Source organism: Chroicocephalus ridibundus, chromosome 1, assembly GCF_963924245.1.
Source record: "Chroicocephalus ridibundus chromosome 1, bChrRid1.1, whole genome shotgun sequence".
NCBI lineage: Eukaryota > Metazoa > Chordata > Aves > Charadriiformes > Laridae > Chroicocephalus > Chroicocephalus ridibundus.
Window position 1 is genome coordinate 206,947,400 of NC_086284.1, and position 121,579 is coordinate 207,068,978.

The following is a 121,579-nucleotide window of genomic DNA, read 5'->3' on the forward strand; positions in this document are numbered from 1 at the left end:
AGGCATGTAAATGAATGGTTTACTTTTCACAGGCAAAAAGCCATCTAATGCTAATTATCAATTGTAGTTCACACGTTGCTTTTTTGTTGCAGTTCCTGTGTACCTGTCAGGGCTGGCGTTAGCCCTAGGGAAGGTAGCAGCTGTCTAGGATGGCAGACTGGTGGGGACGGCAAAATCACTGTAGAAACACTCTGTACTTGGCACCATCCACACTGAAGGCTTCAGAATATCAAGATGAACTGACTTCCTCAGCCCCAGTAGTAAGACACCATAGCATCATGTGAATGCCATGAGGTTCAACAAGGACAAGTCCCGCATCTGGGTTGGGGCAATGCCCCAGTATCAATACAGGCTGGGGGATGAAGGGACTGAGAGCAGGCCTGCTGAGAAGGACTTGGGGGTACTGGTGGATGAATAGCTGGACATGAGCTGGCAATGTGCACTCACAGTCCAGAAAGCCAACCACATCCTGGGCTGCATCAAAAGAAGCATGGCCAAGAGGGCAAGGGAGGTGATTCTGTCCCTCTACTCCGCTCTTGTGACACCCCGCCTGGAGTACTGCATGCAGCTCTGGAGTCCTCAGCACAAGAAGCACATGGACCTGTTGGAATGGGCCTGGAGGAGGGCCACAAATATGATCAGAGGGTTGGAGTAGCTCTCCTATGAAGACAGGCTGAGAGAGTTGGGGTTGTTCAGCCTGGAGAAGGGAAGGCTCCCAGGGAGACCTTATAGAGGCCTTTCATTACTTAAAGGGGGCTTATATCAAAAATGGAGAAAGATTTTTTACTGAGGCCTGTGGTGACAGGTAAGGGCCAATGGTTTTAAATGGAAAAGGGGTAGATTTAGATTGGACATATGGAAGAAAGGTTTTACAATGAGGGTGGTGAGGCACTGGAATAAGTTTCCCAGAGAAGCTGTGGATGCCCCATCACTGGAAGTGTTCAAGGCTGGATGGGGCATTGAGCAACCTGATCTCATGAAAGATGTGCCTGCCTATGGCAGGGGGGTTAGACTAGATGATCTTTAAAGGTCCCTTCCAACCCAGACCATGCTATGATTCTATGATCACTACTTGCCAAACCCATGTTCTTACCTGCTTCTTGTCCTGCAGGAAGAGAGTGGCCACAAAAACCAGCAGTGCCACAGAGTTGCAGTAGGGTTTACATATTCACACATTCCTGGTGGGGTCTGTGGGTAGAAAAACGTGCAGGATGGTGCTGGGCACACAAGCAGTGGGACCGTGGTTCCTGGTTATGGGAACGAGAAGCTTGCTTAGTTTTCATGCTCTGAAGTGTTTAAGAAGCTCAGATTGGATGCTCTGAACTGCTTTCTGGACTGAAAGCCTAAGGAGGTTAGCTAATGAGTTGTATGCCCCACATTGTGCAGAATGAATGTTTCTACACAATTTTATTTGAAGAACTCCATGAATAATAGCCTTGAGTGGTATTCTCAGGCTGGAAAACATCATCTACATCAAAAATGTAAATATGTCTTTAAAAAAAACAGTTTTAATTATTTAGGAGCTAAATGCACCAAAGAATGCCCTAATTCAAGTTGTATGAATGTTGTGTGACTTCCCTCTGAAGTGAGGTTACAGTTGTTTAGGTACCTTAAGGACACATTACTATTTTAACTTATTTTATTTCTCCTATATCTAACCTGAACTCTGAATATTCTGGGCTTCAAAAAACATTTCTTTTTGTTAATTACCACAATCTTATTTTTTATTCTACGCTTTAATTACTGGTGCATACTCTATATCAATATTAGTCCCCTTTTTCCCAAAATCCTGTGATAATATTTTTGGCTCTCAATGTAAAGTTCAGCTTCATAGGTCATTTTAAAGATCAGTACATCTCAGATTGCCTGAACTAAAGCCAGTGAAGTCAGTGGAGAGTAATACAGCCTACCGCTGATCTGCTTTTTGTCATTTCTGGAAAGGTTTGAAGTTGCTTAATGTATGGAAAGTTTGCAAAAGAGTAACCTTTATTAAAATCTAGGTGGACTTATAACATTTGCTATTGTCTCCACCAAACGACCCGATGAAGTAATCATCAGGGTCACCGAGGAGGGGAGGCAGCATCCTGCAGAGCCGCAATTCCAGCTCACTGGCTGGGCTCTGTTCATGCAACTACGAAGTGCATCAAGGAGCAGTGTACGTATGTACAACACGCAAATCTAACCACTTGTTTGTACTTTTTGTAGTTCTCACATGACTAAAAAGCAGTACTCAATCGTGACTAATGTTTTTCAGCCTTTTACCCTGTGTCTTTTAAACTAAAGATGGGATCCCCACGACATCATCTTCCCCAAACTGTGGAGAGCACAGGCCACTCATTTGTAGAGATCCTCTCGGTGCTTCACGTTCAGATGCGTCAGTCTGTGGAGCCGCCCCTTCTCCAGCAGACGTAACGGGCTCTCCGGCTGCGCGCGCTTTACTTCTCGCTTTCAAACAATCGGCGTTGGTGGGCTGCAAACACTGTAAGAGTAGCTCTGTGTCCACTAGCCTTCCTTTTGTTCAGGGCTGCAGCCCTGCTGTAACGACTGCCTTCTGATCATCCTTCCATTAAGAGTTGTGATGAGCTGGGGAAGCCGAGTGGTTTGAAACACGCTGTTGTTCCTGGAAGAGCAGTTTAATCGGAGCAGACTGGTCCTTTCAGGTGAAATGCCGTTAATTCACTTATACGTCCTGGATGCACAAAACGTGGAGTAACTACGTGACTACTTCAGAGAGTGAAGTGAGAGTCCTCCCCGTGATTGACGGGGACGAGTGTGAGGTGGAAGGCTTCCCTTCTCCAGTGGGGGCTACAAAGTTTCAACACTTAGCCAGAGGCTAATCAAAACATCCAAGTCCTTGAGAATTACCTAACAAACTAAACTTGTGAAACTGTTTAGCCAGAGGAGGAAAAAGGGGAAAAGTTATTCCTCCCCAGGTGCTTTGTAGCTGTCAATCCTGTAATACAAAGCCACGCCAGCAAAATGTAAGAATAACGAACTCAACTAGCAAAACGATTGCAACCGCGAGCCGGGCTTGCTGCTGGACTAAATGGGGCTTAGTAGCCTGCGAGGGTGAATTGTGTTCATAAAGGTGGAGGGAATGTGTCTTTTTTTCTTACGGGCTTGTTGGGATTGGACTAGACCAGGGTATAAATGCTGCGGAAGGAGAAAAGCACAGGAATTAGTGCTGGACCTGAAAGATAAAGCTGCAAACTTTAGCACAACTGTGCATCTATCATTTTTGCTTAAAATGGGGTATCTCTGAACACTAAACAGTAGATATGTTAGGGTCTGTAAGTACCACAGTAAGTATCTTCTATTTTTATTTGCCCAACAGAGAAGAGAAAGTCATTGTAAATTAGCTGCTTATTGGTCTCAGGCTGTCCCAGATGCTGGATTCATATTTCAGCTGCTGATACCCCACGAGTACATAGTTGAAGCTATCAGGAGTTACGTATTACAGCATACTTTCTAAACACTGTAATCCAATCTTCGGCTAGGTTTCCACCTCTCCCAGCCCATCTAGAATACAGAATAAATGCAAAGAGAATTAGAGAAAGATATTAAAGTCTTGGAAATATAACTAATAAATATAAAAGCTGGGAAAAAATTCTGTGCAGCAAAAATAAATTAACATGATTAGCGTAGCATCTTTAAACTTTCTTTTTTTAATTGAAACAATTCCAGAATTAAAGTCACTTAAGGCTTGTCTTCAGGCCAGACTGACTGGAAAATGTTTCAATTTCAATAAACCACTGTTTGGTTTAGTCTGAAACTGGTAGGACGTGAAAAACTTCAACAAAACCTCATTTAAATATAGTAATGCCCAATTTCGGTAATGTAACATGTATAAACAAGATGTCCATCAGTTTAGTTGGCAATTTTGAAAGATTTCCACTAAATACTCTGCAATCCTCTGAAGCATTTGAGAACCACAAATACTATGCTCTTATTTTGTCTGCTATTTGGAGAATAAATGTAGCTTGCTTTCTACTGTTATTTTATGCTGGTATTTTTCTTATTCCTGTTTCAGTGTGGTTAGCGCAGTTAAGCTTTTGCTCAGAGTCGTTTATTCTGTTGGCTACTGGTTGTGCCCTTGACCTGAGCTGGGGATTTACTGGTGCAAAACGGGAACATAATTTGGTTTTGGTTTGGACCAGAATTTGATGTAATGTTTGTAACATTTGCATGCCATTTGCATCTTTACGGATTACACTTAGGGGCAAAGCATGGGTGCACATTTGAAAATCAACTATTAGCTTTCTAGACACTAGCTAGACAAGTAATTTTGCTGGTGGGAATAAAAATCAGGATTTAAGGGAACATTAGTGAAATTTTTCTGCTGCTTTTTTTTTTTTTTAGTTTTGTTTCCTCTAATACTAATTAGAATGACTGTACATTTTCAAATGTGTCATTTCAGCTTTCAGTTTCTAATTTTGCAGTATTAGATGGCCAAGACTGTATTCAGGTCAGAGTTTGGATTTTTTACAGACAAATGTCATTTGTACCATGAAAAATACATATGAAAACTCAACTCACAAATTTGCAAAAACTGAAGAAAGTGAAAGTCAGGTTTACACACATTAAAGAGTTAAACCAGTAAAGAATCCGGTTCAGAGGCCGAGCTCTGGCTACTCGAAATGATTTGCGCTCTCTAAAGGGGTGATTCAGACAACACGACTGCAATAAGGCATCAGTTTTCACTTTGGTTCATTTGAACTATTTCTTTACCAGAAGTGCAGGCAGTTAGCCATAAAAGTGGCCAAACCAGGAATGTATTGTTCTCATGTTTATGCAGTCAAAAAAACCCCAAGCAGGAACCTTTCAGCCATTCTATCCCACTTTGTCAACTCTTCGAAAGTCTTCCAAAGACAGGGTGATATGAAATATGTTTCCTTTACAATAAAACATTCCCAGAGAAAATTCTGAGGGCACAAGCCACATTTCTGAAAATTGCAATGACTCAAGTGACCTCTTGTTCTGACAACTGCAATTTTAAGCCTCTGCTACTCTGATCTGTAATCAAGATAGGGAAAAAGAAACAGAGATGTGGGCAACACAGGCAGGACTGGATTGCGTCAGAATATGGTATTTGTTTTCTTGGCTGACCAAATATAAAACATAACTTTGAGATAAAGGGTAGTAAAAAAACTGTAAGGACATTTCCTTTCTCTTAAATCTCTTCAGTTGTACAATTGTTTCAAGTTGGTCATTTACGTTGAAGATTGTTTGCACTGCACCAGTCTGAGGGCAGTCCTGCCCTCTGGAATCGTAGTATGAAAAGCTGGATGGCATTTCAAGGCATCAGTGGTCCATTCCCCTCAGCTGAGCTGGTCGGCTGTATCCTAGACCATCCTCAATGGAAGTATGCTTAACTGTTCTTAAAAATTCCAGTTTCCTAAAGCCTTCCTAGTCTTCCAAGTGGCCTTCCGGGAGAACTTATTTTGGTGTTTAACAGTCCTTTAGGTTGGAAAGCGTTTTCCTAATGTCTATGCTAGATCTCCCATGCTATAAATTAAGCCAGTTATTTCTTGGTTTTCCTCTTGTGGCCATGAACAAGAATTAACTGTCTGCTCTTCATTTAAGGAGAGATTGTTTCATTTTTAAAAATCTACAATTATTTAAATATATTATTAATATGATAAAATGAAATAATACTGGCAGGATGAGGATTTGCTGTAGTGCACCTAGTTGGCGATCTGTAGGCTCCCTCTCCTTTCCCTGTGCCAGCCTGCAAGGGTTCCTTTGCAGTAAGAGAAACCCTCCCTTCTGCTGGATAAAGGTCTGCCTGGGTCTGCACGCACCTGTGTGGCCATGAGTAAATTCAGCAACATCTTGCTCTGCTCTGAATTTTTACACTTTTAGGGCAGGTGGAGCAAGGACCTAGGGCGTTGGCAAATACCTGCGCTCAGTGAATTTGTCTCGGCCATAAATTTTATCCCACAAACATAGTAGCCCCTTAGACAAGCTTAACCTCAAAATGAGTGGATCTTGCCATTGCTTAAAACTATGGAATCCTGTAAGACCACAGCAATGGCTTTGCAGGTCAGGACACAATTTGATTCAATGTTTTAACCTTTTAAAATATTTGTAAACACTAAAAGCCAAACTATATTATCGTGTAAAGCTGGAGAAACTGAGTTCCGCTGAGTTAATCCTGAGTAACACTGCTGCCCATAAACACAAGTTTGACCTCAATGCGTATGATGGACAGGATTAATCCATTTAAAATGTTTGCAGTGTTTCAGAAACATGAAATGTTTCTGTGTAAATGGTAAATATTAATTTCTCTACATAATGTGGAATTTATTTGCCAATGGAAAAAAAATATTTACCCCAGTGACCAACATTTGGTCTCCGTGTAAGTTACAAACTGTAGCTCTGCAGAGTGGCTGTGGTCATCCCGCTCTTACTCCGGGCTGTGTAGAGGGAACTGAGTGCGAGCATAGTAAATGGGGACAATAAAAACCTCGGGATAGTGAAAGCTCAAGAGCAACTCAGCAGAACAAAACTAACTCCAAGAAATAACAAGTACGTTTCAGCAGGTCCCTTCACTTCTGTCCCCCTGCATGCTTTGAAACAGGATTATCACGTATACAGACTGCACAGTGAATCTATGTCATTTAAAGGGAAATTTATGGGGCCTACCAACAAATTCAGAATGTGCAGAATTTCAGGAATCATTAAAAATATGGATTTTTTTTACCTCATTTTATGAAAAAAACTCCAACGTGTGCCATTTTTGTCCAGGCTGCAGAACTGATGCCGCACTATCTTATTCGATAGGCAGAGATGCCAGAGATCTCCAAAGTGTGAATATTTCTGCCTTTCTGTAGGTCTTGCGACAGTAACACTTTTATAATACTTCTGTACCAGTACCGTCTAACCGGTTAAATGCTGTCCAGACTCCACCCTTGATCATTGTACAAATCATCCTCTGGAATAAACTGAGAAGTGACTTAAGGCAGGTGTGAAGTGCAGACTTGGAAATTCTGCATTCCCTTAGCCTTTCTGCAGCTCCCAACATCCCTGCTGCGATCCATCCAACATCATCTTCCCGGCTGTGAACTCATGCTGATAGCTTCCCTAAAGGCAGCCAGGCAACATAGTCTTCTTCATTGGTTTCATACAGCTTTATACAAACCTAAGTATTCTGTTTAAAATTCAGTGCGATTTTTCCAGAAAATTCAAAGTAAGTTGATATTTCCACGTGGGTTAGAAGAACAGAAGCAACACAAACCCAGAAATAACTTCACATCTTGCACTCAGCACTCTAATGAGAAACCCAAGCACTCGGTTTCCCAGTAAAACTTCCCAGTGCTAATTTTCATGCAAACAAACTACTGGTTAGAGTGCTAATGTGTCTTTTGCTATGGCTTGTGAGACATGTTTCACTGTTTTATGGTATTCTTTTGTAGGTGCAATAGCAATCTATTGCCTATGTAAGATTACATTTTCAAAATGCAGTCTTTTTTAATGTATGCGCCATTGTTCTGGCAATTTGAATTGCATATAAATATTAGTATAAAATTTTGCATTGTAAATCGGCTTTTAATGTGCAAATTATAGTGCATGCATGAACGTTTTGAGCCAAACATTGGGAAAATAGATATAAAATGCATTTTTTTTTAAATGAACTGATAAGGAGTTATGTTGAATATGCAAAAGTATGTAAGAAGGGGAGAAAGGGTAGATAAAATGTCAACCTTGATATTTCTGTCACTGATCATGTACATTTTTCACAAATGAAATGAAAAGTTCAATAAAATGCCAGATCAGCTTTTATTTTCCTTACTTAGAAGGAGTGTTTGTAATAGTTAAGGTTAGACATTTTCTGTCTGGGGCAGAATTGGTCTTCTGTAGTCCTAGCTTTAAGCTGTAACTTTCAATGAAAGTTTTCCAGCGTAAAGACTTTGAGATTTGCTTCTCCCAAAACATGGCAGAGAGTTCATGGAAGAATTCCTTCTGCTTGAAATGGGCTTTGCTTCTCAAAACAAAGAAGGAATGGGATGGGAGAGGTTTATTCTGTGCTCACTGCCGTCAGCAGGAAGCCTTCTACAGAAGAGCATCAACCTCAGAGGGAACATTATAACCAGTAACAAGCGTTTTCTGGAGCAGAGCCTTGATCACAAATTTCTCTTTGCGTCGAACACACAGTCACCAAGCCATCTAAATGCATCTTTGGAGTTGCAAAAAGACTCAAGTGGGCTTTGAATTCATTCCAAAGGCATTCAAGCCTATCTCTACTGTAGGTAAACTTGTCTTTGGAGCTCTGCAAATGCGTTGTATTAATTTTTTATTAAAGTTCTCTTGACTTGTCGTGCACACAGTGCAAAAAATGAAAAGATGTTTTCATAATATAACTATAGAGACATCTGAATGATAATAAAATATTAATGATCTCCTTGTTTAGTTTTGCAATTGATAGAGGCTAGGGAAACGAAGACTTCCCAGTGCTGTTCTGAAACAGAAAGGCCATATGAGGAGAAAGGCCACATGAGTATATTGGTAGAAACTATACAAAATAATACAAAAAAGTAAACACCTTGTTCAGATTGATATGATGGAGAAAAATCAACAAAACCTCTGTACGTGATGTGTTATTTCACAAAGTTATTAGAGATGTTAGAGGTCAACGGGCAAGGGTCACCCAGTGTTTATAGTATACTGAAGTTTTCAAGTTTTTTAAAAGCTTAGATTCCTCACCAAAGTCTTTGAAAGAAATGGAGGTATCGTGTAATAAGAGAAAGTTCTCTTCAGGGTTCTTGGCTTCACAATGAAGGACATTATGAGCAGAGGAAAGTATCTGTACTGAGACAGATAATAAACCAGCCATAAACAACCTTGGGTAGACAGACGTCACAGTGCTAAGTTTGCAAAAGGTGGAGAATTGTTGAAGATAGTCAAGTCAAAGATGACAGCTAAAAATTGCAAACATTGAGCAGCTGGAATAGATTCTGTATGAAGAAAGCCAAAACAGATTCGGACTGACCAGCTTACAAAAGAAAATTTAAGGAAAGATAGGAAAGAGAACTCTAAACTTGTGAATGCAATGGAGGCTCGTATCCTGCGATAACGAGGAATTAGGAGGAATCGAATGAAATCCTATCAGGCAATAGATTTAAAATGAACAAGGGATGTACTTTTTCACATAACATATAATTGCATTGTGGAAGTCGATACCACAGAATGTTTTGGACATGAAATACATAGTGTCAAGAAGAGGAGCTGATACATTTGCAGACACCCTTTGGTAACTATAGCACAGGCCAGTCAATATATAAACTCTAGTTAAGGTTTTCCTTCAGCTGGTAAGTGCCAGTGCCTCCAGAGGACCACGCTGTGGACGGGTCACCTCTTGCATTCGTTCCCTTAGCATCCACTGTTGGCCACTTTAGAGACAGGTTACAGGGCGATGAGATGGACTGTGATCTGACCTACCATGACAAAAAAATGTTGTAATACTTTCTTCGTTGACACTTTGGAAAGAAACACAATTAAATAAGTTTGCTGAAATTCACTCTCTGGCCTCTGTGTACACCAAATACCAGTACAAAAAAATAAGAGGCATAAAAATAGAAAAATTGTTAACGTTAGGGCTTTCAGTGAATATCACTGAGTGACCATTAAGTGACCATTATGGTGAGAAAACATTACCCATAGACTGCCCACCTGTTGAATTTGAGGGGAGAGGGAAATGGGGAAGGATTTTAATGTGTGTTGCTAGTAGTTACTGGCACATTAGTACGGTACATTCAACAGGCCTATACTTCTTACACTCAATTCCTAATCCTTAGAATTTATCCCATTTGGATATCCCATTGTTGGAAAAACTCCTTTTCTGTTGAACTATGTCTCTCGATGGCAAAATTGACCTGAAAATATTCTCTCCACCTATCTTACAAATGTTTTTTTTAAAAATGTAGGAAGCAAGATGTGCTGGCTTTTTAAAGCTTGGGTCATGAATCTTTCTTATTCAACTTTAGTAGAAATTAAAGCCTCAGCGAGTAGAAATCTACATTTAGTAATCACCTACCATAATCCATTGTGAATTATGAACTCAAAAGGTGACAAGAAAATAATAACTGCAAATGTATTATCATAAACATTTCTGAAAGGTAGGTTCTTCTGTGAAAAACAACTGAGATTGCTGGGAGGTCAAAATGAAGAAGTTTGCCTTAGACACGCACGTGATGAGCAACCAGCACAAAAACGGCAACAAAAGGAGTGAGAGGATTAAGTATTTGGCAGTCATAGTCCATAGTCTACAGCCAACTAAATTATGAAGTAATAATATTAAAAAATAATTACCTGACCTTCAGAAAGCTATTTTTAAAACCCAGATTTTTGAGGCAGATGCTTCACGGTTTTTCATGCAGAAGCTGAAAGTATTTTAAAATGTTAAAGCTTCTATGTGCGGTTTCTGCCAAGATGGAATACGATATTTATGAGATTGATTTTGTTTCTGCCTTTGCAAATTATAGCTAATGACAGAATAAAAGTGCACATCAGAATCCCCTAATACTAATGTGCTTAAGCTTATTCAGTCTTCATTTTCTTGTGGGCGCACCAGAAAGAAGAGACTGAGAATTCGGCAGCTATTGATATACTCTCAATAAACAACGGCCAAAGCCGGTGCCGGCTTGACTCCAGCAGCGCTATCAGTAATTCCCTGTACCCTTTTCCTGTGGTTGACCCAAATGGGTGTTCATGCTGGCTACCTCCATTCCTCCTCACAGAGCGTGTGGAACAAGAAGTCTAAGCAGGGCTTATCTCCTCCGGCAGAAATACTGTATAGGAGAAGAGGCCACAAACATTGGCTCCCGCGTTGTCCCCTGTCCCCTGGTAGGCTGTTGGCTGCAAGAACCTTGCGCAGAAATTGCATTGTAGTTGCTGCTGGGGGTGTCTGCAATCAACACGTACTGTCATTTGTGATGTTTTTCAGCTTGGCTTTTTGTTAAATATCAACTAGGCTGATCATTATTGATGAATTACATTTGCTTAAGCCTTTAGGAGATGAAGTGAGAAGGGTCTGTAACAAATCTCTCTACCCATGTAGAATGCTTCCTTTTAGAAAAGCCAAACAGTTGAATCAATGGAGGCTCCAGCTTTTTGGTGATTGACTGCTTCTGCTGAGCTGACTGCTGAAAGCAAAGTGTGATCTGGAAAGCCTGATAATCCTGAACATGTGGAAAACAAGGCAAAATGCTACAGGTTTACAAGCTGCTTCATAAACAGACCTTGGAGCAGCCTTGTGGCAGGAATGGAGCAGATGGAGAGCACTGGTGCTGAGGTAGCAGAATTATGCTCAAGCAGAAAAAGAATTATTTCACATTGTCACTAGATGTCAGAAAGTTTATCTGCAGTCACTCAGCAACAACCAAAAGCACCAAGCTCCCCCCAGTAGAAAGTCACAGTAGTAATAGTACGAAAACTTTCCATATTTTGTTGTGAGACACATGAAAATCATAATCTGTCTACAAGAACTTTAAAGTGAAACATAACGATGGGGACAGCACGAATAACAGTCTGGACAAGCTCTGCATAGGTGAATTGTATGAACAATTCCTAGAAAATATTCTTGAGCAAGGTTTGGTGTCTCCGCTGCCAACTTTTCAGTGAGAAATCTTAAAAGATGGAAAAATATAGCTTGTAATTTAATGCAAGCCTGGCTCTCACTTACTCTGTTTCAGGGTATGAGAAGATGTAAAAGATGTAAAACCAAGGAGAAAGCAGAGCACAGTACACTTACCATAGTCTACAAATGATCTGTCAGACATAGGCAGAACCAATGCTTTTAAAGAAACTAAAAAACTTCGGGATGGCTGCTAGGAAATTTCATTGATTCTCACAGACATCTAAAATAAAAAAGAGAATTGACTGTAGGAACTGGACTAGTCCTACTAGAAAAGGAAATAGTTCTTCTGAGGAAAATGCATAGATTTGGGGAAAACCCCACAGAACTCATGCTAGTATTGTGTTGATTAAAAAAACGCAAAAAAAAAAAAAATCCAATACAAGGCAGAAACAGAAGGCATTATTTTTTCACCACATAGAGAATACTAAGAATAAACTCACAATAAGCCTGTGCTAATTTGTGAGGCAGCTAGCAGAGCATGGAAGCATTTGGTAATGGAATTATTTGAAAAAAGAGGTGACCAGGACCTTCTGAGAGCTGACTATTGCATTAGTTTTATTAAAGAAATTCAGCTAAGTAATTCGTTAGTCAGCAAGGAAATGAATCACAACAGGACAGCATTAGCCAACAACATCTATGATAAAGTTGTTTCAGATAACAGAACACATTAAATATCTCAGGAATTTCAAATATTTGAGAGGTATGGAGGTTTCATAGACACGCTTGCAGCCTGTATTATTCAGAGGTCAATGGACTTTGAAAACTATGTTGAAACAACACGGCAAACACTAAGGCAAATGAAGATGATTAAGACCCTATCTTGGTTTACTTCACCACAAAGCCACACCTCTGCATTCGAGAGCCTCAGTCACATGTGTAATACGGACCGGGAAGATCAGGTTGGCAAAAACGCAGACATTTGAGGGTGTTCTCATGAACTCAACCACCTCCCATTATGAGAGTGCAACTTGTGACGACAAAAATGACGAGGGTAAAGAAAAGTAACTGTCTAACAAACCTTTAGATCCTACCACCAAGCAGAGACAAAGAGGCAGCTCATTTGCAGACAATGAAAACAAGAACCACCAAATGATATAAAACCTGTCTTTCAAGTCAGAGAAGCCACATTCACTCCAGATAAAAGAGGATATTCCAAGTAGGACTACTATCCTTCTGTTTTCTCATGAATACGCCCTTCTTTCTCACTTAGAAAGCTTGTCTGGCACGATATAGAGGAATTCTGTATTCATCTAAGATTTTGAGGTATGCAGCAGCCCGTTTCCTGGTAAATCTGACTGTTTTGCAGTAACAACGCGCATGCACAGTTGTGAGTGGAGGCTTGGCAGAGTTTTGGAGACCCTGGTCATTTACAACACATAGGAGATTGTGGCTCCATGTGTACAGTAGGTTTGACGTTTCCCCAAAAAGTGTGGCTGTGTGCGCATAGTGCCATGGCGTTGCCCAGAAATTCCAGGCTCATTCTGCAGGTCCAACCCAGAAGACTTTCATTGTGCACACTGACTCTGCGCTGACAGTGCATAACCCCAATTCAAACCTGAATAATAGCAATAGAGGTAAGATCAGAGTTTCATCTAGCTCTGCAACTTGTCTCTAATAGTGTCTACCAAGTGAGTGTCCCAAGAAGATTACAAGGACCCCCTAGAGACCCTTCCCAAAATAATTTTTGAGTATCTAGTGATCAGTTATTCTAGGGCTTCCTAAACTAGATGCTGTGGGTTTGTATTGAACAGCCCTTGGTGTCCTTTTCTTCTATGAATTTATCAAATTCTTTTTTGAATTCAGGTATATTTTTAGCATCCCCAATGTCCTGTCACAAGTTCTACTGGTTAATGATGTGATGGGTGAAGACATAGGTCCTTTTGTTCGCCTGGAGGCTGGCATCTTCTGGTTTCATTTGATGTCTTCCAGATTTTGTGTTGAAAGAAGCAGTTATTTCCTACTCACCTTGTCCAGGCCACTCTTGATTTTATTGATCTCTAGCATATGACTTCTTAGTGCCCTTCACAACAAAAACCTTCATCTGTTTTATGGTTCTTCATCCTGTAGCTGCTCCCTGTCTTTAACCATACTTGCTGCACTTATCTGTATCTTTTACAGTACTTCTGTATCTGTCTTCAGATGGATACTAACTATAAACACTATTGAAGACGTGGACATATCATGTATTTATACAACAGCAAAAGGGTATTTTATATTCTTGATTCTTTTTGTAGTGATTTCTAGCATTGTTTGCCTTCATTTTACGTTTCTCTACAGTGAATTTTTGTTGCCCAGTCATTACGTGGTAGGAGGTTCTTCTGTGAGTCTGCAATCAGCCGTAGTCTAAATCACTCTGGCTAATTCAATATCACTGGCAAACGTTTTCATCTCTTTTCGACGCTGTTTTCTGATCACTTGTGATCTACATCGAGCAACGCAGACTTCAGCACAGAGCCATGTGGGACTCCACGTGTGATCTCTTTCTACTGTGAAAGGCAACTATTAGTTCCTCTCCCTTCTTCCTATCTTCTGAACTTTTCTTCATGTCTGATTATCTTCCTGAAGTGCCTCGAGGGAGGCAACACTTTGAGTGCCTTCTGGAAATCCAGGCAGATGGTATCAAACAGATCTGAGTTGCCAACAGGTTTTATTGACTCTGTCAGAGGACTTTGGTAGATTAGTGAAGCACGACTTCCCTTCACAAAAGCTGTGTTGACTCTTCTTCACTGTACCATATTTACCCTGATGTCTACTAATTCTACCGTTTATTATCATTTTTTTCTGGTTTAACCAGTACAGGTTGTTAGTTCACAGTATTGAAGATTTGCCCCGGAGCCCTGTTTAAAAACTGGTATCAGGATAATAAGCGCTAAGTTTAGCGATGGCTCCTACGAGTTGTATTTTATGGGAAGTGTATTAAATGAATGCAGTTAGGCAGCTGGAGCTCTGCCCCTTTAAAGTGCGTGCAGGAGACAGCCCCAAGACACTGTGCCCATGCCATGGCATGGACAGGAGCAGTGCTGCTGTGATCACCGGGTTTGAGAAGCCTCTGAATAAAAATCCTGCTGAGTGTTTGCTCTCCTGTGTGGATCTCCAATCCTGCGAGCAATACAGAAGATAACCCCTCAGGTTTCATTTAGAATGAAACAAGCCTAAAGAAAAAAAAGCTCAGGCACCATCTAGATTTGAGCTTAACCACGGATCAGGCTTTTCAGGATTGGCGAATTTTGCCGAGCATATTAAAAGACTGTTTATTTGGTTCTACTAGTTTCCCAATACTGTGACTGTTGACTTCACTGGATTTGTATAATGGAAGGAAAGGCTAAAATGCAAAGCAGATTTAAACCATGAGTACAGCTAACTTCATGAGCATTCTGCCTTAGGAGTTGTGTGTGGACCTGAGAGTGGTTTGGTTTTCTCTATTTTTTTATTTAGTATTCAAAGCAGTCAGCCGTGATATTACCTACTCATTGACTTTGCCAGATAGATTATGGAAAAAAGTAAGTGGTTTGTTATGTTACAGGCTCTTGGGCTCTTGCCTGTTTGGGAGAAAAATAATGTAATCCCAAGAGTTTGTACTGGATTCTGCAGGTATTTCCATTAAGGCAGCCTGTACGTATATATAGCAGATTTAGTCTATTAAACGTTTGTCAATTATGTATCTTATTCTGAAGACTTCCTGGCCATTTCTTCAGCAGCTATATCCCTCCAACACACTGGCACCGTACTCCTTTGTAAAAAAAATCAACAGTCCAGGCAGTGTGCCTATCACAGGGCATGTGCTTTAACTTAAAAAAAAAAAAACATTGATAGAACATATTTGCCTCTTATTTTTTTGTACATTGCTTGTGACTATTGCTATTATAAATTAGAAGTTCTCAAGTGTGTCCTCCATCACGCGCACTTTCAATTTGGCTTGATGCTGTCTGTAATTAAAGACACAACTTTAGCTTTGCTGCTCTGCCCACATGCTTACACCGTCTTTCTCTTTCTTGACATTAATAATTTCCATCCAGTTACATTCTTTGCTACATAGTGCTTTTAAAATGCTGAGTATATGCTATAATACCTAATGATGATTTATATATTGCTTATTTAGTGTGTAAAATTACATCTATACAGCACGGAAAGCCATTCTCAATTTGTAAACACAAAGTCCCCAGACAGTATAACCATCCAGATGGCAGTGAGTGTGAATTTTGCATTTTGATTGAGATGGTTAATATTGATGTGAAAACAACAACAACAAAAAAACGTGTTGGTAGAATATTGCCTCCTGACTGTGCATCTGGCTATGTAGCAGGTACATTATTTATTCCAAGTGAGAGAACACGTTGCACCTAGAAAACATAACTAAGTATAATGGCTTCTGACTCTAATCAAGTGGAGTTTCTTTGGTGATGAATGGAAATCGAGGTGTTCCCTACTGCGGAAGGTATAAATTGGTACAACAACCAGTACGGAAAAAGCAGTGAGCTGTTTTAAAGTTAACAATAAACCAGAAAACATATATACAACCAATACTGCAACCAAGTTACGTTAATGATGAAGTCTTAGTACTTTCAAGAGTGCATGCTCAAAAATGATAGCCAAATGCATGTGCAAAATAGTTTTATGACTGATTTATTTGAGCAATAGCTACATTTTGTAAGTAGGAGCTAAATGAAAGGAGGAAAAGGACTGATTTCAAAAGAGCCTCATGTTACTTTTCTTCAATGAGTGATGCTGAAATGTAACAGCTGCGTTGTATTCTACCCTCATTCTTTGTGCAAATTTCCTTTTATCACGACTGAATCATTTTTTTCTTCCTCTTTCTATTTTAGTTCATAAATTTATAGATTTTACCATCCACTTTAGTTCACTATGAAACTAAGAAGCCCGAAGTCTGTACTGTGAAAATGGAACAGTTTTAACTACTGAACATTGCATGCAAATATTTTTGATCTTCTGGATCTTTTTGTTCCATCAAATTTAATTCAACCAGTGTCAATATAGGTGCCATCAGACAGAAATCAGCTTTTTAAAAAGAATATTCCATCATAATAGACCGGCTAGAGAAGCCAAAACTGTATGCCAACACTTTTTAAATGATCACGTATGTTAGTATCTAGCTTCAATGCTGATATTTCTTTACAAAACAAAAACAAAAAAAGGAAGTAAATCTAACCTTAATAAATCGTCAGGCAATGCTTATCAATGACCAGTTACGGTAAGGAGATGGGGATTAGTTCAGGAATTGTGAGGTAAGTATGAAACTGTCTAAAGCAAAGAGTGGGCTGTCCTTGCAAGATGATCTTCTGGGTCACTGCTTGCAAGTGGAATTTCTTAGAATTCAGTCTTGGGCACAGTATCATTCAATGGTTCTATTCATCATCTTCATTAATGATCAAAAATATGAATATACTAATGAAATTTTTGATGGCAGAAAGCTAAAGTACGTCAAAAAGGAACAAAGGCAATCCTTGAAGACATGAGGACTAGGAACAGGGTAGAAGTTAGAGTGAACTCCATTGCACTGGGGGGCAGTTCCTCTACACGCTTTTGTCACAGAGACTGTATTTACATCTTGTAATCATCTTGTCATCTTCTAGATGGTGTAAAAGTCCTTCTCCTTCAGAGCTTGCACATGAATGACAACATGCACCACCTCTGCTGTATCGTGATTCCTCTTTCTCATGGTAGCCACCTAAATTCTGTCCCTGCCATCTAGGATGTCCTTCATGAGTCTCTAGGTCAGAACTGTGGCTCCTCAACTGAGACTTTCGGCTCGTGGCCAAGTCTGTCTGCACATTTCTCCTTCCACAGCCTCCAGGTTTCTAAGGAAGTTCAATACTCAGTGGGAGAAAATACTGGGCACCTTATTTATTTACTTATCCAGCATTTCCAGTGGGCCTGAGGTGCCAAGACTGAATCATATGGACTATTTTCTGAAGAAAGAGCCATCCTTGAATGCTGGACCAGCTGACTTACTTGGTTGCTAGGTCCTATGTCAATGTCACAAAGTCCATGGCAATGCCACTGCCTTGATTAGCCATTAATAGAGTGTGCCATGAATGTCTATGGTTTATTGATATCTCCGTTGCATTTCTAGTGCAATGTATGGTTTATGGTGGGAATGATGATGGCTGCCCAGTAGGGTACCTTTGGCCACTCCTTGCTGCTGACATGCTGGTCTGCTCTTGCTTACCACTAGGTAGTGAGACTCTTAACCAAAAGCTTCCTCCTGTGTTTACTTTTTTTCCATCAGAATTGCATCTACTCATCGTGTCTTTTACCCTTCATCCCTCGCAAGCAGACCCAGATGTTAGGAAAGTTTTTCAATAATCTGGAACTTGGCGCATATCTAATCTTCCTTATCTCAGAAAGATTGATTCAGCTTAAAGAATTACTTTGATTCTCCAGCTATGGAGAAGGCCTGTTAGAAATTATTAGAGGTTTATGGCATAAGAGGAGAACAAAAGTGTAGCTTCTCTAATATAGTAAGACAAAGATGATTGCAATGAAGAGATATTTTGCACAGCAAAAAATGTCCTGGAAAAATTTAGGTTGGAAATAAGAAAATGCTCCTGACATTACAGTAGCGAGGTTCTGGAACGGTCATCTCACGCGGCCAGCAGAGGCAAACAATGTGATTTATTTTGAGGTGAAGCTTGACAGTGTTTTAATCAGATTATATCCAGGTTTATATGTGATGGCAGGAGCTTGGACTTTGTGATTTTTGCTGCTCCTTTCTGCACAGACTTCTTACTCTTGTGTTCATGTGTTCCTAAAGTTAGGGGACAGTTGTGCCCACGGATTTCAGCAATTTCAGCTACACATGAGGCTATTATGCCTTTTTTGCTCTCTCACTAATTTTTCATCGTGCTCCAAGCCCATAGTATGGCATCTGGTGTATCTGGTGGAGATGGTGAAGTAACAAAAGCTAAATGCCTAGACACATTTTTTTCGATGTTTTCATTAAGAACATGATATGCATCAAACCACAATACTTAGAACAGTACTGCAAATAGATTTCTGCAAAAGGGAAACTTCGTAAAATGTGTATTTCTCATGTCACCTAAATAATTCTGAAGAATTCCTCCTTTTCTGAAAGACTTTCCTTCTGAGATAGACATGGTCAGCAGTCAGAGAATTCTTAAGGAACTGAGGACTGCAGGCGATCTCCCAGGTGAACTCCACACGATGGTCTTGAAGGCAATAGCATTAGATAATTATCTTACAGAAAAAAACAGCTTCTCCTCACTGTTCAAAGGCTGCTCGAGAACTCCTTATTCTTCTCAGAATAAGATGCCTAATAATTTCTAGATTTCACAAGATGTAGTTATTTACTTTTATGACAATGTTGTCTTTTAGCTTAAGTAGAACTTCTTTCCCCTGGATTTTTTTAATCACTTGGTATATTTATAAAGCACTCATGACCCTTTTCAGCCTTCATCTCCAAGTCCTTATCATTGTCCAGAAAGACTTTCCATTCTTCTCTTCACACTAGTAGCCCCTCCGGATGTGACTGCAATCTCATTACAGGCATATCGATAACGCAACACTAAACCTCATTTTATTTGAGTTTTTCTATCAGGTCTTGAAAAAATCAAGTTGAAAAATGAGTTTACAGAGAGAATTGGCTTTCCTACCTCTATTCAACCTGTTTATTTTTAGCTGAGTATTACTGAATATGGAAGCAGTCCAGTTTACATCCTGGTTTGATTTCCTGTTTACATGAGCCAGTCCGGTGTCACCACCGTATTTCTGGACCCCCTCTGGAAGCCTGTGTGCAGCCTTCCTTCCACCTCTGAGGAGAGCTGCCCTACACAATAGAACTATTGTTGTGCTCTCCGATAACAAAATATGAATATTATTGAACACCATATATGTTGGGCTGCTGTCGCTTCGTCAAACGTGCACAGATGTGACAGCAAACCTCTCACTGAAATGTGGGAGAAAACTCACATTAGAGAGTAAAGTCAAACCTTTGTTTGAAGTTAATATACAAACAGACCTGGTCCCATATAGGCTGGCTCCCTATAGTACAGCTTTCATGGGCCTGAGGGGGAGGAGTGTCTTTAGTTTTCTTTTTCTTTTTTTTTCCCCGTCTGGTTTTGTTTCCCAAACTGTAAAGCTCACTATTTCCCTTAAGAGACTATTAAAAATATTTTTTAATCTACAAAATAGTCGAGAATCTGAACTGGCCATTATGACCAGTAATGGTCGTAACAGCAGGCGTTTCGCAGGGGGAACTCTTTGAGAGCTCAGTTTCACCAGCATATCTAATGCATTAGGAGCATTAACAGCAGTCTCAGTCCTTGTTATTATTATTTTAATAGAATTTTCAGAATAAAATGGAATAGTACATGCATTCAGAGAACACTAATGCCAGGTGAAGGAGCAGTGTTTTATCATTTTGGCTTAGACTTTTTCTAATAATTTTTAGTTTTATTTTCAGGAAAGACAGATTTTAGAGAGGTTGAAATATTTTCATTTGTATCAATTAGGATAAACCAGAGACAAACATTAGCCTGAAGTTTGTTTAAGGATAATACAAATATTGCCACACTAATGGATATGAACCTTGAAATAGAGCAGATAACAAACAGATTAATTCTTTTGTTCTCGAGGCTGATACACAAAACCTAAACACGATAAATGATGCAAAGCTCATTCAGTTTTTACACATCTTTCGGATTCATTGATGCAAGATTTTAGTACTAGGATTTCTGGATATTTTCAAAGCGGCATCGCAAACATAATTTGTGTTCGACCAGCTGTTTTCAAGATCAAACTCTGAATGGCACCTAGCACGCCCTGTGCACAGGCTTACCTTCTGCTGCTGGTATTTCCATTTCAGATGTGCTGCGGCGGCCGTGCCTGGGGAATACCCTCGCCGAAAGCTTTGTCACAAAGAGGCAAATGAGGTTCCCCCAGCGCAGCCCAGCGTAGTGCTGCAGCTGGCTGCTGGCCGGCAGCAAACCAGACCCGTGTCACCTTGTGCCACACGTACAGCCCAGTCACGAGGTAGAAAAAATTCCCGCTTTAGAAATGCTATGTCCAATTTTAACACGGTCAAAAGATACAGATGGAAAACAGCTCCTGATTTTCCTGATCTTATGTCCAACGGTGCAAAGCAGGTATCCTACTGAAATCAGCGTTCCTGCATTAAAAGCGACGTGTACAAGTAACAGTCATCAGGCCTCTCAGTGATTGACGGTGAAACTATTGAAAAGTAGCTATGGAAAGGACACACAGCAATTTATTTGGGGCCCATATGCTATTTATTTTAATAATTGCAGGAAATATTCATTGTATTCTGAAGCCCACTTTTTTTTTACATTCACAAGAATCAAACAAAATACCTCAACCAACAGAGTATATCTTTAATTATATGAAAATTTTAAAAAGTCCAACAGAAAAATTTTAAGTCTGGACAGTATTCCACTGCTGTTTTCTTCTTAGAACTGCTCTTGGTAGAGGATGATGTTGCTGTTTATAATGCACACACTTATTTTCGTTTCCGTTGCATGTCAGCAATACCCAAAAACCACTTTAAGCCTGAATGCTGCTACAGTAAGTGCAGCAGCAAGAACAAAGTTTCTTCTATGTATGGAAACTGTGTGCGCACGGTGTGTGCGTGTGTGTGTATGTTACAGTTAGAGAGGAATCCAAATTATGCACTGATTATGAAACTCAGTAATTATGATCCAAAATATTTATTAGCTGTGTAAGAAATGCCACATTTAGAGCGTTTTAGCAATATTGTGCAATGAGTCCCAGAAGATGGCAAGTAAATAAATAAAAACTAAGCAAGCCAGGTAAAATTAAATTGTAGTAGTAGTAATTTCAGTGATAAGTATAGAAGAGAAGTCTGTCATTGCCTAACTGAGAGTAATAGAAGCAAATGTCAAGAAATCCAGCAGTCACACGCCACTTAACTAGTATGAATGGAACATCTTATACAGACACTGATCAGGTCTTTATGACTCATTTAAAATGACATTATTTTTTCAGGTTTAAATCAGAAAGTTGATTTATTTGTTGTATACAAAGGATACAATGCATCTTCCTCAGATTACTGTCCACAATGTCCTTTATGTTCAAATGGACTATTTTGAGAATCCATGAGGATTGCTGTTTGTTAGTTTGTTACTTATAATCGAAGTGGTCAAATTGTAACTGGGGATCTGCCAGAAAACCCAGTATGATTAATTTTATTCCCTTTGGAAACAAAAGTGACTAAATACCAAAATGTTTTGAGGGTCAAAGTATACAAAAAGTACCTGACGCTGATATTCCGGTATGTAACTACTTTCAACCAGCATGGAAGATTTTGACATTTGCGGAAAGGCGCATTGCATTTCAGTTTGTCACATCAAAGACAAATGTTTCATTTGGATTTAGTTTTTATGTGTACCCTTAAGCTGTTCAGTAGCTTCCTGGCATTTATACTCCATGCTCCAGTTCTTTCATGGGCTGGGTCCCTACCCCGGGTTGTACTGTCTTCAATGGTAAGGACATTTCTACATCTGTAAGTTTACCAGTACATTGGTTTTTTAAGAAAGCAGAAAAACTTTGGCAAAACCGTTTCGTGCAGAAAATTTAACTTTTACAGGAACAGCATTTTCCATTGAAACACCATTTTTAGAAAAATTCCAACCAACTGCACTTAAAATATATTTCAGGAGTCTTATTTTAAAATCTATGAATGGTAACATCTATTTTTCATCCTAAATGATCTTGATTACAAAAACTTTACAGGCTCTCAGTACAGATAAAATTCATTGAGGTTTCACATACAGGATATATTGATCATAATTTAATTATAATTACAGTAATACATTAGTAATTACACACCACTGTGACGAATATGTTACTCCAAACAGGTAGTTTAAAATCTAAGAGTTTGCAGATTATTGAAAAAGGGAGGAGAAAACTGGTGCCAAAGTGAGCTATAATCGTAACATAGTCACACCAAGCTACAAGGAATGCACAGTCTTGTTTTGCTGGATGAAGGAGGAATCAAACCATAGGAGACAATGCCCTTAGTCGGAGCTCTAGGGTTCTTTCAGCCTTCACTCCCACCCCAGTTCTTTGATTTCTTTCTGGAACACGGTTTTGGGTAGATACACACTGGGTTTTGAACATAGCTGCAAGCCACGCAGACACTGCAGCCAAACAGCTTTGGGGTGAGCCTGTGCTCCACGCCAGCCTTCAGGGAAACCTCCAAAGCCTGGTAAACTAGGATATTTGGTACCCGCCCATTGACTGGGCATAACCATGGTATACACGCTGGGAAACACATTTACCAGTTAACACATGCTTACCTTGTGGGAACATGAGAAGACACCTTTGAACATAAAAAACCGGCTGTCTTCCTTCCCTGCAGCAGCTGGAGTAGTGCACGGCAAGGCAAAATGAGATTAATAGCAGAGAAGCTGCATGTAACCTACTTATTTTTATCCAAGGATGGATAAAATCCACTTGTATGGATTGTTAAAATACAACCACAATTTTCTTCTGCGGATTTTGGTTGCAACTTCCTGTTCTATCTATAGGGTGAGTAATTCGCCCTGCGTCTCTCTCTCTTTTTCCGCCTCTCCTACAGCTACACAAATACACACTCACGCACACACGCTAGATTGGTCAGATGTCTGCATTTAACCCAGACAGCTTGAGTTTCAGATCAAAAGTCTCGGTTAAAGCACTGCTTTTGCTGCTGAAAGTTTAGGTTTCTGGGTTCATAGCACAGAGATGAAACATTTGCTGGGCTGACAGAGATAACGCCAGTGCTATTGGGTTTGTGCTCAGGACTGTCTGGCAGCTCTCACAGGTACATATGCATATGCAAACGATGCTAGGCAAAGTTCTCCACCCAGTTATTTCTAATTTCTTCGTTTCGTATATGCCATTGTTTTGGCTAGAGACACGTGCCTTGTTTGGGGGGCTTTTTTTTCCTTCTGTAGTTGTATATCCTTCTTATCAGTTAACCCGAATGAAAGGTCACCGTTACACTTGCTAGTCCACAACAGTTTATGACAGTGCAGTGACAGACTATGGACCAGGCCAGGTTGATAACAGGGTCCTTTCAATGTGAGGCAATAATGCATGAGATTCAAATGTAATAAATCATCATCTTGCCTTCTCTCCTAATCAAGTCCTCTGTAACTGTTTTGTGAATAAACGAGCAGAGCGAAGATGACCATTCCACATTTAAGACTTCATCCATTGGTTGCTTAGTTGCAGGTTATCACTTTTCTAAAGTTACATGCCACCTGGCACTGGCAGCGGGTTTGCCAGGGCAACTGCTGAGCAAACTAAGCAACCTTCCTGAAGCAGACGGAAATGAAACAAGGTGGCATGAAAAGACTGCATGATGATCCAAGTCACAGTTATCCTTGGTGATGTCTGTGCCCCATCTATGTATGTATGTATGTATCTATCTATCTTGTTTCTGTATTTCCCTTTTACGCTGCTTTTTGGTAGGCTTGGAGAAGGAAAAGGAGAAGGAAGAAAGGGATTAAAGCAAGAAAAGCAGGCATCTTTGTGGTTCTTCAGGGCTGATTGATTAGCTTGCTTACGGAAGCTGGTGCACAGACCTGGAGAGGAGACTGATCTCTGACAGCTGATGCACTTGTGTGGGGTGCCCAGTCTTCAATATTCATGTGCAGTGGGAGGTTTTCAAGCCTCACTACCTCAGCACAGAATTGATGCCGTTTCCCAGTTCCTTGATGTGTCCTTACGTCAGTTCCATGTTAGGCTCCATGAACATCAACTGCTAAAAAACCAACCCTTTTATAAGAGGCTGAAGGCTGCAGCAAATCATGCAAGAATAGTACCTCAATTTTCCAACCTGCTCCTCTGCCAGAGGCGACTGCTTCTATAGCAGAGGCAGGAGAAGGAAACATGTCCACTCACCAGCAGCTACAGTTCAGGGTCCTACGTCGTAGCTCAAAACTTGCTTTCATTAGGAAGATGATGAGTTGATGGGCTGAGGGTGGTAGCATGCCATTTGCTAATTCTGGTACAGAGGTAGTAACCTTTGGCCATCAGATATCTAAAACAGTAATATCTTACACCACCACAGGAAGACCAAGCTTTTATGTAGGTTTGTTTCGGTCACAAAGCCAGCTTAATTGAATCAACTGAGAGGAAAAAACACAGTTTTTCTAAGGGCTCAATCAGCTCCCTGAGCTGGTTCGATGTGTCGTCCAGCAAGCGGTTGTGCTCATGCGACTGCAGGCACAATGTACTACAGCGGGTGGGAATGAGGAGTAGAAAACAGGCAATTTGGAAGTAGTGCCGGGTTATGCTTCTCAGCATGGACCTTTATCATTCGTCTGTGTGACCAAGTTTTATCGGATCAACTCCATCAGTAAAGGCTGTGTAGTTCTGCACCAGTAAAATTACACTTTAAAAGACTTTACTTTGTATAGTTATTATGCTATAAGGCTATACATACACACACCTCAAATTATTCTACTTTGCTGAAGCAAAAGTTATAAATGTAATCTGGAGAGCAAACATAGAATCATAGAATGGTTCGGGCTGGAAGGGAACTTAATGATCATCTAGTCCCAACCCCCCTGCCATGGGCTGGGAACATAAAAATGTTCCAACCTTTCCACATAAAAGAAAGGCAGAAATAGAACTGTCTTTATCTTGCTGGCTCGTTGCATTTCGACACTGTCAAAACACCAGGTAAGAAGGGAATTTTAAAATATTTCCTGTCAGGAAGGCCCGAGATGCCTGCGGGCCGGGGGGGGACCCTGCTCCCCTCAGGACCGGCCCTGCGCCGGACTCCCCGCGGCCACCCAGAACCAGCCCACAGACCCTCACCAACACCCACGGGCAGACTGCCGCGTGGGGACATTTTTATTAAGTATATATATATAGACGCGGGGAGCAGTCCCCGGTCAGCAGCCGGCGCCCGGCCTGTCACCTGCCGTGGCCCGACCGCCGGCCCGGCCCGCCATCTTCCCGCCGCCCGGTGTTTACCACAGCGGCGCCGCCCGCGGGGAGCCCTTCGCCTCGCCTCCGTCACCCCCTTTCCCCGGGCACTTTCCCCGACTTCGAGCTTCCCACCCCAGGAGGGAACCCTTTTCCTCCGGGCGTTTCAGTAGGGCGTTTCGTGAGGAGGCGACAAACCCCAGCCCCGCGGCCGCCGAGCGCGGAGGACGCAGCGCTGTCGCGACTACAGATCCCGACATCCCGCAGCGCCAGCCACCGCCCCCCGGCCCCGCCACCGCCCCATTGTACTCCGGCCACAGGAAACTGCACTCTGCTCCGCTCTGCCCCCCCCCCCGCCTTCCTTCCGAGTGGTCCCGTCCAGAGCTCCATTCGGCGCCCTGCGGAAGGTCCCATCCCTGGGAAACGGGAGGGGCCGGCAGAGCGGGGCGAGGCGACCAGCGCAACGAAGGGCTCCCTCGAGGCTGGGCTAGCCAGTGATTAGCGTGCCCGGCCACCAATAGAACGAGGCGGCTGTCAGAGGGGACCAATAGGCGCGAGGCGGAGGCGGGCCGGTTGCCGGGGAGGGGCAGGCGTAAGAAAGGCCGGCGGAGCGGGAGCCGCGCCTGCGTTGGGGGAGGAGGTGGGGACTTCGTCGTGTCCCTGTGTCGGCGGCGGCGTCCAGGGAGGGTCGGGCGGAGGGAGGGAGGATGGAGCGGGCGGCCGAGCGGCCGTGAGCGGGGTGGGGAACCGAGGCGAGCCGCGGCAGCAGGCCGCGGGGCAGGCCCCGGGGGCGGGAGAGGCGAGGCGAGGCAGGGAAGGCAGCTGGGTGACGGGCTGGTGCGGCGGAGGGAGCTCCAGGCGGAGAGCGGGCGGGCGGCCGGCCGGGGCTGGGGCTCCCGCTCCGCAGGGCGGCCGGCGGGGCAGGATGAGCCAGGAGGAGATCCTGAGGAAATTCATTAAGCGAGTCCAGGCCATGAAGGACACGGACCACAATGGGGAGGACAACTTCGCCAGCGACTTCATGGTGAGGGGTGGCGGCGCGGCGGGGGTGGGGGGGCGGGCAGGGCTCAGGGCACCCCTCAGGGCCGGGGGAGGGGGGTGGCCTGAGGTGCCGGGCTCCCCCCGCAGCCCCTTCCCCATCCCCCTGCCAGCGAGGGGGCGTCGAGGGAAGCATCGCTTCTCTGGGAGTGACCTGCCATTGTGTATTCCCGGAGCTCGGCCGGCTCCCCCGTACCCCCCACCACTTTTTGGGTCGGCGGGGCGGGGGGGTGGGCGTGAAGGGTGGCCGCCTGAATTTACCCTTTTTCCTGCCCCCACCCCTGGGGAAGGTTTGTCAGCGCAGCCCCCTACCCCGGCCCTGCTGTCCGCCCGAGGAGGTGGTAGGTGATCGGCTGTTGCAAAATTAAACGGGAGCCTTCTCTTCCCCCCCGCGCTTCCCCGAGCAGATAAAGGGGACACAGGCGGCTCGGGATGGGGGGCGGTGTGTGTGTTTAGCGCTTCCTCTGCCTTACAGCCCCTTTTCTCGCGGGGCTGCCATGTATAATGTCATCTGGGGATAATAGGGCACTCCTTACCTTCTTCCCCCCTTTATCTGCCCCTGTACCCGCCTGCCTGAGATTTCTCTTCTTTCCGAGGCGATGTGTTAAATGCATTGAACAGTCCTTGGAGGAATATTCATCTTTCCTTCCCTAACATCTCCCTGCACTCCCCATCCCCCATCGCAGCCCTGCCTGTATCCCTCGTCCTTTCTTCCAGATCGGTTCACCCTCAGCCTTTGGTTAACGTGTGTGCTCGGGGGAAGAATTTATTGGAGAATTAGCTCTTTTCCTGGTTTATTTTAACTGTTTAATCGGGCTGTTAAAATGTTTGAGGAGATTTATCTTTTGAATAGATGGTCTGAGCTGAACAATAATTTCGATTGGGCAGATGTCGCTGGAGCCTTTCAATATTGTTTAAATACTTAATATCAAAATACAGTTTGACCCGCAGAAGAGCTGAAGATGAGTGGGTTAGTGACCTCCATATACGTGTATTTTTGTAGCTTGTTTTATTATCCAGTGCTGTTTGCGTTTAAAACCGCATCGTTAGCCCTTTAAGCTGTCAGTCTTTGATAGTGGTCTGGGAACAAAAAAAAAAAAATAATAATCTCAATGTAAATGTCGCATCGGGGATTGTCTGAAATGTGGGGAGGAGGCCGCGGATGTTGCGCAAGGCGGAGGGGCGTTGGGAGTGCTGGCAGGTCCAGGGGTGGAAGAGGAAGTGGAGTGGACTTTGGGAAGTAAGGAGTTCATCCAGGGTGGGGTGGGAGCCCGTGGGAAATCGGCCATGCTCTTTGGGCAGGATTTTGCAAATACTGAAAGTATGCTGCCGAAACATCTGAGCGTGTGGGAAAGGAAGAGAGAAAAATGTAAAACGAAGAATGGCATTGGAGCGATGACACTTCTAAATCTGTTTTGATGAATAGAGCATCTGCGCATGAAAATTTTAAGGTTAAATACTTTGACAGAACTGTTTCATTAAGTGGTAGTTTTAGTAATACAGTTGCTATTAAACACAAATTGACATCTTCTCTTGTACTGATGAGTCTGTCTTGTTCACATAAACTACGTGTATTTTACAGAAAGGGTGGCCTAGACTGGTGGAAAATGCAGGCCTTTTTAAATTCCCTTTTTGTTAAATACTTTATACTAGATCTCCTAATCTACTTCTACCATTTCATATCTGATAAATAGCCTAATGTTTTAGCTTTGTTATCGGTGAATGGTATATGATAGTTCTGTTATCCTTTCTTCTAAGTAGTAGCACCTCTGTATGGAAAAATAGCTTTTGTTTCAATTTCTGTCTCTGACAGCATGTTGTTTCTGTAGCTTTCAACTGTATAGTCAGTAAGCTTTCCCATCGCTTTCATACAGCAGCAAGGAAAATGTGAAAATAGCATTGTAGGAACTAATTGTCAAGGCATTTCAGGAGAAAGATGTATTATCTGAAACTGTTTTAAATGCTTTGGAAACAATTACATTCAAAATTTCTTTTGTCCTCTGAACACTTTCTATTTCAAACTTTCATATTTGATGTTTGCATAATAAATTATAGGAAAACCAGGAAACTAGCGTGCTGATCTTTGGCCTTAATATTCACATTAGTCTCACCTCCATGTACTAAAGCAGATATAGATTTGTATGGTGTCAAGAATCATAATTATTGCTTTATTTATTTTTTCACTATGGGCATGTTGGGGTACTTTGTTGGGTTTTTGGGTGTGTGTTTTGATGTGGTTTTTCTTTTTTTAACAGAGCCATGCTTAGATGCTCTTTAAAATGATTGAAAAGGGAGGTGGAAAGAGAGGTGAAGGGGGTAAAAAAACTTCAGTGTTCTGTATTCTTTAATATGTAGTAGAGATTTTGCAGCGGGTGAGGGGAGGAGGAAGTTGTATTTTCTCATTTAAGTGCAGGATGTACTGTTGCTGCTAAGCAGTGGCAAATTTGTGGAATAGGAATTGCTGTTACTCATCACTTCATTTCCAAGTCAAAATGGAATCTAAAAATAGGTATGGAATAGTGGGTGAATGCAACTGAAAACAATTCTTTATTTTCACATCTTTATTGCCTTTGAATGCATTGAGTAATAGGCTTACAGAATTATATTTAGGCCCGAGTGAATGAACTAAAAGTACTTGATAGGCAGGTGCCAGGGAGTGCTGGAAGAGAAGGCAGAGAAGATAGAGTTACGCGCAGGTAGACTGATTAATCTGGCTGAATGTTATTGGAAGTCCATAGTGTAGATGACTAAGACTGCTATTTAATAATGCTATTGACATATCTGAAAACATCTTCCACTTGGAAGGTGGAAAGTTGATTCCCCACTCCTGGTTTACAAGATAAATTGTATAATTTGGGCACCAGTAGCAAGTTTGTTACTGGAAAGCAAATGTATTTAATTTTAATTAGTTTGCACTAGAAAGTAAGCAGGACTTACTAGTAGATCACTTCAGTACTGTGGGTGTGCACAATTAGGTTTAAATGAAGCAGATAGTTTGAAAACAGTGAAGGCTTGTCTGTGTGTTTTGCCAGTAAGCATGTATCTGTGCATGTAGGGGCAAGTGGTCTTTTTCTTAAAATAATGTAGGTTAGGATTTTACTAGTATGCTTACAATACATCCAAGGGTATACTTTTTCCTTGATTTCTGGTGATATTGCTATTTGGGCAAAAGGAAGTAAGTATAGATCGCATCCTCTTGGTGTTTCATGTTGTATGAATACAACCAGCATGGTCTAGATTCTGATTTTCTATAATGAGCGTGTGTCTTGCATCAAACAAGGCAAGGAAGTCAAAGCTCCATATGGAGGCAAAGAAAACAGTTCTTCTAGATTTTAGAAAGACCTCAATAAATAATTTTTACAGATTTTTCACTTAATTTATCCACAACTAACATTTTTGGTTTTTTATGCAGTAATTTCCACAAAAGCCTTCTGACATTCTCATTTCTATTGTCTGATGTAGATTTCAATTCTCCTATAAAAATGGCAATATGAATGGTGTAAAGCTTTACCTTAAAGAATCAGAATTATTATGTTTGAATTACGTGGTATGTGGCAGTCTTGCTTAATGTTTTAGGTTATGTCTCTGGCTAATCTGTTGTCATGGAACAGAGAGAACAGCTGAAAGTAATTTTTGCAATGGATGCTGTGTAGGTGACCCTCAGCTGTTGTCTGGAGGTAGTGGTATCAAAATGATCCTGTTGTAGATAATCAGTCTAAATAATACTGATTTTTAACAACTTTGAAAGGAGTTGCTAGGTACCTACGTGTGGTCTCTGATCTTCTTATACCTTTCATTCAAGAGGACACTGGTAACTAACTCAAACAACTGAACATTGTGTATCTGTGTTGTGCTTAATTCATCTAAGCTGGAACTCTTAGGTTTGGAGATAGTAAAGAACTTGATGCACTGTTTTCTAAAGTATGAAAGGGGGGTTGAATGGGTCATTGATTTGAAACAGGTAGAAAGGTAGTTTCTATGCTTTCAATGGTTTTATTTTCAAAAAAAAAATTATTTTTAAATACTTCTACCTCACTGTTTTGTGAAAATCCTATTTAAAAAAGGGGAGGTGGAATGTGCTTGACTTCTAAGGATAAAAGCTAAGCTGATCATAAGCAGTGCTACACCAGATGTTATAAAACTTGCCTTCCCTCTTGTATTTTTTTTCGGGAAAGTACATCTTTTCTACAGTGCCTAAGACTACTAAAAATAAATTGGGAATCTAGACTATTCTAAATCACTGAACAAGACTACCGAGCTACATAGTGAAAGTCCATGTACTAATGGCAATCATGACATTGATTTCGTTCTAATTCCTGTACATTCTGAGATAGCATTAAAAAATAAAAAATACTATATTCAACCACAGCCACAGCACGTGGGAAACACCCTTCTTAAAAGCTTGTGTGTATTAATGTGCATTTGTGTAAACCTTTCTGATTCAAATACTATTAATGCACCCCTTGAGTATCTGTGAAGATATTTTTTCAATTTGTAAGGCAAGCATATAATCGGCAAACTTAGTGAAGAAAGATAAGAGTATTATATCTCTCTGTTATTTTTTAAGTTTTAAAAGCCCACCTGTATAAATGTTTTTGGAAATCATATTTTCTAATATTTACTTAATGAATTTAATGTTTGTAGCACATAGTTTGAAACATGAATTCTCAACTTATGCTTTATCATATACATTATAAAACACGCTGTCTTTTCAAGAGAAATAATTTTTATCTATTAAGTTAAACTAGGAAAAATGCTTTGGTAAAATCAACTAGATGGTAAACTTGAAACTTCAAAAAAAGATTTATTTGTTGTAAATACATGTTTGCATTAAATTCTTGTAAACTGGGGGCTTTTGAATGAACATCAACAGTTGTGAACTTCTCGTCCCTTAAGTATGGTAGAAAGACTAATTGCCTTGGAGGAAATGACCCGTAAGTGTGTTGTACAGCTGATCTGTTATAAGAAGCTCTGCTCTTAGAGATGTGTTAATAGGTCATAGACAACTGTCACTTTAGATATGCTTTGAGCCTTTTTATAATTTCAGTGTAAAAGTGTGTCTGTTACTACTCCTCTTTCGTATTACACTTTGAGTGTTAATGTATTTTTGGAGTTTTGTATCCATTAGCTGTATTTCAGCTAGATGCTGTTCATTTGGCGGGGGGACACACACACCATCAGATCACTTTATTGTGAGCAGCGATTGTCATCCAGGCCATTCATAAAGCTTCATTTACATAGACTACATCTGGTTGGAGCAGTATGATTGAATAGTAACCCTTAACTTCAGAGGCTTCTGAAATTTGGTGAAATAGTGTTCTTTAAATGTTATATAAAAAAAAATAATACAACTTTCTGTGAACAACCATGCAGTTTAAATATTCAGCTTTTTTGTCCACTTCTGAGGAAATGAGTGCTGTTCTTGTTGTGCCATTCTGAATTTTTATAGAGGCAGTTGAATACAACCACAAAGGTGCAATAGTGACCCTGGGGTATAAGAGCTTGCAAACTCTGCCTGAAATTTCAGGCAGTTCTTTTGGACAAATTAAACTAAAACAAGTCAGGGAATGCTCTGGGTTGTGTCAAATGGCTTGCATGTTAGTAAGTTCTGTTTGCTCAGTCTCTACAGACAGCAGTGTCTAAGTCTACTGTTCTGATGGAGTAAAGGGTTTTGTACTGATTTTGCTGAATATTACGGAATTGTTCAGGAGGAACAAATGGTAATCTTGACATTGTACCTCATGGCATAACACATACACTCCAAATAATTTAAATACCATATCAAATACATACTTTGCTTTTATTCTGATCGCAATCCTACAGTGCCTTTTGCTGTATATAGTTATACAGATAGATACCATATATATAGATAGATACCTAAATACCTATATATATATGTATGTCTCATGTGACCACAGTTCATCAACCCTAGACCCTCATCTGTGGTTCTGCAGAGATACGTGCATGCAGAGATACGTGCATGCACATATCTATATATATCTCTGGATGTATGTCTATATACACCCTGCATATATGTGTGACTGATTGCTGTAGTACAAATTTTTTGTTTCGGAGTATACATAATTTACCTTAAAACTGCAATAAGTTCAGGGTATTTTTCCTTGATGGTATTACAGCTAAACAGAAGTACTAGCTCTGCAAGCAGGGAAAGGTTAATCTGAATATCTGCTTATCTAATGTGTATACATTTGTTAATAGTAAATGCAACAAAAGTCTGAGGCTTTTAAATTAATCTTAAATCCCTTGATTTGTAATAAATGGGAATTCTGCTTGTTTTTGTTCACTGTTACTATTTAAGATGTGTGGATTTCACGTTGTGTGCTGCTACAGTTGTACTGTGATATGCTTAGTACATAGGACCTTTTGGCATAGAGAAAATAGTAGCGCACCTGTTAGCGTTGGGAAAAGGTAAAACTATAGTAGTACCTTGAGTATACATATATAGAACTGAAATCAGAAGCTAGATGACATTTTATTTTTCTTGGTTTTGTAATAGGGCCTTCATTTAGGGAGAGACATCAGTGTTAACGGTCAGATACGGAACTGAGTGAAGCATAAGTTAATGGGGTAGAGCAGAAGCTCTTTGCGCCGTTAAGAAGTGCGGTGTTTGCATCCTGGTGTTTTCCTCAGGTTGCCGTACTCCACAACTACTACAGTTATGCCAGTGCAGGCTTGGATAACTCAGCTGCGTGTGTTTGCCCTAAGTGAAGCATGGATATGCATTTCTATTTCTGTTAACTAGCATGTGAATGTTGCAAAGAGATTAAGCTCTTTGTTTTCCTGCTTCATCGGGCAAAAAAAAAACCCCAAACCAACTTGCTAATATAAACTTAAATCATGAATTACTTCAACAGTCAGAATGTATTCCTGGAAGGAGAGCACCCTGGTATGGCTGTGGAGTTTTTGATCCAGAACTGGGAGCCCCACGGAGCGGCTGTATTATTAGAGTGCTGTCTTGAGTCCCTCTGCATCTTTGAGAAACAAGACTGTGTTCGGAGTCGATACCGCTGAGGCAGTACAAGTACAAAGGTAGTAGCTTTACTAGAGAAGCTGAGTGCAACAGCAAGGTAAGGAAAGAGTTGCAAGAGGAGAAGAGCACGGTGAAGTCTGAGAGACTTTAGGACGATGGTTCTGGGTTGGGAACCGTTGTTTTAAAGTATCTTTGAATACTGATGTCAGGATGTTTCAGTCCCTGCCAGGTTTGTGTAGGAAAGTTACAACTTGTATCTCTGAGGGCCTTGTTTCTAGCTACCTTTTTTGCTGTTAGCTTTGGAATGAAAAAAACCTCGCACAGCTAAAAAGATGAAGTAGAGAAATAAGTTTCCCAAAAGGTACCAGATAAATAGAGGTATAAATGGATGACCTAGTTTAGTTGACCTAATTTTTCCTCCTATCTATCCTCCTACAAATTGATACTTTTAATTTCTTTAAAAGGTAATTTTATTGGTGGTAATCAATTTGTGGGAAGACTTAAAGGCAATCTTGCTCTAATGGAAGTGTCTTTTGAAAGAAGAGCCTAGAAGAATTGAATTATCAGCTGTAAAAAGTAGCAAGCTGATGTAGCCAGTTACGTCAATGGGGGAAAATATCTATCTATTATAAGAGGACTGAAGCTATGAATGATGTTGCCTTGTGGGCTAGATATGTCATTAGGAACAAAAGCGAAGAAAGATACGTGTTTTGTTCATTCAAATTTCTAGAAGGAAGCATCAGTAATTTTGAGGAAATCGTACCACAATGCTTCTAACAGTTAATTCTTTAAATTTATTTTACTTCTGAACTCCCTTAGTGCAGTAAAAAGAATCGAATTGCCTAGTGTTATGAATGTGCCAAGGGCAGCTACATTAGTAGACTGAAAGTTGTAAGTGCATATGGATTGGTTAGCTTGTTCAATTTTTAATTTGCTATAATTTGTGGAAATCCTAACAGTTGTTAAGTGTATCCATGTAATTTAGGTTTCCTTCTCTTTGGAGGAAGGGCTGTACTCTTATTTTTTTTTATATGTTGGAGAGCAGGCCTTGATTATTAAACATGAGTGAAATATATTAGTTTTAAGTGTATGATCTTAGTTATGAGTTTTGGTGTCTACAGTCAAGGGTTGGAAAGCATCACTCTCTAAGGGGAAGTTAACTTAGTTAAAACCATATTGCTTTAGTGAACATGTGCACTACTTTAATCTCTTTTATTTAGTTATAATACTGAACTTGTCATTTTTAAATAAACTTTTTTACATTAACTTCCTTCTTATGTAGTCTTGTAAATTGTAGCTGGTTTAGTTTGTTTTTCTAAGGTCAGAGTACAGTGGTGTCCTCTTGAACAGTTTTGCATCTTGCTGCGTTTGTCTGTCTTGCTGTCTTGTCATTCTTGCTGCCTCATGTGGATGACATCTGCGTTTTGTTTTTCATCTGAAAACACACAGATGTTTTGTACTCTTTGTGGTCGCAGGAAGAACAGCTTCTATGTGGATCAATGAGATTGAGAGCAGTTCTTTAGTTCTGGAGGGGTAGATGACCATCTTTCAGCTGTGCAGCTGGGCTACAGTGGGAATGAGGGGCCAAGACTTTTTCTTCTGGACAGCTACTAAAGGACAGTCAATAGGATGCTGAAAGGATGCTGTACATGAGTGGCATTGTCTCATCTTCCTACTCTTATTGAGGCCGGGCAGTTAGCACCTCTGCTATCATTGCTATCTTTCATATCTGCTATAGGGCCAGTATCATGGATGAGAAGTCCATTTCTTGTGTCGAGCTGGATGTCTGCAGCTGTTTAGACAAGGTTCTAGTTTATGCAGGCGTTGACCGGACTTCAGTGGCCAGTAGGCATGATTTCCAGATACTCGCCTCATTTGAGAGTTTCAGGGGGCGGTTGGTCCGGAACTTTCATATTGTTTTCCATAGTTTGGTTATTTTTTTTAATAGATGTTGTCTTTGATTTGTGTTAGTACGGCATTATTCCTCTGATAGTCCTTGGAGGACAGCTATCTTTGAACAACTGGGTTCCTAATTTAAAGGAATGCTATATGGGTTTCCTGTCTTTAAGTGTTCAAGGGACTTGCCAGTGTAGGTTATGCATCATGTTGAAATGACTGATTGCTGTGGGAACTGCACAGTTCTTAAGAGGCCTGAGTGATGTTCCACTCTGTCCTAAATGTTTCACTTCTTATCTGACTATATTTGACTCTCTAGAGCATAACCCTGTGGTGGAACAGTGTCTTTTTTTCCTCAAGGCACTCGGTGTTCTGGTAGCATATACGGTGCTTGAGTATAGCTTCCTACTTAGACCGATTTTCTTAGTGGATTAGTTGTCCAGTATTTGCACTGTCTTACTGCACAAAGCTCAGAAATTAATTGACTTAAAAAGCAGAACAAAGAAGAACAAGTGATAGGAATAGTGCACTGCATTTAGACTGTGGGTAGGTCGGGTTTGTAAGTTGATAACTGGCTGCTCTGTAAGTGAGTAAAATTGATCATGGGGATGCGTCAGTGGTAAATGTATTATGTCCTGCATTTTTGCAGTGCGTAGCTTTTTTTTATTTTTACTGCTTTTCCACATGTAGAAAATAAGTCTTAATTCTTCCTTTACTTTCTACTTGAATCTTTGCCTTCCTGCCTAGGAAGCAGGATTATGACTGGAAGCTGTGCTTTCATTATTAGTTATTCCCTCATGTATATTCTGATAATTTTAGCAAATAGGTAATTGTTAATTGAAATGAATACAGTTGTCCAGTAGGAGAACTCAAGGGAATCATTTAGCTTGAAATAAAGCTGGAAAATGAAACACTATTCTGGAGGGAAGGGTATATGTAGGTTAGTTTAACTGCTTCAAAAACCTGAGAGTTCCCGCAGAAATGAATTAATTATAAATTGCCTATAGGGCAGCACCCCTGTTGCACAAACTGTTAAAGGAAGGAAATAATCTCTTAGATATTTTGAGTCTCCCCAGATAGCTCTTAAGTATTTGACAGTTTCTTTGGAGATTTCCATTTTTAGTAGTATAGGTGGTTAAACAAAGCTGTGTTGATTTTTATTATGACCAAACTAAAATGTATAACTAATTTTAACTCATTTCCTGTGAGACTGCATAAACAGAACTGTGTGTAAGTGTTAATGGACATATAGGGAACTATATGTAAATGCTAATGGAGAAAGATGACTATGATTTTAGGCAGGTAGAAGGATCTTGGAAAGTACTTCAGGCACTCACTGTAATTTATTTTAGTAAAGAAATGTGTTCTTTTATAGATAGTTTATTCTTATGTTATTTCTACTTCACGAAGAGTAGGCTCAGAAGGGAGAAGTGTATCTTACATTGTTTCCTTTAACAGCTTCTTTGCTATAAAACTGGAACACAGGAGCTTTGCACTTAAAGCTTTGGACATGAGTCTGTTTTTCAAAAAATATTCTGAACTAAGTTGTCATTAAGCTGGATATTTAGCCATATAGTCACTCACAAATCAATCACAACCTTTTATATCTTCTTTATAAACAGAAGAACTTTTTCCAGAGGCTATTCCATAGAACTGCTGTGGAAATTGCCCTCATATTCTGTAGTAACATTGCTCCAGTTGCTTCTTCAACTGGTGCCAGATATTTTCTTGATATCTTGATTAAGATGATGATATCTGAGCTTTCATTGCTTTTCTTTGTTTTTTATTACAGTGAAAATGCAGCCTGCAAGTTGTTTAGGATGTCAGCTTTCTATTTTTCTTGTTCTGAAAAGAACAGGTAGATATTTGAATATATGAAGCTGTGGCAGAGAGACGCCTAGTTGTATTTCTTACAAATTACAGAAATACATAGCCTGTTAGTATAAATGATTTAAATAGAGAGACCAATAACACTGGAAAAAACGCATGTATCCTAAAGTCAGCAAGCTGTTGCCATAAATCCATGTATAAACTGTGATTTCCTAAATGGAAATAATATTTACTGCTAAAATGGTAGCTAATCCCGTAACTAATTCTAATATGGAATAGCCAGAATGAGAGCTTACATTTGGTGATTTATATGTTATTAAACACTAGCATTTTTGGTGCAAAGCTATAGCAATGTATCTTTCTGGCAATGCATTTTACAAAGCATTAGCACTGTTTAAATTGGTGATTGTGTGAAAATGAACCCAGCATCCTGTTTGTACAGTCTTATAGCATACATAATAGGCTTCCCTTCCTGTATTCATAGAAAAAATATTCCGCGTCTGGTAAAGTAAGGCAATATGATCATCCAGTGAAGAAAGTACGTGCATATAAAAACCTGAGTGATGATATTTTTAGCTCTTATGGATGAAGATATCTTCCAGACATAATAAGTGTACATGAGGCCAGGATGTGTTTAGAGGTGAGAAAAGTAGCAATGGATTGAAAAGGGAATTCGTTGCAGGGATATAATTAAGTAGTGAACTGGTTTATTTCTAGAGAGACAGTACATTTGAACTAAACATGACCATGATTTTAGTTTAGTTAGTTTTTAATGATTTTTTTGTATGGCATATCAGGGAGTCACTGTAATGAGCTTTAGTAAATAAATGCAAAATGAGTTCCTTCTATTCTTGCATTTAAGTGGCATGTTCTTTAAATTTTATGGGGTCACTATATTACTTACCACTTTAAAACCTCCAGAACTTGATCCTGAAGTCTGGAGTTTCCTGAATCATGTACTGATGGTGTAGATTTTCACGTTGTTCCTTGCAAACTATTCCAAGACAAGTGATAATAACAGAGCAGACAATATTTACTTATACGATTTGTATGATTTTTTTTTCCCCTTTCCCTGTTAAGAGATTCTTGCTAGTGTGGTATTGGAATTTAGCATTGACTGGCAACAACTAAGAATGTCAAATGTTCTGTCCATAGGAATGTAGCTTACCAATTTTATATGCTTGAACCGAAGATTTGTTTGGATAGAGATCACAGCTTTTTCTCCTTCCTGTGGTAGGTCAGCTTAACGAGATTGTCATATTGTGTGGAAAGTTAAATATATAAATAAAACCTTTTAACTTATAAACTGGGCTTGAGAAAACCTCTAGAAGAAAGTTGAGGAACTTTGCATATGCAAGGTATATTATGAATTTTAAGAGTATCTCAAATGCCATGGAGGAAAGATTTTTGCAGAAGAAAAGGTAAAAGAAATGCTTGCTTTGGAGGGCTTCCTTTAGCATTCATACTGCTGCTGTCTTTTTATTTGTCTTTAGCTTGTTGGATTTAGCTTCTGGTCATTGTATAAACAAGATACCCTTTAGGAATTCTGCATTTATGTCAGCTAGTAGCTGAATCATCCCTGCAAAGTGTGTAGTTTTCCACTGGGCGTAGTGCTTCTGTCAGATCCTGTGCAAATTGCGACATGTCTGAAAGTTGGACTTTTTTGGTTCTCTTTGGAAATGATCTCTGTAAGAGTTGTCATGCAGACTGTTCCTTACGTATTTTCATGTTATGATTTGTTCATTTCATCAGGATTAATATCCCAGGATTTGTACTGTACCAGGTAATACTGCTTATGGATCCCTCTCCTCAAAAGAGGAACTGTGGTATTGAACTATTGTCTCAGCGTGGTTATTACAGAGAGTCCTGGAGACCAAAGCCTAATCCAAGTATCTTGAAATAAAGGTCCTGATGGCTACAATGGATGCAGTCAATATTCAGAGAGAATGGCGGTGCAGCTTGCATTGGGGTTGTGATGCAATCTTCTAGTAAGTAGCATGTACTTGAGTGTTCTCACATAATGTGCAATTCACCGTAATGCATCCATAAGAAGCACTCGCATCCTGATAAGACATCGTGATACTTCACTGCTCCTGTGAATTAATCCACATTGGCTGTAGAGTATGTATTTCTGTATTTTGCATTTTAAAGCCAGGATTTAGCAAACCTGTATTTCTCATCCTATTACTTGTCATGCAGTTACTGTCTCTTCAGAACAAACGTGTATTCCTGTCTGGGCTTATTAGCATTAATATCTGTTCTGGTTACCCAGTGGAATACTGATGCACAATGCTAGCAACTGGGAATGAGAAGGTAGCCTTTAAGGGAAGGCACAATGCAAGGATTAAAGAAGGCATCGCTTTAGAAAAATCCTACTGTTCCTTAAAGTCAAACTGCAGCAGACATTGGTGTTGAGGTTAAATTTAGCTGACGAGTTGAAAATAAATGAGATCTTTTAAAGCTATTGATCTTGTTTGGAATGCTGCCACTTCCATCAAGGGAAAATGAGATTGAGAAACTTGGTTTGTGTCTTACTTAGTGTGCTTAAAGAGTTCTCCTTTTAGTAAGTGTGGGGAGTTCTGTTATGTGGAAAGGGTCATTGTTGTCCTCTGATCTAAGCTGCACGCAATATCTAGCCTGTTTCCTAGCTAGAAATCCTACAATAGGCAGTCTTCCACATCTGTAGGAATGTAGAAGTTTTCTTTTTTCTGACTAAAGACATATCTGCTTCCATGCTGAAAAGCAAGTCACGTAGTTTTCATGGCTGTAAGCAGTAGCAGAACCTGTTCCTTTTAAGTTGTTCAGTGCTATGTAGCCTCAGTTGTTCTTTTCTTTTTTTTCTTGTATAAAAAAGAAACTCACATTTTGCTTGCTTTTAGTATTTCCTGTCTTACTTTGTAAAATTTTAGATTCCATTCTTTTTTCTCTAGCCTTTCCCAAGAGTGGCTTTGATAGATCTGAGGAAGTAACTTTGGTAATGCAACTTTCCTCAGTTGTTGTATTTCATCTACTTATTTTGTCATTCTGAAGAGCAGTGACTAGCGGTTTCACAAACTTACATTTCCATTATCTAAAAGCGTATTTAAGTGTCGACTCCCCAGTTTTAGGTCTGGAAGTTCAATACTCAGTAAAATGCTATAAAGTGTAATTTTTCTTGGCGGAGGTAAAAAGCATCTTGATGGAGAAGGAAGCAGTGAAGAGTAAGAGTTAGGAGGAAGCTATTCAGGAGTTTCTTTGCGGAGATTACATTGAGTTTTAGTGAACTAAAACAGGAAGGTATTTGTAGCTTATTTGTGTGCAGGTTAGCAGCCTGCAGCTCTTCTGTGAGTAGTGTATGTTGAGCAATACACTGAGTTAAAAGAGACAGTAAATATGTGGAAGAAGTTCTGCTTGTGCCAGGAACTGTCACCAGTATTTTATAGTCAAGTGGGGCCTGATGGGGGTCTCTGCCGGCGGTGGGGCTTTGTGATGCTAATCCACCTGCTGCCTCTCTTCTGATGTCTCCACAGCCCCAGCGTCTTACCGAGTTACCTTGTTCATTCTGTGGCTTTGCTGAAATGGTTTCCGGTTTTCCAGAATTAGAATGTGAATTTGACCACAACTGTAGTATTTTCTCAGAATTTTTTTTTAAGTATCTGTAGAAAAGAGGAATACTTCATTTAGTGTTGAGCAACTTTCCTGTTCCTAGATGGGCAAATGTGGTCTGCAGCCAGTGTCAGCAGCAAGTTGCTATAAAGACAGCATTTGCTCTGATATGGGGAAGGAATGGCAATAAAGGAGATTAGTGGTTTACAGAATAAGATTAAAGAAACAGAATTGGAATAAAAGGAATAAGAGGTGGAAAACTGTTAAACTCAGTGCAACTGTTAAGTGATTAATATGTAAAATCCCAATATATAAATAGTGGTCATTTATGTTAACTGTTGCCTCCAGTACAGTAAAAACAGCTAACCTTTGTCTGCAGGGGTGGGTATGAAACTGTCCTGGTGATAGTTCACTGGACCAGAAGCTGAACAGCCTTGCATTGATGAAGAAACGTGGCTCGTACCAAACTTAAAAAAAAATCCTGAAGCTAAAAAAAGTAGGAAATGCTTCTATCCGTATCTTACAATCATGTACATCGTCAAAACCTGTCCTTTCCTGTATTCTATTTGTTAGCTTCTGTAACATATGGTGTAAAGAAGCAGGTGAATAGCAGTTTATGCAGTTGCAGTTATAGCTAGAAGGAAACTTTTAAAATCTGAAGTACACCATAGAGTGGTTACTTGCCTTTCCCTAAAAGATGGAAAGGCCTAGAACCTACTTTTGCTGTTCTATCATATTTTTGCTGATTTCTTAAAAGAATAAATTTGTGATTTCCCACTTGTGATCAATCCCACTAGTCCATCAGTGTTTGTAAGTTACAGTGTTTTGATGGTATCTAAATATTTAAGTACATAACTTAATAATTATTAAATCAGAATTAATAAACCACTAAGGAAGTACTGCTTTGTAAATGCTACTTGTGTGCTAAAGTGATGGGCTTGTTAGTTAACACAGTAAATTAATTGAATATTAGTAATTCTAACTGTGGTGTTTGGGACAAAGGAATACTGTGAACGAGATTGTCTTACACTGCCTGGAAAGGATCTCAAAATGTTCTAAACATTTTTAGATTTCTTTTAGTGGTGTTAAAATTAGAATCTGATACACATGGTACAATAGGTATATTCATAACTGGGGAGGAAGATGAGTTGGTGAACCTACAGACCAGTTATGTTGGTGCTGACTACACCTGTATTTCACCAACCAATAATGTCAGTGTGGTGGATGAAGATACAGTGTAAATAAGACTTATAGGAAATGTTGCCAGAGTTAGAATTTGTCTAGGATGCTCCCATTATTGCCTTTGTTGCTGTTAAAGGACCACTTTTTCACTAAAATTATCAGAACAATTACCTTGTAAAGAGATGGACCAGCAAGCCCAGTATTCTGTCAGTGCACCTATGGACATGGGAAGAAAAAGCTGGAGTTATTTCCATGTTGAGGGCAGTCTCCTTGAGATTTCTTTGGGTTCACAGCATAAGAGCAAAAGGGCAAAACTGTCTGAGACTTGCTCAGGCAAATAGGAGGTTGTAGAAGACAGTCCCTTAAAAATAACTTGGATATAAAACAATGAACAGTTAATGTGACCATAACTACAACTGTGGCATTTGGGACAAAGCAATAATGTGAATGAGAATATTTTTTTTTATGCTGCCTGGAAAGGATGAAAAATGGTGCAATAGGTATATTCTTAACTGGGAAGGAAGATGAGTAGATAAATTTTAGGATCATATGATATTATATCGTTTCTTCAGAATATAGAAAATGAATGTGTCAAATCAAATGCCCGCCTAGTCTAATACTTTACTCTGACTGGCGGATACTGAGAGAAAGAATGTAAGAAAAGAAAAAGAGCCATCCTCCCAGTTTCTCTCAATGGCAGATTCTGAGTAGAAGCTCCCAGAGTGTGGTACGTGGTAGCAGCAGGTTGAGGATCACAGGACACCAGGACCCATCACTGCTCTATTGAGAGCCACGACAGCAGCAGGTACTGCTACCTGCCATGTTTGAGCAGGCCTGGTGCTGCTTGCAAATGTTTTACTTTTTTAGCTCTGTATAATTTCCTTTCATTCAACTTCCTCATTTTCTTTTTTTTTTTTTTAAAGTTCCTATTTCTAAAGGAAAAAGTTGTGGTGAATTTTTTTTTTAGCCTTTTCCTGTCTGGCAAGGCTACCCAGATGCAAGTATGCAGTAACTGTAGGTGGTTCTTCTGGGAATGCGTCCTGTGCTTGCTCAAATTGGCTTCAAGGTGGTTTTTCTTGCTGGGGGTCGAGTGAGAGAGTTGTCTGGCAAATTGATCTGATATCTTTAAAACGAAAGAAATCTGTACTTTGTACCCCATCTGAAATTCTTAATTTTGTATTTTTCAGCTTCATAACCTTCCCAGTCTCCTCCACAAGAACAAACAGGTTTCTTGTGTGTGCTACCACTACTGTGATTGCGACTGTGTAGATCTTACGCAATCCTGGGTGAATTAATATGTATTATAGAAGCTTAGCTTGATTTTTCTCTCCTTGTTTGTCTATCCGCTTTTGTAGTGCATGATGCTGCTTCCCCTCTGCCATGTCCTTGCCCATCAGTCCTCCATAATTTTTAGGGTGGCATTAGTTTCCCGTTACATGATCATGCTATCAAGTTTAAGATTCCTTTTATATCAGTATTCTCTTTTTATACTCTTAATTTAGACACCCCTGAAGTGGTCAGGCCATTGGACTAGATGATCATTGTAGGTCCCTTCCAACTGAAATATTCTATTCTATTATAAATTTATAGTTTATCTTAATATCTAGATTTCGTGCAGGTGAATAGAACACCTACCCATTTCTTCCTGCTGCAAGCACTTAACGTGCCTGAACTTTGACTTCTGCTCTGTCCTTTATGTAGGGTGTGGTGTTTTCCTGCCTATCACAGAGGGTTCCACACTGCTATAATAATTTATTCTATTGCCTCTTTAGAGCTGATTGAATTTTGGTAGAGGTAGAGCCTATTCTTGTGTCTGTTTTTTGGGTGTTTTTTTTTTTGTCCAAAAGTAGTGTTTTGTGTGTTGGTGTATTTTAGGAAATAAGAAATAGAAATACCTTTATCTTGCAGCCTTTTTATCACTCATTTTTAGTGTGTCTTAGTACCTGTTGACCAATGTGCTGTACTTTTAATCATTGATGTTGCATGAAACAGCTCTTGGCCTTTAGCCTGTTACCTTACTGGCTAAACTTTGTGTTGAGAACTATGTTTATGTTCTGTGCCTCATATCCCCAACTCTTGCTGTTGCTGGCTGCTTCTCTTGTGGCCCAGCTGATGCCCAGGGATGCTTTATAAGAACTTCCCTGCTGACCAGATAACCAAGGACTATCAGTTGCCGCCTTTTCGTTGATATCCCAGAAGGTTTTCCTCTGCCCAAGAGGACACTGACATCTAGTGGATGGGTTCCACAGACACAGGGCAAGCAAACGGCTGCTTTAAAGCCATCTTTCTGCTGGACTCTAACCTAATTTTGCATTTGTTTAGATCCTCAGGGTTGTCTGGAAGAAGAAGGGGTAGCGGGGGGAGCCTAGCCAGTTTTGTGTAACTTCTGAGGTTTAAGGATTAAGCGTTGTGCAGTCAAACTGGTTGGGTTTTGTTGGTGGTGTTTTGATTTTATTTTTTTTCTCAGTCAAGTTGCCTACATGTGAGCCTCAGATGTTTGTAATAAAAAGACTGAAAATACTGCATTCCCCAGCTGTCCTCCCAGCCTGTGAAGAAGGTAAGCTACCAGCATAGCACAGCAAGAAGAGGCAGATGTTCCAGCTTCTCACCTCTGAGACAGATAGTACCTTTGAGTTGCCTTCAGTTCTGGGCTTATCCTTACATTGAAACTGGGGGTCTAGTAACATGTGACAGTGTTGCTTTGCAGCTTGTCTCAGACATGTTAGTTTAACTGGGAATTGAGTAGCAAGAAATTTTAACAAAAACAATTTTTCCAGGAATGTTTCTAAGCAGAGAACAGTGCTTACAAATCAAACCTTCTGAAAATGTTTGCCAAAACATTAGTATTGCTTTAAAGACAAAATTAGCCGTTTAGTTGAAATCATAAAATCCATATTTCTTTATCAAAGAAAATAAACACTGCATAAAGCTTGATCAGTTGATAGTTAATTGATAGCATCTTTTGCTATCAGTGACAGTTGATATGGACTGAGTAAATCGTGCTTGTGAGAAATTAACACCATTGCTTGGGATTATTGTTTGATCTCTGAGGGTTTAAGTCATTCTGGACTAGTGTTCATTTAATAATAATGTACTGGGTTTGGATTTATTGGCCATTTATAACTTTCTAAATGAGGTTAAAATAAAGAGACAGTTTCAAGGCACTTAAATTATGGCTTAAAACAAAAAGAAGCCTTTCAGGCCTCATTAGATCACAGTAAGAGAAAGTGTAGACTGACAGTGTTTAGAATGAGGGTGATAGACTTAAATGTTTGGTGGCGGCCTTTAAAAAGGAAAATATTGCTTCCTTGTCCAGAGAAGACATTGAATTTTTAGCTGAAAGATGCTAAGATTATTTTACTGTTTGCTAGCATTCTTTGGTTGCAGTGAAAGCTTCCTCAAGTAGAACCAGACTATCACAACTAAAAACATGAACATAAAAATGAATTCATGTTTTATATGAAATAATAGAAAATAAAATGTAAAGACTACTAACAGTTTTTCTGTGCTAAAGGGCACTTATGCAATGCAAGCCATCGATAAAGTAGAATGAGTCTTTCTGTCCTAAGTGGAAAATTTCAGTAATTTCAAGTTGAATCAGTTTTTTTTAATATCAGACCATGAAGAAAAGTAAAAACATACAATCCATGAAAAAAGAAAAATCACAGCCTCAGCTGACCTGTTATCTTAATTAAGAAGAAAGAAGAAAAATAGCTTTTATCTCTTATTGGCTGTGGAGAATTTATATTGTCTCATTTCTAGAAATATCCCAGCATGTGGGACTTCCTACTGAATATACAGCCTGTTTATCAGTAAATATCCTGGGTCTTTATTTCCTTGATGACTACTGTAAACACTTATGAGTTGGCACTTAGTTTATTTGTGATAATTGGCATGTGTGTGTCCTTCATTGCCTGCTTCTTGTATAAGTTATTTTGCATTTTTTAAGTGTAGTCTTACATCCTTTACTCTGAAAGTCTGCTAGCTTTATGTAATATTCCCATCTTCCCTTCTTATTGTTTTCTAGCTTTGTCATCAAACGTCTGTTAGCGTGCTCTGCTTTTCATGAGAAGTCATGAAGGAAAATGCCCAGCTGGCCTGAGAAACTTTTTGAGAAACTATGCTTGTGAAATTCCTCCAGTCAGATGATTTTTTTCGAATCTTTTTCTTTTTTAAAACAGTCTAGAGAGACTCTTGTCTTGCCTGAATTCTTGTAAAAATTCACATACTCTTCTTTTGAATTGGCACCATACCAAATACTTTTTTGAAGCTCAGATTAGAACAGCTTCCTTTCCCAAGAAAGGAAGTGGAGTCTTACTACTCTGTCACTTATTCCACATAGATGAGAATTATAGATAAGAATCTTGAGGCTGGATCTGAAGGTATTCCTGTGCGTGTCAGAAATACCTGGAAGTAAATCCATCATCCAGAATCTGTGGGTGTTGAATAATGTTGTTTGTATTTCAGATAGATAGAAAAAAAACTTAATGAGGATCCTCTATTTACCAAACAATCAACTTCTACATTCTGGATTGTAAATATTCAGCTTTTTAAAGTGATGACAGTTGAGGGTTATTTTAAATTTATCAGCAGCTTGATTGACAAGGCACTTGCCTGAACCATATTCATTTTACTGGTTGACTTTAGTACCTTTTTATTTCTTGAAATGTAGAAGGACTGCATTTAGCAAATGAGCTGTGTAACAAACATAGCCTGCAGGGTACAAACATCAATGAGAGGCTACTTTAGAAACCTTTGTGTGATTGAGTGTATACTTCCTATGAGGTAAACGTTTCCCTGCTCTTCAAAATAGAAGAATTTTGGAAGTAATTACATTATAAATGTAATAAAGGCATCCCACAAACTGTTTGGAAATTAATTTAAAGTTCAACCTCCAGCTTTGATGTTAAGGCAATAATATATATATATATCTAAATAAAATAGGCTTTATTTTAGAAGTGTCAGGGATTTAGGTTGTCAATGCTGGTTTTAAAAGGGGGCATAGACAATACATTTGTTACTTGACCCTTTAGTTTGATGCAAGGTTTTACAAGTCTTGAGAATTAAAAATTATCTCTAAAATGTTCATGATTTTAAAAAGGTTAAACTTCAAACAGTTTGATTAAAATGTTATTTTAATTTACTTAATAGTAACTTCACTGTAGCGTTCTTGTCTCTGGGTGTTCTAATGAAAACATGATACAGGGTTGCAGAAGTGGCAACTATTTCTTTTGCTAGTCACTTTTGGGTTTGCATGTCCTGAGAATACCTGTGATTAAAGTTACTGTGGAACTTTAAGTGCTAGTGGTATGTCAAACAATATATTTGAAATGGTTATATTCAAGAAAAATCACAGCCTTTTCCTTTTTTTGAAGCAGCTTATTGAACAAAATGAGGAAAGTAAGAAACGTTTTCTGTGTGAGGGGTAGTACTGTAAGGTCATAGAAGGTGCTGTGTTTATGCCTATGTTACTTTTGTAGAACAGAATTGCATATGATACAGTGTGTCTGTAGAAGGGTTAAGGACTTCTTTTTAAATTCAGCTGAAACAAACTAAATGGTAGAGTTTACTTATTCAGGCATTTAGTAGTGTTACTTCCAGCTCTTGAGTGTTCAGCTATTAAAAGAAAAACTTTTTAATGGAGAGAAATAATCTAAAATCATGCTTTTTGAATAACTTATTGTCTAGATTTGTTGTTTCTGTACTGGCCATCACTTTGGTTTTGTTTGAGTAGTTGTTTTATAGCTCTTTCTGCTGTAATTACAAGAATTTTTTGTTGGCCGTTGCCTTCCCAGTTCTATCTCTTTTTTGAAACCAGAATTAGCATAATTTGGTTGAAAGGTGCGTGCTTTTGAACTGATGGGGATGCATTTGTTAGGCAAAGATTGACAGATACTACAAATATAAACAATTACGACACAAAATTCCTTTGCCTATCCGTAAGTATTGTGCTGGTTATTAGCTAGGTTTATTACAGTTGAAATCTTAGTACAAGTTTGTATCTTTAATGAGGCTGCTTCTTTCTGGCTTTTAAAATGCTATTGAACTCCGTCATAAATGGCCTCTTTATAACTAGCACATTCCTTGGCTTCCAGACACAGCCTCAAAGAAGGAGTGAAAATAGTTGTAAGCATGTTTTCTCCAGTTAGTAGAAATGTATTTTCTATTTGATACCTTCTCTTTCCCTTTCCATTCCCTTTATATTCCCTGTGTATATGTTACTGCATGGAAGTACTGATTCAGTGCTTGTCAGAAGCTTTCTTTTTTGTAGTTATGTCCGGAAAGGTTTTAGATTGTGGGTTTTTTTTGGAGTGGGGATAGTCGTTAAAACTCTGTGGGTGTTCTACTTGCCAATTATGAACTAACATAACTATATTAGCAATATCCTAATCTCATCTGCTGAATACTGGGGGTTCTAAACTACTGAAAGTCTCTGTAGATACCATATTTCTATACAAAGTTCAAGCCTGCTTCTGGGGAAAAAAAATAAGTTAGACTTCTGGTGAAAGATAAACTGGCATATTTTTATTGGAATTGCTTGTATGTCCAACATCGGCATATTTAATACTGAACTCATGTTAAACCCATAGTGGCTTAACTATGCTAAAGGATGTCAAGTACCTGAAAGGAACAGCGCCTTTGAGTTCTAGAGGTGTTTTGGTAAGGTAATTTGGACACAAAACCAGATCTCAGTTGCATTATTTCTTGACGGTACAAACAGGTATGCTTTTTACCCAGAGCATTTGTTAGGCTCCAGCTTTTCAGCTTAAAGTCATTCTTGGTGAAAGTCTTACAGGATGGGATCTCTGTTTCAGATAAATTGGCAAGACATAGCTGTTAAAAGAAACCCTGATGCCTTTTTGGAAGGCAGGACAATAACAGCTATAGTACACCTTTTGGGGGAGTGTGCAGATTTATTGAAAGACTTTAAGACTATTCTTGTGTGCCTTTATTTATGGCAGCTTTGGTATTGAGCACCAGCAGGTAGGAAATTCTAGTTTACTTCTGTTGGAGTGAAAGCTTAGTGTTTCCTGTCTCAGTTGTGGTGGCTTTCTTTCCACCTAGTATGAATTGGGCTGAAAACAAACACTGACCTCAAGGAAATGTGTTCCAAGGCGTGGGAAAAGAGGAAGAATTTTGCATCTTTTGAAGGAAGAGGGAGAAGAACTTGTTTTGGATTATTTAGTTGGGTTTTTTTTTTTAGTACTGAGTGGAAACAAAAGCAAAATATATTCTCCATGGAACTTAACGCCTCACTTCACATACTATGAAGTCACAAGAAAGGAATAGTAAAGACTGGGGAGAAGAAGGTTTTGATGGTAACAGATAATGAAATTTCACAGGGAGTATTGATGTGGTTAAACAAACTGAATATTTTTCTAAGACAGAGGTTTAGCTGCCTTATGCTGCCTATTTGTATGAATTGTACCTGATCTGTGTTGGCTATGCAGCTCTTCCTTTGAATGCTTGTCAGAGGATGCTTTTGACTGTTTACAGATGTTGTATATGTTAAGGCATGGGCACTGAAAACAAAGAGCTGTAGAGTTATAACCAATGGTGACTGGCCTGGGCCCTCTCATCTGACCCTGAAGAAAGCATTGCTTACATTCTTCTTAGCTGCCTGATTGAGCTGGAAAAAAAATCTCTGGTCTTTGGGGTACTTTTTGGAAAAGGTCTCAACTTGCCATTAGATGACTTCTTCTAGGCTTCCATGGGCTGGTCCTGGGGATGCTGTTTGTTGTCCATTCTTATTAGGTCATGGCTGTTGGGCTTTGACTTCCCTGAGAAAGCTTAAATCTGGTGTAAGGGAGGTAGGACAAGTATGTACTTTTGTCTCTATTTCAGGTGAGGGACACGCTCTATAAAAAGTGGTCACTCAGTTCATATGTTGCACTGACAGAGTCAGTGTCACATCCACAATGTCAAAACTTAAGTTTGACTTCAGAGCTAGTCTGTCTATCTAGAGTGGACTGTAGTGTGGTCACCTCTCCTGGATGAGTCAAAGGGTGGCTCTTAAGAGGAAGCTTACCTGGACGTATAAGTGGTTTTTGATTTTTAAAACAAACAAACAGACAAAACCCACCTCCAGCATCAGAGCGGAAAGTTCATCCCACCTGTCTCATACTTGCTCTGAGACTTGCTCCAGGACAGGCTTTTCATCAGAGCTCTGCTGTGGCAGTGTTGGTGTTGCAGATTTACTTCTGCTGACCAAGATAAGAGATGAGATGGACATTTAAACTGTTCTCTACATCTTTTCACTTAAGGCTAAATCTCTGCTTAGTATCAGTGATTCCGTTTCTGGTTACTGTCTTACTAAGCAGCTCAAGTTACTGAGCAACCTTCGTCTTGGTTTTGGATGGCTTGTAGAAGGACACTGGGATTCAAGGTGTTTGTGTACACTCCAAACTGAGCTGTTACTGTCGTGTTGCTGAATTTCCCCAGAGATTCTGAAGGCTGTCATGGGCTGTGGTGAGATATGCTTTTTTTTTTTTGCTTACGCTGTAAATGCCTGCATTGATTACATGTATAGCTGACATCTCGGAGAACAGCTACAATACATGATGTTTCCTGTTGTTGCCCTAGTGTGCCTAAACCACTATTTTGTAGGAAGCCGCTGGAGGTGGAAGGGTTATACATCTTTATACCCTTGTTATGTGATGATACGGTAGTTTCCTGCTACAAAGGAAATATACATGTAATGAAAACTGGACTGAGTTTGACAATTCTTTTTGCAAGTTATTTATAGCCATCATATGATAAAATCTTAAATTTCTGAGTCTTACCTGAATGTGGATTCAACCTAAATGAGGTGTAAATATGCATCCATCAATTTCTTGAACAAATCGGCAAAACTGGTGAAATGCTGACAGTAAAATTGTACAAGAACTAACAATACAATTGATATCCATAGTGTTGCGACAAAAAGGTCTGGAGGTGGGGAAAACTGTCTTTTCCTTCCTCATTTCAAGATGTTTTGTATTCAGTAGATTGGCATGCATAGTTATTCTGCAAGTTTTAAGAGTTTAAAAATTTTTAGATACTAGTAATTCTTTTTCATGTAAAATACAATCATCATTCATTTGCCCTAAAATGAATGGTGTTAGTTGTCTTGAAAAATTGCAGAAAACTGTATGAAAGACAACTCAAGCTTTTAATTACCATCTTGACTTGAAAGTTCAACTACTTGGGAAAAATGAATTAGTGAGGAGATTGGTATAGAAGGCTTAAACATGAAGACAGCCTATTTTATATGCTGCAGTTAACTGAGGTTTTTTTACTGTATTTAGTAGCTGTTTTCTTTAGTAACAAGCTGTTGGATTTTTTTGCAGATAGGTGGTTGATTCCATTGAAATAATCAACTAGGGTGTTGTAAAAGCATTCTCTTAAAAATTATTCACCTTAGCTTTCTTTGGGAGCATCTTCCCTTTTGATCACATAGCACGGTATGGTGAATAAGTGCTGTATATGTTTAAAGAAAGACTTAAAGGGAAAATCAAGATTAAATGCAATGTTTTTAATATACTTGTGCTGTCTAAGAGCACAAAAACATCAAAATGTAGGACTGAAGGAATAAGAGGAAAACAATAAATCCAGTAACTTGGAAATTATGCTTTTAAGCAGTGGGGGTTCCCTGGTTATGAGTTTTGCTTCCTTGTTTGTTTCTTTAAGTGCTTTGCTTCCTGATACTGTTTGGTTTTACATTGTTGGGTCTGAAAGTCCTCTTGTGGTCTGTTGCAAAAAAAAAAAAAAAAAAAAAAAAATCTGAGTCTTTTTTTCTGTTTTGAATTATCAAGAATTGTTCCTGTATTACTTTAACACTGTGAAGAAGCCTCTTACTTGTAATATGTTTTAAACGGCTTTTCTGTTTTTGCATCAAGACACACTTCCCAGCCTTCAATCCAAAGCAGTCAATTTTCTAATCATGTGGTTTCAGACTAATAGAAATTTTCACATTCTTCACTCATAGCCTATAACTGTCACTGCTGTGTTGTCCTGCGTGTTTTCACTTGATGTAAAAGTTTGTTCATAGTAGCCTCCACAATAAATTGAGCGTGCTAAGGAAATAGCATGGTTCAGAGATAGAAGGTTATAATCCCAGTTCTTGTATGTATAATAAGTATGCTGCATGGTTTTCTAAAGTATCTTAGAACGTACATTAGTAACTTACTAACTAAAACTTGATTATGCTTTAGTAATTTAATATTTGCTTTGTCTGCTTGTTTACTTGCTCATCAACAGACCACAGAACTCTTTTTAGTCTTTTCCACCCTTGAAAAACAAGCACATTACTGGCAGTAGATGTGTGGCTTAGCTGTTACGCTGAACATAATTAACTGCAACTGTCATTGATAGTACTGTTAATTTAGGTTAGAATTAATATGCAGATAGTATAAAAATAGCTTCAGAAATGAGGGAGAGGAGACTTCTGAAGTGACCAGCCCACATTTTAATAATATGTCTACGTAAAGCTATCTTTAGTTACTAGCAGTGTGGGAGACATGCCTGGTTCTAACGTTTTTGTTACGGAAAATATAGGTTTGGAAAGATGGAAAATGCTGGTCTTACTCTCACAGTACCTAATTCTTGAGTGCATGCTGTTATTTTTTTACCTGTTCCTAGTTTTAATGTGATACTGAAGAAAGTAGGATATACTCCTTAGCTGGCTCCTTTCAGTACTGTCATTTGGCCTTCTCTGCATGAGGACCTACCAGCATTGTCTTCATTGACTGATGCTTCTTTATTGGACATAAATCTCCAGTTAATGAATTCCCTTCTTCCCCAAGAAAATACCAGACTGAGTTAAGATGTTATAAGATACACTGTACCATCTAATACTGAAATGATGTTGTTCTCAGTTGCCTGGGTAATTTTGGAGAGATTTTTCTTTTACATGGTTCACACAAACTTCCTCAAACGCAGTGGGTTTTTTAGACACAACGTTGTCCTGCTGTAAAATATGGAAGAGCTCCCAATGGACTGTAGTTACTAGGCTTGTCTAGCAATCACTTCAGCAGAGATTCCCTTGGAAAACCTAGAGCTCAAGAGTTGGTAGGTGTTGCTAGTGCCAAGGCAGTGAAAAGTCCTCCTTCTTGTATCATGTTCTTTCTATCAGTTCAACTTGCAATCTCCTTTCAGGGCTTTATTTCAGAGAAACAGGTTAAATCCAGCCTGTTAGCCTGGTCCTTGCAGCCAAAACCACCTGCAAATGTTGAGATACTGTGAAGCTTTTCTTCTACAGAAGCAGATTATTCTCCTTTCATTGTTTGTGCTTGGCTAGTGTTTGGGAAGGCTTTTTCCTTCCATCGTGAGGGCTAGGAATTCATAAAAATAATTGTTTGAAAGCTGACAGGAATAACTGTGGAAAGACTGACATGCCACAAGTGTATGCTGTTTTTCAAGTAGTCCTAAGGCAGAGTGGTGAAAGGGATCTCTCAACAATCAGTTTTGTCTGTAATTGCATATGTATGTACTAAGTATTAGTATGATAAATAATTGTCAGCTTAGACTCTTTGGACATTATTTTGTGTGTAGGTCTTTTCAAGTTTTCATGCTGTGTTTTATTTGCAACAACAGATGCAAAGCATTTAACATACGAGTGTAAACTGCAGAGATGGTTGGGAGGCTTAGATTCAAGTATGATACCTGAAATCATATTAAACTCTGCATTATTTGTGCTACTTAACAGCAGAATGCAGTAACCAGTGACATCCCATGTGGCAAAGTTCAGTGTTTATTCAGCCCAACGGATCTGACTTTTCCAGAAACTTTGGGCTAAGCTGCACTTTGCCCCACTTGCCCCACGCAGCTCTTGTTCTGGCAGCATGACTAAAGGAAACCCAACTCACTCTATTTATTCCTTGTTACTGCAACCCAGAGCTGCAGACGCACTCCTGACTTGGAGTAGTCCATCCTCCAGCTGAGTTTATTAGCATCAGCTTGTCTTGGTGTTTCCCAGAGCCCTCAGTGGTAAGAAAGCAGTATAGGGAAACTCCAGTTAGATTTGCAGGGACTTTAAGCTAAAATACTTCTGGAAATGAAACAGTTCTAGAAAGTCAGACCCCCATTTGAGCAGTGATAGATCTGAGTCTGTACTTGAACCACCTTTTGACAAAGGTATCTCTGTACTCATAGAGAACTTGAAACCTGTGTAATCTGACCATAGATAACCGGAAGATAGTTGTTTTGACATTTTTGTGGTAGTTTGGTTCACATTGCTCGTTACAGGTACGTATTCTCACTGTATAAAAGTACTAGGAGCTTTATCTGCCCTAGTAATGTTTATCTAAATTATTAGGACAAGAGCACAGTTGAACATAACTTATGTGTTTTTCTTCCCCTGCTGCTAGTAAGAACAATGCAATATCAAGCTTATGATAGAAATAACTGTCTTACGAAATGAGTGCCTTAATACAACATTTTTAAAGTGTTTCCTTTTATGCTTTGATTTTTAAGATAACTTCATGGAAGCTTTTCTTTAGTTTTCAGTTCTTCGAGTATTTCTTAATACACTTAAGCAAATTTTGCAAAAAATATTCTTGTGTGTTTGGTGTTATCTCATGACTCTGCTGCCATAGCTGTCCATGTAGAGCTTCCTAAGCCTGTTGCTGTTGCCTGTTGTCACATAGCAAATGAACTGTGGGTGCCATGGAATATTCTAGCAGTTTGACCCTATGGTATGTACTGCTCCTCAGGTATGGTCAAAAAGGAGATTCAAGCAAATATCTCTGTTTTACTAACCGATGTTTTGACCATTGGAAATGTCAGATAAGGCTTAGGAGACAATTTGAGGGCTTTAAATAAGTGAAGGACTGGTGAAATGTTTGTCATGCTTTTCATAGGATCGTAGAATCATCTAGGCTGGAAGGGACCTTTAAGGTTGAGTCCAGCCAGTAACCTAACACTGCCAAACCACCACTGAACCGTGCCCCTCAGCACTACCTCTACCGGTCTTTTAAATACCTCCGGGGATGGTGATTCCACCACTTCCCTGGGCAGCCTGTTCCAATGCTTGACAGCACTTTTGGTGAAGAAATTTTTCCTAATATCCATCTTAAACCTCCTCTGGTGCAACTTGAGGCCATTTCCTCTTGTCCTGTTGCATGTTGTGAGAAGAGACTGACCCCCTCCTTGCTACAGCCTCCTTTCAGGTAGTTGTAGAGAGCGATAAGGTCTCCCCCCAGCCTCCAGCTGGGGCTAAACAACCCCAGTTCCCTCAGCTGCTCTTCATAAGACTTGTTCTCCAGACCCCTCACCAGCTCTGTTGCCCTTCTGTGGACACACTCCAGAATCTCAATGTCTGACTTGTAATGGTAGGGCCCAAAACTGAACACTTTTCCTTGAAAAGAAGCCCAGAAAGGAGTCACAAGAACTTTTGTGTTTTAAATAATGTTGAGGCTTTTAAAGTGAGTTCTTCAAATCTCAATAGTCAATATAAATATTTTCTTTAATCCGCAAGCAACATTTCTATGGTGTTAAGCAATGAGTCTTTACAAGCTTTCTAAAGTGTTAAATAGATGAAATAGAGTGACTGTGAAAATCAGAGATCTGTTTTTCTTGAACTGATTGGACTGAGTTCTTCTTAATATGGTAGGATTGCACAAGTGGGGTTTGAAAAGCTGGTTTGTCTTTTTGTGAAAACACTGAAGTAGAGTTGTAGTACAGACTGTAAAACCACTGTGGAAGCTGGAAGTATGTTTCTGAAACTCAAATTGTTTCAAAGGCTCATCCCCCCACTGTCACATGTGGTAAGTGTTTGTCACCATCCCACAAACCACTTCTGTCACGCAGTGAATAAGCAGAATTAAATTCGAGCTTTTCTAATGAGAATGGAACTTACGGCCTTGTGAATGTAGTTCTTTAAGTGTGATGAATCATGAACATACACTTACTTTTGACCATTTTGTTCTTAAAAGAATATATAAATGAAGATTTTTGTGGTACCAGAATAGCATTCCAGTGAATATGCAAGTGTCACGGAAGTGTGTACTGTTATCTGCAGAGGCACCAGGCTGGATCGCTAATGTCCCTGCTGTTGGCATCTGAGTATTTTCTGGGAAGCAATTTGGCTTTTTACTGACTTAACCCAAATGAGTGCTGCTTTGTACTGCAGACAGTTGTTTATTATGAATTAGCGTGAAACTGGACTGTGACGGATCTTGCTGGCTATCTTGTCATTGACTTACCATAGTCTGAACAAAATTCTTTCTTCTTCTGCCCTGTCATTACCCCCGTTCTGCCACAGAGTACATTCTCCTCCTTCTGGTCACTCTAGGCTGTAACCTAGGAAGCACTGAGTCTCTTGTATCCTACGGCAGGCTGGGTGTGCATGTTACAATAGCTTTCTGCAGGAATCTTCTGTTGTGTGTAGGACAAAATCTTCCGTTGAGTCTAGCACTCTTCCGTTCCTGTGGTAGTTTGTTCAAACCTCAGTTTTTAGAAGTCTGAAAGTAGTCAGAATCAAATTACTTCTAAATTGACTTTTTAGTTTATTTGTTCTCTTCCAAAGCATGAAGTAGGTACTGTTCTATGTAGCAGATACTACTACAAATCATAAGGAGTACTACTTACTCTTTTTGATTGCTCTCAGGACTGCACTGACTTAACTTCTATTACCCATGTGACAGAACAGCTGACCAACGTGCATTAAAAGCATGGGTCCTAAAGTGTTTTAGGAGCAGATGTGTGTTGAAATCAACCTATATTTCATTTCCAGTCTTTGCCTCAGAGCTGGGCTATGCTAGTCCTACTTTCCAGTTCTTTAGCAGATTGTACAGCTATTGAATCATGCAGAGGAAAAAGAGATGCTGAATTCTTGTAGCATCACTTTCTAGAAAATGAAAGTTGGTACTGGTCACTCTAGCCTTTTCGGCTTGTGATAGGTCCAAGTTGTACCTGTGATAGTGTGTTGTGGGGTTGGTTTTTTTTCTCTTTTTCTTGCATGCCTTTATAATGGGCTAAAGCAAAAAGGATCATCTTCCTAGGGTGCTTTTTGATACCTACCTTTTTCTTTTATCACTTCCTCAAGTGTATCTTTTTTCATGCAAAATAACTTCTGCTTCTACTCGTGGTTTTTAGAGGTTGTTTTTTCTCTAAACTTCTGTTACTTTTTCTAAGCAGAGTCATGGCATTTGTCCCATAAAAATCAGTAAGATGGGAAAAAGAGCCCCAGAAACTCACAAACAGGTTGAGATGTGGAACAATACACAAAATCGTATTAGTGGCTGTGCTTGGAAAGTATTGTTGTTTGTCTTTGCTTTTTTTTTTCCCCTCCCGATTGGAGGCTTATAGCCTATTTCCAAGTATTTTTCCATCTTGCAATTGTTAGCTGATATAGCAAGTTATGTGTATTTATTTTGCTGTTTCTGGACTCCTGGTTGTGTCCAGTCTTAGCACAGGCAGTATTTTTTATTTTGACCCAAATAAGCACAGTGTGACATAGGCCAATAGGTCTTCCTTGTGCAATTTAAGAAAAAAAACCCTCCATGCTACTTCTGTCATGCTTTTTAGTGTTCAGTGATCTAATCTGTGATAAAGTCCTCGGAGAAGAGGAAAAAAAAACGTTTGAAAACTGGTACTTCTTGATTTGCCGTTTTTTAATTTTACTTTGCAGTTGGTTTTGCTCTGTAAATGACACTTGTGGATTATTAGACGCATATTATTCAACTGAATTAATGCAAAGTTTTAACCACATTGCATATAAAACTTGCTGGTTTCTCACTATATTCAGACAAATTTTATTAAAGTGTTTTCCTGTATGTTTTTTTCTTTTCCTTTTTTTACTGGGAAAATTATTGGAGGACTTGAGTTGCCAATTCATTTTTCCTTCTTTTTTTAAAAATCGAAGTGTGCAACGAGTCTCCCATGTGTTTTAGTAGTTTTAGGGGAATTCAAGAAGAAAACTGGCATTCCAACCAAGTTGTCATCTTTGTGATGTCCTTCAGCCTGGATATTGTTGCATAGTCAGTAATAAACAAGATTTATATTATTTTTAACTAGTAAGCAACCTCCCCTATTCTCTGCCTTCCCCAAAAGAAAGCAAGCCATGAACACTTTTTGGGTCTTCGAGGACGGTAATTGAGCATCAAAGGTGGAGGGAGGGGAACATGAACAACCTCTGTCCCTCTACCTGCGCAGAACACCACTCAATGGAAATACTAAACGTCTTTGAAGCTATGTTCTTTGTTTTCTCCGTGATTGTGTTATATACCACCACCATGGCAGTGTCAACAGAATCACTGGTTTTGCAACCACCTGGCTTTAGCTGGAAGCCAGAGTTAACTATCTGAGTTCTTCGGGTGCCTTTTTCAATCTGGAGATCTACACAATCTAAAATAACAAGCACTGCTGGCTCCTCTTGTATTTTTATTTTATTTTATTTTTTATGAAGAGAATTTATACTCTCTTCTTCCTCCTCAGTTTTAAGGTTACAAAGGCCTAATTTTAGTGGGATGATGAAAGCTGTATTGCCCTTGTTATTTCCTAGGTTATTGGAGGGTGTGGGCTGGATTTTGTTATTAAGAGGTTTTGACTGTTTCAAATTTCTGATACTTGAAATAGACGGGGGGGGTTAAATGACATATCGTTGTGAATACAGCAGACGTCCTGTCACTCATCTTAATTGTGAATACCTTGTACCTGAGAGGCAGGGACTCTCTTTCTCTGGGTGTGCTTGAACAGAGGGTTGGGCATTAGGAGTTGATGCCTGTTAAAAGTGAGATTTTTGCTTTCTGTTGAGTTGGCAGCGTGTTGGAAGCTGTTGCTGCTAACAGCTGTTCCTGAGCCAGCCTGTCTGCGCTCTTCTTCCAGGTATTCTGAGCAATGACAGATTTTTCCGTTTCTCATGGGTGTTGTTAAGGTAGTTGTTAGTCCCTAACAGGGCAGTGTATTTCATAAATAAAATATAGCCATATTCCGTATTCCTGCTGTAGTGGCTTTTCCAAAGTTCCATGTCTCATGATGTCTAGAGATGGTTTCAACTTGGTTGTAAACTGCTAATGAGATAAAAGTACTGGATAATTACATTTTTAAACTTCATCATAGTGAATATTGTAAAAGGAAAGAAGAGGTATTTTTCAGTGATCATCTTATATTTCATTGATGAAGCTAATACCTTGTGATGCCCCTGTTATCTTGAGAATTTAAAAAAATAACGTAAGTGTTTTATTTCAGAGGTTAAGAAGATTATCAACAAAATACAGAACAGAGAAGATCTACCCAACAGCCACTGGAGAAAAAGAAGAAAATGTTAAAAAGAATAGATACAAGGATATATTACCATGTAAGTCTGATTTCTGTGTTGATAGAAGACAAAGGCAAGTGCTTGTTATTCTTAATGTATTTTGAGTTTTACTTTTTAGCTATTATGGAGGGGCAAAGTTGGAGATTATTTGCTGAAATGTAATTTTGATTAAATTTTTATTTTTAACTTGGAAGGCAAAGTGAGTGAACGTTTGTATGTTTTTATTAGGAGAGCTATCACACAGAAAAAATGTGTGCTAAGTCCCAAGCCCTATCAAGCTAACATTTTCACTTTAGCTTGGAATAGTGTAGAACTTCACTAGGTGCTTAACTGTCTTTTTTTCTTTAGGAGCATGTTATTCATGGTAGAAAACAAAAAAATGTTAGCATAAACTCTAGATGAGATTTTAAGGAGTCTTAAGGAACCTGACTTTGTGGTTTGAAGTAAAATGCTTTTTTGCTTGTTTGTATCCTGCAAACGGTGTCAGAGAACTTTCCGTGCTAGATTATCGTTGGTTTGTGTTTTGCTAGAGCCAAAATGAAATTCTGTTTAATGTATGAACACAGAAAACAAAAGCTGGAGCAGAATTTAAATTTTAAAACCACCAATGTGTGGGTATAACAGATCAGTGGTCTGTAATGACAAGATTGCCTGTTACTAGCTCACTTTGTGAAGCTCGTGATGCTGTGTATTTCAGCAGCTCTTACTGTGCTTCTCAATATGAGTAGCTGACAGATTAAAGGATAGTCTTCTGACAAATGCCACTTTTCATATCCCAGATGATGAGCAACAGATAGATTTTACTCTGCTTGGCTTTCTCAGAAGTGTTAGGAGATTTAAAACCAATTTGAAGTTGAAAAAGGTCTTAAGCATCATTAGCTTTCATTTCCAAAATGTGTTCTAGTAATAAGCTCCAGTGAATTACTGTATGTTTCAGATTGTTGCATACCTGTGTGCTCTGTTTTTCTAGTGCTGGAATTTTTACTGTTTATCAGCACGTGGAGCAACACTTCCAGCAGTAAACTTTGCCCTAAAGCCACAGACCCTAGATTCTTTATCAAGGTGGGCATAGTGCTTGCTGCTGCAAGGAAGGAAGGGCACATGTATTCAAATTCTGCTGGAGGATATATGTATAATATACATGACATGTTGAAGAGTAGTGTGGTACTAAGCTCAACTGCAGCAAAATAGTTAAATATCATTGGGTTTTTTGTTTGTTTTGGTTTTGTTTTTTTACTTGGGAGGAAACATGTTTAATGGCTGTAGTGAAAAAGAGAGGAGAAGTTGTTACGGTCATCTTATTAAAAGTTGTTAAAATCTTTCTTCCATGCTGGCATTTTGGTAGATGACGAACAATATAGCAAAATCATCATAGCGCTTAAGCTGAATCAGAGAGACCCTTAATGGCTGTTCCAGTAGTGAATGGCTGCGACTAGAGTTGTAGATGTGTTTTTCGTTCATGTACATAAAAAAAAAAAAAAAACCAAAAACCGAACAAACCCTCCCAAACTGCACCCCCCTCAAAAAAAAAAAAAAAAAAAAAAAAACAAACAAAAAAACACCTGAGTCATTGGGATCTGAAAGGGTAGACAGGTCGCAGTGGGGGAAGTGAGCAAACCTCAAAGCTGACATTAACTGAAAATACATCTTCAGTTTTCCTCAAAGGAAGAATATCTTCAAACATCCAAAGGTTCCAGCAATAAAGTGATGGGAGATCAGCTTGACAGAAATGAAAGCCAGGAGATGTTCTGGAGGAAGAAGGAGGATGATACTTTGCCTATCTTTTATAAATCCAGAAAAGAACTTATATTTGTAACTTAATTGGAGATCACTGCTATATTTATCAGAAATTGTTACTGCAGCCAGAGAGATCAGTACCTCAATAGTGGCTCCAGAGTACAAGATGTGTGCACGTTCACATTACAGTTCACTGAGCCATCCTAGATGATAGTTAAATGAAACATGCAGGTCACTGGTTACCTGAAAACACCAATTAGTAATTGTGAACTGAGCCTTTAAGCTATATATAAATGTCAAAGCACTTAATCTTCTGAACCTGGAACCTGCATTGGATTTTTTGTAGAGAATTCTATTCCAGACCTAAAACTCTGAAGGAGCTGAGCTGTGGCAGATAGAGGCAGGAAAGTGCTCTAGAATTTTGGATCTGCTGGGAAGATAGGAGCCCTCATTAGCCTACCACTGTAATTAGCCTGGTCTGCCATTTAAAAGTAGTTTTTAGTACTAAGTCTGTGACACCACTGCATGCTTATAAAGCGTCCTTGCTTTTCGGTTAGATGTATGAGAGTGTAATACAGTGCGATATGTTACAAGGGTTTCTCTAAGCCTGTATATGTGAGAGTACGTTGTCTTTAGATCTGTGATCTAAATGTCTTGTAATCTACACTGGTTCTTTTTTAGGAAGCATTACGTGGTAACACAAACATTTTTTGCATGTTATCAGGACTCTGGCTGAAAATTTCACCATCTTGGAAGCTTTTTGGAAGAGCTTTCTGTATAGAAATAGCTCTTAGCATGTACTTCTTGTGGGCTTGGTTCCCTGTTTTATTACCAGTGATGTTTTGACAAAAAAAACCCCTAACCAACCATATTTCCTCTTTTTAAATAGAGTTGTTCTTTGTGTTTTTCCTTGAATTTAGCTCTAATAAAGGTTTTAGCAGCTGTTCTGTGGTTTAGGAATTGACTCTGGGAGCAGAAAGAAACAGAAATTGCTCGAGCAGATGCTGTTTCTGCAGATACTTTTGTTCCCCAGTTCAAAGAGAATTTTTATTTTTGATCTGGATTTCCAACTAAAACAGCTTCTATTATAGAGATAGGTTGAACGATTTTTATTTGATAGCTATGAAGTATTTGTATCAACAGGAGCTGGAAAGACTGGCAAACCTGCTAACCACCTACCTTCCTTCTTAGAATCATCAGGTTGTTTCTGTATTAAAGATGCACTTAATTATTTTTTTTTCAATGCCAAAAAGAATTCCAAGATGTTTAGCTTATTCTGTCAACAAGTAATAAAGGCTATTTTTAAGACTGCTGAAGATTTTAGCCCCTTAAAGATCTGCTGTTTGTATAAGAAGCTTTCTCTGAGACAGCCAGTAATGCTGGAGGCAGAAACCTGAAATGTCAGAACCCCCTAAATGAAGGAATCTGCTTCAAATAGTTGAGAAGTGCCCCAGCAAAGTGTGTAGACCAGTGTTTGAGGGATAGAAGTCAGGCTGTGCCGGAGCAGTAAACCCCAGTGCATGGTGACTTATCTTTGGGAAATGTTCTTTAATGCTTAATTTCTTCTATATGTATAATATGCACTATATGTATTACATTTACTGTTACATATTGATTTACATGTGTTGTAATTCTTCTCTTAAAAAAAAAAATAATAAATTCTTCTTTTAGTTGATCACAGCCGGGTTAAACTGACCTTGAAAACTCCCCCACAAGATTCAGACTACATCAATGCAAACTTTATTAAGGTATGCATTACTATCTTACCAGTTTTTAAATTCTTTTTAAGCTTTTATTTCATATCAGTGCAGTTTTAATATTATAGTCTGAGATAAGAATTTGAAGCTGCGAGGGAAGATTTTCTTTTATTATGACTTGAATAAATTTGCAAGAATAATGCCATTTATAAAGCAATTTTAAAGTTTTAATATTACTCTAAGCGTTAAGTATAATATAAAATATTTCAAAGTGACAGGCAACCAAATTGGAACTTTATACCACAGGAAAATTCAGATGCGATTGTTTTAAACAGCTGATAGTGCTACAAATACCAGATTTTGAGTATCTGTTTTTAGGGATCATAAATGAAGTGTTTGACAAATTGTGTATCTTAACGTGCACTTCTTGCTATTCATGGCAGAAGTGTGGCAATGGAATTATATCTAACATTCTTGAAGAGAAGCCAGTTTGGCTAAAAGCCTGTAACACTTTTGTTTCAAAGCATGAATATCTTGGGCTTGAAAAGCTGAATGTAAATCATAGAACCATAGGGTTGGAAGGGACCTCTGGAGATCATCTAGTCCAACCCCCCTGCCAGAGCAGGGTCACCCAGAGCAGGTTGCACAGGAACGTGTCCAGGCGGGTTTTGAATGTCTCCAGAGACGGAGACTCCACCACCTCTCTGGGCAGCCTGTTCCAGTGCTCTGCCACCCTCAAAATAAAGAAGTTCCTCCTCACGTTTAGGTGGAACTTCCTATGGTCAAATTTGTGCCCATTACCTCTGGTCCTGTCCCCGGGCCCCACTGAGAAGAGCCTGGCCCCATCCTCCTGACACTCACCCTTTAAGTATTTATAAGCATTGATGAGATCCCCCCTCAGCCATCTTTTTTCCAGACTGAAGAGACACAAATCCCTCAGCCTTTCTTCATAAGAGAGGTGTTCCAGTCCCCTAATCGTCTTGGTAGCTCTCTGCTGCACCCTCTCCAGCAGTTCCCTGTCCTTCTTGAACCGGGGAGCCCAGAACTGGACGCAGTACTCCAGGTGCGGCCTCACCAAGGCAGGGCAGAGGAGGAGGATGACCTCCCTCGACCTGCTGGCCACACTCTTCTTGATGCACCCCAGGATGCCATTGGCCTTCTTGGCCACAAGGGCACATTGCTGGCTCATGGTCATCCTGTTGTCCACCAGGACTGCCAGGTCTCTTTCAGCTGAGCTGCTCTCCAGCAGGTCAGCCCCCAACCTGTACTGGTGCATGGGGTTATTCCTCCCCAGGAATATAAATATCTTCAAGCTTTATATAAAACAAATTTTTAAAATTTTGGAGGTTTGAAATGTGGTATTTCTGGGAGGGAAGAACTGAAATTTGTTCAAGGGGATGCTTTTTTAGCAGCAAGATTTTCAAATTTTTGTCATTAAATGTTTGAGTAACAAAGAAAAAGCAGACTTTAAGGGAATCTTCAGGATCTGAACATACGGAAAGATATTTTTCTGCTACAGTCTCTGGCGGCACAGTGGCTGTTATAATCTTGGGCTCCCTTGAAATCACCAGGAAAATTTCCACTAATGTAAATGAGACTCGTATTTCATATTTACCCATCCTGTTGTATAAAAGAAAGAGATACTCTAATTTTACATGATTATAACCTAAAGCTTTTTTTTTATTCAGTGCAGATAAATTTTCTTTATACATGTTAATGGCTTCTTTGTGCAATCCTAGGGAGTACATGGGCCAAAAGCATATGTTGCTACGCAGGGACCATTAGCAAATACAGTAATAGACTTCTGGAGGATGATATGGGAATACAATGTTGCTGTAAGTACCTACTTAAAAACCAAAATTGGATATTACCTTATTTCATGGCACAGTGATTATGTATCTGTTGCCTGAGCTGGCTATTATTATCAAAAATGTTGATTGTGATGTGACTTGTCCATTTACTTCTTGAATCTTGTTTTTGTACTTTAAATAGCATTCTATATATCATTAATATTATTTATTCAATTTAATAATATAAATTCAAAATAGTTATTTTATTGAACAAATATGAAACCATAACTATTTATGAATAGGTTGATGCTTGGTGACATCTGTCCTACAGGAAACCTTACAACTCTGATTTAATGTGGACTGACAAAATCGGATACAAAAGCAGCATTTGAAACAAAATATAAAAGTCTACCTTTCTATTTATGCTAGTCTTGATTTACTTATTGGTTTGTATATTCTACATCTTTTTAAACAGCTATTTTCAGGAGTTAACTTCTAAGTACTGTTAAAATTTGATATGTTCAACAAATTATTTCTGAAAGTATTTTTGGCTTATCAAACACTTAAATCATGGTTACTTATTGTAACGAAGAGCTTACCTGTTGATGCGGTTTTTTGTTGTTTACATTAATGTAATCTGAAATAGTTTCATCTAAGAAATCTGATTATTGTTTTTTAAATGGTTTTTTTTGCGTCTACTTTAAACAGTCTATGTCATTTTAAGCAAATATAGCTGTATGTTTCTTCCACTTGGCAAATGGTTCTACATTTTTATAAGTTTAGACTTTACAGTCAGGCTGAATAAATAAAGTATTTGTACAGGATTACAGTGAATTCAAATTAAATACCCTTAAAATGTTGTATTAGTGTTGTAGATTATTTTGTGTGGGATAAAACCTGGGTACTATTTTAGAATTAAAAGAGGATGCATCTGTAGGTAGGAAAATAGTATTAATGAGTCTCTTTAGTAACCAATTAAGGAGTATCAGTATCTGTCCAGATATAAGCAAGCAGTGGAGTGTTGGTGAATTTACTTGATCTAAAACCAGCTAACTTTGAGCATTTTTTTTGTCTTTTCAGATAATTGTAATGGCCTGTCGGGAATTTGAAATGGGAAGGGTATGTATGCTAAATGCAAAAATAAATGAGCATTGCCCATGTGGGGCAATATGCCAATACCTGTGAAGCTTCGTATGCCAAATCCGTAACTGTAAAACTAATCTGCCAGATTGAATGAGAATGCTTACCCTTATATTTGTATGCATAGAAAATAATGAATGTGACGGCTTTTTTTAGCCCCATTTATATTGTTACATTATTATTTAGGTGTCATCTCAGTGGAATGTATATGTTTGTATACGGAACTGTACCAGTGGTCTCTTTCTGGTCAGGTCACTATGGAAAAAATCTTGCTCTTTATGGGATGTAGGCCAACTATCAAAATCTGGAGTCCTTCATAATTTCCTGTCAATTGATACAGCTGCAAAAACAACCTATCTTTTAAATCTCTCTGCTATATTCTTATATTCTTTCCTGAGAAGTAAAAAATAAATAAATGTGGTCCACTATTGTGAACTCCAAACTTCCACAAAAACTAAATTATCTCTCATTGCTTCCCTCTGTATGATGTGCGTTTGCACTTATATGGGCCGTCATGAATTTCACGTCCTAATTTTCAAGGTGTCTTTTGGCTGTATTTATTGGTCATCTGGATTTTTTGTTTCATTTTTCTTTTGGTATCCAAAACAAAAGACGCTTTACTATCTTAAAAGAAGTCCAGCAAGGCACCAGTAGGCAGGTGTTAAGGAAAAGCACCTAGTAAGAGAGAGTATAAGGCATTCAAGATTATCATTTTTTCTGCTCTGCTTCTGTTAATCATCATTTTTTGGTACCACACATGAATTAAATTAGGATTCTTTGCTTTAACAGAAAAAATGTGAACGTTACTGGCCTCTGTATGGAGAAGCAGCTGTAACTTTTGGACCATTTCGTGTTTCTTGTGTAAGTATAAAGCTTTATAATTAATTTTGAAGGATTTAGTGCTTTTGTAACTTAAAATAACCGTTCAACAAACAGTTTGTATTACAAATGCTTTTTTAATTGTTTGGTACCAAATTTTACACAAAGACTCTCAAAGGAATGCAGTGGAAAACAATGTGTGTATCTAAAAAAAAAAAAATCATGGAGGATTCAAAAAACTACACAGCTTAAAGTAGGGAGCCTGTGTCCCTTGGTCTTGTATCTTTTTATGTATCAGTTCTTTAGCTTTACATTGTGAAGTTTTGAATATCTGTACAGCACTCAAGAGATCAAATAATATCCATGCAGTTGTTTCTCAGTTATGACTTGTGCATTCTGGATGTGTGTAAGAAATGAAAGTAACACTGGAAAAGGTTATTTTCCTTAAGTTACATAAAGTTAATTAGCATAAATAGAGAAAATGGAAACTAAAGTATTTTTTTAACTTGTTTTGATAGTAACAGATATAGGTTTATTTGAAAATACTTCCTTTGCTTCTATTGTTGCTTTTGAAATCAAAACACAAATGCATAGCAGATCACCATGAGGTCTGAATCTTTTCCTGGAGAATTCCCAGGGGGTAATATCAAGTAAGCTCTGATTCCAGAAGGATGGAGGAAATCTCAACATTTCCATTGCATGTTTTGTCAGTGTTATCAGGAGTTCTGGTCTCTAAGCATAACTACTAGAGCCTCTTCCACTTTTGATACTTGCTCATAAATGATAACGTAAGGATTTCTGGCAGAGTAATAGGCAGGAAGAGGGACTGTGAATACCTCCTATGCCAAGCACAGCAGGGAATTGAAAGTAATCATTCTTTTGGCAGCTGCCATCTCAGCATCACACAAGAGTATACCCCAGTAGGTTTTTGCAATCATCCTTCCTCGGTAGAGAAAGCTGGATAGTAAAAGAAGTCATGGTGCAATGACCATTTCACAAAAGGGGGCCGCTTACGTGGCAGAAATTGACTTCATGAATCGTGAGGTTTTCAGGGTATGGGTGAGGACACAGTGTGTGGGAGCGTAGCCACCAAAACCAATGTGCTCAGCATTCCTTAGGTGTGGGATGGTGTCTGGTTGCGTTTGTACACACCTGTTTATGCATCTTTATTGCTTCCTGCTTTAAACACATTTGTGGCCTGTTTGTCCAACTTCTAGCTCTTAGAGTTGTGGTCACATCATCAAGCCTTCGCTTCTAGATGATGCCAAGGGCCATCCAGCCTATCACATTGTGTTCAATGACAGCCTAATTATTTAAGGGAAGAGAATCGAAAATAGACCGTGTGTAGAAAGATCCTTCTCCTTGTACTTGTTGTCAGCTTCTAGGCATGGACTAGCAGGACTTCCTAAATTGGGTGTGGCCCCTGCATTATCAATATCTTACAGTATAGTGGATAATGAATTTGACCATTTTTTTTGTTTGGGTTTTGTTTTTTGTCACTTATTCTTTCTGATATTCACATTGTGTTGTTGGAAGAAAACACTTCCTTGTGTCTTTATTTTTAATGTTGCCACCTGGTAGTTGAATCAGGTTCTATTATGTTCCATTAGTTACTATTAGGATATGAATGAAACCTGGCATGAAAGTATTGAGTATAACTGTCATCGGTATAAATGGTCTTACTGGGAACTTTTTCCATGGAAGTTCATGATCGGCACTAACCGTTCACTTATTCTAAAACGGTGAAATTGATCCATTCCAAGTTGATGTCAAAACTATATTTTTTCTTTTCCTTAACTCAAAATTACGCGTATTTCAATGGGAATTGCTGCTATTTTCTAGCTGAAGTTCTTTAAGGTATTCAGAAAGAGCCAGTATGCCAGTTTAGGAAGCTATTCTTAATCCTACTTTGAAACACCTGAGTTTAAAGTTTGGGTTTTCAGTTACATCCTGTATCCTGCATATTGATATTTTTTCATTTTTTTTCCAATGCATTACTGTTTTCTCATGTTTAGGAAGCTGAGCAAGCAAGAACAGATTACTTCATTAGAACATTATTACTTGAATTTCAAAATGTAAGTATATGATCGCTTCTGGTCTCAACTTCAATGGTGGTTCAAAGGTCTCTAAAATGATACAATGGAGGAAACTCGGGAAAAAAAATCGTCAGTTTTTTAGGTGCAGACTCTGTATGTATGTAAATCATCAAGTTTAGAAGTGATGTTAAAAGCTTAGTATGTAAGAAAAGAGCAGTGGAACTCTATACTTGTCTTTTATTTATGTTCTTGGTTAGCCAAAGTTGTGTGATGGTCTTCAATAGCATGCGTTAACAACTAGAAAGCTTCCGTCACCCTAGGGAATTTCACTGTTTACCCCAACTAGAAATACTATGACAAACTGAATCAAACTCGTCAAAATAAACTGTTTCCTCTAGTTAGCTTCTTTTTGGGTAAAGTATGTGTACTTGTTAGAATTTGCCCTATACTTTCATTTATTGTCAAGAGGGTTTTACAGTGTTAGAAGATATTTGTGATGCTCATTCATATGCTTGTATTGCCAAATAAAAGTAAAGCAAGAATGATGATAACAATGTACTGATTTATTTTTTTCCCCAAAGTTTCTCACTCTAGTCTTATACTTTGAAAGGGAGAAAAAACACCACCACCACCAAAACCCCTCCGTTTTTTTCCAATGTAAGTTACTGGAGTACAATTGGAAAAAGAACCTTTCATGATGGTCTTTCCATTTCTCTCTCCCTTTCAAAGTCTAAGACTGTAAGGACAGAGAATCTTTTAACACAGTGCAATGTTGTGGGTCCTTTAACTGATAGAGAGGGGCTTCTGTGAACTGTCCCATAGTTCGTTCTTCTGTGTGTTAGCAGCACTCAAAATACTACCTTAGAATTTCCCTTTTGTTTTTTAAGTGGTATAAGCTGTAGAGGTTTTTTATTGCAGTAAATGGCTTTGCTTGTCTACCCTTAATCATGCAAAAAGTGTATTATTTATTTCATACAAACTCCTAAAATATGTATTATCATTAACACCTTTCTCTCTCCCTTAGGAGACTCGTAGTGTCTATCAATTTCATTATGTTAACTGGCCTGACCATGATGTCCCTTCGTCTTTTGATTCTATTCTGGACATGATCAGCTTGATGAGAGAATACCAGGAGCATGAAGATGTACCGATTTGTATACACTGCAGGTATCAAATATATTTATTTTTTAAGTTTATGTACTTTTTTTGAAGTCTAGACTTTTGGTAAGAGATGCACTAGATTGATTCTAAATCACAGGTTTATTTTTTTAGTATTCTAAAAAGGAGTATTTCCTCATGTCAGAACTCTGCTCAAAATCATACAGTCTTCATTGTCTTAAAAGTCATGCCACAGTGAAATTTTGCTTCTATTTCTGTTGAATATAGAATATCAATCAGAAAAGAATTAGTCTTTGAAAGAGAAACTGTTACATGGTTCTTAAGACTTTGAGGATCATGGCAAATCAGATATGGGAGTGAAGGCTCTATTCTCAATAGGAGAGACTACAGGTCAAAGGGAGAGATAGTAGGTGCCATCGCTACCTAACAACTTTTCTGTCTGTCTCCTAATATGAGAAAAAAGATCTCTAATGAGCAGGCTGTAGTTTCCGGTTGTTAAGTCTTCGTTTCTGAGCAGCAGTTTCATCTCTTATCTGAAATTTTGCTAACAGAAGGACTGTTGAAACTAAACTGCCATAAAAATGGTTTGGTGAATTGACAGTTTCTGATAATTTCTCTGGGAAGTTCTTGCCTATGATATTTGATACTTTTTAAAGCAACAGAAGTTGAGGTATTACATGTCAGAAAAACAAATTCAGATTCATAAGCCAGGAAATGTTAAATTGTTGCAGGCTTATTAACTTTCTAGAGCTTGGTTATTCTCTGAAAGTGTCTATATAGAAATCTCCTGTCTTCAGCTGCATCCTTTTTTTAACTTGTCACTCTAAGTGACTGAGGTCTAAAACAGTAAGAAACTTAGCACTGAAATCCATTTCCCTTTGTTCTGTTTCTCTGGCGTGTCAATACGGTTGCAAAGGTTGGTTCTTTACAACAGTATAATTGTAATGTAATAAATATGCATACATTATAACTCTTTATCTGTAAAGTAGAGAAATTCATACTATTAGGAAGAATAAACGTGATAGTTCACTGCTATTTTTTATAACTTTCAGTTTTAAGTGGTTTTTTTTTAGATAAAAAGCAGCAAATAGATAGGGTACTAAATCGGAAAAATGTAGGAAGTCTTTAAACATGTTCTATTCTGCCATTTAACGTATCTATCATTAAACTTGGACAAAATCCCTACTGTTGAAGCAGTGGTAACCAGAATAGTGTGACAAAAGAGGCAATAAAAATGTCAACATTAAAGCATCTTTCATGATTACAATTCCAATTGGCTGTGAAAAACTTGCATTAAAAACTTCAATACTCCATTTTGCACTGCTTTTTTTTTTTTATTATTTTTAAGACACTATAGTGTCAGGTTAAGCGAGCTTAAAATGTGAGTTGAGGGATTTTAATACATTTTTTTTCATGTTGACTCTGGAAATATAATGCTTCTAGTGTGTTTTTAACAAATTAAAATAATTTCTAACATACCTAACTGTTTATGTTCATAGTGCAGGGTGTGGAAGAACAGGAGCCATCTGTGCCATAGATTACACATGGAATTTGCTTAAAGCTGGGGTAAGGAATCTTAAAGGAAGAACTCTTGTGGCATTCCATCATTTTGTAACAGTGATTGATTGAGCTCCCAAATGTTCTAAAATATTGAAATGTTTAAGATGTTCCATAACTCTTGACAAGTTGGATGTTTGGTTTCACTGCATTCATGCTTTAGTATGAACTTACTTTCTTTTCACAGCAAGTGTTTTATCTAAAAAAGTCACTGTAAATTCTAAATACTTTTAAAATATTTCTCAATATAAAGTGATTTTAAATTCAGCTTTTTCAGTGTCTCTGCTTCATCTTGCAGCTCCTAAAGCCTGATATTTCAAATATACAGGGATAACTTCATTCTGGGGTTTTTAGGTTGTGAAGCATCATTAATGTTGCAGTGTCATATTAATGCTTTCATTGGATGTCTCGTTTTCAAAATACTTGAAATGCTTTCATCTGGTCTAAATCAAATGTTTAAAACCAGTTCTGGAGAGGAATTGCTTTTTAAAAGAAAATTTGAATAGCCGTAATGTGGAGAGGCCAGTTTGGTTTTACCTACAAAAGTTAACGTACTTTTGGATGTCTAACAACTTTTGTATTGCTGTTCTGACAAACAGTTACGTCAGTGTAATTGACTTCCTTCTATATTTCAGAAAATACCTGAAGAATTCAATGTATTTAATTTAATACAGGAAATGAGAACACAAAGGCATTCTGCAGTGCAGACAAAGGTATAGTTTGTTTTAAAATGAATCTTTATCATATGATAATATACCATCATTCTTTGTAAAGATCTCATGCACTAATTTTTATCTGGTAACCTACTATAGGAGCAGTATGAACTTGTCCATCGAGCCATAGCACAACTGTTTGAAAAGCAACTGCAAAAATACGAGAGTTGTGCAGACTGGAAGATTGCAGATGGAGTGGTATGTGTCTTTCCGGTATGAGTTTCAATCGGTTGTAGCTGTTAGCTTCTGATCAAGGTTTTCCAGTAAAGTCTAGTTTTTTAAAGTTCGGTGTTCAATGGTGTTAAGGCACACACAGAACTTGTTTGAACTATAAGTGTTTTTTGCTGAGTAGGGGTTGTTAGGCTGTACTCAACTTACGCTGAGGACTTGGTTGTAAAAGTTGAGTCGGATAATTAAAGCAATATTTACCATGTGTACCAAATGCAATTGCAATGGGGGAAGCAGTAGAAAGAATTCTACTTTGGATGAAAGGCAGGACTCTAACTCAATATTTAAGTTGCAAAATATGCCCTTACCATGGTGAGGTGGCAGTAGTTAACAGCTGATCTCTTGCTTTGATTGGCAGTACCAATTCCGATATATTAGCAGCAAATGAAATTTTGTCTGAGCCTGACCTTGTGCAAATTGCCTGTTACACAGTATGATAAAGAGCACGTTCAAAATAAAACTCTAGCCTACATATACATATATTTATGTATAAATAATTACATACGTGTGTGTAGATGAATTCTGTCTGATCTGTGTTTAGTTTAAACTCTTGAAAGGGAAGAACTTCACTGAAGTTTTCCTTTCTTCCTTCCCCAACCATGTGGCGTTGGGCCCAGGTTTAAACCAGGAGATCAGCGTTGATCTGACTCTCAGCTGAGACTTGGACATAATGTGCTGGTTTGTACTGCCTTGGTTTTGGCCCAACACAGCCTTCATGTAGTTAAGCAGGACTGGCAGTGAATGATCTTAAGTTCTCATATTGTGTTGGACGTGCTGTTTGCACTGGAACAGATTGGTGGAAAGAAAAATAAGTTGAAAATGCCTTTGTCAGGAAGCTTCATAGTCTACCCTTTTAACAAAGGAATAAAAAAACCTTGGACGAATAACACTCTTCACTGGTAATCACGTTATTTGAGGATTCTTCTGTCTTTCTGTCTTTCCACTTTGAATTTCACATTCCCCGGGTTTTTTCCTTTTTTTTTTTTTAATGTTCAGATAAGTTTTCTTGGCTACTACTGGGCACTATGTGAAAAATGGCTTTTTGGACCAATATTATTCTTTCTCTCTCCCACAGTCCAGAGCTGTGTACCACCATTTATCCTTGGACTGTGTTTTATTTATTTGGAAATTTTACCTGTCCCGCCAGTACCTAATTGGTGTAGGCTCTATAGCTCTCTAGGGGGAGTATGAGTAATATCTTCAGGACCCTTTGAAATATCTGGAAGCAATTTTATATTTGCCTTTATTAATAGGCAATCCTTTAATTTTAGGGGTTTAGCTGTTCTGTATTGTGCTTTCTAGGAAGTCTAAAGCGTTTTTCATTCTTGGAAAAGAGGCATATACCCTTCTCTTAAGTCCTAAGAATTTATAACCATTCATGCCATAATTCTGATGTCATTAGTCGTTACGAGAAGTCTGGTGGACTAAACGCAATATGGATAGGGCAGGTTGTTATAACCTTTCCATAGGTGTTATATTTAGCCTAGCTGGTCTGTGAATTTTCATTTTATTTCTGAGGAATTGAGCATGATGGAGTTCGGAAAGTGCAAATTTATTAGATTTGTACAGAAATGGTTCCTAATTACTTGAGTTTTGGTCATAAAATAATAGGCAGATCAGTCTACTGTATCTTCTAGTTATTTCACTTTGATCTGACCTGTGTCTGCACTCTTACATAGAATCAAAAACGTCTCTTATTTACCTGTGTTCCAGAACATTTGAATAAGGAGGTGACGTAGTATGCTGATACTATGTCTGTACAAAGGCAAGTGCTGTCTTTAGAGAATGGCACATGTTATATGTAATAAGTAACTAGATTATGGATAGGTAACGTGCATGGGAGAGAGACAGGGAGAAATACCAACTCTGAATATGCAGTGATGGAGTGTGAATTTTCAGTTTTGCTTGGAAATGACCTTGGTCATTAAGTCAGTAAGTCGTAAAGGAAAATGAATTTTAGCAATTATTTGGAAACTCATAAAAGCAGAGAACGTAATGTCATTGTGTAGATACCTTGCAACCTGAATACTGTCTGCAGGTCTAGTCTCTATCGCAAAAGCATGTTCTAGAATTACAGCGACAAGTGGTTTTCCTCAGGGGTTGGGACTGGTGCTGGTTAACATCTTTGGTGACATGGACAGTCGGATTAAGTACACCCTCAGCAAGTTTGCCAATGACACCAAGCTGTGTGGCACGGTTGACATGCTGGAGGAAAGGGATGCCATCTAGCCTGGACGGGCTTGAGAGGTGGGCCTGTGCCAACCTCCTGAAGTTCAACAAGGCTAAGTGCAAGGTCTGGCACGTGGGTCGAGGCAATCCTGGGGGTACTGGTGTACAAAAAACTGATCACGAGTCAGCAATGCATGCTTGCAGCCCAGAAAGCCAACAGCATCCTGGGCTGCATCAAAAGAAGCGTGGCCAACAGGGAGAGGGAGGTGATTCTACACCTCTGCTCCCCTATTGTGAGACCCCGCCTGGGGTACTGCATCCAGCTCTGGAGCCCCCAACATAAGAAGGACTGTTCGAGCAGGTCCAGAGGAGGGCCATGAAGATGATCAGAGGGCTGGAGCACCTCTCCTATGAGGACAGGCTGAGAGTTGGGGTTGTTCAGCCTGGAGAAGAGAAGGCTACGGGGAGACCTTGTAGCAGCCTTTCAGTATCTAAAGGGGCCTACAGGAAAGATGGGGAGGGACCTTTTGTCAGGGAGTGTAGTGATAGGAGGAGAGGTAACGGTTTTAAACTGAAAGAGGGGAGATTTAGATTAAATATTAGGAAGAAATTCTTTACTGTGAGGGTGGTGAGGCACTGGAAGAGGTTGCCCAGAGAAGTTGTGGATGCCCCATCCCTGGAAGTGTTCAAGGCCAGGCTGGATGGGGCTTTGAGCAGCCTGGTCTAGTTGGAGGTTTCTCTGCCCATGGCAGAGGGGTTGGAACTAGATGATCTTCAAGGTCTCTTCCAACTCTAACCGTTCTTTGAATTCAAGCATTAAAAGTTTGGACAAGAATCAAAGTTGTCAGAAGGCTTCATCTAAACAACAACCAGATTGAGCTGGAAAAGAAATGGCTAAAGTTAGAAATGACATAGGCTAAGTAACAGTGAAAAGCTGATTTCTGTTAACCTTTTCGAAAGGGTATCAGTAAGACCTGACAGACAATATAAAAAGGAGATAGGTCTTCATGCAACACGGAGCTGCAGAGGTCCTTGCAGCTGTAGCTTTGAGGTGAATATCTCATCTTCTTCCATGAATTCACCCAAACTCTGACCTATGAAATTCCAGAGTTGCAAACCGTTGGAGAGCATCCTAGGGAAGGAACCCTGCATACCTGCTCTCTCCTTATTCTTCCCTTAAGTTTCCTTTTGGTCACTGCTGGAAAGAGGGCGAAATGAATCTTTTAGTCTGACCAGGTGCAGCCTTTCTTTCATTAGGAAATGCTGCTGCTTCATATTGTAGCTTGAATGTTTCTTCAGGAGGGTTGTGGAAGAAAGTCACATAGGTAAAGAATGCTGTATCTACAAATTTGGTACTTACAAATAAATTTGCTACTATTCATTTCTTACTTAGGAGATTCGCCTTCAGGGGATTAACTGGTGTAGGCTTGGCTTCTGTTGTGGTTATGTGAGGTAGAAGACTACTTTATGAATCCAGTTAAATATCTACTTGTAGCTTTAACCTAATTCTCAAAACTTCAGGCTTCACTTGAGACAGTGTTTTTGCTGTTCTGAAGAAGCCCCCTTTTTTCCTCCGAGGGTGTTATGTAGTATCTGTTGTATATAGCATCTGGTTTTCCCCAGAAATTTAGGGTTTTTTTTAACTAAGATACATCCCAGAATGTTTGGTTTGTTTGTTTGGTTTTTTTTAAAAAAAGAAACAAACTCTGATGCAGAAAGTTTTTAAATAAGTTTAAGAAATACAATGTAGCATCCTGAGGTTCCTTCCCAGATCTTACTCTGCCTGCAGATGCTACGGCAACTGTGGAATCACATACATGTGAAGGGTTTTAATTATGTTCAGTGGAAACAATTCCAAATAAAAGAATGTGCCTACTTTGGGTGTATTACTGTTAGTTATATAGGAGATACTGCTGAACAGAAGAGGACACTTCCTTTTGCCTTTCATTTATTAAATTTTGGTAGTACTCTGAAGCGTTGGAATGCTCTTCAGGGTTGGTTTCATGGTTTTGTTGTCCAGTTGCCTTTCCCATTTCAAGCAGTGTTTGAGATGAATTGAGTTACCTAAGCTTTGTAAGCAGTGTTTGCCAGTAACATCACAGTAAAAAGTTAATCTGATTGGCAACGAGTAGCAGTATTCATAGGGAAGTAGCTTAGACACAATCCTGAACGTGTGTTCCTGCGAACTTGCCAGCTTTGCCCTGCTGGAAACAATACTGTAAAAAAGTCAACAAAAAACCCATATACAGTCTTTGAAAGTAGACTTACAATAGGGTTAGAATTTCTGTTGGAATTTCACAGAAGGATTCAAGATCATGTAGAAAATGCACATACGATATAGTATAATGTAGTAATTGTAAATTTACCGTAGTTATACATACTGTGAATGTATAGAACTATAAATGTGCTTAAAATAATACTAAGTATGTTAATGAAATTATATGAAGGAAAGCTTTCTTCACATACCAGGTAGAGGGCTTTCAACAGTCCAGAGTTCAGGGCAAAGATGAAATTGCTGCTCAAAAGCATCTTTTTCTAATGAGAAAAGACTCAGGTGCTAAACTTGATAATCAAAAGGTCTGCATGTAGACAAAGGAAAACTGATTAAAAGTCAAACAAGTTTACTATCTCTTTAAAAATGTTTCTTGTTGAATTTTGTCTCTTGACAGTAACAAGCATGTTAACAGTACTGCAAGTCCTTGTTTTACCCTTATCCACTGATAGAAGCCTGTATTAATAAACACTTTCTCCAAAATATGGCATTGCTTAATACTCTCAAGTATCTCTTGCATTTCTTCCTGTAAAAGTGAAAGAATTCTGTTACCGTGGTTGATTGCACTTTTAGAAGCTGTGGAGGAATCGGCTGCCATAAGAAGAATGTTGATATTCAAAACGTTAGTGGTTTGGAAACTCTAAGTGAAAAGACTTTGCTGTTCAAATTCTCTTCACTGTTTTGCATCTCTAAAAAAATCATATAGGTCTTCAGAAATGTTTATCTTTTTTCCTATGCTTGGAAACTTTTATTTAATCTGAATCACTTGAGTGTATTGTTTCAGTCTGAAGTATTTTGCTTTTTATCTACTGATGCTCTGTGGTTCCCATGCTGCTTTATGATAAGGGCAAAAGGAATGCCTCAATTCCTTTTAAGGAAAACCATGAGATTACTTCTGGAAGAGTCTTTGCAGTAAATTTGCTAGTACTTTACCAGTACAGAAAGCTTCTGAATGACATTAAATGTTTCCACTATGAGTTCCAAAAGAAAATTATGCATTGCAGTTCCTGGGCAAAAGGTTCTGAATTGTTGGCAATGCCTGTGAAATACCAGTTTAAACTAAAACTGTGATCCTCTATTTGTTCAAAGTTCGTGACAGCTCTGTGTGGTGATTCAGCCACTGGAGGAAGTAGGTGGGGAAAAGATCCACCCTTGGGAGATGACAGCACAATGTAGGTCACCTTAGCAAGTTGAATTCAGACACTGCATCTGCCATGAGAATTCCTTGTTCTTCTGCATTGCCACAGGAACATGAGCTACTCCCTATTGTTGTAGACTAGATGTAATCTACGCTCCTAAATATTTGACTTTATGGTCTTTTCATTTGTTAATGTAGTCTTTCATAGATAGATATACTCAAGTTTCATATATAGATGTAATTTAACAGAATATCTAGAAATTCCTAAAAATGAGCACTTTCACTTGATCTGCGTAGCTGCTCCCCCAAATCAATGAGGACATTGGAACTCTTGAACTCTTCAGCAGTTGATGCATATAGAGGCAAAGGTTGGGGAATTTCTTTCTTTTCTCCTATTCTTTTGTTTACCCACATGTTGTTAATGCTTCTGTTTTTTCATAGTGAGAAGCCTGCCACAATAGGATAGGTATCTTCTGTAAGAAAGCAAGGCACTACACTGAGCACTTACTTGACTGAATTGCACATTTGTTAATTCATTTCTTTAAAAAAATAATTCTATATGGTGGCCCTTGTGAACTACATATGCTGTCCTGGTTTTTTTAAGCTGATGCTTTTAAAAATTGTATTGTGCCCGAGAGTGCAACATCTGTCTAGAGAAGCAAGAAAGTGTTGACTGATGGCAGTAAGCTGTGATTAGGAGGGCTGGAAGGCTTTTTTCTTAATACTGCCATCTGCTCTTCTCAACGGATGAGGTCATCCCTGTGAGATACCCTACACTGACTTTCACAGTTGAGCTTCCTCTGTTCTGCTCCATGCTAGTGTTTATACATGTTTGCCCATTCACTTACTTTGATATATGACAGAAGGGGAAATCTGTGAGTTGGTATCACTCAAAGGTGCTCAAAATACTGGTTGTTCACTATCTCTTGTGACACAGAACTGAGAAGAAGACAGTCTTGCTCTGAGAGTTCAGCAAGCATTACTTCTTCAATTAAAAACAAGAACAGATCCAGTAATAACCGAACACCATTATTTAAAAATGCTGCAGCAGCATAAAGTTTATATGAGCGCTGTTTTCTTTCCTGTGTGGGTTAGTGCATTTGGTTACTGCCTTAAACTTTTATCATTTTTGCCCTTTGAAGTCAAAATCCTTCACTTACAGGTGAATGAGTTCTCTAAAAGTAAATCAAGCCTTCACAGAAACATCAGTCTGAGCTAATTAAGCAAAGTAGCAAAGTGCCTCTTTTTTGGTGACAATCCCTGTAACAGTCTTGCTCCTGATTTAATGCACTAGAACAGAGTGAACGGATCCTGATTTTAACCTAATGCAGAAGTAAAAGCTTTTGAACACCCACCTGCCTGAAGCCTTCCTTGTGTACGAAGCTGCGGTAACCACTGACTTCTGGGGTTGAATTTAAAAGTACCACTTTGTGTGTGTGGTTTTTGTTCGGTTTTGTGGCCTTCTTAAAATTTTTTAAGGAATTATTTTTGAAAACTCTCTGTGGTTACGTATGTGCCTCAAACATTTGAGTTTATACACATTTTTTGCAAGGTATATCCATACATTTTACTACTAGTAGCAAAAAAGGCAGTGCCTCTTCAGCTACTTCTGCCTGTCTTACACTAAGAAGCTGTTTGTAGTTATCCAAAGAGTTTAAAAAAACTTTGACATATGCTAGTTTCTTTAACGGGCTTTTTCTTCTGCCTGGGAGAAAAGCATATCTTAGTAAACATTGTGTTCACAAACACTTCACTTTACAAACATAGAAGGACAGGGATGCAGCTGCTGGTTTGTTTTCTGGACAAGTTAGTCTACACCACAGCCAACAGGCACACCCTTTCCCTTGCCAGTACCTTTTAGAAAACTGAGCACATAAATAAGAAATCTGTTTCTCAAAACAACTGTCCTGGCAGAACTGAACCGGAATACTTTTCTGATCTGTTGTAGGATGGAGGAGTCGGTGGTAAGAGGGAGGAACTCCTCCCGTGGAGTCTCGCTCCTTCTAAAACTCTCTGCCTTATGAAACTGGGCTGTGCTATGGCGCTGAAACAAGGCGAACAGCCCACTGTTCTGAGGATGCAGTTGCACTAGTTTCTAACTCTAGTTGAGAGTGTTTAAGATTAAGGGGGGCATTTTTAGTACAATATCAATGCACTTAGTGCTATCCGTAGTAATGACTACATATAGGAGAGACTCAGAGTTTACTTTGCACAACTCGGGGAAGCAGGGGGGAATGTGACACAACCATTGAGCAGAAAACTGAATTGCTGCTCTTGGATCCTGTGAGCCTCAGCAGCTCTTTCAGAATAGTACTCTGAAAGTAGAATATAGAAATATAGAAAATAGAATATACTTTCAGAATAGTACTCTGCCTGATGGAGGGCAATGAAATTAATTTTCATGTATGTTAGGGGAAAAATGGTCTGTATGGTCACCCATTACCTGATGTCAAAAAGCTGGAAGTTGTTTTTCTGCATACTTGAGAGGAGGTTGGTAGAGGGGTTGGTAATCTTTCATTCCATCATGACTGTAAAAAACGAAAAATCTAGTTGTTTTCTGTTTTTTAAATTAGTATGCATGCAGTAGTTCACAGCTAGATTTTAAAAGTTCTTTCAGCCCTTAATGTTTTTCAGGAAGAAAACCTGTGAAGGAAGAATGCCAAACACCAGTATGTGTTAGGGCGGACATGCTGGGAAGCAGCTCTGAGGAGAAGGACCTGGGGCTCCTAGTAGACAGCAAATTATCCATGAGCCAGCAGGGTGCCCTTATCGCCAAGAAGGCCAATGGCATCCTGGGCTGCATAGGGAAGACTGTGGCCAGTAGGTCGAGGGAGGTCATTCTCCCCCTCTACTCTGCACTGGTGAGGCCACAACTGGAGTACTGTGTCCAGTTTTGGGCTCCCCAGTTCAAGAGGGACAGGGAACTACTGGAGCAAGTCCAGCGAAGGGCAACCAAGATGATTATGGGACTGGAGCACCTCCCTTATGAGGAAAGGCTGAAAGAGCTGGGACTCTTTAGCCTGGAGAAGAGAAGGCTGAGGGGGGACCTGATTAATGTTTACAAGTACCTAAAGGGTGGGTTTAAGGAGGATGGTGCCAGGCTCTTTTCAATGGTTCCCGGCGACAGGACAAGGGGCAATGGGCACTAACTGGAACACAGGAAGTTCCGTTCAAATACACGGAAAAACTTCTTTACGGTGAGGGTGACAGAGCACTGGAACAGGCTGCCCAGGGAGGTTGTGGAGTCCCCTTCTCTGGAGATTTTCAAGACCCGCCTGGATGCAGCCCTGAGGGATGTGCTTTAGGCAATCCTGCTCTAGCAGGGGAGTTGGACTAGATGATCTCTAGAGGTCCCTTCCAACTCTGAAGATTCCGTGATTCCGTCAAGTCATGGAAAACTGACAAAGGACTTAAAAGGGTACCTTTGTTCCTTGATAAAATAATGAGGTCCTGCATTCAGTTTATGGATCAAGCATAGTATTCATAATACTTTATTTTTTTAATATACATATTTCACTAGCCATTTTCATCATTCTACATTTTTGGACAGTGACTTATTGGACATTATGTTTTGATGACAGCACTCTTTGCTGAGAATGATTGTTGAGGTAGTGCTGATTCAGTAAATCTCTGAAGGTGTTTGACTGGCAACCAGTGTTGTTTATTAAGAAGCTAGAACGATACAAAACACAGTACTTTAAATGTGTTAAAACCTATTTCACGGTACACTTCACTTTAAGAGCCAACGGATAACAATCCTAGCTCAGTAAGGTTACAACATCAACAGTTGAACTTATATGGCTATTAAGTTTTTGTATTACCCTAGGAAAACCAAAAATCATTGTTAATAGAAGTAACAGAGACTTAAAGAAACAAAGTATTGTGACATAAATACAAAAAAAAAAAAATCTGGGCTATTTGGCAAGTTGAGCAAGAGTGTACTTTAATGTTGCAAAATGTAAAGGCTCAGATCTGGAAACAAAAAGGGGCAGAATTTGGTTTGGAATGGAAGCTTTGCATGTGGTCTACATGTCTACGGTCCAAATATAGTCAGTGAGGCCAACTGATCTGTTACCTTCATCCCCAGCTTACTGGCTGGGAGATGAAAAGCTGGACATGAGTCAGCAACGTGTGCTTGCAGCCCAGAAAGCCAACTGTATCTCAGGCCGCATCAAAAGAAGCGTGGCTAGCAGGTCAAGGGAGGTGATTCTCCCCCTCTACTCTGCTCTGGTGAGACCCCACCTGGAGTACTGCTTCCAGCTCTGGAGCCAACAGCACGGGAAAGACATGGACCTATTGGAGCGGGTCCAGAGGAGAGCCACAAAAACAATCAGAGGGATGGAGCACCTCTCCTATGAAGACAGGCTGAGAGAGTTGGGGTTGAGAGAGAAGGCTCTGGGGAGACCTTATCGTGGCCTTTCAGTACTTAAAGGGAGCTTATAAGAAATATGGGGACAAACTTTTTAGCAGGGCCTTTTGTGATAGGACAAGTGGTAATGGTTTTAAACTAAAAGAAGGAAGATTTAGGCTAGATATAAGAAATTTTTTTACAATGAGGGTGGTGAAACACTGGCACAGGTTGCCCACAGAAGTTATAGATGCCCTCTCCCTGGAAACGTTCAAGATCGGGTTGGATGAGCCTCTGACCAACCTGATCTAGTTGAAGATGTCCCTGCTCATTGCAGGGGAGGTTGGACTAGATGACCTTTAAAGGTCCTTTCAAACCCAAACTATTCTATGAAAACCAGCCAGCCTTGGTTGACTGCAATGGGAGCTTCAGTTGTGGCCATGTAAATGGAAGTGGCTTTTATCTGCTAATTGAATCTCACTCCAGAAAAAACTCGATAGTTGCAGTCAGTGTCAGCAGAACAAGGAACGCAGTGCAATTTGTCTGAAAGGGCTAACACAAGCCATTGATACAGGAACAATAGAGTATTTCTGCCGGAGTGCTTCTGGGATACTGTATTGGACAGCTAGTTAATGGGGGAGGTTAGTGAAGAACAATAAGAAAGATTAAAAGATTTAACTTTTTTCTTCACAAGAAAAGCTTCACTTAGTACACTGAGGAACAGAATTGGATAATAGACTCTTCACCGGCAGACAGTGATATGATAACTGTTTTAAGACTATTAATGGAAATTAAAAACAGGTAACTAATGAATCTAAATTGAAGTGAGGGTAGTCAGCTATTGAGTTAACTTAGTTATAGTTTATCTTCCAAAGCTGAAAATGCTTACCAAATTCAAATACAACTATCACATTTGAAGCATAAATTAACAGGGAATTCGCTTTTGTTTTGTAAGACTAGAGGTCAGTCTCTGTCACCCAATCTGAACAGGTAGGCTGGCAGATAGGCCCTGGTGCATGAACCTGGTATTGTGCTTTGAAATATATGACACATTTTAGATGCTTGCTGTTCTTTTTTAAAATTTCTTTTCAAAGGAAAACACATCTAAGAAAAGGTTTCCGGTAAAATACATATTAAACTCAAGATAATGCTAAGGTCCTCCTTGGTTCTGTTGGATCTTTGGTTGTGGCACATGCATGGAAATGGTGTATCAGCTTTAGACTCTCGCATGTTGTGGGTTTTTTTTACACATTTATGTGTATTTGTACTGACTCTGGCTGGGTTGTGGAGTTAATATTCTTCGTAGCTGCTCTTGGGGTGCTGTGCTTTAGATTTGTTGCCAAAACAACGCTGATGACACACCAATGTTCCAGCTATTGCTGAACAGTGTTTGCACAGTGTCAGCTCTGGCTCTTGTTTCTTACTCTGCCCTCCCAGAGTAAGAAATAGTCTGTGTGTGTCTGTGTGCATGCGCAAGAGCTTGGGAGTGGACACAACCAGGCAGATAGCCCAAACTAACCAGAGATTCTGTAACACCATATAACATCATGCTCAGTAATAAAGAGGGAAAAAAGGGGGGTTTAGTGACATTAGCCATCATTTGCATCACTTGTTCTATTTGTTTTCTTTCTCTCTTCTCCCACTTCTCCTTTGTTTACTAAACAATTTTGCCTTGACCCACAAGTTTTCTTGCCTTTCCTTTTCTGCCTGCGGGGGGAAGAAGTGAGTGAGTGGCTTTGTGGTGTTTGGCTGCCTTACCAGGGTTAACTCACAACAATATTTTATATGTATGTGCCTATAAATGTGTATGGCAACATACATGTATAAATATATAAAATATATCGCCCATATTGATGGTCTTCCTAAAATGAAGTTAAAATCTTCATGCATTGTTGAGTAAGTTAAACTTCATTGTACGCATATGGGAAATGATTTGAAAGTGTTTTGGAACAATGTGTTAAATCTTATCCACTTGTCAATTTAGAGTATCTGAAATTCTCATTTACTTACTGCACTGTAGTTTAGTCTTATCTTCAGTGAACTGATTGCACAAGTGAAAATAATTAGACTGGTTGGAAAGTAAATGCTTTCAATACTAACCTGAAAGATTAGTTTTTGAGACTTTTTCTCTAGTGGATTACACAACTACATGCAAAACAAAATACTTAGAAACATTTGAAGTTTGATACACAAAATATAATATTGTGAATTTAGAGTAGAATTTAATCTGTATGTAATGTTGAAGTCATCTCCATATGATAGCCGAAAGTATATAATATTGGCATTATTTTCAAGTGCCATTACGGATATTTGGACCTTACAGTTTAAGTATTGTGTGTATGAGCTTTACAGCCATCAATGAAAACTTTTTCTTTTAATTAGGATGAAAATAATACAGAGAATGCTGTCAGTTCTTCAGATGCTGAGAAGCAGGATTCTCCTCCACCAAAGCCTCCACGGACCCGCAGGTATTTAACTATATTAACATACTATTTTAAGCTGACAGATTGACATGCTTCATAAATAAAAAGTAGACTAAAACTACTGATACTATGAAGACTTTTAAGATGCAAATTTTTTCTATTTAAAAATAGAAGTGTACATAATACAAACAGAAGTCTTGTAATTGACTCTGCCAACATAAATTTTAGTATCTTTGTGAAATCTGTGTTTGAATATACAAGTCTTGCCGTGACTACATGTGAGTAGAGAAGCATACCCCCTTTAGTAGTCAGACATGTTAGATCCATTTGTGCTTAATTCTGCTAGGAGATAGTGGCAAAACATACTTAAAAATAGGCTCAAATAATGACTCAACTCTCATTTTTAGAGGCAAAAGCATAATATCCATTTATTGAAGAAAATGTTACCTTACAGACAAGTACTGCTATTGACTAGAGTATGCCGACAAAATGCTGTTCTCATTGAGAAGAAAAATTGGTCTTGCCAATCCTTTCATTCAACAGAAGGAAAAGAAAATCCTCTCTAGTTCTTAAAATACGTAGACTTGACTTTAAGGAAGCCAAAAATAAATCTGAACTAACGGATTCATTTGCCTAAAATGGGTATCTAACCTGAGTGTTTGACAGCTAAAGAAGCAGCTCTCCTGAAGTAAGTGACGAGTTTCTGGAAGGCTTAGAGGGACCTTTGGCAGGTGATCTTGCCTGTGCTATATTGCCTGTAGTTAAATATACATTTAGGGTAAGCACTTGGGTTTCCTAAAGTTGTAGAATGACATAAGAAACCACCAGCCAGTTAATATTCTTGCATAATATTTAGTCACATAAGGAAAGTAGTTTTACACTTTAAAAGATAATCAGACTGGAGTAGTGCAAGGTCAGGTCGGTAGCGGGAATTCCTATTCATTTGATACTTTAATGGTTAAAGGTAGAAGATGAGAATTAACCACTTCTTTGCAGTACTGCAGTTCGTGGGGTGATGTGGTACTAGGCACTAGCAAGATGACTGTGGCGATTACACAGTAAAATGAATTTTAACTTCTACATTCTCTAGGTTTGGTAAAGGAGGAGATTTAAATATGTGTGTATGTATATAGAAAATATAATTGGATATAGCCATTTGAAAATTGGTGACTCAGAATGGGTAGCAGTGTGTGCGTATATTCAATATTGCAACATCGTCATCTTGTGACAGGAATAAACATAGTTTAAAACTGGGTATAGCAGTTGTTCCCCTTGGCTATTAACTAGTAACCTGGACCAGATCTGGAATATTGCATGTGATTCTAACACCCATTTTAATGAGGATATCAGAGAACTACCATAAGTGGATCTATTGCTCTACTTCTTTAGTCACCCTGGGGATGGTATTTGCCATAAGATAAGTTTGGAAATAATGTATGATAACAACCATTAATGATACAGTAGAATAAGAATATGAGTAGCTGTTATAGTTAACTTAGCATTAGTTATGTCAAGCCAGATGTTAGAGGAGAATACGACATTGAAAGAGAGATGGAAATGAGTTGGGGCTTTTCACGAATGGCACAGTTTGTGCTATGTAGGTAATATCACTTTTACCTTATTTAGATTGATGGTAATACGATTGTATTCAATTATGTAGGTTCAGATGATGACAGAGGAGTCTGTTAACCTGTCTTCATGATGAGTTACAAGCTTTTCTTGAAACTTAGTCACTGAATTAGATATGACTTCTGTCCAATAGGTAATTTCCTTAGTAGTGTTCCTTGAAATAATCTTAGATGTACTTAGGTTTTTATCATTTTTACATATTCATGTAATAATCTTATATGCATAATTCATGTTTTAGCACACATCTGTTCTGTCTTATCTGCATTGCATTGTTCTTTACTTGCTGTGTTAAGTTAAAATTTTTTAGTCTCTCTTATAAAACCTGGTCTTTCCCATTTGCCAGCACTGGCAGGAAGATTGGTTCCTTAGAGGTGAATAAATGGAAGCTTTTAGCAAAGCTGTTGTCTTTTTCAAATGAAGATTATTTTTGAACAACAGTTACTTCCACCCTTCATGGAAGATGCTTCTGAGGAAAGACTTTATTTGCTATTAGTCACATCTGCTCAGAATACCCACTAACGAGCATGTCTTTTCTTGATGTGGGAGGTGATTTTACAAATCCGCAGCCTGATTCATTCAGGGCTTAGAGACGGGTTTTGCGTGTTGTGGATGTTCTGGCAGAGGTTCACATCCTTTTCCTGGGGAGGAGGGGAGAGCAGAATCCTTGAAAGGTTCTAATTTAATCCCCGTATGGAGAAGGAAGCTGTTAAGCATGATATATCTCCTTATTGCATCTGTACCTCTTTCCCCAAACTATTCTCTTACCACTTTTTTCATGTCCCTTCTGTTATTTTTCTCTACATTGCTGCAACTAAAAATACCTTGGTACAACTATTTTAAGTATTTGTCTACATCTTTGCTGTAGTGAATGTTTTCAAGGGGAGTCTAAGAGTCATTGCCTTTACAGATACATTCCCATGCAATAGGTACTCTGGAGATAATCTAGTTTAACCCACATTTGATTGAGAATTTTCATGGAGAACTTGCTTAAAATATTTTGTTCAGTAACATTTTTAGGTGTCCAGTCAAATGTGTGCTTGAGTTGCGCATGCACTGTCTCTGAAGAAGTTACAAGCAAGTTGCTAAAGTTAATATTTTTTAGAAGGAATAAGGCTTTTAAATTCTTTATATGCTGTGTTGTAGTTGGCTTTAGAATGTGTAATTAGTAAAGCAACTTGCATTTATTTTTTTTTCTTAAGAGAAGGTTTAACAGTTGCTTTTTTGTCCAAAGCAAAAAGGATTACGGTGGCTCATACTGAACAGTACAATGTCCCAGCTTGGTTTCAGGTGACCTTGCCTGAGATGATCCTGACAGAGCAGGAGGAAAAGCGGTTTCCATCTCTTGACCTCAGGATGTTTTATCTTCCATGTTGCTATCAGACCAAGCTATGTTTGCTTAGGTGGTAATGATTCTGACTCCTGTCAGGTTTTTTTTCTGGTGGCCCTGAGGCTGTTTGCTGGATGAGATGGTGACATCTCCTCTACAGCACTTCCCAGTAGCTAACCATGCGGTACCACTCAGCACATAGTAGAGTTTTTCTATAAAGGTGGCTTTTTCACCTGTCTCTTCTCTTGTTTGTCACAGGATCGTAGGACAGGTCATCTCTGCGTTATCTTTAAATTTGTAGATCTCTTCCTCTTAAAGTTAACTCTCAAGTTTGTAGTAAGCAAGGACGAGATGACACTGAATACTTTTGCCATATAAGATAGAAAGCTTACTCAGAGAGGAACAGAGGGATAATTAATCCTTTTAGTGCTTGCATTGGCCTGAGGATGTCTTGTGGAAGGAGTGCTACAAAGCATAACTTCAAGTGTTTTTTTCTAAGCTTCTTTTATGTCTGTCTCTTGGAAGTTACAAGTATCTTTAGGCCATTGATAGTAAATCAATATTAAACTGGTATTTTGTTTACTCTTATTAACTCACCATGAAGCATCTAACTGTACTTGTTTTGCAGAGGTTCTGGAATTGTGCTGCCTTCCAACCTTTTGTCACCTTGTAATGCTTTAATGTAACTCATATTTGCTGTACAATATGTTAACGTAGTCATTTAGGTTAATGTCTATCTGCATTTGATATCAACGTTAAAAAAAATCAAATAATATTACTCCTTGGTTATTATGAAGGTAAACAAGAACAACTCATGAGTGCGTACGTCAGCACCTTATTCTAGAAATTGCTGGGCTTTGCAGTTTCTGATCGCTTCTTGTGAAAGTCACCTTGAACTTACGTCTCTGCTTCTTTTCTTTGGAGGACTTTGTGGGGTAGATGGCATTGATTTAGACATGGTTAACTGTTTTCAGGTTAAGGCAGGAAGAGGGCATGAGTAAGTTTTTACTTTTGTTAGAGGTAAGGCACTAAAGAACCAAAGTTTTAAATTTGCAATTTAGGACTGTACATGATGTTACATGACTGTACAATTCGAGCTTTTACTTCAAATTTAGAAGCAATGATGGTACTTCAGAATTCAGAGAGAACACTTTAATACCTTTAAGGAATATTCCTTGAAATATTTCTGTGTTTAGTAGTGCATTCTAAAGTATTTGGAGAAAGGGGTTGCTTATTTTAATCAGGCTTGGTTACAGAAAATTCTTTGGTTTTGAGTTCAAATGCAATTTGACAGAAATAGAGAAACTGAGACACAAACTGACAAAAAGAAAAGATGAGGTAACAACTTGTTTGTATGCCCTGTAATAAAGAGCTACGTATTGTCTGAAGGAGAAAAGGTAAAATACTGTGGCTGTTTAACTTTTCTTCACGTTATGCTTGGACTTCAATCTAACAACGTTAAAATACATTTCAAGGGTCACGTGGAATTCTTTCTTTTCAGGCCCTGCAGAACCCCTCTCTTCTGCAAAGCTGAGATAAAAAACATTGGTTGGTGTGTTCCTTGTTAGTTACCGCTCTGAGTCGTATGTCACAATTTGAAAAAGCAAAATGTCTCATGTAACTAAATTTTACAAGAAAAATTCACCAGTTGGTTATTTTTATTCATTTATTATACTTCTATATAAATTATCTGTAGTATAGTTTGTGACAGCTTCACTGAACTGCAGCTTTTTTTCCCGTGTGGATGGCAGTGATTTAATGCTTCAGCCTGCTTACATCAACTTTAATTTTCCTATTTTAATTGTGAGCGGGGATGTAGAGCTTGGTATCTATTTTTGGTTGATCATAGCAGCTGCATTCCATGACCTTGGCATCACTCTCTTTTTTTATTTGAAAATAAAACCCTACAGTATACTGCGTAGAATAACCATGGATTACTTAAGGGTTGGGTTTTTTTTCTTTTGATCGCTGGCCAAGTTTCATTTAAATCTGAGCCTATGGTGCCCTGTTTTAATAATGTAGCTCTTTTCCATTGAGGCTAGAATGGCTTAGATTTGAAAACATTCAAAAAATTTAGGATATATTGCATGAAAAGCAAAAATAGTGTTGCTATTGCTTCATTTGGGTTTTGGTTTTTTTCCCATGTGTACGCTTTTGGCATTTTTGGTGGAAAGTTGTAGGAGGTCTCTTTTTTTGACAAATTACTGTACTTTTGACAAATTATAATTAATTTTTATTATGACAAATGATCAAAAAAAAATGATTACCTAATGCATGGTTTACCTTACAGCTGAGAAGCCGTTAACATTGAGGCCTTTGGCACTAAGGCACTGCGTTGGCTGCTCAGGTTGTGCGGCAGTGAAAGTGTATGAAAAGCTGCCTTGATCACCTAGGGAAATTCTATATACAGTTATGCATGAGGAAGTGCCGAGGCAGTGGAATTACAAGATAATCGGTAGCAGTTGTGTATGAAGCGACACTGTCAAGGCTGAGTTATGACAAGGCTTTCTAGTTCTTATTGCACAGTGTGATTTTACAAATGTACTTGAGAAATGCTTGCTTTTGCAATATATAAAAGCAACGCAGGGTTAATTTGAAGGTCTAATGCAGGAAAGCTTACTTCTCTTTCTCAAATGGTTTGACATTTTTTGGTTCACTGACTCTTTTGTCTCTCAATATCCTCTTTCATGAGCTTTTTATTAGTTTCCTGGTAATTTAAGTCAAGCTGTTTTTACTGCACCGTCTCCTGTTGTTTGGAATAATATTAGTAGTTCATCTTCAGATAATTTTCTGCCTCTGGGGGGAGAAGTGTCTATAGAGCTGTTGGAGGAAGTGCCCAAAGAAAGCATTATGCAGCAGCTCAAAACGCCCAAGACTTTCTGGCAAGAGTTTTAGAAAAAGCTACTGCCAAACAAAGACCTCCTAAAGGTATACATACCCTAATAGTTCTGCTTTGTAAAAAGAAACAAAAACATTATTTGCAATGCAGAGCATTCAAAATAATACTGTGATGTCAGTAAAATGGAAAAATTGTTACATATTCAGAGAAAACTAGGAAATCCTTGGTGGCATGTCTTTCCTTAAAAAAAAAAAAAAACAACAAAAAAAAAAAAAAAAAACAAAAAAACATCAGAATGCTATTTGGGCATCTCATTTTCTGAGGATGGATATTCTTCAATATTAATACAGCAAAGAATGATTTTGATAGAGAATTTCTCATTTGATCACTGCAAGCTCTCATTTAATAGTGAAGGAATGTAAATATAATGGGGAATATTTTAATAGCTCTGTCTAGCTGTGTACGAGGAAGATGATCGCTCAACTTTTGGGTTGATGACACAGGAAATGCTGCACAAGTCATCTGTTCTATGCATACCTCTGAGAGGGCTGTTTGTGTACATGCGGGGTGACTTTATTAAACAGTAATCAGTGAAGAACTTCATGAATTTTGGCTGGTATTATGGGCCTATAATCTTGTCATATCTAGTTCGATGTTAACTTGTTTCTTTAGCTAATTGTAATGCTTAATGGTATGTCTGTACCAGATAAGAAAGTAGTTTTGCTGATTGCATGGATGACTCTGGGTCAGGAAAATGAGGTCAATAAGGGAAAAAACTCATTTTCAGTAGGAGGATTTAGTGGAGATTACTGATGAACATCACTGCTGGTAAAGAGGGCATGTAATCATGCAAGTGAACTCCCTCCATCCCTCTCTGTCCCGTTGTCTCCCCCCGGAACAGAGAAGAGAAATCCAAGGTAAATTCTCCTCTTCTCCTTAGTGTGTGTATTAAGTTGGAGCAAGACTGACTTTTTTTTTTTTTCTCGGCTGATCTTTACTGATTCAAGCAAACAACTTTTTCTCGAGCTTTTTCACTTTTCAAGAACGTCTAAAGGCAAAACAGTTCCCAAATTACTTTTAAGTTGTTTGGATGTGCTCTGTAGTCCTCCTATCTCAGTGTAATGCAAAATAGCAGTATCCAAGCACAGGCCGGGGAGAAAGAGAAGGAATTTGAGGCCCAACCCTTTGTGACAGGAGTTAGGCAGGGAGAGAATGGAAGAAGGCTCCTGGGAGAATTGCAGAGGGATCTGGGGTTTTCCAGATACAAAGATAACTTGTAGAAGATCATTTGGAAGCTGGGGACCTTGCAGTACCCCAGTGGGTGGGGATGTTCATAAACTGAAAATCCAAACGGTTCTCTTCAGTTTGGAATCCCTTGTGTAAGGACTTTGGTTATCCGGCCCATACTGCTAGAGCTTGGTGCTAATAAAATCATAAGGATGAAGCTCATGCTGTAGCCTGTCCCAAGATAGGTATGCTTTCAATATTGTAGAAGATTCAAGCGTGAGGCTTTTTTTACATAGGTTACGATAGTCTCAAGAATTTGCACTGTCGAAGTCCTTTTCAGGCCTTGCTTGCAAACAGGGGAGTTAATAGTATTGCTTTGATTTTTTTTTTTTTTTTTTTTTTGTGAAGTGACGTGCAGACAGGTAATGGGAAGCCTGTCTGATGCCTTTCAGTCATGAATAGGCGGTCAGGAATTCTTGTGCAATTGTGTGGTCTTTAGCCCTGTTCCCTATAACGCTTAAAAGCTGGCCCACTGTTGGCTTTGTTCCAGTGTAACGCAAACAGCATGTTTGATGCTTAACGTTTTTTGTTTGACTTAAGTAATGCCCGTAGGGCAGAGATAGCAGTTCAGTTTTGTAACTGTTGGGTTTTTTTGTTTGTCCTCTATGCTCTCCAGTAACCTTTTTGAAAACATGATCAAGATTTGAATCATTCTTGCTTCCTCTTGCTGTCTGACAAAGCTAGGTTGGCATATGTGAGCAGTATGAGAAGAAACCTCACCACGGATTGCTGGATAATGCAATACTGAAGGGATGCGGAGTATAACTGGGTACTCTGCATTATTCTTATAAGCCTTTCTACTTGTTTTTTTTACGCTCATACTTTCTTATTAATGTTGTCTGAGAAGGTGGAAAATTCTTTGGCCTACAGAGCTATGTTACTAGCCAGTGTTCTCTCAAGTAAGAAGGCTTTTTCAGACTTAATAGGAGCAATAAGAGGAAGATGGAGACTTGTCTTGGAAAGCCAAATGCCTCTAATTAACAAGTGCAGGAGACTGATGCTAGCCTTTGTCAGTCTTCAGAGTGAAGTGATTCATTCATCAAATTTCAGAATGTCTGTTGTAAAGCATTTATGGTTTACAGTCAGCCAAGATGTGATATTAATAGCAAGCCTTTTCTTTGGTCTTGTCTGTCCATCGCTCTAAACAGTCTTGTTAATGTTTTGGCAGTAGTGACAGCCTTTCTCTGTCTAGGTAGTTGTCTGATTAAAAAGAGTTTGAAAGACATGCCTCTTATTTCTGATCATCTTACATGTGTTGACTGACTGTGATAACCCAGCTGAGATTTCTTGGAGCTCCCCTGTGGTTGATGAAATTTTTTAGGCCTATGTTAGACTTCTTAATTCAGACTGAGCTTCCTCTGTGAAAGATTTGTAGGAGCAAGACAGGTAGTAGTAGAATTGGATGCTTTCTGACTGTTCCCTGTTGAATGGCAACCTGTGTTTGGATGCCAGACTTCACCTATAATCTCTGAAGGTGTGGTTTTATTATGTGGCTGATGGCTTGTTATGAGATCTCTTTTTTTTTCCTCTGCAGAATCTGTCAAGTCTTTAAAATACAAGTACTTTTTCATTCTTATTCTTCATCTGAGTTAGTAATGTATGATTAACTACTGCCGCTATCATGAAAGTTACATTTAAATGGCCTGAAAGCACAGGGCCTGGGGAATATAATCTACATATCATCCTGCTAGTCCTTACAACATGAGAGTTGTTACTGGCACGTCTTCTTCCAGACCTGCCACGTGTGCTGTGTTCTCCGAGGTTTTACACAAATGCAGCAGAATACTGTCACAGTGATCTGTCATCTAGCAGGTAGTAAGAGGTTTTGCCTTTTTGGAAGCCTCTGCTTTTCTGGCTTTTGGTGTGTAGCCTTGAATTTGTTTTCAAATAAAAGTCTATTTTCACGAGAGTACAGTAAACACTTCTGTGAATAGTTTCAGTTCTTCAGGATGTTGGATCATGAAAGGAAGGTATGGTCCAAGATCTACCAGTGACCTCACTTTCAAGGGAAGAGAATGTCTTGCTATAACCTTATCTCCAAGGGAAGGTTCCAAGTCTCCTGCTGCAGAGCTGGATTTGGGTCATTTATGGTGTCTGACATAGATTATCCCAAAAAACTAAAGGTGTGTGAGGATTTGTCTGACTCCTGCTTATTCAAGGTTACTTGGGTGCTGGGACCACCTGAACTTATCAGTAAAGACTCTTGTGACCCTGGGAACTGTCTGTTCCCCTAAGATGGAGGGATCAAAGTATCTGTCTTCTGAATATTACTGTCTTGGACGTTATGTGCTGGTCTGTATAGATGGCTTATTACTTCCCATGAAAGACGTCTCTGCCAACAGCAGGAGGTGATCTGAGCTTTGTGCATAAAATAGGTTGGTTTCACCACTCAAGTATGTGACCAAATCACACTCCTGTGCAAACCGTAGTCCATTGTGCTTTGGCTTGCCTGCCTGGATTGAAAGTATAATTTCTTTAAATGGTGTCATCGTATTTCTGTTCCTGTCACACGTTTGTTTTGCACCTCAGTTATCACTCTGTTACTAGTCTTACAGAATGAAAAGAGATATTTTTAAAGGCTCTGAAGGAAAATGCCTAATTCCTGTTTGTAGACAAGATCTTAGTCAGGTGTACAAAATGTTTATGGTCAAATATTCTACATCTAATCTGAAAGTAAACTGACTGTATGCCTGAAGAGCTGCTCCTTTTCAGTAGGTTAAGATGAGCTGTAATAAGAAATGCCGTGGTCTCATAATATGCACTGTAATTTGGATCGTATATTCTACTGTGAGTGGATTTTATACAGTGTGTACCTTGTGGCAGGTAAATTTGGTCTGCATCATTAGCCCTACAACTATGGAGAAACTATTGAAAACACAAATATAAAAGTAACATGTCCTGCTGGACATGTACAGAAACATAAAAATAAAGGAAGATATTTGGTACTAAGCAGGCTGTAAGGTTGTTCTTTAAAATGAATTTTTCTTGGCTTTCTTGAAAATTGAATTCCGTATGTCTAGTTCCTCTGAGCCCTTCTTAAGACAGAAGAAAGCAAAAAAGCGCTGAAATCCTGCCACAAGAGGGCCTTTCTTACAGTCTTTGAAGAAATGCTTCTGGGAAAGGATGTGAGCAATCTTTGAGCTATCAATGAGGATTAGTTGTGGGCTGAATGCATGTCTTTGTGATAGCCTGGAAGATGCTTTGAGCGTGTTGACTTAGTTCTTGCCTACCCCATTAGTCATATTTTATAACTGTTGTCTGTATGAAGTGAAAGCACTGCTTGCAGTTCAGTATTGGTATGAGAGCATTGCTACTGCCAAGATGGATGGGGAGATACCTAAAATATTGTCAAAATACAGAAAACTTACACAATTGTGTGTTTGGCTTTTTTACAGTTGCCTTGTAGAAGGAGACGCTAAAGAAGAAATCTTACAGCCTCCAGAGCCTCAGCCAGTACCACCAATCTTAACACCATCTCCCCCATCAGCTTATCCAACAGTCACTACTGTGTGGCAGGACAACGACAGATACCATCCAAAGCCGGTTTTGCACATGGTTTCGTCAGAGCATTCAACAGACCTCAATGAGAATTACAATAAGTCAACAGAACATTCAGGGAAGAATGAACCCAGTGAACGGGCAGAGAAAAGGCTGGAGCGCAACTTAAGTTTTGAAATCAAGAAGGTACCTCTTCAGGAGGGACCACGGAGCTTTGATGGGAACTCCCTGTTGAACAGGGGACATGCAATTAAAATAAAGCCTGTGTCATCCTGTGTAGTTGATAAGAGCTTTAAGCCACAGGAACAGATTTCAGGGGATTCGTTTGTAGATGCTTCTCAAAATTCGCGTATGGAATGCAGCGTGCCACAGTCTAGTACGGCCTTAATACCTTCACCAGAAAGTCTGCAGAGTCAGCAGGCTTCTGATACTCCGCCAAGACCAGATCGTCTGCCTCTGACAGAAAAGGGACATGCCACGTGGTCACTGCACAGGCCTGAAAATGCACTGCGTACGTCAGTGTCTGAAGACACGTCTTCAGACCTCTTATGTCATGGTGTTAAAACTCTCTCTCTGGTATCAAACACCACGGTTGAACATCCTTCCAGTGATAATATTGATCATGCTACTATTTCTGTTCGAGCGCCCCTCTGTTTTACTAATCCTCTTCATTCAGATGATTCTGACACAGATGAGATGAACTTTGATGGAGCCATGAGCAGAAGCGCATCTAATGTTTCAACCGCAAGTGCCACAGTTTCTGCTGCCACTAATACTGAAAACTTTTCTGCCAGAAAAGTATTGCCAATGTCTATTGCTAGGCAAGACTTAACGGCTGTAACATGTTCTGAAGATGGCAAAGGTAGGTTTCATTATGGTTCAGAAGTGTGACTCTTTAAGCTGGTTGCATCTGTAGAGTTGGACAACATAAATTTCTTTAAAATGCAATTTTCTGACTGTAAATTGAAACAGTGCAGTGTGACAGCTTCAGAAAGGGCACAACTCTTCTTTCCCCCAGTTTTGGTTTGCATGTGAGCAATATCTGCTACAAGGTACTACAGACCTTGATAAGCTGCTTCAAAAGCCTTATTGTGAGGTATGAATGCATTCGTAATTGCAGGTTTCTTTGCTGGTTGACGCATTTTTTTCTCCATGTCTGATTTCATGGAAGTGACTATAATAATGGCAGTTTTGTGTAGTTGACATATTTTAACAGTCTTGTCCAAACACACATCAAATTCATGCTTCTGGTTGATGTGCTAGTCCTAAAAATGTAGATGTGACCTCTTTCACTGTACAAGTCTTTGAAGTTGCTCATGATTTGGCTCCTGCATTTTAATAGTATTGTAAATATTTAGCCTTGCTTTGTCCATTTTATATTTGGGTTGTGGGTGTTGTAATCCATCTCAGACTTGAGAATATAGGGCTGTATCGCTTTGCACCAGTGATCCTCAACCATGTTTTATAGTAGCTTTTTCATTTTCGTACTTGAGGACTCTTCTGTCTGAAGCTGGGGATTTGGGTACAATCATCAATAAAGCTTGCCCATGAACTTACCAGCACCCTACTTGCTTAACCGTAACTGTTGGTGTGCATGATCTTATCGCATAATTAAATCCTCTTTTTGATTCAAATGAAATGAAAGGTAGTTGTACCCTGAGGTTAAGAAAAACCCAAAACAATAACCTCCCCACAACAACAAAAAACCCCAAACTTAAAACAAGTGTGTATTCCATAGTGATCTTATTTGCTGATTTTACGGAGACTATTTCAATAAATGAAGGTTTTCTTATATTGTATAGTAAACCTGAGATGGAGCAGGTCTCAGAGAGTCACTCTGAATGCAGTGGCTTGAAAAATGTGATGGAGCTCCTTTCCCTGCTGCTGGCACGTTGGCAGGGCAAGCTTCATGGTTTCATTAGTTAAACATCTTCATCTTTTTATGAATCCTGGGTAGAATACAGTTGTCAGATGAGACTTCTTATGGCAGCAGCTATTTTGAATTGGTTTAAACCTTTAATTTCTACTCCAAATTCCTGAGCAGGCAGGAGTGGGGCTTTTGCTGCCAGAACAGCTTGCGTAGTACACTCCTGAGAGGCGAGACTGGGGATGGAATGTGTTACTGGCAACAACGGTAGCCATCTCCTCTGGCTCCTGTTTACCCTTCTGGCTAGTAAACCTTGCACTAGGCTGTTTAACTAGTTTATATTGGTGGTGTAGGAGCCAGCCTGGGTGGGCCCCGAGGTGGACTTTGGGAAGTGAAATGGGGACTTGGGGCTTTAGAGAAGTGGCTAATGTGGGGCTTCCCTAGGACTGACTGTCGCACGGTGCTGGCCTGAAGAGCATCGTTGCTTAAAGTCCTTGCACCATGTAGTCTAGCTGTGCTGTATTCACTTTGGAAGTAAGCATGGCTAGAGCTGCTTAAGAAAAAATAAAAATCGCTGCTCATCAGTAGTAAGTTTCTGTCTTCAGCACAGCTGAAGAGCTCATACGTATTTTCAACATGCTTCTTGCCATGGCTTGGGAGCTTCATCAGCGGTTCAGTTGGTAGGCACCAACTGTATGTACCTACCAGTATCTGCAGAAGAGTTCAAGAAGGCGGCGTGTTGTAATGAGCCGAACTCTTAGTTGCGGTGGCTGCAAATAGACATGTAATGAACTGCAATTAAATTACAACAACTACTGTGGTACAGTTACTGGCAAGTTACTTGTTCAAGATGCAAGCGATACCGCTCCAGTGCAGACTGTTAATTCTGCTTATATTGTGTTGCTGAAAGAATGAAGGAAAAGTACTCATGGGAGTTGCCGAGGTGTTTTTCTCCAAACGATTTAGACTATTCTACTTTTCTTTCTTCCATCACCTACAAACTGGTTCTTAACCCCTTAATGTGACGATAGCGTTGTTAGCATGGAGTCGCTCCCAAGGCGTTAGCATCATAAAACAAAATGGTTTATAACATTTAGAGCAAATTTTCCTTTTGCTTTAAATTTTATGCCAAGTTTAGGATGATCTCATGTATCAAAAGATCAACTTCTAAAAATCTAGGAGGAAAACTTAAGTGTGTTTTTTAACTTATTTAAATGTTATATTTGATTTAGATGCTGATACTAGTGAAGATTCCTCTCCCCCGCTCCCAGAAAGAACACCAGAATCATTTGTATTAGCAAGTGAACAGAGTGAGTTTTTAATGTTTTGTGATAATTGGGGATAAAATGTGAAATGCGTTTCAGTATTGTATTTGAATGTCCCTGCTTTTTTGGTTAACCTTAAAGCGCTGGCACAAATGGTAAAATGGAATGACATCAAGCCTGTGTAATGGCTTATTTTGAGGTTTAACTTTCACAAGCCCTTGAACACAGTCAAATTATTTCTCGCTTCTGACTAAGCGTGCTGTTACATGATACCTAAGTGTATCGGAGGCTTCAATATCGATTTTAGTGGAGCTGGTTTTCAATCTGAAGGGTATGGAAATGAGATACAGTGGGGAAATGCAGTACAGTTGGGGGATTCCCCAGCTATTTTACGCTATTTTAGGAAGTTTCCTGCTGCTCCCAGGTAGGGAATGGGAAAACACGTGAAGAGTGCTTATCTGATTCTCCTTTCCTGGGCACAGGAAAGATGATGACGTTTCATACTGCACTGCATGTGAAATGATAAATTAGGTTGGTTTGGCATCTTCAAAAAACCTAACTGTGGTGTGGTTATTTACTGAGGCTTTTGTTTAGTGTCACTTTGTGAAATTTTCAAAAATTTTTGGCCAAAGTAGTTAATAAAGATATTTTCAGCATAAAAACATTGAAGTTTTGTAAATATGTCCCTTGAGCATCATAACATAGGTAGTTCAGAGTCAAAGCGATCCTTTCTTTGGATATTATGGACTTGTTTCTTTTCTGTGAGAACAAAAGAAACAAAGCGCTTTTTCATTTAAAAAAATAAATATCTTTTTCAGACTGGAATCGCTAAACTCACTTCAATTTTGATTGTGTTTTTGCATGGTGTCAGTAAAGGACAGGTATGACTGTCCTGACTTCTGTGTTTTATTTACTTAGTATGATTTTTTCAGACCTACTGTTATGGCATAGCTGGTATAACAAAATTTTTAAAATATTATTGAAAAAGAAGCTAGTTCTCCTATTCTTAGGAACCCCTAAATGAAGGAAATTAACACCCACAATGCAAATACTGCAGCCTTGCGTTTGGAGTTCTGTTGTGGAGTCTTCCCTTATCTTGAAAGCTCTTTGTGTAAAGAGAGATTCATGTTTTTACAAGCATTTAATTTTAAAAAGTTGCTTTATAGCACGTTTCTAATGCTATGTTCTAATGCCGCATCATGGAGAGAACTCAAGTATGTTGAGTTTGGTTTAATTTTTCCTAGGCACACCCTTGCCGAAGCCAGCTATGATTGCGCAGTCTGAGTGGAGCATATTACGTGATCAGCATCTCCCTGACCAGTCAGCCTCTACAGTAAGTACAGGAGACACCTCTGTACTAATCCGTCACTTCTAATTTGGTTGGGAGCTACAAAAAGCAAAATACATACTTTTGAAAAGTTACAGCCGCTGATCATCTGCAATGAGCCGGCTTTTCCTCTGCCTGAGCTGCTGAACTGATGTGTTAAGAGCGTGTTTTCTTTCCAGAAGAACAACCTGGCTTTCGAAGTTCAGCAATACTTTTAAAAGTCATCCTCAATATACCTTGAATTACAGCTGTAAGAGTGTAATATGCTGCTTTTATGGAGCTTGCTGTCTGCCTTTAATGCATCATAGGCTAATTCCAGCCGGAGAACTGCAGTCTCTCCCCTAACCTGCTGCGTGAGGCAGGGACTCAGACCAGGCTGCTCAGGGCTTTACCCAGTTGGGTCTTGAAAAACTCCAGAGATAGAGACTCCATATCCTCTGTGGGCAAACTGTTTCACTGCCTGATAAAGTTTTTCCTTATATCCGTATTTCTTTTAAACCAACCCTTTTCTGCCCATCAGATTTCACTTTTCGCATCAGGCTACGAGTTGCTCAAAGCCATCTGTTACAAACAGCTGGCAAAACTTCAAAAGCGTACAAATCCTCTATGCATTCATGCTGGGTTTTCGTGCACCCCCAATACACTTCACAGCCACCTTTACACACCACTTAAAAATTTGACAAAGAAGTTAAATGACTTTTCAGGGACTGTAAATTTAGTATGGGAACTAAACTACCTAATTTTGCAAATAATTTGTAATATGAAAATTTTAACTTTTTATTAAATATTAAGTGAGGTTCTGATAGTAACTTCTTTATTAACTACTGTAGCGGTTGGTTTTTTTCAGTGTTAAAGCAAGTCAGAAATGTAGGAGCAAGTAGATATTTCCACAGATGATGTATATGTTTTTGAAGATGTTTTCATCATCTTGAATTTCTGGTGTTCTCTTAGTATTTTGGAAGCGTTTTACAGAATTATTTAAAATATTTCTCATTAACAGGGTTTGAAAACAACTTCACCTGTACTACCCGGTAAGTGATGGAAAAGATTTTTATTTATTTATTCTATATTAAAAGGAATGTTATTTCCACTTGTTAATCTGTTCAGTAATCCCATAAGAGTGGAAAGTTTAAGTAACCTAACCATTTGAACTGAGAAAGTGTTTTGGGAATACTTTTATTAGAAGATCAGAAACTACCAGGGAGAAATTTTTCTCCTTGCAATTCACAAATATGTCATGATCTAACCTTGAAATGCCCGTATACATACAATTGCTTCAAAAGCTACTTTCTATCCGTGATGCTTTTCTTGCAACGAGCTCATCTGTTCCTAAACAATTTTGAAGTATGCTTTTTAAGAAATGAGAAATTGGCTGTTAAATCTTTATTTTTGTAAAAAATATTTGATGCAAGTTGTGTTTTGGACTGAGCTGCGCTTGAAAATAGCGTTCACGCAGTGCTGAGTAAATGAGTGTTAGACTGAGGGAGGTGTTTGTCTTTTCCAGATCATCCTGAAAGGAGCAGCAAGACACCAACTGACGTTTTATCTCAGATTTCTTTTTCTGGTTTCACCGATACAAGAGGTCAAATTTCAGAATATCCTGCAGAAGTAACAGATCTTGGTAACTGCAATTCTTTCAAAACATAATCACTAGATAATTTAAACACAAGATTCCTTAACATTACTAGCTTGGATGGCTTCTGCTGCTATCTCCCTGCCTTGTCTCTTCAGCATTGCTGAAAGTTCTCCCCAGAGCGAGCGATTCAGTCATTCTTTGCTTTGTTTTTCAGAGTGTATGAAATGCAGAATTAGTCAAATGGAGTATAATTTCGGTAGAACACTGAAAACTTTCAGAAATAATACCTGAGAAAACTGCTCTGGTACACAGAGAAGGGGGGTGTGTGTGTGTGGAATCAATAAATAATAACAAAGGCTGTAATACTGTATTTACTGAGAAGTACTTTCCAAGTGAGGTTTAAATAGTGAACTATAATTATATACAAATTCTTCATGTATGTATTTCCTATGGCCATGGTGCCTTTAGAACTCCTAATACTACAAAGTCATTTTCTAGCCCTGAGAATAAATCTCTTCCGTGAGAGCCGGAGCATTTCTTACAGTGATCTTGACTGCTGCCAACGTTTGTGAGACTGCACTGTCTGAGGAGACAGGAGTAATAAATACATTTATTTCCTTAGGTTTTGGTAACCGCTGTGGAAAGCCCAGAGGACCAAGAGAGCCACCTTCGGAATGGACATGATCCAAGAACCAATGGACCATACTATCAATAAATTATACTGGAAGACTCAAGTGCCACTGAGAACTAGAAAAATAGTATTCCACTTTTCTGGGGGGCGACTAACACAGAGCAGTGTAGATCTAACTACCAAATGGTACACTCTTGCAGTACATCCCACGCAAAACCTTAAACATTGTTCACGACAGTGGATTCCAGTATTACAACTTAACTTTTTGCTGGGGCCATCTACCTGCCTTATTACACTTAGGAGAAAGTATTACATATGATTTATTTTGTAACTTCAAGTATTATTGCCTTAATGTCTTTTAACCCTGTTACACGCTGCTTGTAGACATATGTTAATATAGTAATACTTTCGACAGATTGTGTCTATGGACTACTTTTTGCTAACGTTTGATTACCATGTATGCATTATTTTGTATATGTACAGGGCAAGTAAGTATATAATTTGATAAAGTTGCAATCATAAAATATTAACAGAAGATGTAAGAAATCTCTGCATGATCTAAATTTTTGTGTACCTTATTTGTAAATTATTTGCCCTGAAGTTTTAGAAAATAGTTTCTGGGGTTTTTTACACAAAATTGCTGGACACACACAGCCAGAATTACAGGTTAGCAGAGATAAAGATTGTAATACATTTTGTAAATTGTAAGCAAAAGGTTATTTTTATATTATATACTGTTTAATTGTCAGACCTAATTTGTTCTGGTTTTCATCTAGTCACGGAGATTCAGTAAGTGCCTTGGAACAGTATTGAATTCTCTTAGCCTGTGTATGTTACTTCAGTGTTTTGAGTTCATCTGGAATTAGATTATCAAAAATATTTGTACGTTTCTAGTATATTTGACCTGCCAGTAAAAGAGAAACCATTCTACATAATCAACACTCCTTAGTTTTCATTTTAACGTTTCATCAGTTGCAATCTTTAGAAAATGCATCTCTCTCAACTTTCGGTATAATTAGGGTTTTACAGTTTTAGTATGGCATGTTTCTAATTCGGGGAAACCAGAACACACTGGTGAAAGGACTGTTTAAATACCACTGTCTTCTCTTACAAATGGTAAATACCATTTTTGTTGTTCGGCGACTGTGTATGTAAGACAGCAACTTATATGAAGGTTCACATAGAGCCCTTGCAGCTATACTGTATCTTGGCAATATATTATGTCAAGAGTTAATCCTTATAAGGATTCCTTACTTAAACTTTTCTGTAATACAATCTTTAAATTAAAGAAAGTCAAAATCTCACTATGGGTGTTTTTACTCTTAGGAAAAAAAACTGTTTTCAGAAGCATCCTTCACTAAAGTAGCGTGAAGGATGGCAGTCTGGCTTAGTTTATACATCTCGTACTTGAACAAAATAGCGACCCTCAGGACCTTCTTTTTAGCAACGACTTTAAAAGTTCTGGCTAGCAATAATGCCAGGGGAGTGAAGAAGAGTGCTTAGAGGAAAAACGTTTATTTTAAGTATTGGAACTATCTGTTAATCTGAACTTCAGCCATGGAAACGTTATGTTTAATTTACTACTTGTACCTTTAGGGCCTCTCCGCTACGAGAGCGCTAATGCCCAGATAGCAGCCCTATTATAACTTCCAAAAGGTACATTATTTGCAATTACTGTCTTTGACTGTGGATTAATCGCCGTGCATTTGGTACACACGACAGACTGCCCAGCTGGGGAGCTCTTTCAAAGAACTGTATGCACTATAAATACTTATCTTAACTTCCCACAGGTATAGTTTTGCAATTACTCATTTAAAAGTAAATAATTCAATGATATATGCCATGTGGGATAACCTATATCAGCTGGATTCCTGCTTTGTAAACGGTTCAGACAGCTGGAATGTCTTGCAGTTGGGTGCATAAAGTTGGCCTGAACTTTGTTCCCCTTCCCCTGCATTGAAGACGATCAGCTCAGACTTTAAGAGACCTCCTGCGGCGCTGTCGTGCGCGTGGGCTGTCACTGCCACCAGGCAGTCCAAATCGGTGTAACTTTTTGAAGCAACTGTTAAATAAGAAAATTGCCAAATGTGTTTTGGATGTACTTTCTGAAGGATCATTTCCATATTTCTCTACCAAGAAAATACAGAACTGTGCAGATTGTAGATTCTCCACTTCCCACATTTGAATTTCACCTAGAGCAAAGGCTGACAAAAATCTGTGTACTATATACAGGCCATCTGGCAATGTTTAATTAAAGTACATCCAGGTTCATATTTTTTTCCCTTAGATTTGCATGGATTTGGATAGTATTCCAGACTGAGTTTGTCACAAAGTTCTCAGCCTTTCTTTGCTTTAGCAATAGGAAACTGAGTTGCCCTGTATGGATTTCTGCATCCTTTCACGGACTTGTTTTACAACTCGCTGTTGCCTGCTTACATTCATCCGAGCTCTATATTTTTACCTATTTTATTTCAGGTAAACTGAGTTTCAAGTGCAAGGCAAAACCTGCCCAATGTCGTTACTTTCTGTATCGATGCTGGTGGGGGGTACGGAGATAAGCGCAGGGCTGGGCGCTGTGCACTGAGTAGTTTCACGTCATAACGTCCCAGTGTTATCCAGTCCAACAGCTTCTTCCAAGAACAAGACCTTTCTTTGCTGTGGTTTATTTGTAAACCCCTTTACATTCATTTTCAATATTACATTAGTTTACAAATTATCACTGAATACTGAATAGACCAAGTTGTTTTATATATATTTTGAAATCAATCATGGAATAGGTTTTTCCCTTTTGTTTAGGTCCAGTCTTTCCACGTTCCTTCAGTATTTTTCTAAAATGCCATTTATTAAATTGTCTAAATGTATTAATATTGAACAAATCATGCAGTAAATTATCACAAGAATGAGTTCTCCATGTTTTAGAAATGTAAATACTCGAGTCTCAGAAGAAAGCTGCCCTCTATTAATATCACGGCTCGTCTCTATTATGCAGCATATTTTAGGTTTTGTATTGACTTGGAAGGTAGCTTTCTACTTTTTAGTGATCAGAGCATTACTTTAGCATTTTTATTTCTTATTTATCTGTTAGGAAAGCCTGCTGCATGTACATAAAATTTTTCTTAAAGAAGTTTCTATCTTGGGGACTGTGCAGAACAATGGAAAATCCCAAAGAATTACCTTTGGGGTTTTGTATATTGAAATCTTGGATTGTGTTTCTTTGGAGACAACTTTCTAAAAGAATGAGCGCGGATCGGGTGCGACACAGTGAGTGGGCAGCATGGTAACCCCACGCTGCTGGAGTCGTTGCTTTTAGCTGTAGATCATCTTAGAGGTGGGGGTTGGTCTCTTCTCCCAAGTAACAGGCAGTAGGACAAGAGGAAATGGCCTCAAGTTGCGCCAGGGGAGATTGAGATTGGATATTAGGAAAAATGTTTACACTGAAAGGGTTATTAAGCATGGGAACAGGCTGCCCAGGGAAGTGGTTGAGGCACCATCCCTGGAGGTGTTTAAAAGACAGGTAGACATAGTGCTTAGAGATGTGGTTTAGTGATGGCTTTGTCAGAGTTAGGCTGATGGTTGGACTCGATGATCTGAAAGGTCCCTTCCAACCTAGGCACTTCTGTGATTCTATCATACTGTCTTCAGAGTCTTCTGACAATTGAACACTTTAATATTTGCATTTGAGGATTAAACTGCGTGTTTCAGGTTGTAATTCCCCCCATGCCACACATAGCACTTGGTGTGGAGACTTATGCTTTAATAAATAGTAAGTACAAATTCCATGTTTCTGATGGAGTAATGTTACCGCTGCTGGTTTATTCCAAGGTCACTAACACAATAATGTATCTCATCTACTTCATTGTGCTTTTCACATACTTGATAATGCTGTACTGTGGGTGACAAGCGGCTCCTCCTGTGTTACCTGGTGGATGTGGCAGGAGAGTTGTACAGCAATTAAAGACACTTTCATCAAAGTCGCGCAGAAGCTTTGGGTTGCGAAGGAAGAGCTGGGCAATGACTGTCTGTCTTGGAGCATCTGCTCTTCAGTGGACCTGAGGATTGAGAAGCTGCTTTTAAGGCGGGGGGGGACGGGTAAAGGAGAGTGGTTGTAAGGCAGAGTTGAGAACAGGGAAGCTCCGTGTAGCCTGGACGCCACTGGAGCTCCTTGGCCGGGTGTGAGGCAGACCACCCACAATCCACCTGTAGCCATTCATAATTAAATCAGCTCCTGATTAATGTATCTGCTTAATGTAAGACAGTTAAGATGTTCCGATGACAATCGGTCAGAACAAGTGTGATTGTTGAAGCAAGGGTAAAAGGTGAAGATCATGAATGGCATCCAGGGGAAAAAATAATATAAAAGTTGCTTTTTCTTTATTATTATTATTCGCAGTCTGAAAATTATTCTTTTCACTGCTCGATCACGGAAGAAATGAGAGCAAAGCCTCAGCCTTCCTGGCTGGAAGGAGGGAATGGATTGTCAGCGTTAAGCAGGTGATAAGCCTTGGACCGCACCGAGCGTGCTGCAAACAAGAGCGTGTTTCTCCCCGTCTGATTTGGCAGCTCAGCTGGGCGAAGAAAAGCCTGCAAACACTGGCAAGAATATCCGAAGGTATAATGACCCAGGCATAGAGGCTTTTTTGTTATTTTTGTCTGTGCTGATTTGTACTTACAGCGGGGGAATAAAAGAATAAAGAACTTTGAAAAGGTAATTTGAGTTTAGTAACTGACTTCCTGGCCTTCAGAGCACTGGAGTGAGAGGGCTTACGTGTCGCAAAGGCAGCGGGAGCAGTGGTCGGGGTGGAAAAGGAAGAAGAGTATCTCTGAGATCTGCTCCGAGCAGCTGGATGACGCTTCTGAGTGGGAAGGACAGAAAGCCAGGACCGCTGCCCAGGAGCTGTGCTCAGGAGGGAACACAAGGGGTGCTAAAGATCAGTTTTAACCTTAAAAAACATTAAACAAAACAAAAAAAAGTCTGAATAAGTCACAGTAAGTAGTTATGAATACAAATTGGCTTTATAATACAGAAAATTACTTATTGAAGTCAAGTTTTAACACAGAGTATTTCCATGGTGAATATTAACCAGAGGCAAACCAGTGTCTTTTGGGCAATAATAAATGCACAGCCATAACTGGATTTTGTTGCAGTCAGACTGAATCTGTTTGACTGGCTGAGTAACTATATATTTAGCTTGATATAGTTAACAGAAAGCGTTTTCTTCATCCTTTCCCGTAATAGGAATATTTGCAGGTCAATAGACTGAATTGGTAACAATCGCAAGTTTTAAGTATGCAGTGTCTGACTGAATACTGACCTGATTTACCCGGTTAAGAGGAGCTTGTGAAGCAAAGCAGCCCTGTCACCTTGTCCCAGAGGCTGGTAACACGGGCAGAGATTCAGTTTGTGCCGCTGTGGATGCGATTCTGCCAGCAGCTGCCCCTGCCTCGGTGCTGCTGCTGCTTCCATGGGCGCTCCCAGCTCTGTTCCTCCTCCTTCTCTCCTGACTCAGCATTTTCTTCTGATTCACTTGTTTTCTGCAACTACCATGAGAATGGTACCTCTCTTCTAGTAGTTGCATTGATGTTAGCTGTTTGGTGTTTTGCTGTCTCAAGTCTTATTTTGACTAAATCTTGCATCTCCATTTGCATGTTCCCTTCCTTTTAGCCACCTGGTTGCTTATGACTAAACCTTCTTGGTACCGTGTCCTGCTGGCCAGGTTAGTAACTCTTGTTTAGGCAAATGTAATACCTGATACGATGGGTACGAACAGAGCAAATTCAAAAGTGCAAGTGCTTTCCTCTGCTCAAATCTTACTTTGCAGACTTTTCCCAAAGCAAACAGCCCCCCGTGGGATCCTTCCGCTGCCCTCACAGGCTGCTCACCAGGCTGTAATTGGTAGGGGAGCACGACTCGGACTTTTGCGGGTTTGACGTTTAGGTTGTGGTGAGAATATAGCATATTTTGTGCATAATAGAACACCAAGTCAATGGAGAAATACTCTGAAACAAGCTAAATAGAAGATTGAAACTCTGTATCCTAACAGCATTTATTTTATTAATTTCCCCCCCAGCCGTTATTTCTCACCTATGCAGCTCTAAACTGGAGACAGCAGAGCGCCTACTTCTAAACAAAGTTTAAGTTCAAAGTGTAAATACCTAAAATGACTGTCAAGTGACTTTTTTTTTTTTCTTATCTTCATGTTTTTCCAGGGCATCAGGTTACCTAAAAGTTAATTTCTTCAGCCTTGCAGGTGCTTGTAGGCCAAGAAGTTGCCTATGAATCCTAGACAGGAAGGCAGCCGATCAATGCGTGGTTTCATAAAGCAACTGTTTTTGTTTTGAACACGCGTCTCTCTTGGCTGGCATCAAATGTGGCTGATTTAACTTAAGTTAGGTGACGGCCTGCTGTTTCTCATCTCTCATACGACATCAAGTATGTCTGGAAAAACAGTTTTTCTTATTTAGCTGCACTAAAGAGCAGTTTCTCTGCCCTTACTAGTAAATCAGTAATGCAGCGCTGGGCAGGAAGGTCAAGCGCGAGCAGGGCAGTACGCCGGAGGAGGGCTGGGTGTTTAGAAACCAGCAGACCTGCACTAGGGGACAGGACTGTATTTAAATTTACTTTAGCAATGTCAAGATAATTGTTTGGCATATGGGTGAGGAATACACCTTCAGTCCAAACTTGGCACTTCTGAACTGAGAGCGTGACTCTTCCTCCTGGGTAACGCACCTTGCCTTGGCCAGCAAAGGGCTTCGGAGCCCATTGCTTCAAGGAAAACAGGTTTTTGACCTCTGTGTTGGTGGCCGGGCTTGCTTCAACTGTCCCTAACCCCTGCATAAGTCAGTTATTAATTTCCTCAGGCTGAGGTTGCTTTTGTGCTAATCACTCCTCGGCATATCTTCTCTCTAAACATACTTGTCCCTCAGTTGTGTTCCTGTTCTTTATGCTTGCCCTCTTCATGTAGGGCCTAGAAAGTGTGCGGGGTGCTTGCAGGTGGTGGTGGTTACACCCTGGGTTATGGGACCGCACTGAAGCCTCTGTCGGGTTTCTGAGCAGGAGCCGTTGTCCCAGAGGCTGCACACAGCAAAAAGGCTGTGGGTCCCCCCCCCGAGTCACGGACAGTGCAAGGAACCTGCAATTGCACTCTGTCATAGGAAACAAAAATGACACATGCAATCTAAACAAGATTGTGTTATTATCTCAGTCGAGGATAATTCTTACGAGTGAAGTCGCTTTGGAAGGTTTGAAGGAAACTTGCAGACTTGAGGGACAACATGGAAGAAATAATAAAGTTGGCCTTAAAACTCAGAGAGGACCGTGAAGGCTGGCGTGATGGGTCAGTGAAGCAAAAGCTGATCTCTTGGGACTGCACAAAGGCAAAAGTAAGGGTGTGGAGGACACCAAAGCTGAAAACAAGTAGTTGTGTTAAGTGTGACAGAAAACAGCAGAGCGAGAGGTAACAGGAGTATAAATGATGCACTTAGCAAAAGTCTGGAGGGCAGCTGTTCTCTCACGGGTATAAGCAAGACATTTTATTTGTGAAGGTGAAAGGAGATGTGAGATGGACAAGAACTCAGGGAAGATAAGTTCTTACATGTTCGGATGAGCCTAAATGAGAGCACCTGGAGAGAAGTCCAGGTGGAAGGGAATAGGCATCAGTGACAGTTGGGATGGTGGCAGCAGGCACAATGATGAGAAAAGTGGGTAGAAGAAGGAAAACAGAGGAGCAAAGGTCTGATTAAGCCAAAAGGAGCTTCAGCTGATGGCTAGGTGTCTACAAAACGAGAGAAGAAATTGTGTAACAGCTTTTTTTGTGCAGGAGGCAAATCTGGATTATAAGAGCACACCTATGTGATATTAGGGTTTGTTGGGGGCTACTCAGAGTGCCCACGCTGCTAAAAGACTTGGGGGAGGAGCCTCCTGGAGGACACTGAAAGGGTTAAAAAGATGGGGAAGAAGTCAGGAAAAGCATGAGCCACAGGAAGAAGAGTTTTCAGGACAGTGTGAGGAGGAAAAGGATCCTGCATTTGATGTGTCTGAAATCAAAAAGCCTTTGGAAAATGGTTTGAGAGAGAAGCCAGATTGGACATAGCCCAGAAAGAAATTTCAGGAGATGAACACAAGAAGTGAGCATGGAGGTGAAAATTAAAACAAATGCTAAATGTTTTGGGAGGCAAAAAGCTCAAGCACCACATTCAGCCCCACACACGCTTCCACACAGACACCAGAGAGTGCCCTGGGAGGGAAAAGAAGAGCTTTAAGGGCAAGAGCAAAAGACAACAGCAAGATGGAGATTAAGGTTAGGATGGAATTGAGGGCAAGCAGAACAACCCGAGGAGAAAAGACCAAAAAATGCATGGATTTGATGGCAGAAAGGTGAGATGTGAAAGAGGTAAATCAGTGGGAGAAAACAGTGCACTTACAGATTCCCTTTAGTTACGGGAGGGCAGTAGAGGAGAATTTGCGGTGCTGAATCAGAGGCATTTCAGCTTCTCCAGGAGGACCCCTCACCTGTCCTTGTTTCTGTGCAAAGCTCATTTTCTTTGTTATCCCTTCAAGCTGTGCGTGTGAAGGGTTAAGACAGTTTACTACCCTTTCTTTAAGGATGAACTGTGCGGCACCTGTACAGTCCTGCAGCGAAAGTCTCCCAAACCTCGATAAAGAAAAATCCTCTCACTCAAAGCCGCTGCACCCCCACTCTCGGCTGAACAACAAAACACCTCTGAGCCTCGTCTGCGATGTCACCGTTAAGATACGTCTATGGAAGCTTCGGCTCACTCTTTCTCAAAGGTTTATCATAATCTTTGCTGTCAAAAACATGCAAACAATGTGCAATTTTGTACACATATTCATTGCAGCTGTTATCTTGATGCATACACAGCTGGGGAGCAGCATTAGCCAAGTTGGCTCGGACTGAAATGAAGGCTAATGTGAATCGGAGTGGATAAACATGACACGACATTGATTGTATACAGGCTTAAAGACGAGATTTACTGTCTGAGGGCTGATGGCATAAGCTGAAACTTTCTAATAAGCTGTATAGAAGTAAATTCCCTTCATTATAGGGTTCTCAGCAGGTACAGGCTGGAAACAAGAGCATGGCTGTTCTCAAAGTCAGGTGGTGAGCACTGTCAGGGTTCCAGAGCTGTAATTCAGTCTGAAGGCCTTAAAAGCTGTGCTTGACATTGAATGTGAGATCAGTACGTGTCTGTACGTACCGTGAAATCACTAGTGCGCCCGATGCAACTGCAGCTGCATTTTAATAGACTGCTCTGCCGTGTCCCTTGTGCCAGACTGCAGAAGTAGCCTCGCCCAGCTGCAGGTTCCAGGGAATGCTGCTTCTTTTGATTCCGAGCCTTTTCTTGCTTTCTGAGCATCTTTTTACCTCCAAGCACAAAAAGCGGTGCCAAAGAGGCCATGCTTGAACTCTGTTACTTGGGCATTTACTGTTGCCGCTGCTGCCATAGGTGTGACTTGGTAGTGAATGCTCCAATACAGCTGGGTGACATGAACGTCCGTGAGCGTGCGCCGGGCGCAGGCGGAGCCCTGGTAGCCAGCCAGGTCAGCACAGCTTTGGGCAATGGCCAGTCCCAGCTGCCGCCTTCCGACTCAACTGGGATTTGCCTGCAGCACTGGCAGCTCCTCACTGTAAAGTTCTTGCCTGCGGCATAACCCTGGCATGCTGCAACCAGAGAGAAAACCAAGCAAGAGATGGTTGGATAGAGAAAAAAACAGAAATGAAAATCACCTTGAAAAGGGGTGTTTGAGGAGGAACAAGGAATTATGGACTCTGGACAACACAGGCTTCATGTAACTGAGCAAATACGGAAGCGTATACAATTGCATGCAGCTACTGCTGCATTTTCTCAATGCTTGAGGGAGTAGTAACATCTCAGCAGTATAAACAAGTTGCATTTACCGCAGACCTTCACCAAAGAAGGGCATTTCATGCAATCTCAAAATGCTCTTCAAATGTTACCTGAGGAGTTGAAGCAGCTTCCATGGGAGGTTATGCTGCGTGGACTAAAAAGCAGGGCTAAATGCAAAGAATAGGTTAAATTAGGACACAGTGTGGCTGGGGCAAGCCACTGCAATGTGCCGACTGGCCTCCTGGAACCCTCAGCATATTTCAAGCCTGTTAAGATAGCTAGAAAGTCTGCAAAGTGGTTAGTGACAGTCTTGGTAACATCCAGTAATAGCCAGGCTCTCTCTGACATGACTTTTCCCGACCATTTCAGTGCACGTACTTAATCAAAACACGGGTTTGTTGAGTGCTGGGCCACCAACTAGAGCTAGAAAATACCATTTTCTCTGCTGCCATACCGTGGTATCCCCCATCACCTTCAAGATCTGTCCCAAATGCTGAACTTCATCACCTCTAAGGCTGTACGTGGCAAAAGCTTAGTATTCACAGTTTTAAAACAGTGAGTAAATAAAACCTTGTTTGTGCTCAAATCTCAGACTGAACTTCTGAGGTAAATGGTCTTTCCTTGAAGAGACTTACCTGAAAACAGCTTCTGTTTTGATCTAAGTCGTTGTTGCTGCAACAGTTGATTTCTTTAACCACTTGGCTCTGGCCTCTGAAAATACAGCGTGTCCGTATGAAGAGCTTACTGTGGTGAAGCCAAGGCAAGAAACTAAGTTTTGCATTTTGGCTTACGTCCTGCAAACAGTTACGTGAGTAACTTCTGCACGTAAACAGCCATAGCAAGCTCAATGAGGCCATTCATCCGCTGAGTTAAGCATGCGGGTAAATGTTTGCAGTTCTGGGGCGCTCGTAAGGAGGGTGGTTAGCTCTGTCTTTGGCAGCGCGGCTGAGCTCCACCGATCTCAGCTAGTGAAGTGGAAGTTGTCTCCCCCATCTACAGTTCCCACGTTGGTGCACAGAGTTGCAGTCCTTAGTGGAAAAGATCACAGGCACGTAAGAAAATTGATCTTTTGGGTAGACAGGGCCAAAATCCCATGGAGAGCTTGGCTGTCAAGTCAAACGGAGAGCTGAACTTGGTTCAAAGAGGATCCCATTGTTAAAACATGGAATATCAAAGAACATGCTGAGCTTTTCTGCTTACCAACTCTGCTCACCCTTCACCAGAAGATGTCTGGTGTGTGGTTCCACCCCAGTATAAACTCCACCTGCTGCATTCTGGCCTAATGTCAAAAGGACAAAAATAAGTCAGGTTCATGAATCTTAGTATTTTTAAATCTTTTGCTACATTTGTTTAAATTTTTATTAGCTCCCTTGCTGTTTTCACTTTTTTTGAAGTGGTGTATTCGTTGCTCAGGTAAGCCTGGAGAAGTTGTCAGGAAGCAGACACAAATCTTACCTTGAAACACGCAAGCTCTCTGTCGTCCATTGGCTGTAGCCGCTCTCCTTTTACTCGTGGCATCTCCAAAATAGTTTCACCATTCACTGCATAAGCTGTAATATCACTTAGACATTTTATCAGCGCTGCCCAGTACATGTGTGTCTTTAGGATTTCACTCTGGCATGCACTGAACACAATTGCCTTGCTGCCAGTGCAAGAAGGTTGGGTCTGGTACAGTCTAATCCCACACGCTACTCATATCTCAACACAGCTGAAAGCACCAGTGAAAGGCTGGCAATTTTGTTAAAAAGTTGTAATGTAGCTTCTGATATGTATTTCATTAGACACAATTAAAAACTAAAACAGCTATCACCGTGAACTCCAGGAAGGAATCTAGGGTTACATTTCCCACTGATGGGAACAGTCCGTACCATCAGGCTTTTTTGAAAAAGCACTTGTACGTCGGTTTTTATAAAAGTCAATTAAAAAAATGACTCACAACTCAGGTCACGAGATCTGTGGGGAGTAATTTGTGAGCACTTCAAAGGTGAAGCAAATTGCCTGGATAGACAACCTGATCCAAAACATGTTCATAAAATACCATGGTCTCCGCTTGGTGTGTGGTAAGAAACGAGTGTGGTGGAGTCGGGAGGAATGAGGACGTAGCTCAGGAGGAGAGAGGTGGGAAGAGCTGAACTGCAGCGAGTACAAGGAGGAAACTGTCTTTGCCTGTGGGTAATAAGAAGTGAACTTGTTAAGCAGGTTCCCAGTTTTGTAAGATCCTCAGAAGGGCAGAAGAGGTGTGGCTGGGTAACAGGAATGCAGCACAAGGAAGACGTTTCTATTAAACAAATTGGTGGGGTTTGAGTTTCTCCAAAACGTGCAATTGTGTACCAGCCTGGCCAGGCCCCGGGAAAGACTACTCCCCAGGGTGAAAGAAAAATTGGTGGTGGGACCTAATAAGGATAAACTGATCCCTGAAATGTCCTGGGGTAGGTGGGAAAGGTGGAGAAATTAAAAATGACGAGTTTATAAAGCAATCTGTTGTCACATGTAGATTTTGAGACCTCAAAGTGACACCTGAACAGTGGCACTTTATGATACCGTTGCCATTTAGTGAATACATATTTATCTAAACGTCTGCTGAGATGTAATCCACTGATAAGGAGGAAGCAATACAAGTAATTATTTTGTTAATGTAAATCAACCTTTAGTATACTTTATGACTAGTGGGACAACTAACAGTTCCGAAAAGTGTTGCTGAGCAGCTCCTTCCCCTTCTGTGTCCTCAGACAGCAAATGAACACAAGTTTAGTGATGCTGGAGAGAACACCATGGTATGGAACTTCTTGCAAACTTGCTGCACACTTCAGTGACACGATTCAGAAGGCTGACTGGAATCAATCTTTATCTCAATGGTATTTATGTGGATGTATCAAGCCAGCATTTTTCAATGTCTCTTCTTTCAGCGATTAAGATCCAGTTTGTGTGAAGGATTTTTCCATCTGTTTCTCCTCCTCTGAGCGTCGGAAGCGACCAGCACGAGGGAACTCACTCAGAGCAGCCTCTGGGCCAGAGTCTGCGGTGGTGAGATGACAAATCCTTTCTACACATTTACTGCAATTCAGGGCTACCCATCACGTACACGCAGCATTCCTGCCTCCAAGCCAGGGCAAGACTGCGCAAGTAACAACATACGGTACAACTGCGATTTTATGTAAACGGGCTGGTAGGAGACAGGTTATCTCCCGCGTTCAAGACAGTGATCCAAGGCTGATAGTGATGCGTTAGATTTGCTCTCATGTTATTCATTCCATCACAATGGATCCCAAAGCCCTTAACTGCCATCCAGTACGTATATTTAAACATTTTTGGGTGACCTTATTTAATGTAAATATGTTCTAATAAGAAGTACGTACAGTGTCTTCTGCTTAAACCCAGCCTGCAGTCTCTGTGAGCTTTCCTAATGCCATGGTCTAGAAACTTCAGGTACAATTATCTTCTAGTTATGTTGATACATCTGATAAAATCCAAGCACATTATGGCAAATGTGTTTTTACATGCAGCAGTTTGCCTTGAATTAATTGTTTCCCAGGATCATCGATGCCACTGCTCTGTAGAGCTGCTGCCTCTAATGTAGAATAAAATTTGTGAATAGACAGAAAGCTGTTTATTGTGGATTTTTCCATGTAGATGTTTTTTTGTTTGTATGAGTGAGAAGCTGAGGTGAGGAGTGACAGATTATCTGCTACTTATAAGTAGCCATTTATTTATACACACACACACACACATATATATAATCTGCTATTCTACAAATAAGTGCCAGTCTTTAAGACACAAGATCTGAGTTTCCTAGAAGTAAATGTGCTCCTAAGAACTGTCTCTGAAACAGCATAGGTTTTAATTGTCTAGGGACAGGGGGACAAAAACCACCAAGAAATCCATCTGATTTCAGTTTTTGAAAGAAACTAATGAGAAATACCTCACTGCTTCCATTGCAAAAAGGGCTAGAAATAGAGGGAAGAAAGCAGGTTGCCTTTATTCCCTTCTTGATGCATGTGAATTTGCCTGAATTTGTCTTCTCATTCCTTACCTGCAGCCCCTTGTAGAGGCAGAACAACTCCCAGTGTGGGTCCTCTGCGTCCCTGCCGTTGAGACGGAGCTCCAGGTCTGTGATTCCATCCTCTTTGGCCATCGATGTGAACCCTGGCAACAAAAGGGGTATTGTTTGTTAAGGAATAAGTATTCTTTTAAAGTTTAGCTTGGGAAAGTCTATAGTTTTTCTTTCCATAATGGGCTTTTCCTTTGTATTGCCATTAAGAGTTGACTAATTTGAAACAGTTACTTTTAAGTTTTTCCTTTTGCAAAGCAGCATTCCCTGGTGTCAATTGTCGCTTTGGAAGTGTAGGCTGTTCTAAAACTTTATTAACAGCAGCAAATCTGCAACTAAAATGCTCCTTTTTTTTTTTCTTTCATTTTTCTTCCTGAAAGGATGTTAAAAAGCAGAGTTTTGGTTGTGATGCCTGTTTAGGCAAAATTCTCATGTGAGTAGTTACTGTCTTTTCTCTAGGGGAAAATACCCTCAAGGCACTCCAACCCTGGAGGAATCTTCTGAGCTGGAGAACATCTAGCTCCAAATCAACATCTTCCCTGGGTCCAGCTTGGGCTGCTACTGCATTTGTGATCATGCTGGGGATGGGGGAAGAAGGTTAGAGGCTCTCTGAAACTGAGAAGTGAGGGAAATGCTGGGCTCGTAGGAGTTGCATACCTACCTGAGCACGGATACCACGTCCCAGCACTAGCAGACAGGACAGTGGGTTTGCCTCTAGTTTCTTTGTCCTTGCTCTTAACATCAATGGGTTTTATTCGTTCTGATCCAACAGATTTGAAACTCTCTTATTTGGTCTTCCAACAAACATTATGCGCAGCTCAAAATATTCCCTCAACAGTGTTGATAGCTGCCAATTTTCTTCTCAACCTGTATTTAGAGGGGACTTTGACAGTACTTCCACTAGACTTTTAGCTTTTCTTGTTCCCATCACGTACTAGGGGTTACCAATACTTACCAAGGGATTCTTCCCCTGGACTGCACGGGTGAAAAGAATCTGGGATTTAGCTTGGACAAAGACAGATCTCTCAGGATATTTGTACTCCGGTCGCTCGCTCTGTGGCCTTCAGATTACAATTGTGAAACTTGCCATATTGCCACTGTGTCCCTTGGTGCTACCTGTCCTCGACAGCAGCTGTCCTCTCCTGTCTGTTCAGCTGGTTCACTCTGAGTTGTCCACATAACCTGAAAATTAATCACCGGTTGTCATCCCCTGAAACAGTACTTTGTTCAAGTGACTTTAACTTTTCTAAAATCTGCAGTGGAGAGCAATGGATTTTCTCGCATTCAGCTCAGGGATGTCCAGAAATCACTGTACGGATTTGATATTGCAAGTGGATTTTTATGATTTTAGACTATATAACACCCTTTTGTCACTTTCAAAGATATACATGAGCAAGTGTGTGCTACAGTCTCGATTAGACAAAATATTCAAGATGTCTATTGGCATATTTTAGCACACATCTGGTGCTGGATATACTGGGTAGTGCTTCTGCATATGGGAAAAAATTATCACAACAGTTGGAATGTAAAAAAAAAAAAGAGAAAGTGCCTTGATTTATTTAGATAAAACTGCCTGTAGCTCTTTTCTCAAGAAGAGCAACAGCAGCAAAAGCCCGAGACAAAGCATTAACATACTGAACTGGGAAAGCCTGATGGTTTCAATTCAGCCCTAGAAAAGAGTTCAAAGATTTTACGAGTGAGCGGAAGCCAACAGCAAGACCTTCTCCCCACAAAGTTCTGGATTTGGGTGATAAAGATGGCATATTTATGCCAGAATTCTGGGTTTCTCTGTAAAATCTTTGTAACTCAACAAGACAAAGTTTCTTATGGTCTAAACATCTTTACTATGACACTTCAGTCTCCTTTCACTTGCTGACAGCTGCTGGATTGTGCTTTATTCTCCTTGGGGTATACTGACCATGTGAAATGAAAAGATCTTCCCAAGCTTCATGATAAAGCCTTTCAGATGTCATTTGCTTTTACTTGACACCATCAGAGGCCAAATAAGATGAAGCTGCAGTTTGCCTTGATCACGCTGTCATTTAAACAGATTTGTTGGGAATTGTTTATAACCTGACAGCAGTTGGATCCACTTTTAGCTCTCTGTTCACGACCCTGTGCATGAAAATGCTTGACGTTGTGTGTAACCCTGTGACCTCAGCTGCTGCAAAGGTTCTCATTTTGAATTTGACGTGAATTATTTTCCAAATACTTCCTCAGAATGGACAATGCATTTTGGAAAAATTCAAATTGCTGTACTTCTCATCTTTCAGAGAGATTATTACCCTTTTGCCCAACAAGCTCTACCTATGTATATGTCACAGAATCACAGAATAGCTGGGAAGGGACCTCTGGAGGCTGCCTTGTTCAACCCCTCTGCTCAAGCAGGGCCACCTAGACTGAGTCGCCCAGGCCCACGTCCAGATGGTTTTTGAGTATCTCCAAGCGTGGGGACTCCACAACCTCTCTGGGCAAGCTGTGCCGCTGGTCAGTCACCCTCACAATAAGAAAGTGTATGATTCTATGATTCTGTGATGTTCAGAGGGTACATCCTGTGCTTCAGTTTGTGCCCATCGCCTCTGGTCCTGTCACTGGGCACCATTGGGAAGAGCCTGGCTCTGTCCTCTTTGCACATTCCCTGCAGGTATTTACACACATAGATAAAATCCCTCTGAGCCTTCTCTTCTCCAGGCTGAAAAATCCCAGCTCTCTCAGCCTGTCCTCACAGGAGAGGTACTCCAGCCCTCTGATTACTTTTGTGTCCCTCTCTGGACCTGCTCCAACAGGTCCATGTCTTTCCTGTGCTGTGTTCCCTTTTGTATTGAAAAATCCTAAGGACTTTTCAAATAGTCTATTTTTTTGGATGCTATGAAGACAACAGCAAAGCAAATTATCTTTTCAACTGCAAGAAGATATCATTTGAAATTGTGTATGTCGATACTTTCCAAGTTTGCTCCATTGCTGTGATTGTTATTACACTTAAAAAAAGAAATATAGGAGCTAAGGCATTTCATGTTAAACACAACCAAGAGAAAAAAGATTGAAGAGCTGTGAAAACAGCAAGATGTAGCTATTTGAAAAAAAGACATTAAAGAAGAAACAAGTATTGTAGGTCCTCTCTGAAGTCTAAGCTCATTTTTGTGGTTTTTATGGATTCTACAGCATGTTGGCAGATGAACGGTGTAATAAAAAACATTACTGTCACTCACTGTCTGCTCTGCCCCTCTTCCAAATGTCTAATCCACTGACCCCGCAGCGATCAGAAAAGAGACATCAGCTGCTTCTGTGGGAAAAAAAAAAAAAAGCTTTTTATAGAATTGAATCATAGAATTGTTGAGGTTGGAAGGGACCTTTAAGATCATCATAAACCTTGCTTTGTCACCTGTTTAATTGAAGATGCTGGGCTGCACATTCACGTTGCTTAGGTGTGGGGACACTTGCGAAGGACAAGGCAGGGTGGAAATTCTTCCCCTCCCTGCAGCAAGGCTTGTCACACTGTCAGCAGCTCCCGGTTACGAACCAAGTTAGTCCCAACTGTCTCATTTAGTTCAATTGTTTGAGTGGTAATTACAGAAGAATTTGGATATGCCACTGGTTGTTCTGAAAACGCTGACTATGGAAAATGAGGCTTTTCTAAAATAAATCACACTTTTACATGGTGAAACTACCTTTGTAAGCACATTCTGTGCACATAAGGCTAGTTTTCACCTCCATTTCCAAAAGTGAATAAATTTATTTTTAATGAATAGTAAGACAAAAAATGAATAGCAGCAAAAATTACATTTAGCTAATTTGCAGACAAAAACCAGCATAAAGATGTCTAAGTGTTATCAAATGTTTTCAATTTACTCTTGGCACATTTATTTCCATGCTTGAATTAGGAACTGAACAGATGCCAAACCAAGGAAGTAAGCACATGGGAAGCAAACTGTTGAAACTATAAAGAGATTAAATAACAGTCCTGAAAATTGTATTTCCATTTTGAGACCTGAGTAATGTTCCAGAGCATCACTCTGGAAGGCAGCTAAGAGTAAAAAGCCAAAACAATGTAACTAAATCTGTGTACAGCACTTACACATAGCTTTTGATTTTATAGGGGATGTCTGAAATTTGACAAAGTTTAGGTGAGCATATACATCAACTTGTTTAGCTCCTTTAGTTACTGGAACAAGGTAGGTATTTAAACAATTTTTTTGATCAATAACCAATTATATCAGCATTTCATAATTATTCTAATCAAAATGACAACATGTTTGTAATAAGAAGTTTTGGTAAGATTACCCTTAATGTGTGTTGGATACTGGACTGCTGTGTGCCCCGCATTTTTACTGGTTTTGCCTCTTTTGGATTCTCATGGTCTAGAAAATCTTCACAGATTTCCCTAAGTGCTTATAAAATTATAGAGAAAAGCACATTGATATAATTTCCATAATCAGTTTAAAGTCTGCTACTAAAACAGGTAAGTCTTTCTCATCTCCATGTTTATGGATTCCGTACCGTGCTGCTGTCACTCCACCAAGGACCGATCTCCACAAAGGATTTTTTTTTCAAAAAGGGGTAAATAGTTTCTTCAAATTTTTTTTTCAAAAAGTTTTTATTCTGAAGCATTTTTGGTGTTTCTCATTTTGTCTCTGTCTCGCTCACAAGCGTCTGTCTGTGGTATATGTGCTGGCATCCAGGAGTTTAATTAAAGTAAAAAGAAGTAGAAAGGAAGATGCACTGAAATCTAAGTATTTCGGAATGCCTGTAGCACTTTAATGCATCCATGTCATCGGTGACAAAACAAGTGACAGGGATAACACCTCTTCCTCCAGCGTGCCCGCCAGGCTGGCCGCCACACAGCAGCAGGATTGTGGGATCTGAAACACAGAGCTGACTTCTGAATTTCAAGCGCCCTATAATTTTCCTTGCTGACAAATGGGTGGGAGATAGCAGTAAAAAACCTGCAAACATTAGTCACGCTGCTTTCCAGCAAGCAACAATTACACCTAATAGGTGCTCTGTCATCTTGCTCTGCTTGAATTTTCTAAAGAATTCACTAATAAAAACTTGGCTTGTGCTTACAAGCACCATATACTACTTCAAAATGCAAAGGAAACAATAGCGTGACTGAAGTTTAGTGGCATATTGTCAGCTGTGTTAAAGTTTGATGCACATTTGTTAGTTTAGATGTCAGTTTTTACATCTAGTTTTGGGCTATGAGTCCCCTTCCCACCAGTTTTATCTTCTTATCTATTTTCACATTAATATGTTGCATTATGATTCAATGCATTTTTTTTAAACACCCAGCATGTCCAGTAAGAAGTTCAGAAATGAAGATTTGTCTTAATTACTAACTACATTAAGGTAAGTGCACATTTGAAGATACTCAGCTATTTAAATAGCTATCTAGCCTAATTAGCCTAATAAATCCTGCTGCATGGAGAAAAGTGATGTACTCTGGCATTTCACAGAGGTTGTGGTCAAGTTTCTTGGACCGAAAGCACAACCTAGCATTTACTTTAGTTAAAGATCAAAACCCTTGGGAAACACTGTTCTTCTGTTTTTCAAAGCCCCCAAAAGCGAGAGTGTCATCTATCCAGTTGTGGCTTACCTGAAGTTTAAGTTTATTGAATCAACTTAATATACTGCTGACTGGGTATCACTACCAGCATAGAAGTAAGATGAACTGGGTTGTAAAGCCTGCAAGGTTGAGACAGTGCCATGACGTGCATAAAATTTCTCATTCTAGAGGTATTAAAATGCATAGGTTTTTCTCACCTACTGATACATGTAATAAATTTCTGAGGTAGCTGAAGACGACCTTCATACTCACAGGCCTAGTCTAGTTATACCAGCCTACAGGTAGACTTGTACCTGGATTTCAGTCTGGGGTTGGATGTCAGTTGACTACTGCTTGAA

General features: G+C 39.5%; 1 protein-coding gene and 2 long non-coding RNA genes across 9 annotated transcripts; 1 reads left to right on the forward strand and 2 right to left on the reverse strand.

The window, feature by feature from the left end:
- Nucleotides 1-2,492: 2,492 nt before the first annotated feature.
- On the reverse strand, nucleotides 2,493-25,826 carry LOC134510337 (uncharacterized). The gene is made up of 3 exons (XR_010069561.1): nucleotides 24,539-25,826; nucleotides 20,451-24,398; nucleotides 2,493-3,519 (listed from the first exon to the last, which is right to left on the reverse strand). It is a non-coding gene; the product is annotated as an uncharacterized LOC134510337 (long non-coding RNA).
- Nucleotides 25,827-26,274: 448 nt separating this feature from the next.
- Nucleotides 26,275-103,067, forward strand: PTPN12 (protein tyrosine phosphatase non-receptor type 12). Its single transcript, XM_063323515.1, has 18 exons — nucleotides 26,275-26,594; nucleotides 59,262-59,370; nucleotides 62,740-62,816; nucleotides 64,505-64,600; nucleotides 65,636-65,674; nucleotides 66,485-66,556; nucleotides 68,530-68,589; nucleotides 69,575-69,717; nucleotides 71,169-71,235; nucleotides 71,862-71,939; nucleotides 72,039-72,137; nucleotides 84,477-84,562; nucleotides 94,995-95,959; nucleotides 98,197-98,274; nucleotides 99,474-99,562; nucleotides 100,557-100,587; nucleotides 101,061-101,177; nucleotides 101,755-103,067. The coding sequence occupies exons 1-18, from the start codon at nucleotides 26,496-26,498 to the stop codon at nucleotides 101,814-101,816; spliced, it is 2,367 nt and encodes a 788-aa protein (XP_063179585.1). The 5' UTR covers nucleotides 26,275-26,495; the 3' UTR covers nucleotides 101,817-103,067.
- A 2,470-nt stretch (nucleotides 103,068-105,537) lies between these two features.
- Nucleotides 105,538-120,537, reverse strand: LOC134510339 (uncharacterized). 7 transcript variants are annotated; one of them, XR_010069564.1, is made up of 10 exons: nucleotides 119,061-120,537; nucleotides 118,888-118,961; nucleotides 116,634-116,860; nucleotides 116,340-116,545; nucleotides 115,661-115,773; nucleotides 113,086-115,198; nucleotides 112,266-112,909; nucleotides 107,076-111,443; nucleotides 106,529-106,703; nucleotides 105,538-105,812 (listed from the first exon to the last, which is right to left on the reverse strand). It is a non-coding gene; the product is annotated as an uncharacterized LOC134510339 (long non-coding RNA). The 7 variants fall into 7 exon arrangements; XR_010069566.1 differs by lacking the exon at nucleotides 105,538-105,812 and having other exon boundaries at nucleotides 106,073-106,703; nucleotides 112,266-112,658; nucleotides 112,831-112,909; XR_010069563.1 differs by lacking the exon at nucleotides 105,538-105,812 and having other exon boundaries at nucleotides 106,073-106,703; nucleotides 113,086-113,796.
- Nucleotides 120,538-121,579: the final 1,042 nt, after the last annotated feature.

Bases quoted from the DNA above. Each gene is read 5' to 3' on its own strand.
- PTPN12 (XM_063323515.1), top strand. From the start codon at position 26,496: ATGAGCCAGGAGGAGATCCTGAGGAAATTCATTAAGCGAGTCCAGGCC. The intron at 65,675-66,484 runs GTATGTATGCTA...TTGCTTTAACAG, and splicing joins GGGAATTTGAAATGGGAAGG to AAAAAATGTGAACGTTACTG. The intron at 84,563-94,994 runs GTATTTAACTAT...GCTTTTTTACAG, and splicing joins AAGCCTCCACGGACCCGCAG to TTGCCTTGTAGAAGGAGACG.